We start from the raw sequence: 136,805 nt of genomic DNA on the forward strand, positions 1-136,805 counted from the left end.
GTTTTTGTTTATAGGGGCGGGTGGTTGGAAGTGGTGGCAGTGTTTGGAGGGGGCGTCATGCGAGATGTCGTCATGGCGATCAAATTGATTGGCAGTGACGCTTAATTAGAAAGGAAGAATAGGAGACAGGTGGAAGGAGGCAGGCTGTACATCTAAAGGAACAGATTGGGACAAAGTGAGGACCCGCTGGGTGTCAAGAGGGGAGTCACTGTCTGTGTTGGCTCTAGTTTTACCTTGTAAAAGAAAACCAGTAATTACTCTTAACGGTCCTCAGAGTATTCTAGTTCTCTGAGGTTTCAGGGTTTGAAACAATATTGCCAGATGTTCTTGTATTTTGCTTTAATTTATCTAAACCGACTCCAATATTTCAGATATTTGCTATTGTGACAGATTAATACCAATAAGTTTCAAAGACTCTGACCATGGGGGGACAATGTGTGCACTACAGGGATTGTTTCGTAATGTTGTTTGGCCACCTATGAGGAAAAGATGAATGGATGGAGGAGGATGGAGTAATTCTTTAAATGAAGGGGTCCGAGGAAGCCATGTGTAAGGTATCATGGGAAGAAAAATACACGGAGGGAAAAGGGACAGAGCAAGAGAGGAGATGAGGAATGAGAGGAAGGAGGAACGAGGGGAAGGGAATGGGACTCAGGGGGACTGACACCAGCCTCCGGCCTCCTCCTCCCCTGCACTTCCTGTTCCATTTCCTTCTCTTAATTCTCCCTCTTTGCCCCTTTCACTCGTCAGTCTTACCTGTTTTCTTCATTGAGGTCAACTCTATACCTACATACACGCGTCAGTTAAGTTCTGTTCATTCAGACGGTTATATGAAAAAAGCCAGTACAAGAAATATATTCAAAATGATGGAATGATTTCACATTTATACATAAATAAATAAATAAATATAAAACATAAAACGTCACATTATTGCTTACCATTTCCTGAAGCACTATGTTGTTTTTTTTTATTGCCATTGCTTTACAAAAATCTAATTGCAGGGACATGAAACTGAACATGAAACATTTGGTCGCTTTATATTTATTTATTGTCAAAGTTCCATTATTGTACCTATATTTGTCATTTAATCATTTCTTTTTTATGAATTAAAAAATAAAAATGGACTCTGAAGTAAACAATTGTTTGGAAGATGATGATAAAATAAAGTATTTTTCCAAAGTTACATTCATGTCTTTTAGCAATGCAGTTATAGGCGGAGAGAGTTTTAACAATGTGTCCTTAGTTGGTGCATTTAAGTGATTTAAGTCAACATACATACAACATACCACTCTATCACAAAGTTTGGATTTTTTTAAATGCAAGAAATACAAGTTATCTATCTCAAGATGGAGTCACTTGTGTGCAGGTTGAATTTCACACCATACCAGCATGAGCCATCTGTCTAGGCAAGTAACCAGTCTGAAACTTACTGTGATGTAAAAGTAATGTATAATAACTGTAGTAAATTGATTAAAGCATCCACCAGTGTGATTCATTTAACAAAAAAAAGCAAAAGCTGCTTTATCGTTTGGATTTTAAAAAGTCCAATGAACTTTATTAGGCTGACAGTGATTTATCCTTAACACTGGCCCCCCAGCACACATAAAACTGTCCATCTGATGTGTGTAGTGATTCTGTCCCCTGATCTGACAACCTTCATGTTCACATCGTCTCTCCCTGCGTGTGCCAGCATTAAGGATCAAGGTAGTAAATCTTTCCCCCCTCCTGTCCTCCTTTCACCCTCCTCATAACATTCCTCAATCCTCACATCCCATACCCCCTTGTGGTTCAGTGCTTTGAAAACCACTGGTTCCCTGGTTATTGCATTTACATCTCTCTTTGTCCGCGTCTCATTCTGCTCAACCGGATATCAACAAAGCCCCTTTCATTTATACAGTGGGTCAGAGAGATGACGACGTCTTTGAAATTAGACAAAGTCACGCATTCAGTACAGTGTCTCAATTATGTTCTATACAACTTGGTCCCCTTTAATGTGATATGTATTAAACTTAAGCCCTTTCTTGCTATAGCAATTAGCCTGGTGCCCTTTTTCTACCAAAATAATAATGCTAAGAAGCCAGAGAAGAGAAGATAACCTTCATAGTCTGACTCAGGCATTTACAGAAATGATTGTTTTTGCCTAGTGTTTGTTAGATGTATCTGTGTGTGTGTGTTGACCTCACCTGTAGCTCTGTACCAAACTCTCTGAATGGACTGATCTAAATAAAGTTTAAAAAACGAACAACAACACACATCCATAAGACTAATATTAGAAATGGAGCCCATTTAAATAATTTTTGTTTTGTAATTTTTACATGGTCTGTGTCTGAGTGATATATTGCTCAGAAAATCATAATAAATTATCCTAAAAGAATCACAGGCTCTCTACATTATGGACTTTAAATGAACATCTCAGGTTTTTTTTTAAAAATAAAAAATTTCCAGGGTGGCCGGTGGCACAGTGGTTAGAGCAGCCGCCCCATGTAAAGAGGCTGAAGGTCCTTGGGCAGGTCGGAGTCGAACCATTTGCTGCATGTCTCCCCCTCTCTCTCATCCCCTTTCCTGCCTGTCCTATATAATAAAGGCTTGAGAAACTGCAAAAGAAAAAACTCTTTATACTCTTCCCATTTTAGATGGAAGAAGTTGAGATTCAAAAATATTATGCCACCAAATAAATATGGTTCTTACCATAAAAACAGCTGCATCTTGCATTACATTCCATTAATCAGCCCATTAAAAAAAAAAAAGAGAGCAGAAAAGAGGTGGTTTTCGGTAGAGAGACAACCACTAGAAGACAGAAGAAGATCTGAACAGACAGTTGTGCTGTAATAATTTAATTCCATTAATCACCTTCGTGGTATTTCCACCTATCAGTTGACCATAAATCAGAGAGTTTCAGACAGCATCACTCGGCACCTCCGTTATTAAATGATCATGCGCACTATGGCACCACTAGATGGCAGAAGTAAACTGGATATACTGTCCCTCAGCTGGTGCAGCTTCATGCTTGTAGAGCGCAACACTCAGCTTCCTCTTCATCTTTATCCTCTAAATGTTCATTTGTGGACCAGGCGCTATGCAAGGAAAGGCTCCAGTTAGTTCTTGGAGCTTTTCTCTCTGTAGAACTGATCTTTAATCTCTGACTCTAGTTTGATGATAGGACATCATGACAGATAAAATAGTGCCAGTAATCTCCCATTCATGCAAATTTTGTTTTCTGTGCCTGCACTGCTGAACCTCCAGCTGTTGTACTTCACACCTCACAGATGGCAGCTTCTGTTATGCTATTTTTGTAACTCTGATCAAGAAATGCTGCAGACTCATAACATCTCTCCCCCACAGTAAAAGAATAGTGGCATGGTTGTTACAATCACAAGACAACCCCAATTAACCTCATTGGAATCTTTTTTAAATTATTTCTACAAGCTATTTGGGACTAGAAGAACCCGATGAACATAAAAAACTAAGTCTTTGAACAGGAAGTAGTTGTTTTTTAAGTCCTCATATGGGGACAATTGGTTTAGTTTAGTCACCAACGTGTTACAATGTGTTAAACGGTTTATTTCAGTCCAATTCCTTTTTTAAATCCTGTTTTGTTTTGTGATCATCATCACAATCAGACAAATATGCCCTGGAAATGTATCACATAACAATAAAACAATTAAAGTCAATGTAGACTAATTTGTACCACAAGCAAAAAGTATTTATACTTTAAACTGTTGGTTTCCATCCAAATCTTTCAAATTACCTTTCCATTACTTTCACTTTGCATGTATGGTAATAAAGTCCCAATGTCCTCATATGAGGACAGTTTCACATCCAAATGTCCTCGAATGAGTGCTTCCTAATTAGCACTGTAGCTTGTTATTGTTACTGCCAATTGAGAACAAAATATTGCTTTGTTCTGCGCTGTGATTTGACAGATCCTCTGTACACAACAGCAGCAATTGTCAATCTGCCTCAGGCTATTGCCATTCCCAGTTGGTGCGACAGTGAAATTCACTGCTGACTCAGCAGCTCTGAGACCGCTCTGAACTTGCTGTTCACTTCACAACACCGAACTGGTGATGGTGCAGCGTCAGTAACACTCATGGCATATTTACTTTGAACTCTGGTCTACATACTTCCCCAGAATACAGAGCCAAATCAGATGAGCCCTTTAGATGAAGTGGCAGGCTGCCTCAGCCACAGCACAGTGTGGACATGAAGCCTGCCCTTGGTTTGTTACCTGCCATATGGCTTTCCCAATCAGTGCTCTCTCTGCTGGTGCAGTGCCAGACAAGAGAGAGAGAGAGAGAGAGAGAGAGAGAGAGAGAGGGAGTGAGAGAGAGAGAGAGCATTTCAGGTCTCTGAGCTAACCTGTTCTATCCTCCCTCCGTGCTCTACTAGCCAAGTGTCAGGAGGGGAAGGATGGCTGCAAAATGTCCACCAGAGATTACACTTAGCCTACTGAAGGTGTACAAAAGAACAAGAACAATACAGTATGATTAGTTGACCTGCAACAATTATTAGTTTAGTGAACCTTATCACATTGAATAAACTTGCCCATAAATGTGTGTATGTGTGTGGTGTTGCTGGATTGGAGTGAATCACTCATTTCATAGACGCTTGTTATTAAAATGATCATGTGTAAAGATGTCGACCTCATTATCAAACTACATTGCATTCATTTTTCTACCAATAGTTTGTGATTAACTGTTTAGTAATATCTATTAATATTATATCTAGTCCTAATATGTCTAAAGCCCATCTAAATTTCCATAGCCAAAGAGGAGCTCTAATTAAACACGCAATTTAGCGCTCACGTTCACATACATGATCATATCTGAGAGGTGTGCTCTCTCATCAGAGCAGCACTGAGCTGTGCAGCCCTGTTGTTCTGAGTTGTGCTGCAGTGCAGTGTTGCACTCTGCTGTGTGTGTACTCACTCACTCACTAAGAGTACTGCAAGATGAGCCTACGGGGGGCACTGTGATCCAATATGTAATCAGTATTATGGATTAGTCCTGATCCTACCACACTTGTTGTCTTTGTCCCGTTAGTCCTTTAATTTTTGTCCCGATATTACTAAAGCTGGTTGTTGTAACTGGGAAATTATTGTCTTATTTTGACTGATTAAAGCCTCCTAAATGAAGACATTTCAACAGCAGGTTATTCCCAAGAAGACCCTTCATGTTTGCCTGTAGACCCATGCAGCAAATGTTTGTCCCTCTTTGTCGCAGTACCACCCATTAACCAATAGAGGGTGGTGTCTGACCTCTATTCTTCCCTACTTGATGTTTTTTGCCTTTCCAACTGATTTCATGGTAAAAGAGCACTATTGAGATCCTTTGATCCACTTGAAATCACAAAATGGGCCACAGTGTTCATCCATACTGTAGTAGCACAAATACAGCAAGGGTTTTTGTTCATCCCATCATCTCATTTTGGCTGATAGTGAGTAACACTGTTGCTAAAATAACTCTATAAGCCACAGTTGATGGTGCAGAGGATGGCACAGGCCTGCAGAATACTGTATCTCACTGTAGGCTGTGGACTGCTGCCAGCAAACACACAAGAGACTCTCTGAAATATTGAGATGGATTCAACATGAGAAGCATATAAACCCAACAGCATTTGCTGTATCTGTACAGCAGCTATTGCTGTGGCGGATGTGTTAATATGACCGATGCAGAGCAATAAGATACGTTATTAGCGTTCCTGTCATTATGACTAATTGATTTAATGAAGTGTTTGTATGAGAAATATTTGCCAGATCTGTGGGTCCATGTGACCTGGCTGTCCCTGATGATGATGATGGCTAAATTAAAGCAGGAAATTAGAATATTGTCCCACGAGTGTCACCTGTAATGTGCTTGTAAATTTGTGTAAAGCGGACGTTCACTTTCAAGAATCACTGGCTAGAAAGTTCAGTCCAGGGGAAGTCTATTTCTCAATAGTGAACACGCACTGTACATGCAATATGTGGTAGTTCAAGACATTTTTTATTTGCTTTCATAATTTTTTTTTCCAATTGTGTTGTGTTTTGGGCTGTAGCGTGCATGTTGGCTGTTGTCAGAGGGCATGTTTCTTCACTAAAGCAGTTAATTGGACTCTACACTTGTTTAGTGTTTAGCATAGTAGAAAAAGCACAGATGGAGCTTATACCATTGAGGTCAGTTATTTTGCAGTAAACCATACCAGTGTGACACTGTGACACCCGTAGACGGTCTACGGTGCCACCTTGCACAACGAAAGGGGCCCGGTAACCAAAACAGCTAAATTAAATTCAGCCATCGCTAATTTTACAACAGCTACACCCGTGTTTCCCTACTGTGCATGCAGCTAAAAAACCTCTCCTGTGAAAAAGGTATTTGCAGGTTTGGCCCAGACTTTTTCAGTTAAGGCCTTTATTTTATCATTAAGTTATAATAATGACTGGTAAATTGACAAGTTAATGTTCAAAGCTGGCACTGCATGGTCAGTATGTAAATGTTACTATGGTAGCGTTAAATAGTAGAAGTGCAGCAAGTCTTATCAGAATAAAATGTGACACGTTTCACACGTGAAGAAGCACAGTGCTATATTTGATAGTTAAAGGTTAAATATGGAGAATGAGCAGAACACCGCCATCTAATGTCTCAAGATTGTAGTCTCAACAACAAAACATAATTCCACAGGTTGCCAGGTTGGTCAGACCCCGGTCCTGTAGCCTAGAAGAGACCGGAGTCTGTTTGAGTCAGTTTGAACTCATCCCCTCTGGCAAATCGCACCATAAAAACAAGTATTGCAGGAGTTTGACTGACAGTTACAGTTAGTCGTTACAGCTAAGTAAACATGAAAGTTAGCTTACCTATCAAGGAGAAACGTAGCCATTTGGGCGTGTGCTTTAATACTGTTGAACTCCTTTATCTCAGGCCATGGAGTGAGTGCTTGGCATATATTGACTCTTGTTTTTGCCCGTCTCCTGTCACTAAGCTGCTGGGACAAAAAACGCAGCTGCAGGATTGGTAAAGTCCATTTCACCCAGTGCCAGCCTACAGTAGCTGCACCGAACAACAGACAACCCTGGCAGCCCACAATGCCTGCAACTATTGGCTGGTACAATGTAAACAGAACGTGACAGAAAGTCATTGTCAAACCCATAAATTAAAAAAAATAAATAAATAAATTCAGACTAAATATATATTTTTATGGAAAATAGATACTTTAATTATGTACCCCTCAAACTGTATTGTTATTATTATTATTGTTATTATTATTATTCTTTTTTGTAGTTTAAATATAGCTTTTAATGAAGACTCTACTTATTCAAACTTGAGCTGATATGCACACTAGCTAGCGCATAAGGTGCGGTAACCATGGTAACTAGCGTTAAAGTTAGCTGACTAATGTCAACAGTCAGGAGTTATCGACCTTTTCAAAGATGTAAACATAAATATTCCAAAACAGTCCTCTCTTATTTCCTGTTGTAATGTATGTGAATTACGTCAGCTGACAGGAAGTTACCAAGGACCAAGGCTGCTGCCTAGCAATGGAATTCCGTTAAAAATGTCTATAGCTAACGTTAGCTTCTCCAACTGTTGCCACCTGCAGCTGCACTCAGAAGGGTCAAAATAACCTGACTGATGTTGTGGATGGACGTGTGCATGCTTTTACAAGGTACGTTTTAAATACTTCTTTTAATGTAGATTTTAATGTATCTATTTTTTAAATTGAATTGTATTATTGTGTCATGCATAAACGTGATGCCTCGCCCACAAGGGCTTACAAAACACCATAATTAACACAAAAAAGAGCAGAAACCAAAATTATAAGCCTGACAATATTGATACAAATGAAGTAAACAATCCTCAGGCTTTTGCAACACAAGAGGCTAACTTATATATAATATAACAAGTTTTAAGACACCATTCAACCACTTTTCTTCAAATCCAACAAGTAACTTTGTGTCATTGTGTTTACACTGCATGAAATGGTTTCATTGCTGTCACATTGTCACATTTTCTGCTTTGCTGCAGCATTGATGACCACCTATGGGTAAGAGAGGGGCAGCCCCTATACCTCCTTACTGTAGGCAGAAAAGAGGGATCCAGCTCCTTAGCTGCATTTGAGTCCCTTGTCCAGTTGTGCACCTTTTATGCAGAAAACTCAACATAAAGGTTCACAACATTAAAGTTGACCCATGAACTCTGGGCAAAACTTCTCAACTAGAAGCAAGGGGTGTGAGTTTTAGATGGTTTAGTGTCTTTTTTTATTTATTTGGACAATGCATTAGAGCCGTCAGTTGTATTTTAATAACTAACTTGTAATTTCCCAGCCCATGCTTGAAGCTTATTTAGGCACACGCTTGACTCTGGATTCAGAAATTTTGGGGTCTGAGAGGCTGGGTGTTTAGGTGTTTGTGCCTGGCCTTACATGTGTGCAGCCGGTTTAACTTATTTAAGCTCACCATAGCTTTTTAATGGAAGACATCAACATTAAAACACACTGAACATGGACCCATAAATCCATTATTAGTCTTTAGTGATGTGGAAAGTAGTGAGATGCTGACATATGCTGCAGTTCCATTGAGGGTGAAAAACTGACGTCCTCTAAAATAACAGACATTTCTGTGTAGACAGCGCTTTGTTGTTGATAAGATTGTGCGTAAAAAGTTAGGTATTTGATGGTGCAGGGAAGGTTGTTATTACACTGCAGATTTACATAAGTACATATGGTTCAGATGGTGGCTAATACATTGCTAATACAATGTGTTGCGACTTGATTAATTGACCGACTTCAGCTCTTAGAATAACAATAGTAATAATAGTTATTTTGCTAAAAAAATTGTTCTTCAGAAGGTTTTATTAAAGTCCGCTTTAACGGGTTTGCACAAAGAAAATCAAGAATGTAAATTTGTTTTTAGTGTGTGGAAAGTAAGAGGAAATCCGGGGGGTAAACAGCTATAGTGCTTTTAACTGTTTAACACACTGTAAGGTGTTAAATGACACTGAGTGCTTAAAACCTAATCGAACACCTACTAGTGTGGACCTATATAAACATTGGGCCAATGTGAATCTTAGTTGTATCTAAAATATTTTGCAGTTTACACTTGAACAGTTACATGACTGTCTGTGTTTCTGTCCAGAGGGTCTGGATTTGATAGTGACATTATACACAGTACACATATAGTACTTTTTCATGTATTTAATAGGCTGCCTCTTCTCTCTCCTCTCACTGTTGTGAGTTTGCACGCTGGTGTGCGATGGTGTATGCGTGTGGCTCTGTCGTGTCCCGTCCACTGTTTTTAGAGGAGCACTGGAGCGGCTAATATGCTGGCGGGTGCTGGCCGTCACATTGAAGAGAACTCGGGCTGTAGCTGTGTGTTTCTTTGTCCCCCCAGGTCCACACAACCTGTCCCTTTATGCCCCAGGCAGGACCACCCCAGGGGCAGTCAATAAACACTGCATGCACTCTGAAACACAAAAATAGGCTTATATGAGGTTTTAGGTCCATTCCCGAGCGTTCATATGCATTGTCACCATTTGTTATCTATTTATAAACATTTCCTGAATTTGAAGAGACTCAAAGTTCATCCTTGACCGTGGCATAGTCTGTTTAATGCAATCATAGGGCTGGGCAATATGGCCAAAATCTTGTATCCCAATCATTTCATATCTTGATAAAAATATATATAATTATATAGCATGTTTTCTGATAATCCTATAAATAAATAGTCTATGAAATAAGCATATGGCAAAGCCTGTTTTTGTATACTCCCGTGTTAATCAAATATTTTGCAAAACATTTTCTCATTTTATTAAGAACTTAAGTGCAAAATGAACATAACGGGGGATGATCAGAAGGTAAAGCGTCATCCAAATGATTTGGATTTTTTCTTCTTCTTCGTCTTCCTCCTCCTACCGCCGAAGGACTTTCTCAGTACTCAAAATCTTCTCACATGGGAAATGATGGGTAACCCAATGGACGTTAATCACATTAAACTCTGTGGGAATGTAAAGTTTGTTTTCAATTGATGTTCCTCAGGTTTTTCAGCTAACATTTTCTGAGAAGTTTGACTTAATGTGCTTGTTATTTTCTATTTAGACAACCTTATTGTGTATCACAATCTTTATTTATATATTGGTTCCATTGAAAGATGACAAATTATATTGAATTACCACCCAGCCCTTTGCCAACATGGATGAGTAGCCCTAAAAGTACTTAGAATAAATGGATATTTTAATCTAAGATTTCATGACAACTCATCTGCTGATAAAGATTAAGAGATTTCATCAAAAGCTCCAGAGTCCTGTTTCACCAAAGCAACGTCTGAGCACTGATTACATACAGATCTCTAATGGTGGCAATGTCACCTTTCACTAATGGTAGACCCACAGGTGGAAGTATGGGAAGTGTATGAGATTTGTTTTGATTAGCCAAGTGAAACTTGTCAAAATGTACAGTAGAGAATATGAAGGACTAAATTGACTTCTCAACACCTATTTTCATGGCCAATATAAATTCAGGACTTCAGATAACTTTTAAAATGTTTGTCCTGTGTAACAGGGGGTAATAATAACTTAAATATTCTGTCAGATTATCAACATGAATTGAAAATTCCAAGATGTGTAAATTTGTTATCTAGGTATATTTTATTACTACCAACCTTTTTTTAAAGGAAAACTTAAGTTTATAGATTGTTCACAAGCCATTTGGTTTCCATATCATTTTTAGTGTGGAGCAGTAACTTGCCATAAATTATGATATGATCATGACGTTGATATAAGTGTGTACTTTGAGGACATGTTGTTGTCGCTGCCCCGGAAATCCATGTCAGGTATGAAGGCAAGCAGCCAAAACGATCAGCAAAAAGGCGTTGAAATACTGTAGGTTATTCTGTTAAGCTATCACATTACTTGTGTGTAGGGCTGTATCGAATGTCAATTTTTTGATATTAGAGCTTGAGACAAGCCTTTATTGAGGCTTTCAAATGAAGCTGTTGTTATATTATAAAGGCAGCCCCCCCCCCCCCCCCCCCCCCCAAGAAATCCTTGGAACAAAATCCCCAATTTGAATAAACTGATTTATCAGATAAAAAACATTACTCTTCTTAGTTAGTTTCTTTAATTAATATAGTTCATCAGTTTTGTCAACATAAACACCCGTGCAATGGACAGGGCTGTACCTAAAGCCACTACTACTATTGTTGCCTGATGAATGAAAATTTTCAATGTGATCTAGAAAAAATAAAATAAAGCTTCTTCTAACAACAATGACACATCTGCAAATTATTACCACACACCTCTTGTGTGCTTAAGCAGAGGCAGGTGACTGGGACTGTGTCTGACAAAGTTAGAATACACAGCTGAAAATAGTGGTCTGTCCACAAAAACCACAGCCTTTCCCAACATCAATAGATAAAAGGTTTCTGTTTATACTAATTTAAACGACCTATGTAATTTACTATTAGTTGTGCCATTAGAGTTGAAAAGGTTTTTTGTGTTACCGTGGTTCTACAAATGTAATTGATGGGGCTAGACTGCCCCGTTGATACAGATGCTAGCCTCCCTTTGTGTGCGTGTTGTTTGTGAAAGGTTAAGCAGAATATTTTGTTGTATAAAAAGAAGTTGTCCATGTTGAAAACGATGACATCTGTCTTTAGTCAGAACAGCTTGATTTATTGGAGTTATTGGAAATGATTGAAGCATATTCTTCTGAAACAAACCCTACACAGCCACTGTAATCAAATTATACCAATAGTGTAATGTGGATTTGGAATTTGAATCTCAGTGTTATGATGAAGCTTCCAACTATTCGGTACAACACTCCTTGTCAGCATGTCATGGGTGTGGATTGTGTGTAACTTCCTCCACAGTTTCTCCAGGTCTCAGATGATCCAGCTAGTATAAGTGGTCCCACTGGCTGTGTTAAAATCCACTGTAAAACTGCCCCTCCATTAGCTGAGCAAGAGTATAGCATAACAAGACCAATTTAGTTGGCTAAGCAAAAACCTCCTTATTACCAGTGCAGTCAGTCCTGATGGTGATTCATTTAGGCACATTCCCAAGGAGTTCAATATTGTGATGGATCCCTTGCCACAGAGCTGTCAGCCCATCAGTATTTGTGTTTGGTTTTGTGTCATAGCTAGGCCACATGAGCGAGTGATATGTGTAGTTGCATTGCAGACAGAAGGCAATATTACCAGTCCTATTCATTAGTATGCTGCAGTATAGAGAGAGAGCTGCTATCAGATCAGGGGAAGCCTTGGCAGGAGAGCAGAGGAAAAACACAGAGAGAAAAACACAAGTACATATATATGGAAAGGAAGCAGTAATGAAATGTACCCGATAATTACTGTAAAGATAGGGAAAGGAATGACAGAGCCAATGGGTGATAATTTCCTGCTTCTCTTTGTATATTTTCTAGTATGATCCTCTAAAATAAGGAGAGACGAGAAATAATAAGCCAGAAATGATAAGAAGTGGCTGAAGATTATTGTAATAACAGCCATTCACCAGCTGTGTGTGTGTGCGCGTGTGTGTGCGTGTGTGTGTGCGCGTGTGTGCGCGCTCGTGTGTATGTGTGTGTGTGTGTGCAATGAAGCACGTGTGTTGGCATGCGTGTGGACCGTGTGTGTCTACTGTATCAATGTGAACTGAACGTGTGATGTATTGTGAGCTGGGCAAAGAGAGATGTTAAAGGAGATTTTTTGCCTGCGTCAGCAGTATTGCAGTGAGGAGGGGAGGGGATGGAGGGAGGAAGGAAGAGGGAGAAGGAGAAGGAGAGAGGCAGTAAACAGGTGCTGGCTTCATCAGCACCTCTCTCTCTCTATGCACCTCTTTCTCACTGCGCACATATCCACACATAAATTGTACATGAGCACTGGACACAGAAGACACTTGCACTATAATACATATATATATATATATATTTGCCACCCTTTATCTTTTATATGCAAAACTATAGCCTAACATGGGATCAGGGAAAGAGGGGAAAAGGAACGCAGGAAATAAAAAAAAGTCAATGAAGCAAAGCTTTCAATGTTACTATATCAGACTTTACAATAGACTGTCGGAATGAAATGGAATCATCTTTTGTTGCTCACAGCCTAACTCTCATAAACACAAGCTCACTGCACCAACATCCTTGCACGGGTACAATCCTGTCTGCTGCAGCGCCTAAACATGAGAGAGGGAGAAGGGAGCGGAGAGAGGGAAAGGGAGAGGGAGTAAACGAGTAAGACGCAGCTTTTTTTTTTCTTTTTTTTTTACCTCATGCATGTTTTAGATTTTTTTTTATTTCCTCTGGTATCCATGTGTGTAAGTGATTTTGTGATTGGCTGTGGTGATGACGGGTTCCCTGTGCAGCCTAGCAGTCCTCCGCAGATGGACACACAGCAGGACTATGAGATGCTGAGAAATTAAATACAGGAAAAAGGAAACAAAATCAATGCAATGAGAGGAAGGAGAGCTGACTTTAATTCAAAGCTGCTCAGGCTATTCCTCAACGGACAGTCAGTTCATCCCTATTGAATCTTTGAGGGTGGGAGGGTGGAAGCAGTTTCACAGAATGTCAAAGCAGTGAAGGGAAGAGAGATGTAAAGAAGGAAAAAATAAGGAAAACATGTTAACTGTTATTTACCTTTTTTTTCCTTCTGCACAGAGAAATAGGGACACCAGAGAGCAAGGCAGCAGAAAAATTGGAGGGAAGTGTACGTGAGTGATTGGGAGAGGGGGAGAGTGTGAGCATTGGAGAGTGAGAGAGAGAGAGAGGGAGAGAGAGCAGCGCTGCAGTAGCATCCCACAGCAGACGGCTTAGGACTGCCGATGTGTGTGTGACTGCACTGCTGAAGAGGAGGAGGAGGAGGAGGCAGAGGGTGAGCACGCTCGCAGACTCTGCAGGGCCATAGAGGAACACGGAGCAGCAGCGGCAGCGCTAGTGTTGGCCGGCACCAGGTTGAAGTCCCAGCGCTGTCGCCCCGCAGACCACCGCCGTTGGATCTGGACACGCCAGCACAGCACAGACCTCTTATACCAACGCCATGGCACAAGCCGCCAAACATCTCCGCAAGAACAAGGATTTAGAAGCCCAGCTAGAGCAGGAGCGCAAAGAAAAGGAGGAGGAGAGAGTCAAAAAGAGGAGTCGCTCGCGGGATAAAAAGCGCAAGGTACTGGGACTATTCACAGGTGGGGTAGTCAGGGGTGGAGTGATGGGGGGAGGGAGGGGTGGCTGGAGAGGGGGGCAGGAAGGTTGAGACAGCCCCCCCCCCCTTCTTTCTCTGTCATGCTAAGCTTTGGCCAGGGGTGCCGGGGCACACATGGAAACTCAGTCATGAGTGTGTTTCTACTGTGTGTACACACAGTCTCCCTGGTACACATGTATGTCCTGTGCATACAGAGATGGGGAAACGGTACAACAAACTGCATGCTTTCCTACTCCTCTCGACTGCTTTATACCTGCTTAATTGACTGTCCTGTCTAAGTTGTCTGATAAGGCAGTGTAGTACTCTACCTCTCACTGTCTCTGTCCCTATTGGCATCTCTGTCTCGTCCCCTCTCTCTGTCTCCTCTCTTTCTTTGTTTTCACACTGCGGTATGGTTTCAGTGAGCGAAATTTTACTCCAGCACTAATTATCCATGAGACAACGAGCGTGCCATTTTTTGCAAACAGTCCATTCTCCTTTCATCTATTCCTCTATGTGGCATTTTAATGACCGCAGAGCAATACCTGCAGACCTGTGTCTGACTGAGAAGTCCCAGGCAGAGCTGGAGCGACTGGCAGTGCTTGTTGTAAACAATAAATCTCTGCTCTGCCAGTCACCGACTGCAGAGACGTATCACCAAGCTGCAGTCTACTTTATTGCACTGGCCTCTCGTCGGGTTTCACTCAAACTCATTAATGAAAATGAGTCATCCGCGGATTGTGCTGTTGTGAATCGGTGGCAAATTGGTCCTCAGCAACCGAGTCCAGCCGCCCTGTGAGCCTGCACCATGCCAGGCTGGCTGTAAACCAATCTGATGCTGATGCAGTAGAGACAGTGTTATGGACAGAAACATAGCACAGGTTCCACTTTCACAGAGAGGGGAGGCAGGGCTGAAATGGTTGTTAAAGGGATTAGATTTTTCTTTTTGCTGTGCAAGAAAGAAGAGAGGGGAAGGTGGTAGGACTCGAGTACACCTGGGGTAGATGTCTCTCAGTAGGGGTTGGCTCCTCACCTCTTTTTGTAGAAATCAGACACACACATGCAACCACAGACACACACATGCCACCACTCTGTCTGGGATGACACAAGCCAATGAGTTACTGTAAGGTTTATTCATATTCTTCACCTCTGACTTCTCTAAGAGTCAGAGGTCAACCCCTTGCTGTAAGGACCAGGTGTGTGAAAGTCGGTGCAGAAATGCTTGTGTGGGTTTTGTTGCAGTGTGAATGTGCATGTCCGGCAAGAAGAGATTCAAAAAGGGAAAGCCTGCAGCTCTAACGGTATGGATGAGGCAGGGATAAGATTTCTGGCGAGGGTACTAATGCATCCCAACTTTGACTGAAAGTGTATGGTTTCCGAGGATCCCATATCACTTACGTAACCATGCAGCTTAAGTCTTTCATATGCTTCCTGACTCCCCTCCAGCTCCCCCTCCCAACCTCTTTTCCTTTTTTTAAACACCAGTTCAAGTCCTTGCTGGTTTCTGGAGCAGATGTTAACACAGGGGGAATTTTCTCTTTATCTCCCTCTCTCTCCAGTGCCCTCTTTGTTTCCTCTCTGATGCCCACAGCTACGTAGTCAAATTCAGTCTGTATTTCATAAGTTTCCTCATATTGCATGGTGGTTAACAAAACCGCCATCACACTTGGTTGTTTTTCTTTTCTTTGCCACTTGACACCTGTTTTTCAGTAGTTGTCATCAGCTTTCTTGTGTATCGACCGGCACCTCTGAGTTTGACTCTCGCTATCCTCGTGGTGCAGGCAAGGTCAATACTTTTTCTCTCACAGAACCAATTTTTTAAAATTTTAAATCACCCTATACATTTTGCTCACACTCATACTAACACACACAGGTACACTCACCTTTTTTTCTTGCATCATCTTGTTAGCGACAAACCAGGCTTTTATTTTGACAGCTTTAGTTTACTTCTTCACCAGAGGCCTCTCGGCCATTCATCCTGCACAATTGATGAATTTTGTGTTTATTATTTGAAGAATCACTCATAGCTTCTTTTATTGATCTTTAAAAGTCTTGTATATTGAATTGTTTCAATTAATTATGGTTCATTTATTGTTACTTGGTATTTTTTTAGTGGCAGTAGCAGGAGCACAGGGCTCTGAAAGGAGGACAGTGTCAGCAGGTTACTTTAGACCAGGGCTGCCCAATCCTGCTCCTGGAGGGTCACTGTCCTGCATGTTTTAGGCTCATTGGGCTCTGCTCTAACACACCTGAATCTAATGATGTGCTCGTTATCAAGCGACTGACGCTTGTCACAGGTTTGAAAATCGTTAGACTCAAGTGTGTTAGAGCAGGGAGAAACCTAAAACATGCAGGGCAGTGGCCCTCCAGGGGCAGGATTGGGCAGCCCTGTCTTCTTTGGCCTCTAGGGGCTGCAAGCTTGGCTTTTAGAGACAAAAGCCTTATTTAATTTCTACTATTTCATTTTAATCTAGTATCTATTAAATTCGTTGTTTGATTCGCTCATCCCCTTTATCATTTTAATCCCTTTAATGTACTGGTTGTGGTAAATGTATATTGGTGTTTTACATAATTATTCCCATCCTTGTGGGGACACAAATCCGTGTCCACTGATGAATGTCCAGAGTCTTAAAGCTAACAATTCATCATCAAAGGGGGAAAGTGCCATTTTAATTGGCTTTACGGTGTAGTGGTATTATACAGCACAGGTCAGTAGCTGAGCAGTGGCTAATGCTGTCCTCAAATTACTTTTATTGATGAGTTTGCTCCTCTTGAAAAATGAGCATTGTCAGGATGTGAACAAAGCCCTATTGTCCTAGTCAGCACCTATTTTCACCTCATTCTGTATATGGGTTTGTGTCTACATCTAAAGCTGCTTTAGTATGAAGTGGAATACCAGGTGAGAATGGCCCTGAAGTATCAAGTGTTTATATTGTTTGTCTCATACTGTATCAGTACGATGGGTAAAATTGTATCTACTGCAGTTTTCACTTTAGACTGTTTACTAAAAGATTCAGGATTATTCCAAGGTTATGGGAAATGTACACCTAGTATTTATTTCTAATCCGGTGGTTTGAAGATTAAATCATCACCCCAGGGCCACATAATTGACTTAAATCTCTCTGTCTAGTATTTTGACCTTTGTGTAGTTGGCCAATAAAAATGTTTTCAATCTTTGCAGTCATGTTTTTATAACTGCATTTAAATACAAATGTAAAAAAAGACCAAAAGAATTGTGAGCACAGAATAGAGCAAAAATCAAGATCTTTCTCCTCGTGACATTTAAGTGAGTTACACAATAGTGCAAGTTGAAATTTAACGTAAAGCAATAACAAAAGTGGGATCTGAATTTGTCACACTACAGAAAAAAAAATAAAGCAAGTATAAACACATTGTTTTATAAGCATGTGAGGTGGATCTTATGTTAGGATGGGGTTGCGATCAGTTTTTATTACATTTTTTATTGGAAATCAGTAAACATTGCAAGGATGCAAAGAACAACATCTAACAGACTAAGCAGTTAAGCTAACTATAGGAGTTGCTATTCTTGTTAGGATGATATGATTTTCGTGAAGCTAATTTCCGTTATTACCACTGTGTGTTAGCATTGAGCTAACGCCTGTATCCACTTTTGAGGTTCCTCTTTTTGACCCGACAGCTTATAAAAATGTAGTTCTGGGTTCTTAACCCTCTTGGTATTACATCCCGCCACACAGCAGCTTTGAGGCATTTTTCTGCATTTTGCTAGCAAGCAGAATTGACAAGGAGGCACCCTCACACAATACAAAGTCAATGTAGAGCAGTGTAGAGAAGGATTTCTGTCTCTGTGGCTCAATTGCGTCATCGAGCCTTGATTTCAGGCCCCAAAAATATGAAAACATGTCCAATGCTCTAACTCCATAATTCAGTATTACATGGATTACAGTCTTTTCACATGTTGACAGCAAACATTTTCCAACATGTATAATGTGTTTTGAAACACATCTCTGAATTTGCTTTAACAAAACAAGTAACTCATTTTTTCTTGTGAACTGGTTGCAAAAGCCATACAATTATTTTGTTGGCCCATTTAGAGACCTTCCTCCTCGCATTACCAATTGTTTTAGAGCTACAGTATGTGATCAGTACTTGGTGAGCCCCCAGGGTGTTTAACAAATCCAATAGTCCCTTTCAGGATCTATATTCACAGCAGTATTTATTTCTGCAGCAATATGGATTTCTCTCTGGTGTCATTTGCCTTGTGCACATTTAGTTGGAGAATGAATAAGTTTAGCATTTTAGTTTTAATCTGGTTACAATGGTGTGACTTGGGAATTCATATTTAAATCTCTTTACATGAACCTATTTTTATTGTTGGGATTAGGGCTAAATGGTAAATGTACTGTAGCGCCAATTCAGGGTTCAGTGTCTTGCCCAAGGACACTTCGAAATGCAGACCCGAGGAGCCGGGGATCGAACCGCCGATCTCTCGAATGGAAGACGACCTGCTCTGCCTATGAGTCACAGCCGCCCTGTAACACTGCAACCAGTGACGATTTTCACCATCAATAAATAAAAAATTAACAAACAAAAACAACAAAATTACAAACAAAAACAACAAAATTACAAACAAAAACAACAAAATGACTAATGTCCAAAAAGCAGTTTATTTAGTTTACTATCACAGAAGACTAAAAACAAGCATTTACATTTTAGAGGCTGGGGTCAGTGAATTCTTGTAATTTTTGCTTAGAAAATACTTCAACAAATATTCAATTTATCAAAATTGGTGCAGATACTCTTTTTGTGGAAAAAACACATCCTAATATATATATATATATATTTAATGATTATTTAATTATTTTTCTGGTCTATTAAACATAAGACGGTCCATTGCAATTTCCTAGAGCCAACAGTGATGTCAGGTGGTGTTTTGTACAAAGAAAAAAACAAACAAACATCAGTCCAAATACATTCAGTTTCCTGTAATGTACTGTAATATAAGACAAGAAAAGGCAGGACATTTTCCCATTTGAGAAGCTGGGACCATCAAATGTAAAAAATGAGAAACGATTATTGAAACAAGTTGCTGATTAATTTTCTGACGGTCCACACTCTGTATTTCTGTAAGTGCTGCAAGATCATCTGTAAAGTCTGTTTGATGTAGCTTAAAGGTCATCACTTGTGTGCACATCCGGTTATTGTTAAGTCAAGCTTGTCTGTTACTTGAAAGACAGTGAAGTGCAGAGAAAGAGTCATAGCAGCTGAGGACTGACCACTTAGTGGTGCTGGTAGTCAGACTCATCAATACAATAAGTCTGGTCATGATGCACTATGGCTCCTATGTTGCTGTTTATTGTCTGGCACTCAGAGGTGTTGCCTTCAGCTGTATATTGCAGCCCATCAGGTATTTTAAAGGTAAATCAGCCACATAGACTTGGTTCCAAAACAACAGCCGGAGAGGTGCAGGACTGTGCAGCTAACATGGCTGCCAGCAAACGCTGCAACGGTGAAAGTACTATCTAAGTGTTATATCCGTCTTCATGTATAGCAGAAGTGGCAAAAGTGGATCAGCATTCCAGCCTCGTCTCTGTCTGTCCTCCAAAATATCTTTCCCTCCCTGCCTGAGCTGGAAGCAGAGCCTTCACTGAGGTTAATGTGTCAAAGTCTGAGACGGATTGGTACTGTAATGCTTTAAGTGTTGATGATGGGTTAATGTGTAGGTATGACTGTGTGTGTCCAGGTTTGGTGCAGTGGATTAGGGGTGCTGCAGCAGTGACTAAGCCCATCACCTGTCTGCTGATCCGCCTGCCTGTCTGCTTACCTGTACCCTTGCCCTCTACTGTGATTAAAGTGATTTTAAATGGACCATTCATCAGGTCAAACTGTTGGCAGATGGTTATCAATTTCAATATTTGCTTCTCGATTTTTCTCTCATCTGGAACTTGCCTTCGTTCGCTATCTGTTTCAGGCAAATAAACAGTGGCCTGTTATTTCACCTCTTCTGGCTGTCATTAGAGGGATATTGGCTGGTCGTTTGTTTATCAATTTAACTGACGATTATTTTTTCCAATTAACATGCTATTGAGATCATTTTGAAATTATTTGGGAAAACGCTTATTCACTTCCTTGCTGATAGTTGGATGAGAAGTTCAATTCTACTCAAGTTGCAAGACTATTTCTTGGCCAAAGCAATAACTTCCTGTATTCTCTGGTGGTTGCCTGGCAACCTCAAGGTGAGGACCAGACCTGGCACAACCTGCGGTTATTTACATTTGACCCTTAAGGTGCTGGAAGGTAGTGCTGAATGTATTTTTTCACACTATATCATACTGTATATTTTTTGGCATAAAAAAACATATCGTTTTGCGGTGTAATTTTGTAAATGTACAATTATTAGTTTTATGTGTCACAAATTGCCATGTGCCATGGAGTTTTGCTGTGTTAAAGAGAGTTGTTTATGAGTTATGAATTGTGCTAAAAGCTTTAAATGTAATTAAGACGGATTTGCAGCCGCTGGGGTTCGCTCTCAAGAACCTCATAACTTGCCCCGGCCATAGCACTCTACGCCGCAAATGATATTATATATTTCGTTGCTCATTGAAGATTTACAGCATTTGTTTTTATGGTGGTGTATGAAAAATTCATATCTAAAAGAAATGAAAACCAATATACTGGTTCTTTTGTTATACCACCCAGCACTACTGGTTGGCATATTTTGTCACCATTGTAAGGTAGCTATGCTAATTGTTTCACCGATTTTACAGTAGGAGATCCCCAGTGTCCAACATTTTATTGCACTTCTACAAAGAACTTAAGTTTAAGATTCATATTAGAGTTAAGATTATGTTTAGTTTTCATCAGGACATTAATGTGTGAATGTGTGTGGCTCAGGTAGCCCTGTGAAACCCCTTAGACAGATGACTCAGCAGGCCTGGCCGAGGCACTCTCTCATGTTGATGGAGCCTGGGAATGAGTCTCAGTGAGTCCAGATCCTGGTTCTACAGTAAGTGCTGCTGGAGCAGGTTGCCCAGGAGCTGCTGCCTACTCTCCTTTAATTAAAGCAGGACTCGAAGGCGCACGTGAGGACAATTCACCATCCCCCCACCCCCCATCCACTCCTTTACCAGGGCGATGGCAGGTCTTTATTTATGAGGTAGGGAGGGATTCCAAAGCAGATACCCAACCACAGCAAATCAGGTTTATTTGATCTGAGAGACAAGACAACTTTCCTGCTCAAAACTTATTTTCCAATCTTTGTTAAAATAGAAAAAGAGAGAGAGAAATAAACAAGCAAAATAACAGCATTCTGCAGGCACTCCCTCTCTGCAGGCGTTCGGCTTCCCCAAAACTCCAAAGCCTGAGGATATTTTTAAATCGTTTATCAGTGATGAAGATGTCTCCCAATGTTTTCACTTTCATCCTCACTGCAGTGACTCATCCTTTCATTTTAAGACTGAAGCCATGAGCACCAGCACCCGCTTATTAAGACACAAGAGCCTTTATTGGTGTTTATTAGTGTTTCCTGCCTGATTAGTGTAGATGAAGCTGAACTGACACGTAGGACTGCAGTGCTTTCAGCAAAGCATAAGTCTCCCAACAACAGGTTTGTGTAAATCTCAAAAAAAATATTAACAGTAGCAAAATCCGTCTGCGTTAGTCCTCCCACTGCACAGCCACGTCTATTCATTTATGAGACAGCATGTGAAACGATCTCAAATTGTGAGGGGCTTCCTTAGATTTCCCTCCTCGTGCCTGCTTCCCTCCCTTCATCTTCTTCTCTATCTCTCTTCTTGGCCGGTTGCGCTAATCTCTCCTCCCAATTGTTATTCTAATAGTGCAGCTGTTACGTAACTGCCTGAAACCAGAATTGAGAGATCAGGGTTATTGGAATGGATCCTCATCATGCCCAAATAAAACAGGGGAGGGGGTGGGGTGAGATCATCTTAAAGGAATTTTATAGGTCATTACTGGACTGCTTGTTGTGAAAAAAGGAAAGCTTTTGGTATCTGTTACCAACCTGAGCTCTTTCCCTTTAAGCCCCTTGTGACTGAGGAGAGAGGAAAGGACAGGAGGTGGTATAGGGAGCTTAGTGTAGTTTGATTTCCAGATACTCTGAGTCCTGCCTTGCTATCTTCAGACTCTGCAGCGTATCTTGGACTTGCATGTGCAAAAGGAGCCTCTGCAATGTACTGTACAACCTAACACTTACTGTATTGATCAGCTCTGTTTTGCGCTGCAGAGAAAGATTTTGTTTTGTTTGGCTTTAAACAACAGGGCATATTATTTACAACAGTCAGTGTTTGGTGTAATTTGATGCATTTTTCTGTCCTCCTCCATCTTTTACTGACCTTATGCTTTTATCATTGTGCTTTTCATTCAAGCTTTAGCTCATAAAAAGAAAATAAGTGATTAGGTTATTATGACGTTGGGTTTGCAGAAACATTTGTTGTTTTTAGCCCTGCTAGGGTGAGGCAAGTTATTACTCCAACAGCTTATCTTTGTAAGAAACGCTTAGCTAATCGTCTCTCGCTCCGTCTCTCGTGAAACGATTAGCCAGGTGTCTTGTGTTTGCGTGAAGTGCCGGAGACCTGATTTATTCAGGTCCTATGGGCTATCCTGACCATAACAACTCGAGGTGAGGCAGATGGTTGAGGTTAGGTGAGTGCCTAACCTCAACCATCTGCCTAACCACTTAGCTGCTACGCAGAGTGTGTCTTGCCAACAAAAGCATTATAATAAGGCGGCAATTTTGATCTGTTGGTCATTCCACAACTTTGGACCGGACAGAAAAATCCAAACTATGGTTCCCAGAGAATGTTTCCTACTGACCTTGATGATCGTGACCTCTCATCTCACGCCACTAAATATATCAACGTTGTAATGTGATTCGTTTTGCTGGTACAAATTGAAATTTGATAATTTTGATGAATCGGAACAAAACTGTGTACCAAATTCCATTCATCAAAATTATCAAATTTCAATTTGTACCAGCAAAACGAATCACATTACAACACATTAGTGTTTGGTGTGAAGATGAGCGCTCAGACTGAAGGAATATGGCCCAGGGGTAGAGCCATATACTGTAAGTGGAGAGTGAAAGAAAAAAGGAGTGTAATATCAGAGGAGTGTGGGTGACCCCAGGGTGACTCTGCACCCTTTACCTTTGGATTGAATGACTGGTGTCTTTTTTACCTGCTTTATATGATGATTCCTTTCTTTCAGTCTACCGAAGGGAAGAGGAATACTTCAATTCAAAACAGAGCAGTACAGCAGGTCATTAAAGCAGCGCAGCTTCCTGGCTGTTATTCTCAGCTCCAGTTCTCTGATTGCGGACAATAAAGAACGTCTGATTTATTTAATGCAATCGGAAGAAGAACATTGAGTTCATGATTGCAGTCTGAATATCCTGACTGAATTAAACCTGCATAGACCAAAGTGGCATCTTCAAATACACTATATATTAGAGCAGCTGAGTAGGGTTTTTAAGGAAGAGATTCAGGTTTGGTTTTATAGCTATAGTCGCCCTTTGGGGTAATATATGACACAATACAGCACCAGGACTTTGGGCTTGGATGGTGCCTTGGAGTATCACTCTATGCTCCCTGATGATGAATCCTACTAAGTGGTGTGCAGATTTCTTGAGTCATCTAATCCTTGTGTCAAGTGTCATCATAGTGTCGTAGCATCATGGACCTGTTATTAAAAGCTTAGCCATTTGTCAACCCCTTCATCGGAATCCCCCCGAGGCAAAGGTGGTGTCACTTTGATTTGATCCTCATCCTCATCACACCCAGCAGGCACAGTGATGCTCTCCAGGAGGATGGCCAATAACATGCATAAACAAAACATAACCCTCATTCATCCACCCATGCCTATGTTGGAGGTGGTACATATGCAGTAGCACGGGTAAACATTGCTATTCAATTTCCTTGGCTGATACATTGTGTTGCTTCTTTGCCAAGTCTGTATCTAACAATTATTTCAGCTAACAATTACTGGGGACCGTTTCACACAACAAAATGCAGTGTTGAGGCACAGTCAATCTTTTCTTCAAAGGTTTGTTTGTGTTTTCACTTTTCAAACGGTCACAATGTGGCTGTGGCTCAAAGTGTGTCGTCCTCCATTCGAGAGATCGTGGTTCAATCCCTGGCTCCTTTGGTCCGCATGTCGAAGTGTCCTTGGGCAAGACCCCGAATTGCCCAACCCCAAATTTCTCCCTGTGCTGCGCATGGGTGTGTGAATGTGGTGTAAATGGGTAGATTAGATTAGATGGTATGTAGATGTCCACTGCCGTCTGTGTGAACGTGTGAATGTGACAAGTGATGTGAAAGCGCCTTGAGTAGTCAGAAGACTAGAAAGGCGCTGTATAAGTACAAGTCCATTTACTATTCATTGAGGGGGGCAAAGGGCAAAAATTCCCAAAGAAAACTCCCCTTACGCCCCTTAAAAAAACAATCAAGGGGCAAAAAAGATTTAATAACCTAACATTTCTAATACTTCATTCACACGAACGATGTTACATATAAATGCTCAGATAATAAGAATAGGATGCTTTTTATTTAGTGATGTTGGCACAATGTGGTGATTACTGTATGCATTTGAATCTTGGTTTATTTCACTGTAACCCACAACTTGCAATAAATACAATTATTTTAAAAGTGTCCCACAAATTTTGTAAATGCAAAAAATTTGCTTTCAAATATTAAAAAAAAAAAAAAATTCTACACTGAAATCTCTGAATTATTTGTTGGTGTTAATTTGCTACAGGACTGCCTTTCTAAAGTCCCCTGTTGCGTCACTCACACACATGGGTTCTGATGATTTCCCTTTTCTCAGTTCCAATTGTTTTCAAGGTCAAGGTCTTTTGTGAGTTGAGAAAAAAATAGAAATGTTCTTGACAGTCGAGCATCTCCATCTGCTGAAGATGATCATGTGATATGACGGAAATGTACCCTCTTTGTTTAAATTTTTCAGCCAAGTGCCCCTTGATCAATGTAAAACAAACAAAAAAAGCCTACATAAAGACGTACAATACTGCCGCACCGTCTGAGTTACTAAACAACAACTTACTTTTAAAATGTTTAGAATGTATCACTAAATGTTGCAAGTTGCGCGTTCAATTTAATGAGAAAACATGAGCTTGTGCATCATGTTTTCCATGTTTTCAGCTGTATTGCATTTTAGCATGAATCCATGTTCTCGATTTTCATCTGTCATTCAATATTGAAACTGGCTTCCTGCTCACTGTGAACATAACTGTGAACATGATTGTTTGTTGAAAGTTTATGGCAGTTTACGATTGCATTGAAAATAGAAATATTGAATATAAATTGTGTTGTTTATCGAGCTTTCATTTGGAATTTTTATGAACTTAACAAGTATAGTTATTTAAGGATTACGCATGATGATGATATATTTTAAATTGACATTTAAAATATCAAACGAGCCCCCTCCAGTCCTCCAAAGTACCCTTATTGAAAAACACTGCCTTAGGAATATTTCTTTAGAAAATCCTTCACACTGTCGTTTGTGGATTATCCAAAGTACCAGGAACATTGTTGATGGAAAGAAATGTAATTTCCCAGCGTAGTACCACGGACACATATACCTACATTAGAATACCAGTACTGTATATTTTTTGTATTGGCATGGAGATGTACAGTATATCTCGAAACCTAGGCTAATAAAAACAAATCTATCTACAACGCTATGTTCTTATCACTAGTGGTGTGAGAATGTGTACATCTTTATTGTTAAACATATGTTGGGTGTACTGTCCCTTAATTTACTTACAGTTGTTTGATAAGGTTTCAAAAAATGATGTGAATGCTATATGCCCTACGCATAATATTACAATTATCCATTGAGATCCGGCAGGATGGGGTCGATGTGGATGTGAGCTCTCTCTGGTCGTGATGTATGACAGTCATTCCGGTGATGGTTGGATGACACAAGTTAATACTCAATCTCTTAGACACATCTGCCATTAAAGCAAGTGACCCCAGCCACTCAAATACTTAACTGTCCGATGTTTAACTATCTTTAATCTCACTGTGTACTTAAACATTTTTTTCATGCGTGTGTCTTCATGCTTGTTCGTGTGTCTGTGTGAGCGCACACGTTCATTAAGCAGAGGCACGTGGATTGTCTTGTGGTGCAGGATTTACTAGCTTGCCGGGAGGATAGTGGTGTCACCTAGCTTTTAATTGGCTGACCCCAGAGATTTTTTTCAAGCAGATGCAGAGCCATGTGCCCACCCCCTTCACTTTCTCCCTCCCTCCTACAGTACATTCCTCCATCCCTCCCATAATCAATTCTCCTGCTTCAATATAGACTACAACTCCCTCCCTCTCTCTGCCGCAGTTACTTGCGGCACATTGCAACACTGCAAAACCATGCTTTCGGTTCATAACACCTCTCTCTCTTCTCTCTCAGCCTCTGAGTTTGCATTAAGCACTATGGATCTCACATTTAGAGAGTGAAACAAGAGAGATTAAGTGAGCAACAGACAGAGACGGGAGTGGAGGGGAGGGGGAGGGGGGTGGAGCATCAGTCATTTTTACTGTTAAGGCAGCCATAATGTTTTTGGTTGGCAGAAAAAGAAAAGAAAATGGGTGTGCTGTGTATTTATGGAATAATTAACTTCCACCACACACATCTATAAAACATTTGATAGTAGACATTTGTTCAGATAATGTTTTAGCTGCCTTTCACCCACCATATTAAATCAGTTTGGATCGAAGAGGTGGGGGGTCCTTGGGGACTGTAGCGGTATCGGCACTCAGGATGAAGGAGAATCTGCGTGTATGCAGCAGCTTTACAAGGTCAACCGCACCTCGCACATGATCACATGTAAGCACACATGTATGTAGACTTGGCACACACACATCCACTGTCAGCCAGCCCTTAGTCAGCACGGTGTTGACTGCTCTGTGAGAAAGTTGAATGTCGCCACCTACTGTTTACAAAGAGGACTTTCCAGTCAATGACACTGACATCATCTCATTTTCTCTGTCCTCTCCTCCTGTTAGATACTTTACTTCAATATATAATCCCTCTCTCTGCCACTACTATCCCACCTGTACAGCATGCTGCACTGAAAATCTATCTTAACCATACAGTATTGATCAGGTAACCACAGTTGAGTTCTACGTCCTCAACACAGTTTGGTCAGAGGGAAATGAACAGTGAGATAATCTGGCCTGTCTTTTATGGAGGATTGTTAATTTGTATTGATGGGTGGAGTCTTAAGTATGTCATCATCTCTCTATTTGTGCTCCTTTTCCATTATACTCATAAAGTAGCCCTTCCTCCAGCCCTTTTGTCTTGCTCCTGTGGGTCACTCTTCTTTTCATCCATTTCCCCCTCGCTGCATCCATGCAGTCTAAGTGAAGGAAAATATATAGCAGAGCTTGAGGCAGTGCAAGACGGTTAGTCTGCTGTTAATGGAGAAAATGTTTGTCAGAGCGTAGAGCATGGGGACTTTGGCCTCAGCACACCCTAAGGCACAGACCTTTAATTGCCACCACACTGCTTCCGCATCTGACGCAAGTGTGTGTGGCCATTGTGGCTTCTTTATTGTATGACCATATTTGTCTGGGTTCTGTGTGACTAAAATAACTGCTGGATCAATATTTTGCCTCCTGTGTAGAGTACATAAGTGTTGTACTTCTAAAAGTGTAAAATATTTTGGACCTGAAGATTTAAGTCACGTAGGAGTTGGATGATTCAAGTATGAATTTTACATTTAACACATTTTTACACTCAAATTTTTAAATAGTAACGTATTTCTTGGTGCAAGTTTAAATTCGGGGGGCAACACCGATTGGAGTTGGTGAGGGGAGCTCTTGCTGGTACCAACAAAAAGTGCATTGCAATAGTCCAGGCACGAAAAAATAAAAGCATTTATAACCTTGTGTAAATCAGGAGGAGACAGAAAATGTCTGATTTTTCAAGATCTTTTCAAGCTTGACTGAACAACAGTCTTTACTTGAGAACAGAGATCTGCATAAAATATTACGCCAAGACTTCTGGCAGTCAGCTTCAAATTTTTAGTGAGGGGCCCAAACTTGCTTTGAACCAAGCTGGTAGAGTTTATTGGACCAGCGATTATGATCTCAGTTTTTGTCATTATTAAATCTTAAAAAAGTTTTGGTGACAGCCAGCGTTTGATGTCATTGAGGCAGGCAAGGATGATATCTAAGCTGCTGAAGTTATTGGGCTGAAGAGGGACATGTAACTGTGTGTCAGCTGCATAACAGTGATGGGAGACACCATGGTTCTGGATGATCTGGCAGAGAGGAAGCATGTATATTGAAAACAACAGTAGACCAAGAATGGATCCCTGAGGAACCCCACAGTTGAAATGAAAAAATAATCAGTCACATGACTAAAACAGTACAGCATGCTGTAATCTTTTTTAAAGCTAAACTGGCACATTTTGACAGATTTCTATTGGTTCAAATGTTTTTATTTTTATGATACTTAACTGAAGGTTAAACAACAGTTATTGATATTTGCAACAATTAATCAAGACAATAATGGAGAATAATCGATATAAAGAATAATTTGTTGCAGCTTAAGACCTGTACATTTTATTTTTAATAATCCACTGAGGATCAATAAAGTCTATTCTATTCTATTCTATTCTATTCTATTTTACGACAGCATGCTGCCTGTGGAAATAACACACAACTTAAAATGTCAGTACCATCCATGACCCCTTTAGTGTGTGTCCTTGGTCAGGAGGCTGAAGGTCATCATAAAGTAACTTCCCCTGATGACGTACTGTATTTCCATCATTCATCAGCTCTCTTAACCCACATCCCCCGCTTTCACTCCATTCTAGTCATTTTTGCATTCTTAGCTCCTGCTGAAGCGATGAAACTGAATTCACTTCAACACTTACTTTTTTTAAATTATGCCACCTCCGTATGTGATGCCCCAGGCTCACTGTGTCCATATTCAAGTCTTTGAATCATCTTCATCTCTATATTTTGGTCATAATTAAATGTAAGATATATCAATGTTAAAGGCTTCTCTACATACGATCCATCTACAACACTACACCAGTTTAATGTTTACTTTGCAGTTTAATACATTTACATCAGGGTCAGTATTTCCACCATGTTTGTCAGTATATGCATATATTTAATCAATTTATCAGGTTTATTTTTATGTTGCACATGCCTGTTTTTACACACAGGTAGTATCCTTAAACTTCAGCCTCTTTTGTTATGTAATGCGCTCAGAATATCTCGCTTTTGAGCAGAGGAGTATGTTTGAGTGAGAGTCCGGCTCCTGTTTCCAGCAAGTCATTCTGTTGAGTAAAAATAATTTCTATTTGGCTCTTACAGTTTGCATTTTAAAATAAGTCTATGCATAGTCGTGTTTGGTTTGACAGCAGGCAGCTCATTATAACAATATACACCATGATATTTCTCTTTATGCCCATTATTTTTTAAAACTTTGCCAAAGTTCATAATATCAGGTATATTCCAAAGAGAGAATCCTTGTTTACTGTATAGTTTGTCAATTACATGAACCGATCTCAAGGTTAAAACTGTCAAGTGATTTTATTTTGAGTAGTTTAAGAATTGATTTGTAAAATTAGAATCCATAACTGTGTCTTTTTGTTACAGATTTATGTGGCATCACTGCCCACTTCACCTAAATATGCAAACTGGAACTGATGTGGCTGCAAAAGTAAAATTAGTTCTGAAAAAGATATTTCAAGATCAGTAAATTTGGTGTGGCTGGGTAAGCAAGCATATATGTGTTTTCAACCAATGCATGGCTCAGCACTGTCATCCAGACATATGTTTCCCTCAATAGGAAGATTAATGAAAAATGTCAAAACAAAAAAAAACTGCATAGCCAGATATTACAGCAGGGATTAGTGTGAGAACAATAGTTGGAAAGAGAAGTGTATGGATAAGAATGTGGTGACAGAAATTTCCTTTGTGGGACCAGACCAGGCATTTGCTCTGGATTTCCTTAAAACCTGAGCTTGTGTCAAGGATGTGATGTGAAATATCCGGTTTAATGTATTTTATTTCTTAAAGATGGACTGACAGATGAAAGATGAGCCGATCTTAGCTCCATCTGCTGGTTGGAGCAGGGTCAGATCAAATTTACATCCAACTTCACTCTGACTTGGTCAGCATCTGAGCAGATTGACAGCATGGCGTGATACGATCCGCAGGCTGACAGTTAGTTCAAAGATCACCCACAAGACACAGGCATGTCCCGAAGGGAGTCAAGAGGAGGGAGGACATGAGGTGCGAAGGACGAGGCACTGCACTGCCTTCACAAGAAATCAGTAGGATTGTGTTCATCCGACACAGACTCTGTCTTTTTCAGACATACAGAGTCACACTTTGCCCCAGATACCAGTCGAGCATGCAGTACACATACAAGCTGTGTTCACACCCGCCTCTCCCTCTGATCCAGTGCAGCAATTCAACGCTGTTCTGCAATACTGTTACGCAGAGTCATCAATTATTCATTACAGATTTCTGCACATGTTCAGTCATGGGCTTCATAGACAGAGAGATGAAATTCAAGGGTCAAGAGGTTAAAGATTCATATACATTTCCAAAAACTTCAATGAAACTGTATATTATTCAATTACTCTGTAAAAACTATTGAAGCGATATTACTAATATCCTTCAATCTCTCATTCCTAACCTTAGATCAGATAGATAATGTTGCAACATATCCAGACCACCTGACTTATTTGTGGGAATTATCCGTCTCACTACCAATAAAGCGTCGCCATCTCTCTGCGTCTGCCTCATAAATTCAACACACGGCTCCGTAGATAACTTTGGCGGCTCCTATAAATAATCGCATCAGTACATTGTATTATGTTGACCTCATCATACAAATGAGGTACAATCCAAGCTGCAGTATATCAAGGAGAAGTCTTAGAGAATAAGAGACCAAATACAGTGTGTCACAAAGCTTGCAGCGGCATAAATTAACATATAAGCAGAAGAAACTATGCTGAGGTCATCTTATAATACATCCATGTCTGAGATGCGTGTTGCTGTCGTTTCTGGTCATGCTGCTTCTTTACTCTGTGTCTGAGTTTCATACAGTGAGAGCAAGCGTGTGTCTGACGGAGAGTATGGAGTTAGCGGTAAGGCTGTGAACGTACCAGTACATTGTGTGTAGAGTTTACTTACTAGAGTCAGTGAATAAATGCTACAAACTCCTCAAGAACCAAGACAAGTCCCTGTGTCTCTGCTTCTTACCAGCCGATTTAAGTGAAGGGAATTAGCTTCGAAGCTAGCAAAAACGCCGGTCTTAAGGTGAACCAGCCTTTTAACATGGACCAGCTATTCTCATTTTAGTGACAAGCTGCTCCAGCTCAGCACCAATTTGTCCACCTTCAGACCCAGAAAGCATACCTTTTATTACTTCCTCTAGGTGGACCAGCTACTCGTAGGGACGAGCCGCTCCTCTGCTCAGTCCTCGCTCAGAGAGGAAGAATTGCCGTAAGTGGTGCACCCTTTCGGTAAAAGTTACAGTGAAAGTCCCCATATTCCCTAGCTGACTGCAGTTTCTAAGGACAAAATTCAATAAAGTCATCAAACTGAAGACAGAGCGAGATTTGGATATTCATATTCAGCTCATAATAGTGCACAAATCTGGTCATGAGAAGACAACCTGACAGGAGAGGGAGGAGGACGTCTTAGGGAATCCCCTCGGCCAACGATTGGTATTTAACGAGACCCTCTGCAGAGCTCATGAATATGGACATAAGGCTGATCGATGGTGTGGGGAGTGTTGTGCAGCAAAAGAGACTATCAGAGTGAGGAAGAGATTTAGACATATTTTATAGATTGATACGGCCACTGAGGGTAGCAGAGGATATTGAGCAGGGGCAAGAAGACTAGAATAAATACCGTCTGTTGAGTGTCTGTGCCTGCTTGGATGAGCATTTGAAATTGCAGAGGGTGATTTTAGTGCATGACTTCAAAGTGTAGAGGTGTGTGTGCTCACTGTCGGAGTGGAGACACAGATTGGTGGAGGCATGTCTAGCATTGCGTGGTCCACAGCACTGCAGGGTCATAAATGATTTAATGGCAGGAGAGGTGAGGTCTGTCCTCCAGCTCGCAAGATGCACACGGCATTTATGACCAGCAGAAATGATTCATTTTCATGATGGAACCAACTGGTGTATCGATATTCTGAATAAATTGGATTTCTTAGGGTGATATTTATGATGATGCTTGTTTATATGTAGCTCCACAAAACAGCACTGCGGCTGTATTTTGCTGCAGTTTATCAACAGAGAGGGAGTTCACTCCTACAATCCCGTGTCGATGTTAACCTTGCACATTTTTGGTGTAGACTTATGTAACTTTCAAATACAGAAGAGGAGGTGGAGGATATACTGGCCCACTTGCTTTGGTAGTATGTTACAGAAGTACTCTTAATTTATCAGTATTTTCCTCACTGGACAAAACCACACATATTGTGTCGTTCTTGTATGATGGTTATGTGAGAACAGTGTCATATTTCACTGTGTGTGTTGTAATACTGCTCCAACACACCGCCTTATGGCCAGGCTATTGTTGGACTGCAGCCAGTGAGCATAGTCATATACATTCATGAAGACTGCTTTATTCATGTGAAAGGTCACATGTCGTCTGTGAGATCAATTCAGCCTCTCTTATCCCTGGTGTTTCTCGTTTTTCATCTCCCTAAACGGTTCAGTTTTTCAGCGATACAGATTTCATAGGTCAAAAGTGCTGCCAGATGAAAATCCAAATGATACCACATTGTAAGAGAATCATCTCCCCACAAAATAATTAACACTAAAAGCCCAATTCAGACCAAAAATCCACGACGAGACAAGTTATAATTTGCAACTTCTTGCAACGCGCAGGTCTGCAGCGTTCTGAAACCTGCCAGTTTACATCAATGCGACAAGAAGGTGTTTCACCTCCATAGCAACGACTCTCTGTACTTCCGTTCTAACTTCTGACTTTTCAGATGTTTTTTGTAGCTGGACTTAATGTGGAGACTGAGGACTCTGGATCGTGAGATTCAGCTGAATTTCTAGTAGCGACGAAATGGCGAAAATAACGCTTTCTCTCATTCCCCATTTCTATATTCATTTCATCTCATCTCATCTTCATCCGCTTATCCGGGGTCGGGTCGCGGGGGCAGCAGCTTTAGCAATTTATATTAATTTGGATGACATTGTGGGTAATATATGCAGGGTATGTTTTGTATACATGCCCCCTATGTCACACAGATAACCAGGCTATTGAAAGATGGACACCTTTGTCAGAGCTGAAGAGTACCCGTGTGAGAACACATGTCTGGCATCACTGGCAGAAGGATAAGTTTGTCAGAGATTAAGAACAGGGAGCATGACAGAGCAGGTATTTGAAGGACGGAGAAAGGTAGGGTTTGGTAGCAGATTGAGGAGGGCATTGGGTTGGTGGTTTTCTAGCTTGGCACTTGTTCTTCCCTCTTTCATGCTCCATTTATTTAAAATGGAAGCCATGTGCTGTCTAAGGTTGGAACTATTTTGAGGCTTCTGGTTATAGACTTTATTTTTTATATGCTGATAAGGGCATTTTCGAGCCTGTTGTATATATTCAGCACTCTTGAAGCAGAGTGTGTCCCCTCGTCCTTTCAGGTAAAAATAGTGCAGTAAACATTTTAACACAATAGGATGCCCTTCAAAGACCTTTTTGACTTTTGCCACACTAGGAGATGCTGAGGTGTAAATAATGAAATTTAATGATGGCTGATTTCCATTTAGCTGCTTTGATTGCAGATTCCTGATATTGTGCATGCTTGCTATTAACACCTGTGCTTTTCCTACTGTGACAAGTCAAACAGTCTGCCGTAAGAAAAGGTTTGTTATACTACATTACTGAAAATGTTCATGTCATTTTCATTTGCAGTGGATATTAAAATGTTAAGATACAGCTGCTAGAGTAATGTGACTGTATTCTGTTTCCTCATTGAATGGGACACTCTTGCTCTTGATTATTGCAGTGATCAGTGATTTTGTCCTCTCAGATGTTTCTGTGCTTTCAGAGAGGATGTCCTGCCCTCCTTCATATTACTGAACAAACTGTTGATTTGTCGGTCCTCCTTACTTTGAACCTAAATATTTGTACTCCCTAGCCCACCTCTCACTGATGATGATTTATTCTCAATTTTGTGTGCTATCCCACACATTGTGCCTTCCAGTACAAACATGTTCCTTCAGTTGGGCCAACAATGTATCACCTTTTCACTTTCCGCTTTTTTCTCTCCCTCTTGACCCCTCTCATCGTGTACAGCTTTAGTTACAATGTTTCGCTCTCATCACATCTAAAGCTTTCCGCTTTCACCTCTCCTCTTTCTTTTGTTCTTCTTTTCTCTATTTCTATCCGGCTCTCTAGTTTTCATAATGCTCACATTTCTCTACCTCTCTTCTGAATGGACCCAAAGCCTCCCCATGTGTGCTTCTTTACATGTTCTCAGCTTTGACAACCCCCTTGAGCCACTCTCACCCATCAAGTCCTGACTCAAGTGCTCTCTTCCTGTTTCGGAGGGCTTTTCTGAAGGTCAGGGACTTATCTGCGGTTGGTATGTGTCTCATTTAGAGGGGGGAACACATGTTTTGTGAAAACATAAGTGTGTTTTTCAGGCCACAGGTGTGCAATGTTGGGGAGCTCCTATTGTATGTGTCTCCTCTTGCTCTGATAATGCGTGATGAAAGTTAATTAAGATTGTGGCGGTTGAGAATTTGTAAGGCTTTACCCCAACGTAGTTTTTAATATACTACAAAGGGTAGGAACTGCAATCTTCATACAGATTAACGGTATGAGCCCCCCTAAAAAATAGGTCTCTCGAGTGTTTGTTTAAGGCATTAAACCTAAGGTAAGCAAAATGAGTGGATTGGCGAGTCAGTCACACTATGGTGAGTGCAAATCAAACTCGGAGCTGGTCGAGCCCTACATAGCTGGTAACGCAGAGAGAGATGTGCATAAGATGAGGATATGCATAATATGAAGATGGCGTGAATAGAAACGTGGCACATGCTAACACACACACACACACACACACTCAGCATCACCCAACTCCTTATCCCCGCTGCTTCAAGCAGCTTTGAGACAGTGATTCATTTATTTGTGAAATGCCCCGCTTTGTTTACCTGCCACCATGGCATGTAAATCTCACTCTTAACTAAGTTAACTGTATCAATATACATTTATTACCAGCCACGACAGTGATGCTGGCATTGTTTTTACCTTGAGAGTCTGCCCGTGTGTCATTATGGCATAATGTGGTCCTGGAACTACCACAGAGACATTTTTGAGTTTTTTGCAAGGTGTTTATATGACTGTCCCAACCATGTTAGATAAAGTCACAAAACATTACAGCTTTGTAGTTGAGAGCAAAATGAAGGTCAAGTTTGAAAATGGGTGTGATCTGAGCAAGGATGCTGGAAGTAGGGGGTAGGAAGTACCAGAAGAGGCCATTGCCATTAGTGCAGTTGCTGTGATCCCAGCGCAAGGTGGTCTCTAGTTTAACATTCATTACACAGGTATTGAAGGGTGTTAAAGGGCCCAGCCTCATGAAAAAATATGGGCGGCTGCTTGCCATCACCTAATAGTGCAGTATTGCAATATTGTGTTATATGTTATAGCCCTATTTCAAAGTCCACCTGGACTTAGCTGGCATGTTTTTCCCCAAGGCCATGTTCATGCAGGTGTATAGACAAGATGTCCAAAAAAAGAGAAAAACACATGGACACTACAGAGATAAAATAGAAATTCCTCGCCAGAACAAGACAGTATTCATAAACTGTTTGACGCACAATTTGCCAGAACATTGCATCCACAGGTATAGTATTACCCTCAGACTTTCCAGACTGTTGCTCTGACAGTATTAAATGGATGCTCTTTCATTTATGTGGAAGTAAACTTCTTCAAAAAAAGCACTGTCAGCCAATTAGGGTTTTGTCAGATCATTTTTCAACATTAGGTTTGTTAACCTGCTTTTAGAGCCAATTCACATCTAGAGCCAGCACCATGCATCATGTCAGGATATAATAAATTGACTAAAACTTTGATTCCCCCCCCCCTTTGTCCTTGCATACGAGTGTCTATGCCGTATATACAAGCAATTCATACATTAGTGATAGAATTATTAAAGGTTCTTTTGTGTAACCACCCTTGTCATTAGTGTTATCGGTGGCTGTTGGTGAACTGCAGTCAGCATCCATACTTACACTCCCTAGGCATGAGCAAGAACTGCTGTAAAATGAATTACGATCATATTGAGAATAAGCTAGCTTGATGTACACAAAGCACTCCATCAGCCAAACCACAGCCAGCTGGCCAACCTTTAGCTTAGGGTAGTTAGTGAGCAAGCAAGCTAATTTAGCCAGGCAGCGGTAACTTATGCCCTCTTTATCATATCCACTCAAGGCAGTATTTTGCTATAACAGCTAGCTAGAAATTCATCTGCATTACCAAGCAAGCTAAACTTAGCTAACATTATCCAGTTAAAACCACAATGTATTTTACATGTCAGTGTTTTCTCAAGGATTTTTATTAGTTAGCTAATGTTGCAATCTGTTGGCTTTACGGGAGCTGAAAACAAGGGACTCGGAAGCGCACAAAACATTAGATCCTTTGAAAATGTATCTAAAGTCCTTTTAGAAGTCAGTCCACAGGCTGTTATAGGCAACGGAAAAAGTCAGAGAAGGTCTAATTTTTTAAGTAATGTTACAACCTGTTTGTAGTCGACATGTAAAAAATTCTCCATTACTTTATGGTAGAAAACAATTTCAACAATCCACTGTTCTTTTGATGTTTATCTGTTGCTTGTTTTCTTATTCTCAGGTTTTGCGCTGAAATTATTATCCAATTAATCTATTAGGCAACTGACAGAAAATTAATCAGCAACTATTGTAACCATCAATCAATTGTTGAATATTTCAAGCAACAATTAGCTAACCGTATCTAGTAACAGTATGGTGATTGGGCAGTACAAGCAAAACATCACCTTGAAACTATGATTCGCACTTTCAATTTGCACTTTTATGACAATTTTTTTACCTAAAGATGAATTACTTATTTGAGAAAATAATCAGAAGATTATTTGATAGTAAAAATAATTGTAAGTTGCAGCCCTACTGGGGTTGCTGTTAATAGGATTTAGGAATCACATACTGTAGTGATGCAGACATTACCTGATTAAGCAGCTTTGTCCGGTAGGGGCCCTTTCCTTGGTGCAGAAAGGAAAGCTAGTTAATATCTACTGCAGAGATTTTGACTATAATGAGGGAAAAAGATGAGCACGGTGAAGATTCTCATTCTTCTCACCTTTAACTTATTCACCTTTATTGTTCTTTTCTACGTTATTTCATCATCTCATCCCTCCCATTTTTTTATTCCCTCTTTTTGTCGTGTTTCATCTGTAGTTATGGTTGATATCATTAACATCTTCTCTATCAGTGGGCTTATTCTGCCAAGATAAAGGTTCTCCCCTGGGATGTGCCCTCCTGTCCTCCTTCATCTATTTCTCCCCACACTGTGGTGGGTGACACTCTTCAGTGCTTCCCACCAAGCTGGCAGAGTGAGAGGAAGGACGCAAGATGGAAATAACAGAGAGGAGACACGCAGGACAAGAATTGAAAAGAGGTTATAGTCATGTCTGTGTGGATGGGGAAGCGGGGGAAGCGAGGAAAGCTCCATGAAAGCAGCTTGACTGTCCACCAACGGAACTAGTCCCACATTGCTGATAAGGACGATGAAAGGAATAATGATGACAGTGGGGGTGCCAATAGGGTGCTATTTTTAGATGCATTCCACTCGCCTGCTTTGTATGACTGTGTACTGTAGGAACGAGAGAACATTTCTTACACGGACCTCTTTCTGTATGTGCAGGTCATTTGTGCGGGCATGTGTCTAGCTGCATTAATGCAAGGGTGTATATAAAGGTATTTCCAAGGGTGTGTGCATGTATGTTGTCTCCTGTCCTAGTGTGCACATGGGTGTAGGTTTAAGCCATGTGCCGTTTGTGCTGACTACAGAATCAGGGTAGGGCTGCAGTGAGGAACAACATGCCCTTTTCACGAACACACTGAAAATGGCTTTTTAACAGCTGTGTGTGTGTGTGTGTGTGTGTGTGTGTGTGTGTGTGTGTGTGTGTGTGTGTGTGTGTGTGTGTGTGTGTGTGTGTGTGTGTGTGTGTGTGTGTGTGTGTGTGTGTGTGTGTGTGTGTGTGTGTGTGTGTGTGTGATTAAGGTGTCTCAGTGCTGTGTGTCAATACTGCAGCTAGATGAAAGTGTAAAAGCACTGCAGTGCTTTGTGTGTGTGTGTGGATGAAAGCGAAAGAGAGATATGTGAGATAAATGTGTTCTATGTTTTGAGACTATTGGAAGAGAGCTATACTGCACAGTATCACCATTTTCCTTTTAATTATACTTTTTTTGGTCAAACAAAACTAGCTGTAAGAAGATTTCATGTTGGGATTTGGAAAATGATGGTTTAGATGGATTACATTCTCAGTAAGGACAATCATTAGTTGCAGCTGTAGTGTGTTGTAAATGTTATGACAATAACAAATCTTTCCATCTCAAACTCATCTTCAATCATATCTTCTTGTACAGTAATTAGTGCAAACACTGAAGCCACAGAGATGCACATCAGCAGAGATGCACATCAGCAGAGATCTTGTAGAAAATCCTGGGAAATACAGCACATAATGATGCTAAATGCCACAGCACTAATACGGCTTTCATGAGGCTCTCTTGGCTTTTGAACCTCCAACTTGCTGCAAAGGCTGACACAGCTATTGCACTGACCTGTTTAATTGAGCATCAGAAATTAATGGTTGATAGGCTCAACGAATGATTAGGATGTTCACATTGACATCCTCCTCCGCTTTACTGTATTCAAGATTTATCAAACTGCAAATGTGCCAGCCCCACTGAAACCAAGCCAGGGCTGGTCCCAAGGAGGATTCTCCCTGAGGGCTGAGTCAGCAACAATGGGATGGAAAGAAAGAAAGAGAGGGGGGAAGATGGAGAGAAGGATGGACTAACTAAACCATATTTTCCTCATTCCTTACCAGATAAATAACCGACATCAGTCAGTTATAATACCACTTTTCTTGTCCCTTACTGTGTCTTTAATGACATGAGATATGTTGTACAAGGCAGATTGCTGCCATCTTTTTTCCTCCTTTTACAATTAATTTAATATTACTTTTTATCATTATTAGAAATTAACTTTCTTTGAATCCTATATTGTAAGTAAAACTAGTCTGTTGATGAGCTAATGCTGCCATCAGATGTATTTGTGGGATTCACCATATAGATTTCATTATCTCGTAAGTGAATCAAAAACAAGAGAGCTACAATATCACCCCAAGTATTCAAATGTCATTTTCTTTCCTCATCACAGTTTTCCTTATATAAGAGCCAACTCTGTAGGCTTTTGGGGGGGCTTTCTCTTTTTAAAGGTTAGAAAGACTTCAATTTTTTCTGTGGGATCTGGTAGGCTTAGTGCTTTATTTCACTGTCTCCTCTTGCTAGCTGCTGTTTTTGTCCCTTTCCCGCCTGAGAATATTACCCTTCAGATTGAATTTCCCCACTGTGAATCTAATCAAGGATACTCGCAATAAAGTTTTCTCTTAATAGCATGCAGCAGTCGTCTTTGGGATCGTATGTTGCCTATGTCTTTATGGCACAGTAGTGTGAACAGATTGATCCTTGGAAAAAGGCTTTGGGTGAGGGTTCACCTCAGAAACATTTAGAGTGGATATAATGCTTGAGAATATGAAATCAATCCAGCACATGGTGGTGTGTCAGGCCCCTTCCCCTATCTCCGATAATTCTACATAGACACTGTCCACCCAAGACTATTGGGATTGTTAAAAGAAACACAAACAAGCTAGAGTGTTTTTTTTCTCCTTTCCCAGAATGTTAAGCAGGTGTAGCCAGACCAGCGCTGTGGAGGGAGGTCTGGCAATGCAAGATCAGTCTTAATATGATTGATGTATCTGTGCCAGATTGTGTTCACATGTACAGGTGTGCATGTGCTGTGCATATAGATGTGAGTGGGAGAAACAGGGGATTACAACAGCAGAGGGGCTTAATGAGTGCTTCACATAGCAGCGATGGAGGGGGGCATCCATCTTTGTGTCCCAGGAGGGAGGTGGAGAAGGTGAGAGTAACAGCTCAGATATATAACCACCAACTGCTGAGCACACACATACAGTATACGGTGTATACACATGAACAAATACACACATAAATGCAGCCAAGGGCATCTTCAATATTCCATTTTGTGTGTGTGTGTGTGTGTGTGTGTGTGTGTTATTTTGCATCTAAAACCTGCATTTACTGATTTTTTTTGTCCACTTGGGGGCAGTGAAACACACTGTTAACGCAACATATTATCACTTCATAAAGTTGATAGCAACATTAGCATTCATTTGGAGTTTTGTTTATGTCCACCTGAAGAATGTAAGTCGATTATTCACACACCTTTTATATGTTTCTATTCTCAACTTTTAGTGTTTAGAGCATTTTCTCTGAAAACAGCCGCCTGCTCCAGATGGAAACAATGCTGATGAGAGAGAGTGAACAAGAGCTGAGGGGAACTGGTGATAATTATCTGTAGGTTTGTCATTACAAGGGAAATCTATACACATTTTACACATTTTATATATAGGTACTGTGTAATGAGTATTTTTTAGTTTTTTTTCTCTCATGAGCATATCTCTGGTGAAAAAAAGAACATCAAAAACCTCTGTTTAACAAATGTGTCGACTAAAATAAACTCATCTATTAGTCGATACAATAGTATGTAAGAAACCCGAGTGATGAGCTATCGTTGCCACAAATATCACATCATGGGTGAACAGATAGCTTATATTATAATTTTATAAATTACAGACACAAATGAAGTTGAGAATGTGTTAATTAAATAATAAGCAATAATAATAATGATAATGATATTATTATTTTAATGGATAGTTTAAAAGGTAAGACTTTAGCATTAATTGCATTTACTTCATAACACATTCATTTCAATATTTATCTTTTGAGAATGTTTTATTACAGGCCAAACGTTAAGCAAAGAGACACCCTACATTGTGTTTCTGTGACCTCAGGCTTCTCAGTGACAAAAAAATTACTTCCATCTCTTCTGAGCGTCTAATCACGTTGGCGTTCGGTTTGAGACGTGACGCTCTGTGTGGCTAGACTACACACTGCATGCTGATTATCAGTGGACAGTAATGCATTCTGTCCAGTATTATGATAGTCCTGCCCTGGTTTAAAGATCTAAATGCATTGTCCACACTGATGGAACAGCAGCTGTTCTTGTTGGTTTAGTCTTGGCATGGCTCTTTGGCTACACTTATTAAAGCATGTAACATGCTACACTTGGCAGGGGTGTTAGTTGGAGTGGTTGCTGGTTCTGTCCAAGTGTTGAGGCGACTCTGGGTAATCCACCGGCCGCTATGCTTGTGCATGGCTCTGGACTGGCCCCCATACAAAAGAGCAGACCTGAAAAGCACCATAATGAGGCAAGGGCTGAAAGAAAAGGCATGTCTCTTTCCATTTCTCTGAGCGAAAAGAAAAGAGCAACATAAAAGAATAGATGACAAGAAAGAAAGATGAAAATAAGCCTCACAAATCCAGGTTTTTGGCTGCGCTGTCTCTTTGAGTTTATCTTTTTTTTCATGCATGCGTTTTATTATGGTAATAAAATGTAGGATAAAAATAGTCTGGGATGGAAGAGCAACGGTTTTCAATGAAAGAGGAGAATAATAGGAGGGAGGGGCAGTGAGTGCAACTAAATGTCATTGATAAAACGCATAAAGAAATTTAAATTGTCCTCTCTTCTTCATAACCACTCTTTCTGTGTCTTCTCTTTCTTTTAATCTCTTTTTTCTTTGAGTCTCAACCGTTCACATGAAACATGAAAACATTGTTCACTCTGTCATGTCATAGTTCAATTTCAGAGTGCTCCTACTCCAGTAAACACTGTATATCATTTAAATTTCATTGTAGCTGCCTGGAACCACATAACCCTTTGTTTCTTCTCTCTTATCTGGTCTTTCTATCTTCCACAACCAAAGAAAAATAACAAAAGATGACTCCAGATTACTAACATTAGCAGATTTTGCTGCAGTCCTATAAATGTTTACATTTTGTATACCGGTATCAGTAGGAACTCATACCCACACTCTCGAAAGGGCCTTTTGTTAAAACAGACTCCTCCACTCGCCGCCTCGACAATCCCCCGATAAGTTTTCTCTGAGGAAGTTAAAAAAAAGGAACAAACAGAGCTGAAGATCAGAAGAGGTTGTACTTTTTCTCCACTGCATAGAACATCAAAGCGCTCTGTCCTCTGTGTGCTGTGATGTTAATCCATCTGCTTTAATGACCTCTGACCTCCACAGGCTCAGAGGTCAGGGTGGACAAAATAACAGGAACACCTTATTATACTGCACGTCTGTTATTGTCATTTTTTCTGTCATTGCTGGAGAGGGTCTTGTATTCATCTTTGCTGTTGGCTATACTTCTGTTAGACTATGGAGTCTTGATTTGTACAAATTATGAGATATTAGAGATTAAGAGATAACTACTTGTATGACCTGTTATTTAACCGTTATTTACATTTTCAAATTGTGTTTTATAACTGCCATATCTTTTTATGTATCATATTAAGGCCATATGGTCCCATTTAAATATATTTAAAATGGGGGAATTGCAGATCCTTCCAATAATGGTAAATTGAAAGCTCATTTTGATCACTTTATAGTTGAAATCGTGACACCCCTAGTAGCAATATAAGGGTTCATTTGGAGTCGTGCTTGTTTTCATAAATTATAGTCCAACATTTACTCTGCTTTTAGCTTTGTTTTTGGCCTCTGCCAACCCCAGAAGGAAATACCCGACTCTTTGACGGGTAAATGAACTGTGTTCACCGGGTAATGTTGTGTAGTCATAACCTTTGTCTTCCACTCAGAGCTGAACATGTAGTGTACAGCAGGCTTTTAAAGCTGTTATGTTGAAAATGGCTGCCTGATGAATCCTGGAAGAAAACACTATAAGATTGCTGGAAAACCAAAACACTGAGTCAGGTGATTATTCCCTAGTGGGTTTGTAACCATGATCACTCTGTGACCCTTTTCACACTTTCAATAATTTTATCCTTTGTTGATATGTACTGATTATAGCTGCTTTAACAACACTACAAACTGCCTAAGATGAATCAACACTTCAGTCCCCTTGTATGTGCCCCTGAGGCATCCTTGCTGCTTGTGTACTGCTGGGCTTCCCATTGTACACAGATGGAGGCAGAGGGGACAGTAAAGGATGAAGAGTTTGACTCTTCACATGCTCCTTCACAAGCGTGCAGTGAACAGGTAGAGAGAGCCCAGATGGAGAGAGAAACACAGCATAGAGGTGATAGGTGGAGGTGACTGCAGCATCCTTCCCTTTCATCCCACCTGGCAGGTTCCACCTGTGCCCCATCAGAAACCACCCCTCCTCTGCTGATGGAGCTCACACTGGTTACTGCCAGCTCTCTGCCATGCATTATTTATCAGATCTGCAGAGCTCTGCTGCTCGTTTTCACTCGGTTGTTTCTTTACTCTCTCTCACGTTTAAAGTCCTCTTCTATACATGCACTCATTTACACATGCATTTATGTTTTCTCTGTGTTTTTAGGGGGTGGGATGTCTTGTTTATAGTGTTAATCTTAGTGTTTTTTTTTCCATAGTGTAGCATGCATTGTGAGTCCAGATATATAGACAGATAGATATCATTCCAGTTGGTACATCACTAATATCTTTATAAAAATAGACCCTGCACAAACTAAAAAATTATTCCATGAACATATATTTAATTACTAACATTTCAAGTGACAAGCTCTTCTTCAGACAAAGAATATAATACATGTCCAATATATTTTCAGTCCAAGGGAGCCGATTAAGACCTTTTAAGGTTCTTAATTTTTTTCTTACATGTTCTTCTGTCCAGCACCTAGTATCTATCGTCTGGATGTCTGTGCTTTTGTAAACCTTTTTGTATGAGCTATATTATGCGCTCAGAGCTGGGGTGATCTTAAAATCAATAATGTATCAATTTGGATGACTGACATTGTTTTTCACTCTATATGGAACAACCCTCTCCAACTTTGCTGTACCACTTCTTACAATGTCCTCCTCATATGAAAGTCTAATAAGATGTTTTGAGCTGCCATTTTTCCAGTCGTTGAGCATTAAAATCAATGTCACCATATTGATTAGAACATTTATTTTATGACAATTATCATGAAACGGCAAATTAATCCAAAGACTATAAAACAGTCATGTTAAATCCGGTTACAGGTAACCTACTGTGAATGTACCCATTACAGCAGGAACCTTTCAAGTAAAACAGAAATCCACTGAAAGTTGATAAATGGGACTGACTTATTGCCCAGTCTCAGGTTTGAGGGAAGTTGTAAGTAAAGCGCTATACTTTGTTAGGTTTAATACATCTAATATATTATACTGCCTCTCATCTGTTGTATTTGTTGCCATGATATTATTCACGATATTCTGCTTCATGTATGCTGAGTGCGTACCATAGTAGTGATGATAAAGAATCTTGAATCTTGAGGTGCAGTATAGATATCTTTATTACTGACCAAATGTGTTAGTATACAAAACTAGTCACATGGTCACATTCGTATTCTTGGATCAGATAGTTCCTGACTTAATTCTGTCAAGTTCTTGATCTCATCCGACAAATCTTTAACTCTTAAATACGTTTAAGACATAAAATCTTTCTGATACAATTCTCTTGTGGTGTTCGTTCACTAAATCAAACTATTCCAATGAACATATATGACGGTGTCCTCGATATCTTGTAAGGAAAAAGAGAATGGGAACCTCTGGCATACAGTGTGTGTGCAGTCCTCTTACTTTAATCAACCTTGTAGTTTATCACATTAGGGCCATATCCTCTGTGATGTGTTCAGTTAAGTCGTGTTGAAATGAGAACTGGAGATCAGATAAATCCGGTGTCTTATGGTATTCTGAGAAGAGCTCTTCACTGTCAAGCACCTCAGTAATGTTGCTGTCTAGTTTTAACTCCACTTGATATTTTTTTTTCTTAGGTGCTGAATAATTTAGCAAGGGTCCATTAAGTTTAGATACTGTGTCAGCCTTTCACAAAGAACTAGCCAGGCTTTGGCCTAGTTTGACTCATGGCATTAGAGCTTCGATTATTCCATGTTTCTCCTGCACTTGAGGATAATGGACGGAAAGGTGGGCGATAAAGAGAGAAGCTGATGCACTGCGGGGCTAAAACAAACTGGGCTGATGAATAGGTGTTTTGAGGAAGGTGCTTGGTTCTTAATGCTGTAGACATTTGTATATCACAGCTCCTTTGTACCTTATTGTTCTCACAGAGGGAGTGTGCGTTATTGAGGCGGTGCAGCTCCATTGAGCAGCAGGGAGCTGTTCTCTCCCTGTGGAGGGCTTATTCTAATGAAAGCTCTGTGCACACTGATGGGCAGATTTTATCTTATTTTTTTAAACCCGGCAGCTCAACCAGTTATACACGTACATAATGATATTATTATAATAAACCCTGCTGCGACTTTTAATATTTTTTTTATTTGTTAAATGAAGATAATTAAAGGATTCAAAAAATCCTTTCAGATTTAAATCAGGACATTTGGCTTTGTCATTTTCTTCCCAGTTCATACACAACAAATTGATCAAGAGGTTTGAGACTGGTCTTAAAGGAAAATAAAGAAGCATTAAATGTTAAAAACTCCCACACTAATACCAACAAAAAAAAACCTTCGCTCACCTCATGCTATTCAGTTGCCAAATGTCGACAATTCTTCATCTGAAGTAGATTATTATAAGTCTTTTGCCTCTCAGATTTAACTTTGTTCGTTATAGTAGTAAAACAATTTTGGGTGACATATTGTATTATAAGGCTGTGATCTTATAGCCCTAAATGTGGGGTTCACATAACCCACTAAACTCATCTTCCGAATGCACAGTGTGCAAACATTTAGATTATTTTTTTGTTGTTTTCCTACTCAATCTGCCAGATGGTGGCACTACAACAGGATTTACATATTAAAGTAAAGTAACCTGACACATGTTTCTGTAAGGGTAACTGCAGGAAGGCTAATGAATCGAGACATGCGTGATGAGTTTTAATCTGATGTTATTGTGGGCTGCTTTTGTATTTTACTGTTTAATCTATGCTTATTTATCGTGCATGAATTTAAATCCAATGGGCTGATCTGAGGTGCACTGAAATCAGTAGTCAGTATATCAGTAGTAGTAGTAGTAGTCGTGATTTTGAAACCATGTAAACCAGTTGTAGTCTACACCTTAATGTGGATGTAACTGTCTTTTTGTGTGACTAATAGAGAAATAAAAAAATAGGTTGTGTTGCCATATAACAGTTTTATAGAGTATGTCAGTGTTAATGCAGATACAGTAAGAGAGAGCGGACAGTAAGATACAGTAATAATTATAATCTTAGATCATTTTTCATAGTGTTTCAGTGCCTGCAAAAACATGGTGATCTAGCTGTGGGAAAAAAAAATCCAATATTTATTTTAGTTTAACACATTTGCCTTTTTACATCTTCGTCCAGTGGAAGCACATTTTCTTTTCCATCCCAATACTTTGCTGAGTGTTTCTGGTCCATTTCTATGCTCCACCTGAGGTCATCTGTGTCAACACTTGTGACAAATGAAACGCAAAAGCCTTGTGCTATTTCCTGTTTTCTGTCCTGTTTCCTGCCCCTTTCCTAGCGGATTAATCTCTAATCATTCTTCCACTTCTCTCTCACACACTCCTCTGTCTTCAGTACAAGCTCCATTCCCTGACTTGCACTCCTCTTTGTTTCGACCCCTGTCCTCAGTTTTATACTCGGCTCTTCGCTCTGCAGCTGACACTGTAAAGGATCATGTGAAGAGGTAACGTCCTCCAGAACGGCCTTACTCCAAAGGCCATCAGGGAGGTTTGAAAGCAACCAGAGACAGAATTATGTGTCCTTTTTCTGTTCTGCTGTACATGAGTCGTATTGGTTGTCTTATGCTTGTCTGCAAGTTTGATGTAAAGTATACCCAAATACCAAGAGGCTGCTTGTTAGTTGTCCAGAGACTGAGAGTGTTATCCCTTTATCCCTCTAATCTGCAGCGTAACGGTTTGAGTTCCCTCTGTGTCTGTCCGCTGCCCTGGAGGCTCCCAGAGGCTCAGCAGCAAATGGCCTGTTATTCTTATCAGCACCTCTCTCACCCTCTGCCCCCCCCCCCTCCTCAATTCCCCCCTCTCTCCCTGTCATCAGTAGCCGTCTGCTACTTAATCCAATTATTCTTTTAAGCTGACACGCTCTGTAACTCACCACAAACTCTACGGATGACGCCGCCGTGCATAACATCCACGCATCCACACAAACACGTACACACACTTCTCTCCATGCACAGACAGTGTTACTGAGGTTTTGTTACTGCAAGTCATTCTCACAGATGTAGCTTATGCAAAGTGCACATTAATGCTTAGAAAGTAAAAAAAAAAAGTGTAGTAATGTGTACTACAGTTCTTTCTGGTTATACGTTGTAGCTGCCCACTCCTGTTGCTTTAGTCTGTTTTCTATATTTGGGCGTCCTAACAGAGGACTCTGGCCTCTGCTGTCACCCTCTGATTCACTGTACCCTTGAGTTAACTCTGTCTGTTTCTGTGTGTTGTCCTCCACTTCCCTGTTACCAGCGAATGCATCAGTCTTCGCAGACACAGCGCTTGACACAGAAGGTCCTACTCCCTCTTTGTGTGTGTTTGTGTGTGTGTGTGTGTGTGTGTGTGTGTGTGTGTGTGTGTGTGTGTGTGTGTGTGTGTGTGTGTGTGTGTGTGTGTGTGTGTGTGTGTGTGTGTGTGTGTGTGTGTGTGTGTGTGTGTGTGTGTGTGTGTGTGTGTGCGCGCCTGCAGGTACGCATGTAATATCCTCACTTTCTCTCACCTCTTCTGTGTAAAAGAGGCCAATCTACAGTTTTCTCCTTCAGTCAACAGTTTGGTGCTAAATGGCCGTTCAGTTTACAATAAATGTTATTTTGCAGTGTCATGTTATGACAGCCCGCATCACTGCATCTTAAAAACACAACGCAAGTACTGAATGAATCGCTGGCGTAAAGTAAATAGTAAATGAGCAGTAGCAGCTATGACAGGGTAATTAATCCCTTGCTTTCTGCTATTTCACCCAAGTGTAAATCTTGACAAGTATTTCTGCTGCAAAGGGGCAGCGAGCATCACTAAAGGAGCTGCGCTCGGTTGTTTTAGGTGCTGACACGACAACAGTCAAGAGTAACAGATGGGTGTGTGTGTGTGTGTGTGTGTGTGTGTTTGTGTTTGTGTGTGTGTGTGTGTGTGTGCGCGTGTGTGTGTGTGTGTGTGTGTGTGTGTTTGTGTGTGCGTGTGTGTGTGTGTCAGGGTGACCGGGACCAGAGCTGGCTACAGTATGTGTTTGATGTGAATCTCAACAAAGGGAGTGTGAGCAGGACTGATCTGTTTGTCTGTCTGGAGGAAGAAGTTTGGGAGATTGTCTGATTTGCTGAGCAGAGCTGTTATCTGGTTACTGTCTTGAGCTCACAGACTTGTTGACAAGTTTCTTATGAATTACTGTGGTTTCAACCATTCTTGTTGTTTCCCACACCATCTAGCAGTCTGCATTCATATTTGAATTATAACACTTTCTCTACGCATCGAATTAGGAGGTCAGACCCGTGGCCTTACTGTATGTTTTTCTCTGTCTGTGTTGTTGTGTTAAAGATATTTTATATGGTGTCTTTTCTACTTTACAAATGTGGTTGCACATTTACATATATATATGTAACTTCTGGGTAAGTAGACTACATTCTGTGTCCAGGTGCCACTTGCACAAGTTAAGGAATCCCAACTCACTCCGACTTGTAGGTTGCAGCTGATCCATCTGTGAGCTACAAACCATCAACACCAGATCCTCCTCCATCGCCATCAGTGTGGCGTTCCCCAGCGCTCATCACTGTATGTGCGATATCCTCGTGTCTTGCCATATTGTGCTTTCACACTCATACCTCTCATCCTAACCTGACCTGTTTCCCAGGGAGAGCTTTTTGGGGAGGGAGGGGTTGGACAAGCAAGGTTAGAGTGGGGTTGGGTGGGATGGTTCCTCTTCCTGCTCTTTTCCTCCTCCCCTCCCTTCCCCCCCTCTCTCCCTCCCTTCCTCCCTCCCTCCACCTTGTTTTCTACCTTTGTCTCAATATAATGTTCACCTGTTCCTCTTTAAATCTCTCTCATTTCCTTGCCATTGTTTTCTGTCCGCTCTGCTCTTCTCCTCTCCTCTCCCCCACCTCTTCCTCCCCTCTTCTCTTCTATCTCTCCGTCTCTCTGCTTCTCACTGTTGCGATTAACCGGGATCTGTCTTTATGTCGTATGTCCTTTTAGGCCCACGCCGTGCATCGCTGGCTAATCGATCAGGACAGTAGTGTGAGCTCTGAGATGCCGGATGGCCAAGGAGTATGGCACTATGATGATGAAGTAAATATCTGCAACACGTATAACTGGCTTTTCCTATTTCTATATATCTATATGTATATATATTTATATATATATTCTGTATTATGACCATCTTGTATCTGTCACTTAAAGTTTGTGTCACTGTTGTTGCTCTGCTGTTGTTGTTGTTTTTATCTTTATCTCTCTTGTTTTTGTTGTGTGTTGCTTATGGTATTGTAGTTCTGGTTCCTTTGACTTTCTAGTGTTGCTGTTGTGCTGTGAGCTGATTCAGTCAGGTGTCGTGGGATCAGGCTGGAGCTTTTTCTTTGTTCCCGTCCTTGCTTGACGTATTTTACTAACTTGCTGATTTTAATTTTTTTTTCATTTGGTTGTTTTCTTTTGCGTATTTTTTCTCACATATTGGTATATAACATGAGTGTGTATCTGTATCTATATTCACCTCTATATCAGTGTCTGTGATTTCAATGAAATTAATGTTCTTGAGCAGCATATTACATGGCAAGAGTCCACGGGCAAAATATAGATTTGACATATTTTCTATCGACTGGATCCAAGTGTGTAGCACGTCTGCCTATGCTTTTACACAAAGCACTTCACACAACACAGGTTCACAGTAGTGTTAATATACACCAGTTGAAGTATTTTTCCTGTGGGTTCTTCTGACTTATAAAATATGCTTGTGTCATTTGTAGCACTGTGTTCGTGTTTCGGATTAAATCAAAACACATGCTGTGTGTGTGTGTGTGTGTGTGTGTGTGTGTGTGTGTGTGTGTGTGTGTGTGTGTGTGTGTGTGTGTGTGTGTGTGTGTGTGTGTGTGTGTGTGTGTGTGTGTGTGTGTGTGTGTGTGTGTGTGTGTGTGTGTGTGTGTGTGTGCGCGCGTGTGTGTGTGTTAGATAGAGAGAAATGGACAGTGTCTGGGGGTCATGTGTGTGTGTTTTGGGAGGCAACCTCTTTATTCTTATCAGTGTGTTTGTGTGCATGCTTTATTTCTGCCTGTGCATGACTTCAGACTGTGTATTAGATTTGATATAAATGTCTGTGTCTCTGTCTGTGTTGTGTCTGTGCTTCAGTCTGTGTTTGTGTGTTCTACATTGTGGCATTTCTGCTGTATAGATGTTGTGGTCAGTGCCGTTTTTGTGTATTGTGGCTGCTGTGTATTTCCTGTGTCGCTGTTTTTCATGTGCTGTGCCTGTGTTTTGTCTGGTTTTATCTGTTTTTAACAGTCAGGAACATGTTTGCCAAAGGTTTTATTGCACCTATCTAATAGATGATCTTGAGTCCATTTCCACTCTGTGGAGGAGAGATCATCTAAGTGCAATTAGGCTGCTGGGAAACTTGTTCCAGACGACCCTTGCCCATGATGATTTCCCCTCTAATCCTACCTCCCCCTTGCTCTCATGTCAAATTCCCTACTCTGCTGATCTCCATATTGCTCCCAAACACTCTGGAGCAACATTGGCTTTAACCTTAAATCAGGTGTCTCAAACTAATCCACACCTGATCCAACAAATCCAACTGTGTGAAGGCGATTCAGTTGGTTGAATAAGTCAAGTCAGGTGTGTTCTTGCTTGGTTGGAATAAAAACCTGCAGCCACAGCGGCCCTTTCATGGATCAGTTTGAGACACCTGCCTTAAATGGACCTCCATTGAGCAATTTACAGCTGACAGTGTGATGAATTTGGAAATGCAGAGACATAAGAACAAAGAATATTAGGTGAACACATTAAACACAGAATGAAGGTGACAGTTTTATCAACAGACAACAATATGGAGTATTGTCTTTCCCTCGGTGATGCTCATGAATGTGTGTGCATTGGCAAACTATTTTTGTCTTTTGAATTTTTTTTTAACATTTGTGTGAATGAGTGAAAGAAGATTTTTTCTTTTATTTGATTTTCTTTATCTGACAGTTGGGATGATATACACCATCCTGTTAGAAATAAAGACTCAATGCAGCTGCAACTGCTGACCCAGTCTAATGTTCTTCAGGTTTGCAAACAATACCAACCTGATAAGCAAGTCGGACCCGATGATGGTTTGCAAAGTACATAAATTACAAAAAGGCAGGAAAGGGAAAGGGAAATAGAATAGAGACATGCAAACACCTTGTATGTAAAGAGACAGAATGAAAGAGTCTGCAGTGTGCAGTGATGGGTTGTCCTGAAGAGGCCCTCGCTGGCCTTTAGTCAGTACATCAGTGGAAAACGGCAGCAGCATCAACCAAAAACAGGGTGTCTACCTCCTCAACTGCTGTTAACTAGAGTGAAACAGCGTTTCTCTCTGCCAGCAACCCATAACTCCTTTCTGCCCCAGTCCTGCATCTTAATAAAAGCTCCAGCTTATTTCAACTTTTAAATTGTTATTGGTGTCAATTTAACCTATAAGAGAACATTGTGCACACCAAAGGAATTAAAGAGACTGAAAATGTGACAAAATTGCTTAAAATAAGTACAACATGGCTACAAACACGAATGTTCGGACAATCATGCAGGTTGTATACAAGCCAGTAGTTTAGCCTGATTATCTTAAGTAAAGTCAGTAATAATCTCTCATTGCACAGAAAAACTGTGCAAGCACAATTTATGACGGTGCCAGTCGGCCTTGCTGCCCCTTCGTCCCAGTGGCCAACCACAGCACTGCAACTAAAATATCCCCTGGGATCCAAAAAGCTTTTGTAGCATAGACCTTTTATAAAGGAGGTGTCTGTAAAACTGTTATCAAGAGACCAACTGCAACCAAGGTCAGTTACCACTCTTTGAAAACTGCATTTTTAATCCATGGAGGTTTTATATCTGTGAAAACTTAGCATAGTCTACAAAAGTAATATTTTCCCCCAATGTAAAGCCTATGGGTCGAAGGAACCAGGAAGAGAGAAAACCTTTTATCACTTATGGAGAACAATTCCCAGTCAAATGAATAGTCGCCATCTTGGAGTCTGGTATGGTAACTTTGATTAAAGCTTACAATAGACAGTCTGGGTAGTGATTTGAAAGTTTTTTTTCACTTTCAAATAAATTTGACCAACTTGTTTAGATCCTTATTAGTTTAGATTGTCTCACCGCTCGTCTTTGTTACCCTGCTGGACTTAATGTTAGCAAAGTTTCTGCTTTCCGAGATCTCAACAAGTAATGTGGTCAAAACAAAATGATCATAAACAATGTAATAATAATGATACAATTAAGTTTATTCAAATAGACCGTAATAAACTATGGTCTATTAGTCAATAAGAGATCTGCAGCATCTTATTATTTTTAACACGCTCAGTTGAAGATCATTTGGAATAATGCAGATTGGTCAGTTGGCAGCTTGGTGATGTAAAACTCCCAGCGACCCTCAAACCGATTTCACAAACCATGGCTCTTTCCCTGACGGCTGATTTAATTTACACCAAAATCTAACGCTTCATCAAATGCCCTGTCCCACCCCACCCTCTCCTGTAAGATGCCCGAGATCTGTGTAAAGGCCGTGTCCCCTTTGCCACCATTAATAGTTAGTGGGACTGCCTGGAGAATATCCCTTATCACCCCACAGCTCTAATTACCCCTCAGTGAGTCCTTGGAGACAGATGCTCAGGGAGCCAAGCCCCATTCGTCACAGTGCGGCTGCATGGCAGACTCAATATGAAAAAAAAGCAAACCGTCACATTCTGCAATGTCACATAAATTCTCCCCCCCGTCTCAGTTTCTCTTTTCCAGCTGCTCCCCAGCCCACTGTAGATGCAGACTACATTAGGAAGCCCATTCATGTCCAGCCACCAGCAGTTGGCTGTAATTTGTTTCGGCTAGGGGGGCAGAGTTTAATTTACATGTGAAAGGCCATGGCATATTCAAATATCCTAACTCTCATTTTTGTCCCAGGGTTATTGATACCAGCTTCACAGGATTCAGATTAGAGGTAGAGGGGTCTTTACTGCTATTGTGCAAAACTGCAGAACTCGTGTAATATTGTCTCAGTTGGCCAGATACCAACTTTAGGAAGAAGACAGGATTCTCCTCTTCTTGCTGAGCCATTAAGAACTGATCTTTTCTGGCTTTTTGCAGCAGTGAGACACCTCATGGGAACGGTCTGGCCTACAAAGAATACTTTCAATGGAGCCATCCACAGCAACTATAACCTAAATGGATTTATAAATGCAGACCACACCTACAGAACAGGTTCACTGGGTTGTTACTGGGTTGAATAAAAGCTCATCTTTAGAAGTATGAATTTCAAAGTTTGAGCAAAAATTCATGTAGCATTGCAAGTGGCAACATTTTCTTTATGAATCACAACTAAACACAGTTATAATACCATCAGTGCTGTGAAGCAGCATATTTTACAAATTCAGACTAGACATTTTACTCATTTTAGTCCAAGTATTAACCCATCAAAAAGGATAAACATAAGGCTGAAATGAAAAATGTGATGCTTTAGCCATACACATGAAATATGCATATTACCGGTTCAAACTGATCAAGGGTACTTATTTGTATTATTTTGTCTCAAAGCAATGTGAATTTATATCCCCCCTTCAACGTTTAGCTTGTTGCACACAAGGAATCATGAAGCCATGTCTCAGTATTTTCACTTCTGATTAAACCTTTTTTACTTTTTTCACCTGTGACCCTGTGACACTTTAACACTTTTGATTTGTTTTATCTTTATTAACTGAACAACATTTTTGACTCTCTTAAAACTATTTTAACTTTGTTTGACCTTTGAAACAGCATCATTTTTTTCTTTTCTATTGAAATTTGAGGCACCTTAGTTATCATCAGTGTGAGTTTTTGTTTGACAAAAAGAGAGAAACGGAGCAACAATCAATGTGCATGCATGCATGCATGTGCATGTGTTTAAGGTGAATGCGCAGCGTGCATGGGAAAGGTTGAAGTATACTCCTAAAGAAATGCTGGTCGGAAAGTTTGAAAGCTGTTGCGACGAACAATCTTTCACGCCCACTTTCTGCTGAGATGGGCAATATGTGTGTGCATACGATCGGGTATGAAAATGTGCAAAGTTCCAGGTCCTCCACAAATTTCCTGACATTCCTTCTTCCACCCAGGCCTTAGCAGTGAAGACCTGGTCGGGTGAGAAGAATGGAGAGTACAATCGAAATCAAGTAAAAAATCGAATCAATAGCCGGTACAGGTCTGCTCAGTGTTTCAAACACTGACTCTCTTTCTGAGCTACTCTTACCCTAGGACTGGTTTTCCACACACCAGAACAGGAAGAACAAATATATATATGCTTCCTGTAGCTGTAATATTGTCATTTTTTTATTGTTTTAATTTGATTGCAACCAATTTACTTTGGCAATCAAACTTTAACCATAAGCATAATACCGTAGTTTAAAAGGACATATCCAGGTTCCTCAAGCACCTTTTAATGAAGCACAGTAAATTATTTTATGCAGCCCGCCAACATTAAAATGATTTGGTACACACCAAGAGTCCATGATTCAGCTGTTATTATTATTATGTACTGTGGATTAACAGGAAAGCACAGCCCACCACAATAAGGAGTTAAGGGTTGAGTAAAATGTGATGTTTGAAGCCCCTTGACCTGAACCCTTACTAGGCATGTGAAAGTGGAAATAGCCCAAATACTGTACATGACTTCCTCAGGCCCTGTCAGCTTCAGACTGAGTTGTACACCATCTCCATCTCCTCTTCCAACCTGTGGCTCATGATCTAACTGCCTTGCTTTGATGACCAGCTTCTCGCACCACCTTTAAAATGAAAAAATAGAAACAACTTGGCCTCACATGGTCGGACGTCAGGTTGCACGACCTTGTTCAGTTTGAGTATACCACTGCTTGAACTGTACGCCTGCATATGGAAGGTTGCTGTGAGCTGCATACTGTATGTGTGTTGAATGGTAGCGAGCGTGTGTGTTATGCCCCGCATGTGCTGCACTGTAGGTGAATGTGTGTGCTGACGCTTACATGAGTGTGTATGATGAGTGTGTCTGTGTATTTGTGAGTGTGTGTGTGTTTGAGTCTGTATGTGTGCGCCACAGCATTAAAGTAGGCAGGCGGAGGCAGTGGAGTACTTCACATCAGTTTTATAGTCTCTCATTTGAATGCCCTTACAGTGACTGATGAGAACATTTCCTCTTAATTACTTACATTTAATAATTATTTACACGTCAGTATCAGATGCACATAGCAGCTCAGCATCTGGCCGCTGAGACAGCAGACATGAACTTCCTCGAGTGGAAAGCGGCGTCAAATATGTGTTTATTTGTATAATACGTAAGAGCTGGGCATACAAGTAGTATGCACAGGTCTCTCTTTGCCGCAGGCGGCCACTCTGCCGCTTCAGTGTGGATAGCATGATGTTGGCAGGTGTTTGTGTAAGAGAGAAGGGGGGGGGGGGAGAAATCCAGGTCTGACTCAGCAAAGCTGTGCAAATGAAGATGCCATCAGACTGTCGACAAGACTGTTGAAGAAGATACTGCTCAAACATCCACCGAGGTACGCGTTCAGTGAAGTGCATTTATTTATCGACATGGTTGCCGCTGCGCCCTCGAGGTCCTCCCTTCTGCCAGCTGTGCCAAGTACCTCTCTTCTTTCATCTTCTCATTTCTGGCCCGTTTCCTTACCGCTTTCACTCTTTATGATGAGAAATGAGGCTGTTGCTGCATTGAGGCAAACAAATGTTTGGGCTTGCCATACAAATGGTGATGACATTTACAGGACATGAGATGACTGTAAACTGATTTAAAATGTAGTGCACTTAGCACAATGTAAGGCAGATAGAAAAGGATTAGAGAGTGCACATACTGTAGGGTCACACACAGAGTTATTAAAAAAGAAAGAAAAGGCCATCTAACTGAATGTTGCTTTGAGATATCTGAGGTAGAGCCAGACCAATACAGCAGCCAGGTCAATATTATGTTCTTATTTGAACTTATCCCTGGTCTATCTCTATCAGCATATGTCAGCTGATAAGTAACAAGAAGTACAGCATAGAAATGCCTTTCGATTGAAGCTGTTAATGAAAAAGTTTCATCTTAGCGTGTTATATTTACAGAAAAAGTTCTGGGAAATAAAGAATAAATTATTAATATCACTGTTCAGGCCCACATAAATGTATTTAATATCAGTTAATCAGTTTGGTTCTGCGGTTGTAATCGGGTTTAATTGCACTTGATTTTGGACCTTTTTAAAACCAGCCACTAAGACATGTTTTTGTTTATTCCTTTAGCTTCTAAAGGGAAGGGGTTTCTTTCTGGTGTCCCCATTTGGCAAATATGTCACAATCTCCTCAAGAATTCAGCTGTTAAAGTTCTAGATACAGTTTCTTCTCATTTGTCAATAGCTTAATGTAAAGTAAATGTTGAATTTGAGGAAGGAATGCTACCTTTACTGTCTTAGCTGGGAAATGTTTCCAATATTGCTACTGCTATGACTTTTACCATGATATTGTTTTCATCAGGCATGTAGTCTGAGGGTCCTCAGTGAATCCATGAAATGCAAGAAATTGTTGAAAATGAATGGAAATAAAAAGTAGACAAGCTGGTTGACAATTAAGGATTAGACATCAAACTGATGATAAAGTAAGACAGGATGACATTTTTCTTTTTGCTGCACTGCTCCCTCAGAGGACTGAGTTCAGTAATATTCTTGCGGGACCTTTAATAGACTTGCATTTTGTCCCACTTTTAACAGCCATGTGGACGGTGGCAGGTGAAGTCCCCCTGGAGTTTGTATTCCATAGTTTCAAGACAGTACATTAGATCTAAAACTTGGGCCGCTTCAGCTCTGCGTCTATTAACCAGTCTGATTGAATTATGGTGTGGCTGCTCGGATCCTGCCTGGTGCTGAGTCAAGCCCGGTTGTGACTGATGGTTCGAGCCTTTGTTTTAAATAATGGAGTCTGTGTTCGCTGCAAGTGCTCAGATACGGCATGCACATGAGAGAGGGCACGTGGAGAGTTGTGAGGACAGATTCTGTCCACAGTGATGCTCTTTCTCTCTCCTCCTGCACATCTTGACTGTATTTACCCTTCTGTACCGTTCCTCTCCACTTATGAAGAGTAATGGCAGCCTGGCCCTGTGCTGACATATCACTGCTGTCATTCCTCTCTATTGCCTTGATCTTTTCTGCTCCCCTCCCTCGTCCGAGCATTTCTAACTCCCTGTTTTTTGTCTTCCACAGGTCATTCTGGCTTTGTCACGTTGAGACGCATGTGCAATTGCTGAGGCTTCTTTATTTACTGTATTTGTGATAATATGTAAAGATGAGAGTGAGCCGGTGTGCTCTGACATGTGACATGTAATCTGTCCGCAGATGCAAGGCAGTTTTAACACCCGCTGCTGTTAATGCTGAGTGAAACGGCTCCTCTGTCAGCTCAGAGGCCAAGAAAGCTTAATGTATTAATGTATCACAATGCTTGTGAGGAGGAGCTGAAGCAAAGGATAAGGAGGTGAAAGTGTGTGTGCGACTGTGGGAGAGAGTTTTGTACCAGGTCTGCAGTAATCAGCCCGACCCAGCCCATGCCCTCTTTGCAGCAGCTGCAGGCCAATACTGCAAAGCATCAAGCTGCCACTAGAGGGCCATTCTCCATCCATCCATAGTACAGTGCGTGTGTGTGTGTGTGTGTGTGTGTGTGTGTGTGTGTGTGTGTGTGTGTGTGTGTGTGTGTGTGTGTGTGTGTGTGTGTGTGTGTGTGTGTGTGTGTGTGTGTGTGTGTGTGTGTGTGTGTGTGTGTGTGTGTGTGTGTGTGTGTGTGGTATAAGAAATAGCTATAGCTATAATATGAAACACAATGATTCCATACTGAGGGTGTCTTTCTTTCTCCAAATGAATTTTACTACAATCCCTGAAGCTACTTTTCCGTTGCTCCCTCTGTTGGCTTGGAGGATGTTTAGACCTCCATTTATCTTCTATAGTTCATATGTTTCTCGCAGATTCCTGGCAGACCTTGTCTAGCAGGGTGAATCGCAGTAGAAGTTTCATGCCCTTAGCCAATTATCTTCACCTGGACACAATCCCTAGCTGGCTTCCCACTCAGGAACTTAGTTCATTGCATCTTGTGATCAGACCTGCAGGGAACTGTGAACTGGGAAATGTTTTTTTTTTTTTTTAATTATTAAGCCGTGAATTTATATTTGTTTCATCTGTGTGGTGTTAGGCAACATCTGAGTGTGTGAAGTGCCAGAAAACTCCAAAGTTTGCGTGACAGATTTAAGAAAGACAGTGTTGATGTTGATTCCACCCCCTTCTTTTCAACTCTGTTCTCTGAGACATCAGGACACGGGCAATAAACCACCACAAGCAGCACACGTGGACAGCTGTAGCCCTTTATCCTGCCAACAAGAAGGGCTCGACATGGGGTGCATAGGGCACGTCTGTCCCAAAACCTAAATCAACCTGTGACAAAACCAGAGTGCGGCCTTATGCTTTCTAATGACCCACTCTCTGTCAGTCAGTGAGACTCCTGCCTCTGTAAGAGCTTGATATAATATACCGCAATGCTGCTTGAGACACTGGCCCAATCACTTTCTTTGTGCCATGTTTTCGACCAAATATTTTCTCAGGTAAAAAAAACAAAACAATTGTCTTTTTTTTTTTTTAGGTTTCCGAACTTAAAAATCTCCTCCAGATATCTTAAAATGTTTATCCGTCTGATTGTTTTGTTATTTTCGCAAAGTTTAATTCTCTTGTTTGAAATTCTTCAAATTACATCTCCTTTTTCCTCATTGAAAATCAATGAATACCGACTTTTTTTCATTTCAAAAGTTTAACTACTGGACACAAAATGTCTCCAACTTCACTCAGTGTATTGGAGGCTTCAAGTCTCACACTTCTGTAACTTATATATTGGACCAATCTTGGCTACCCACGTAGTTGCACAAAAACATGCTCATACACATATTAAAGGTGAGCACTTTCCAGATGAAAGTGAAAACCGCTTTCTAGTGTCGAACTCTGCACATACATCATTCTGCACAGTAACAAACATCCAAGTGAATAATACAGTCAATGTTACAATTAAACCAATATTTTCCTTCCATTTTCTTTGACAAGCATTTTGATTCACTAGTAGGAAGACATGTAAAAGTGTGACTTGTGTGTTATATTAAAGGTATATAGAGCTGAGGAACATAGGGATGACCCCCTTGATAAAGACCTCCAAAGACATCCTCCGTCATCACTCACTTTATTGTGCCACACCTAAAGGAGGTCTAATCAATTAGGACCTGATAAGTTATCTTTTTTCTCCTCAGATGAGTTGAGTTACTCTCTGCAGGCAGATCCAAACAAGGTTTATGTCAGGGGAAGAGTTGCACTCCCCTTTTTGGAAGACCACAGGATAATTTGTTATGTCTTCACGGACATTAGTGTCCGTAGTCCCCTGTGCCACATTCTTTGGTGGCGGAGCTCTCATCACTGTCCAAACTCAATACTGTGGACAGGAGAGACATCCCACGTGATGTTTTTGGCCAGGTCACGGTCCAGTGGCACTGAGAAGTGCGTTGCCTTCTTTCTAAATTGCCCCCCCCTCATTCCCCTCTCCTACAAGCATTTATCTCTCTGCATGGTTTTGGCAGCGATGTGCTTTTCCCAGCATTTAGCCAGGAGAGGGAGAGAGAAGGGGAGAGGTAGAGAAAAGGAGGCCTTTTCAAGCAGGGAATGACGGACGCTTTATTAAAAGAGGCAGGGCCTTTTGAGAGGCTGGCCCCTCCATGCCCCCCCCCATCCCACCCCACCCCATGTGTCTGGCCCATTGTCACGGGGCGGTGGCAGCACCCACCCCCAACACACACACACACACAACCATTCACTTTGTCACTGTAAGTCACCTCATAAACTGGAACAAACCCGCTCCACAAAAAACCCACACTCATTCTCCACAGTAACTCTACCCTATTCTGACATTGCCTGGTCCATGGAGAAAAAAAAAAGATTGTCTGGCTGTCACAAAACATACAGGAGACACAGAGATGGGCGTGACGTGTGGGGAAGAAGGGACAGGAGAAAGGAGGGATAAAGTTGGGGTGACGCGGAGTGTTTGGGTGTGCAACAAAACCTGAAAGGTGGAGAGGATAGATGAGGTGGAGAGCAGAACATAGAGTGTGATGGAGGATAGAAGAAGGGTGAGAAAAAGATGGAGACGAAAGAGGGGAAAAATAAAAGGAGTTTGAGGCAACAGAGGAAGGTTAGAGAAAATGGGGGGGGAGTAGCCAAAACGAACCAGGATGTAGGCAGGAAACCCACGGTGAGAGTGTGAGGACCCTGTTTTTTTAGGTTTTTTTTTGCTGTGTGTGAAATGTGTTTCTTTAGATACAGGCAGCATTCCTCCAGAGATAAACCCCTGGGCCCCCCGTCCCCTCAACCCCCACCCTTCCAAGTCTCTCCACCCACCATGCTTACTCAAGTGTGTATGTCTGGGCGTGTGTGTGTGTGTGTTCACGTTGGACGGGGGTCTGCGTGCCCTGTACCGCAGCACTTGCAGGGGTCATCAGAAAAGACAGCTGTGTGTTTGAGAGAAAACCGAAAAAGTGAGAAAGGGAGAGTGGAGGGCCAACAGGCATGCCAGTCAAGACCGTCACTTTTGGAGTGAGTACCACCATCTCTGCTGTTCTCCGTCTACTCTTCACCTTCCTCCTTCTTCTAACTTAATCTCTGTTCCTGTCACTCTCTCTGTCCCTTCAGATTACTTTTTCCACCCGTACGCTTCTCTACCACTTATTTTTTATCATTGTCTTTTTGAAATGTTTTCTTGAAATCATCGGTTTAATTTTTTCTCAGATGTAACGCACCTGCCAACGCTTCCTGTCTTCATCCTTTCAAATCTGGCAGTGATGGGCCAATACATTCGTCATTGGCTTTTTACCCAGTTTTAAAAATGCATTTCCTTCATATTTACTTGATGTATCTGTATTTTACTCTTTGTCCATTTTGTCCAGGCTCCTTTCCATTCAGCACATGCCTCTCTCTGTGTTTGCTCTCTGTTTACTAAGTACCATTCTTATTCCGTCCACCCTTTCACATGAACTGTTTTTGAGACTTCTCCCTGCCTCTGCTGTCAAAGCTCGTTCTTGTTTTCAGTTCTGAATATGCCCCCGTTGTTAGCAATGACAAAGTAAATTGAGAGAAAAAGTAAACAGTGGTCCTGCTTAATAACAAAGTGATCTGTCACTTATGAAACTGGTGACCAACTTATTATGGATTTAATTGAAGCTCTAAAGAAGTGATGAAGCGTTAAAAACGCAAGTAATTGCTTACTGCCTCGAACATAAACCGTCCAGCAGCACGATCGTCTGGAGGTTTCTTTGAGGGTTGTGGTGCATGTGCGCCCAAGATTAGTGTAAGTGCGTACATGTGTGGGTGTGTACCGTGTTCTGTCTTTCCTCCTTTATCTTGTTTTTGACTTCATTTGTTCCTCTGTTTGATGTTCAGATTGTATGGTGTCAACCAGGATTAGCCATGGTAAGTAACCTAGAGGTCAGTAAACTGATTAGTGGGTCAATTAATGAGATTCTTTCAGTGTTGCTTCACTGAAGACTATAGACTGTTTAATCTACTAAGCAACATAGGGCGCACACTCACAAGGCCCGGCTGCCTGGATGTGTATGAGTGCTAATTTTGTGTCAGCAGCAGTTTACCTGGGGAACTGAGAGGAGATGATGCAACTCGTAGAAATGTGCTTGTTGTGTTTACACTTAATCCGTCTGCAGTTAATTTTGCAATGCAGTCAGTTGTTGCTTTTTTTTTTTGTTACTTATTGCAGTATTTCATCACTGTATCATGTATTTCCTCACGAAAATAAGAGATATTTGCAAGTAAATAGATCAACTGGCCAAAATGAAAAGAAAGTGTTACACAGAATAATGGCTAGAAGTAGTGGAGTTTAGTATTTGCAAAATCTATTGAAGTAAAAGTAGCAATATAGTGTATAGTGTAAAAGTCCTGCATTCAGAATACAGAAGTATTAAAAGTAACAGTACTCATCATGCAGAATGATGACTTTCAGAGTGTTATACTGTATATCATAATCTAGCTCAGCTGGTCTGTGGGCCCCATAAAGTCCTTTGCCGTGCCCGGGGTTCGAATCCAACCTGTGCACCTTTGCTGCGTGTCACCCCCTCTCTCCCCACTTTCCTGTCTATCACTCTAAAAAAGGGCAAAAACAACATAATTTGATTAATGTTAATGATTCTTTAAGGATGTAAGCCATGCTTTAACACATGTAAGTCACATTGATGTGGGAGCTGTTGGGTACTTTAATCTATAACAATACATATTTTTTAACAAAACACATCACATGTAAAATCTTGACTAACTGCAGCTGTCAAATTAATGTAGTGGAAGAAAAAAGTATATATAGTATATATTTCACTAGTAGTGTAAAGTATCATAAAAATAGAAATACTCATTTCAAATGTTTACTGAAGTGCGATACTTGAATAAATGTACTTAGGTACTTTCCGCCACTGCAAAAATAAATAAATAAATGGTGCTCACAACCCCTCTGGGTTTTATGTTGGGGTTTTAGCAGGTGCAAAGCTCAAGCATCATTCAAATTATAGGGCAGAAAGGATTCAGAGTAGTTTTAATGTTTACTTTTACAGTGTTGGACTTGAATTGTACATATTTCAGGTCAGTCCAATATATATATTTTCTTTCTACCCCTGCAGACTGTTATATTCTGTATAACTACTATGCAGTAAGACACAGGATGTTTACCATATCTTGATCCTATCCTCCAAAAGTTCCAAACCCTATCTCCTCCTTATGGCATTCACCCTCTTTGTCACCCCCACAAAAGATCACAATATCCATGACAATCTCATCTACAGGCACAGAGGCGGCAGCAGGGCCAAATATAAAGAGACAATCAATGAGTACGGCAGGGACAAACAGTGGGATACAGAGAGGGGGAGGCTGGGAGTGTGAGAAAGTAAATAGTAAAAATGGGACAAGACGCTTCGCCATATACAGGAAATAGAAGCAGACGGACAGATTTACATACAGACAGGGGGTGTTGAGTGGGGGAATGTAACAGCTTCATCCCAGTGCCCCGCTCGCTTGCTTCCTGTAAATGTGTCCATAGCTGAACAGTCCCAAAGGTCTCATTCTGACTGACTGTACACTTACTACTTCTCTGTAGCCGGAAACGGCCCGCTGCCTGCTCATCCTCTTCAAGCAGCCTGAGATGAAGGCAGAGATGGGGGCCTGAGGTGGGGGGAAAAAACAGGACAGAGAGAGAGAAAAAATCAATTTCTACAACAAATGCAAGTCAGCAGAAAAAGTGTGATGAAACGCGGCTGTTTAAGCACTCTACAGTAATTTCCATATCCGCTGTTCCATGCTCCACTAAAATGAACGGAAACCGACCAATCACGCTGTTAGTTTAAATACATCAAGATATTGAGTTTAGCAGGGGAAATTAGCAGACGTTATATACAGAGTTTTGTGTGCTTGCACAATTTATGTTGTTTAAAGTTCAGGAAATTATTGCAAGTGAAGCAGGACTTGTAACATGCTGAACATACATATGCACGTTATTTTCACCTTTCTGCTGGCTGTACAAAATAGCGGCGGTTGCACTTAAAATATTTATGATTTGCACCTGGTGCTGTGTCTGCAATTCCATGTTGTTTTAGTGTGTGTGTGTGTGTGTGTGTGTGTGTGTGTGTGTGTGTGTGTGTGTGTGTGTGTGTGTGTGTGTGTGTGTGTGTGTGTGTGTGTGTGTGTGTGTGTGTGTGTGTGTGTGTGTGTGTGTGTGTGTGTGTGTGTGTGTGTGTGTGTGTGTGTGTGAGAGAGAGAAAAAGGCACTGTGTCTGTGTATTGTGAATTTTATGTTGATTTGAATAGAAATGCTGCAATTCTTTCACGTGGATGATAGTGTCACAACATCATGGATCTTTGGCAGAGAGATTCTCCCTTTGACATTCAGTGGAAGAGCTCCAGGATTTTGCATTAGCAAAACAGTCTTGGCTCGCTCTTCTGTAGCAATGAGACTGTTCAGACGGAGAATAACTTGTCTAGACTGTTAGGAAGGAACTGAGATACTGATGGGTCAAAATGTGATTAAGGGAGTTAGACAGAAAACTATATATATATATCTGTTCATGAAAAAATCTGCTTATTTTTTCCAACACGTCCTCATACCTAAATAACAAAATATGGCTGTTTCCAATGACTGCAAAAACGACATATAAAGCAAGTTCAGAACCAGAACTACTTAAGACAAGGCAACAAAAACCTTACAAACTATGATTAGGAACAGATCCTAGATTGGCTTAAAATGACTCACAGACGGAGCTACACCAAGACACAGACGTGACTGACTTTCACAGGGGCCATGAGCACTGGTCTCCTGGCTGAAAGTCCTGTGTTTGTTTGATTCATCCCGACTTTCCTCCTTACGTGGAGTTTGGCACTTGAATAACTACGTCACCTTAGTTTTTCATTTGCTTCGCAGAAAAATACTACGGCCGCCGGCTAACAACAAATGTTAAAATGGGTCGTTATAAGATACTTGCACAATTGGCCAATACGGCTGTTTTTTTGGATTAGGACAGTCTTATTTCTACTCTTTTTTTGAAGGGGGACTCAACACTTTTAAAACCACCTGGGAAGGATAAATGTTTTTAGGGTAAAAGTGCTTATCCCACAAATAATAAGGCCCTCACCTGCATTGAGGATTTACAGGTAGATATTGTTTAATTTTTAAGGGGGGCACAAGTAGGAAAAAAGGGTTTGGAAGCCCCGACAAGCCTATTTCTGCTTGAGCTAAGAGAAAATGGTTATATTAAAATATGTCTAGACATTATGTAAAGCGACAATTATCTGGGCTAGGAATGCCGGGTCATTGTCTTTGCAGTCACTGTACGCAGCATCCTTTGCTGAAATTATAACGACGTTATGTTAGAAACAGTTGAATGAATGTTCTCTGCTGAGGTTACTGTGAGTCCAATGCAGCATTACAGTGTCTGTAAGTAATACTGCAACAGTAGCAGCCACTGCAACGAGAGAAGAAGGGGAACAGTTTGCACAAAGACGTACTTCAGATATTATCTAAATCATCATCATCATGACGTTTGCAGTTAGATCACAAACATAGTTTTATCACTGTGAGAGTCTTTCTACTCTCCCATTAATGCTTCACATTGTCTTACGAAACACACACACACACACACACACTCAATCAATCGATCTCCTGTAAAAATGATTATTGTGCAGGTCTAGTCGTCTGTTGCAGAGAATCTTGGTCCTCATGTATACATAGCCTACACACACGAGTGTACATTGAGTTTTTCGAACACTGCAGTCCACGCAGCGAAGGGGGGTGATGATGTCATTCTGTCTGCTGCAGCACCAGCAGAGGAGGAAAGCGGGGAGGGGGAAGAGAGGGAGAAAAATGTAAAAGGGATAGAGGAGAGGAGGAAGGCAATGGGGAAGAAAAGCTGAGATAAAGACAGGGAAAGGAGAGTTCAGGGCAGAGGATTTTCTGTGATGAGATAGGGGAATCATTTGACTTGGTAATTTTGAGCTTCATTATAAGGAGCCTTTTCACCGTCTTAGCCTGAGGACAGTTGCATATACGTTGCACGACAGTGTGTTGATATTGCTAATGTTAACCGTGGAGCTGCTGAGTGAGGTTATTGTCTGTTTCTTTTGCTCCAAACAGTGTGATTAATGTGCTCACTCCTTTTTTTTTGTTGCTCAGGCCCAGAGCCCTGTGGCTTGTCTGCTCTCTATGCGAATAATCAGAGAGGGACACATTCATCTAAATCGTCCTGCAAGAGGCAACAGAAAAATTACCACACAACAATTTTCAGGCTGCTCCTTGTATGTGCAAGTGTCCTCTGGCACATGCATGTGCACACTGTACTCTACATGTTTATGTCTGAGTTAGTGGAGGGGTGTGGTTACCCTGAATCCTTATCTCACCACAGCACACACTCAGTTATTGACGCAAGCAGATTCTCTCAGTAACATGCAGGACTGACCACCTGCAAAGTATATTTGAGCCACATCTAGCTTGAGTCTTTCTGGGTGATTCTGAGTCTCTGCAGGAGTTCAGTAGGCTGTTTCTGGGTGCAGTCAACTGAGTCTGGGGGTGGGAAACCCAGCAGAGGGGCCTCAGACAGGGTCACCATGGTTTTTACCCGCAACCATTTGCTGTGGGACCACCTATATTGTGTTTTGTGTGAGTCTTTGCATCAGCTATATTTGCTTCTACTTTGATGAAAGGATTGTTCTTGTCACCATGGCAGAGTCTGCAAACAGGCTGCACTCCACTGCGTTGTGTGTAGTTTCCGTGTGGGCAGTATACATATATATATATACCTGTGTAAAAGGATCAAAAGTAGTTGGATCTTCCTTTTACAATTTAAATCTATTTTCACCTAATATCTATATACAATACCTGTAGGTTTGAATAAGCAATTATGAAACTTACTACTAGAATATTATATAATATTATATAATATTATTATAATATATATTTGTGAAAGCCTCTCTTCTATATAAAACTTTTCCACATTTTCTTTAATTTAATTTTAAATGCTGAATGGATTCTCAAACAGGTAGCACATGTGCGCCCAACCATACACAAAAAAGATGCATTTGTTGAAATAGTGCTGTTTCAGGATGGCGTCTCTCAATATGGAGATTGTAACTCCAATGACAGGTGTGTGTGTGTGTGTGTGTGTGTGTGCGTGTGTGTGTGTGTGTGTGTGTGGTGTGTGTGTGTGTGTGTGTGTGTGTGTGTGTGTGTGTGTGTGTGTGTGTGTGTGTGTGTGTGTGTGTGTGTGTGTGTGTGTGTCTCTGTGTCTGTGTGTCTCTGTGTCTGTGTGTCTGTGTGTGTGTGCGTACGCACAGGATAGCAGGTGTACTGGGGTCAGTTTGTTGCTGTGCGGCCAACTAGAGGGAGGAGGATTGTGGGTTTTCGTCAAAGTGAGAGTCTTACAGGACTTAGAGTAGTAAGAGGGAGAACATGGCTCACAAAGACAGCTTGGAAACTGTGAGTAAATAAAACTGTTCACTGAGACACTGAACAGACCAAACTAGAAACAGTTGATACTTTTTATTTTCTTTTGAGTGTTTACTGTATCTCTATATGAAAATACATATCTAAATGTAGAGGTTTTTTGTTTCACAGTACATCTAGTGTTTCTTTTTTTGTGTGCGAATGTCCGTCCCCCATTTGGCATGTGTGTAAGTGCGACTCAGAGGCTTTGTACTGCAGAATAGTGATATATGTCTTTCAATTGTCTGTGAGAAAAAACAAAAAACATCTTTTGGAGATAATGACAATGACAAGAGGCAAGTGGCTCCGCATGAGTTGGCGTACTCTCACAAAAGCCCAGGATTTTATTTCTTTACACACAGTATGCTGCCTACTGTAGGAAGTACGTCACTCTGACAGTGATTCTCAAATCTGGTAGTTACTGTTTTGCTACTGTAATTTGCTGGAAGCACTCTTTCCTTTTAGAGTTTTCTGTTCCTGTGCCATGATCGCTCCTAGCTTCTTTTATTGTGACCTCTCTCTTTGCACAGCGCACTGGTGTGATGCTTAGGGTGTGTTGTGTCATTTGTTGCTATGCCTCAACTTCAGGCATGTGGATCCTTTCTCTTATTTTACTCACGCTCACTATTTGTCAAAAGAGAACCAACAACCCTGTCACAACAATGGACAACACAGATTAAAGTGCTGTGTTGTTGTTGAGAAGCTGTGTGTGTGTGTGTGTTTGTGTGTGTGTGTTTGTGTGTGTGTGTGTGTGTGTGTGTGTGTGTGTGTGTGTGTGTGTGTGTGTGTGTGTGTGTGTGTGTGTGTGTGTGTGTGTGTGTGTGTGTGTGTGTGTGTGTGTGTGTGTGTGTGTGTGTGTGTGTGTGTGTATGTGTGTGTGTGTGTGAATCAAATGAGGTTTATACATGAATTTATTCTCTGCATTTGTGTGAAAACACTGAATGATTGGACGGCTGATGATTTTCCCTGACCAGCATATTGAGATAGCTGGTAAGGGAGGAGGGATGGGCCAGGGGAGAGAAGAGATTATGTAAATGAAATGGGGGGAAAAAAGTGCAGGGTTTGCCGCAGTCAAGCTTCTCCCTATGGTTCTCCCTCGTCGCTGGCGCTTCTCCTCCTCTCCTCTCCTCTCCTCTCCCTCGCTCTCCCCCTGTGCCGCATGAGTGATCCTGTTTCTGCAGCACCTCTGCCTGCCTGGGAGAGGCATGAAGCCCTCAGACACAAACAAAACACAGACAAAAACACTAGACGTGCCATGTGCCGGCCCGTGAGTCGGGACTTGCCAAATTCTCTCTCTTCCTCTCCCTCCCTCTCTCGCTCTCCATTCACTTTGTGTCTCTTATTCTCTCTTCCATTCACACACACATAAACTCAGAGTCCAGACAAAGAGCCAACAGTCTGCTTGGCACAATAGACACCCCAGTAGCTGTTGGTGTTATCACAGTTGCTTTATCACCTGAGTGCAGAGGACAGACTTGTGGACACATTATTAGAGGTTTTGTTGATCCCCGGAGTTTGTGTACTCCACTACTTCACCTACATGCCCACCACACCCTCAACAAGTGCATTTCAAGGTGCAGATGTGTCAAACTGTCCAACTGCACTGTCCAAAATCTGAAGGGGTGGAGTGACATGAGAGGAAAGTGATGGATTAAAACTATTTCAGTCCTTCAAATGCCCCGAAAGAAAAAATTAAACAAACTTTGTCTCCCTCTCCATTTTCCCTCTCCACTTCTCTACTTTATGTCACTCACTTTCTCTTATACCCCTTACCCCCCCTCTCTCTCTTTCCCTGTCTCTGTTACGCTTGCAGGCAGATGCTGGCAACAGTTTTCTCCGAGCGGCCCGTTCCGGCAACCTGGACAAGGCCCTGGACCATATCAAAAACGGCATTGATATAAATACAGCCAATCAGGTGAGATTCTCCGATTGGTCATGATTGGCGAGCTCCTGTAACTGTAAGCCAATGATTTTTACTTCTAATGACTTAGCTTTTTACTAATGTTGGGCAATTCTGCTTAAAACTGATCTTCAATTGTATTGCGTTGGAGTGGCAAGGGCGGCATGATATGAGGGAAATATGCCATATCATTATTGAATATTGTGATAACATTATTGAATAATGCTCAATTGTGCCTTTCTGCTGCTGTTACTGCCAAAATACAACAAATTGTTGAAAAAGAATTCCAATATTATTTGATCAAACAAATTAAATAATCTGAGCAAAGTATAGTTACATGTGTATTTCATGAGTATTTCTTGGATTTCACAGCCCTAATAATGGCCAGAATAGAAACTATTTATGAGTATTTGTATGTCACTGTTGGTCCACAGTTGCATTGTGCCAGGATTTGGTCTTCCCTATCTGCTTTCTAATGGATTATATTAAAATTAAGGATGTGGGTGGACTGCCCACCTCTCATTTGTGAATGGAAATATGCAGTACAGTTTGGTTAATGGAATTTGTGAACAGTGAAAGGATTTGTCATTTTTCATCAAAAACCAAACATTTGCAGTGCTTATACGTTACGTACAAGTTATATGACAAGTATATGGTTTAATTTGGGATCAAATTCATAAAGGTTTTGCATTATGTTCTGCTCAAATATTGCCCATATATACCACCGTGTGATGTATTATTATTTCTGTATAAATGTGTTTTAAATGCCCGGTGTGCATGATGTGCCTGACTTGTTCACTGTGCTGTTATGTGCCTGTGCACTCAGTCATACCATATGTGCATGCTCAGGTAGACCGTTAATCAGTGGCTGAAGGTGGCAGGTGGAGTGAACAGGGTCTCCAAGGAAGGTGATAGATGGGGCAGGGGCTTCTCCTTCGCCTTGTCTCTTCCATCCTGCCTCCTTTACTCTGACGGTTGTTCCCAGAGTGGCCAGAAAGAGGCAGCGTTAGTTGGGCTTGGACTGCTGCCCTCAAGCTACTGAAACTTGGCCAAAATTTTGTGTGTGTGTGTGTGTGTGTGTGTGCGCGTGCGTGTGTGCGTGCGTGCGTGCGTGCTTGCGTGAGAGAGAGGATTCCTCTTGCTCATTAATCTAACTTAGTCACACTTTCCCTTCCATTTATTTATGCTGTCCTCAACATTTTATAATTATTAACTGGTAATGCTCCTGTCAGGGTTTCTATAAAGTCTATTTTTAGACCCCATAAGAGACCCCACATAACAACAGATCTATTCATGTAAAGTGACAGTATACAGTTGCCTTTACTGGCAAAATCCTTCACTGCGATGAAAGGAGACTCCCCATGGATAAAGAACATAATCACATGTAGAAATATAGTCCACGCTTTTTTGAATTCTCCTGAATTACACAATTTAATTGCATTTTTCTTGATATTTGTCCTGTTGAATTGTGTTATTTTCACGGTTTGGTGTTAATTGTATTTGAATTAAAGTGATAATCTACAACCTTCTTGCGTCACTTAAATTAAGAAACACCTTTCACACTTTCTTTCATTTCTATGTGATTACAGCATGATAGAAATGAGCATGATGGGGTTTATTTTATAGAAAGATGAAATGCTAGCAAAGTTAGGAGAGGACTAAACACAGAAGCTTTAACGTTGCTCATTGCACTAATACTTAAGAAGCCAAAAGTAGCTATAGCCGCTTATATTTATTCACATTCTTCCATTTACTCTCTCTACAGTATGGTGAAACATTACACACAACTCACTTATTTACCTTCAAAATTTGTACAATGATGCAGTGATTTTCTTTTCAAAGTTGTAGATTGTCACTTGAACCCCGGTGGTGAGAGCCTTGTTGTTCTGGTTGTGTGGCTGTTGGTCCTGATGCTGTATGTAAAGTCTGGTGGAGGCATGACTGTGGCAGCTGTGTTTCCTTGTCTGAGTGGATACCTCTCACCAGCACACTGCCTCACTCCTGCTCTCCCCTTCTTGTGTTTTACCTCTTCTGTCCCTCTCAACCTAACAACCTCTCTCTACCCTCTCTCCTCCTCCGTTTGTGTTCTGTTTTCTAACTCTCCCCTTTTTTCTTGCTTTTTGCCTCCTCTTACTCTCCCTCCCCTCCCTCTCTTCTCTGTCTGCAGTAGAGTGATGGTGTGCTGTGGTCTCCACACTCAGAGGAATAATATCAGTGGTGTGGGAAAGGTCCAACCTCACATGTCCTGTGCGGCTGAAGGAAGGCTGTGTGAGGTCAGACCTATCCCACACGGCTCTTATTCTTCCCAGCCACGAGACCAGCGGCCTGCCATCCCCCTCCCGTCCTCCTCTTCCTCCTCCTCCTCTCACCATCATTAATCGAATGAAAAATGTTCACATCCTGACTTTCATCCCTGTAGACATTGTTAATGACCAACTTGATTCAGAGAGTACTGCATGCGTGGTGTCCAGTGTAAGTATTTGCCTGCTTTGGTTTGTGAGTGCTTCAGTCACTGTGATGATTAAAAAAAATAAAAAAGAATTGGCATGGCCTACTGTACATGTGTTTGTGTGTATATGTGTGGTTATTTCTTTTAGATTAGGAAACATATCTGTGTTTGGGACCCTTCAGTATGAGGTCTTCTCTGCTCTCTCACTCAGAATGGGCTCAACGGGCTGCATCTGGCCTCGAAAGAAGGCCATGTTAAAATGGTGCTGGAGCTACTCCACAATGGAATTGTACTGGAGACCACCACAAAGGTAAAAATCCTCAGAAAATTACTCCTGCTTCGAATTTACATGTACGTTTTTAAGTTTGCTTTCTTGCCAAGAGTGAGATGAGAACATTTTACTTATGGTCACTAAACCACACAAGGAACAGACCCCTGGAAAACCACAATAAGTAACTTACTGAGTAGTGATCTTGAGAGGTGCTGAAAGGTGGATTTTGTTACCTTTGAACTGAGCACTGATAGATGTTCACCCCTTGTTTCCATTCTTTATGCTAAGCTAAGCTAACTGACTGCTGGGTGTATCTTCATATCTATGTAAAGACATGAGAGTGGTATTAATATTTTTATCTGATCCTTCACAAGAAAGCAAACAGTCCCAAAATGTTGGACTTCTCCTTTCTAAGTCCTTGTTATGACCGTGTACTCTTTTTCTTATGTATCTGTGATTAAACAGAAAGGGAACACAGCCCTGCACATTGCAGCCCTGGCAGGGCAGGAACAGGTGGTCACAGAGCTGGTTAACTACGGGGCCAATGTCAACGCTCAGTCCCAGGTGAGACTTAGCGCTGCTCTCTCTCTGCGGTGATCACAGGACATGCTGGGGCCACTCCTCAGTACTACTATGTGAACTCTACTGTGAAACCATTGTAGGAACCATCTGTTAACAAGTGTCTCTGTTCCTATATATGTGTATGTTGAGATTCCTCTCTCTGTACATCCTTGTGCGTGCATCTGTGACCGTCTTCCTGTCTTTCTTTTTGCTGTGCGTGTGTCTCCTCTGCTGCTGTGTGTGTGTATCTGTGTGCATCTTTCTGAGACAGAAAGGTTTCACTCCACTCTACATGGCTGCACAAGAAAACCATCTAGAGGTTGTGAAGTTTCTTCTGGAGAACGGAGCCAATCAGAGCATTCCAACTGAGGTACTAAGGGACTGAGAGCCGTTTTCAAATAGTAATCTCCCAAATTCCTCACTCCTATCCTCGCTGATCCAGACATCGCTGTGTTTCCATTCTGTTCCGTTCCCATAAGCCTCTCTCCTTACACCTCTCTCATTTTCTCTCCATGAGTCACCCAGTCTTCTAACTCTCTCCTGTGCGCTGCAGGATGGATTCACTCCTCTTGCCGTGGCTCTTCAGCAGGGACATGAGAATGTCGTAGCCCTGCTCATCAACTACGGCACCAAGGGAAAGGTTCGCCTCCCTGCGCTGCACATTGCAGCACGCAATGACGACACCCGCACAGCCGCAGTGCTTCTGCAGAATGACCCCAATCCTGATGTACTCAGCAAGGTAAATGTGTTTGTGTGTACCACTGCAGATATGATCGTGCAGTACATGCACAATAGCTACAGATCATCTGTGTTAGGTGTCATGTACATGTACTCACCCTGATGTGTCCCTGCAGACTGGATTTACACCCCTCCACATTGCTGCACACTATGAAAACTTGAACGTTGCTCAACTTCTGCTCAACAGAGGAGCCAATGTCAACTTCACCCCAAAGGTAGAGAATAATTGATGTTGATTGGAGGTTAATCTCTCTGTTCTTGCTGCACTCTGTCTGTTGCCCTTGTGCGTGTCCGTCTAAGTGCATCCGTTTCTCTCTGCAGAACGGCATCACTCCTCTGCACATTGCAGCTAGACGGGGGAATGTGATAATGGTCCGACTCCTGCTGGACAGAGGGGCTCAGATTGACGCCAAGACCAAGGTGCAGCAGACATCCATCGTATCTTTTTTTTTTTTTTTTTTTACAAAATCTTTGATTCCCTTACTTATCTGATGCATAATTAACTAAATCATTACCAACCCTCTCTCTCCAGGATGAGCTGACTCCTCTGCACTGTGCAGCTAGAAATGGTCATGTCAGGATTATAGAGATCCTGTTGGACCATGGAGCCCCCATCCAGGCAAAGACCAAGGTAATCCACCTTGATACAAGTAAATTCAATTATCTACTTCTCTTAGTAATGAACAGAACACCATGTGGTTTGGTAATAAGTGCAAATCACAGAGTTGTTTTGCGCTCTAAAATGAATTAAATGAAAGTGAAAGTTTGTAATCTATTAGCCAAATACAGCCATAGATCGCTCCTGCTACTGCTTCATGTTCGGATTGTTTGTTTTCACAACGAGACAAGCTGCTTCCTGTTTTGCAAGGAATGAAGGAGTCAACACATCTTGTTTTTTTTTGCAGAATGGCCTGTCTCCGATCCACATGTCAGCACAGGGGGACCACATGGACTGCGTCAAGCAGCTTTTGCAGTACAATGCAGAGATTGATGATATCACACTGGATCACCTTACCCCTCTGCATGTGGCCGCACACTGCGGCCACCACCGCATGGCCAAAGTCCTGCTGGACAAAGGGGGGAAACCCAACTCTCGGGCATTGGTAAGTGACAAATACGCAATAACATGAACAATGATCGATTCAGACAAGGCACAGTTTTTTTTATCTTTGTTAATTGTTCCTTTATTTTTTACAGAATGGCTTTACTCCTCTGCATATTGCTTGTAAAAAGAACCACATGCGTGTGATGGATCTGCTGCTTAAACACTCTGCATCGATAGAGGCTGTGACTGAGGTGAGGGAACAAAAAAGATGGGGTTGACAATATCAGCTTAGATCATTATATTGAAGGGGATTGGTGTGCAAGACCATTTATAATATTCTTTTTCTCTTCTGAACAGTCTGGCCTGACCCCCTTGCATGTGGCCTCATTTATGGGTCATCTCAACATTGTGAAGATCCTGCTGCAGAAAGGAGCTTCACCCAGTGCCTCCAATGTGGTGAGTTTCCTTCTCAAATAACCAACTCACCTCTGCACTGGTGTTGTTGTTGCTGTTGTTGTAATAGTGATGAATCTGGGTGGGTGGTTTGTGTTTCTGTGCATGAGTAGAAAGTGGAGACTCCTCTTCATATGGCATCTCGGGCAGGACACTATGAGGTGGCAGAATTTTTACTTCAGAATGCAGCACCGGTGGACGCCAAGGCCAAGGTAGAGATTTGACATTCTACAGCACAATCCACATATCGTGTTTGACAAATACTCTTAATGTGATACATGTAAGCTTTAATTTAGATAGTTTGCTCAGCAACTAAGTCGAATATGCTAATTTCCCTCCTACACACCATAGCCTCAATTTACAGTTTGTGTAACAAGTCAAGGCTATAGTGGAGGAACTGAGAAGAGAAAACAAGATGATTATGTCACTAGAGAAAACATTTTACCACTGGAGTTTCATGCAGCACCTTACCATAATTAATATCCCAGGATGACCAAACACCCCTACACTGTGCCGCTCGGATGGGCCACAAAGACCTAGTGAAGCTGCTGCTGGAGCACAAAGCCAACCCCAACTCCACCACCACAGCAGGCCACACACCCCTACACATCTCTGCCAGGGAAGGTCACTCACAAACCGTACGCATCCTACTGGACATGGAAGCTCAGCAAACTAAGATGACTAAGGTAAAACCTGCCTACTCACCCTTCACTGCATAACAATTGGCTGTCTTAAAACTGTCAGCCCTAATAGCTGTGTTCTCCAGTCTAATGCTGTGTCCTCTTCCTCATTGGTGCCTCTGTAGAAAGGCTTCACTCCGCTTCATGTGGCCTCCAAGTACGGCAAGGTGGATGTAGCAGAGCTGTTGTTGGAGAGAGGAGCCAACCCTAATGCTGCTGGCAAGGTAAGAGAAGCATAGATGTCGGCTGTATGGAAGAAAAAGCCAAAAAGGTGAATAAAGCTTTGTTTTATTATTCTGATTCACTTTTGATTGTTTGTGCAGAATGGTTTGACTCCGCTGCATGTTGCTGTGCATCACAACAACCTGGATGTTGTCAACTTGCTTGTCAGCAAGGGAGGGTCGCCGCATAGTGCAGCCAGGGTAAATAAATAAAATATCATGCTGAATGGCCCAGTTTCATGCACATACACATATTTTTCTAACCACAACTCATGCCTGCGCTCCAGAATGGCTACACCGCCCTCCACATAGCATCCAAGCAGAATCAGGTGGAGGTGGCCAACAGCCTGCTGCAGTACGGAGCTTCGGCCAATGCTGAGTCACTGCAGGGAGTCACGCCTCTCCACCTGGCCTCGCAGGAAGGAAGGCCCGACATGGTCTCCCTGCTCATCTCCAAACAGGCCAATGTCAACCTTGGAAACAAGGCAAGAAACACATAGATGAGTAAAGAATGACTGACATTTATTTGGTCCATTCAAACAAAAAAATTATATGTAACTTGGGCTTGGGTTTGTTCTGTGTTTGACCTTTTGTCTTCTGAATCTGGTTGCCCTCAGAGTGGATTAACCCCGCTCCATCTGGTGGCACAGGAAGGACATGTTGGCATCGCAGATATTTTGGTTAAGCAAGGGGCTTCAGTCTACGCTGCCACACGGGTAAGACCTTTTCCGTCTCATGGCAAACTGTTGCACAGTTATCAAAGCCTTATCAGTGTAGAAACTACTTGTGCCTTCCACATTGAGCCATAGCAGATAGTGTCCAAATGCTGGAGCATAAATAGCCTCATAGCAAAGGGTTATGTTACCAGCACGGCCGTCCGTTGATTGGTTCAGACCCCGTAGAGCTGTGGTGCTTAGAGCAGCTCTACAGCAGTGTTTGCAGAAAATAGTTAGTAGGGTGTAATTTATGTGTAGAATTATATAATGTGATCAGTACAACACACCCAACCAAAGTTTAACACCTCTTTGACGCAGTCTTTGACCAGATTAGAGCAGTTTAGGCTTTACCTACTGTATGTGGGAGCATTTTTCGTGGGCAAGAACATCTAATACCACAGTGTAGAAATACTCCGTTACAAAAGTGTTTGGATCAAAATGTACTTTTTATTAGTTAATTATGCAAAATGGGCCATTTCAGAATAACCATATTATATAACTGAATTATAAATACTGATGTGCATTACTTTATTGTTGCCTCTGGAAAACAACTGGGGCTTATTTTTTACTTTATTTACTGCCGGGTAGCCTCTGAATTTCAGGCGCCAATACAGTCTTATCTTTATCCAAACTTTTACATCATAATGCATTTGTTGATTGCATTTTGTGTTATTATTCTGAATCTGCTAAGTAACTAGTAAGCAAAAAGGTTTCCTCTGAAAGGCACTTCAGTAGTAAGTATAAAGTAGCAGAAAATGGAATTGCTCAAGCAAAGTTTATGTACCTCAAGATTGTATTTAAGTACAGTACTTGTGTAAATATACTTTCCACAACTGGGGGCTCTTGTACTGAAATTCATCATAATGTAATATCAAGATGCTATTGTTATTGTTACCATCCCATATGTGAGAAATAATGTTACCCTGTCTTGTTAAATGGAGGCCTGAATGCAGTTTTTATCACTCTATTCTCAAAATATTTTTTTAATTACTAGTTAATGTAATATTCATGAACCATTCAACACCAAATCTGCATAATGCATTCAAATTAAAAGGTCATTAAGACACTAGAGTTATACGACAGCTGTGATTTTGCGTTTAAAACTTTTTACTTTTTCTCTCTCACTGTCAGATGGGCTACACCCCTCTCCATGTAGCGTGTCACTATGGCAACATCAAGATGGTGAAGTTCCTCCTGCAGCAACAGGCCAATGTCAACAGCAAAACAAGGGTGAGTGCCTCCTTCTGGTTTTACATCAAACTACAATACAGTTAGTCAAGGCCTGAGTCACTCACCACCACACACCATAGTGTGTCAGGAAATATAATTACAGTACATTAGAGTTAAAAGCACGAGTCGTGGCTGTTGCAGGGTTCTTCTCGGTGAGACCTGTTAATAATGGTTTATAGGTGGGGGGGGCATTTTATCTCTAAAGTGTAATGTACTTTACAAGTTTTGGAGAGACTGGAAGTATTTTATTTCCAAGTCTGAAATGCAGAATTTACAAGTATTTCACAAGTAAGGGAAGTTTGTAAAGCACCAACTCGTGATTATGTTTGTCATTTGTGTAATCAGCAGATTTTCTTGTTTTCTCGATCGTGATTTTACTCTGTAAAAAGTGGACGCACCGGTACATGGACAGCTGCGGACACCACAGACAAATTGTAGTTCTGTTAATATGATTTTTGAAATCCACTCGGATGTCCACGAGCAGTAGATTGGCATTTTGTTGCACATTTAATTTTCTTGATATTGGTTTAAAGATGAATTGTAGAGTTATTGGTAGAGTGATCTCTCTTCACAGTTATTTTGGTTTTCCAGCCCAGTGCAGCAGCGTAGTGACAGCACATACAAGCCCACGCAATCACAAAAAATGAGAGGTACCCGACTGTGCACACAGAGCCTACGCGTACACCCTCTGTTGACAAACTTTACGTCACACAGACCCTCAAAAAAGGTTTAATTATAATAATAAAATGACAGTTTTCCAGATTCACAGTTGACTTGTTATGGCTTCAAGATTCAGGAAGATGATATTTAGATCTTAGATGTAACTTTCTTACTTTAAATGAGTAAGAATACATTTAATCTCTCTTTCAGCTGGGTTACAGTCCTCTGCACCAGGCGGCCCAGCAGGGACACACAGACATTGTGACACTGTTGCTGAAGCATGGAGCTCAGCCCAACGAGACAACAACAGTGAGCATGAACGCACCTCGTCTTTTTCAAAACAATTGATAAAGTTGGGTTTCAGACATCTGATCGATCTGCTTCCCTCTGTCTGTCAGAACGGTACTTCAGCCCTGGCCATTGCTAAGAGGTTGGGCTACATCTCTGTGATTGACGTCCTAAAGCTTGTCACTGAGGAGACGGTTTCCATGGTGAGAAGTTTAGAAACGCCGCTATACCCTCTGGATACAGTACTGGCATAATGTGGCCATGATAATCACATGGAAATAAGAAGTTGACACTCACTGTTGTAAATGGTTCTCTCCTCTGAGCAGACAACCACGGAGAAACATCGCATGAGTTTCCCAGAAACAGTGGATGAGATACTGGACGTGTCTGAAGATGAAGGTAGAGAACTACAATTATTATTATTATCATTCACATAAGACAGTCGGAAAAATCAGCAACGTTGATGTTACCTTAACATTACTTGTTAATGAGGCTGATTTTATAATGTTTTACCTGGTCACATAAATATTCATTTTTTTCTAATTCCTTTTGCCTTTTTTAGGAATTGCACAGCTAACATTAGGTATGAATGTCTCTTTCTTTCTTCGTGCGGCATTCATAGGTCATTGTATTAAAGTGTGTGGCTCCATTTCAAGCTCTATCTCTCAATCTTTACCTCTTTGCCTCTCTCTATCTCTCTCTCTCTCTCTCTCTCTCGTTCCCTCTGTAGTGGCGCTCACTGTGATGGTGGCTCTGGTTTCTCATTGGCATGCACCCATAGCACCCATGTCTGTAACCTTTATGTCCCTTCAATAACACCCTCATTCTCTAACTCCCCAGACGTCTTTTTTCCTCCATGTTATGACGGCAGTTACAGTCATAAATCAACCCTATAAGCATCTGATACATTAATACTAATATCAAATCAAATTTAACAAATCTTAGCTTTAAAAAAACACATTCAAAATCTCCCCCTGTTAATAGTGGAATAGTGTCTCCATTTGAACCTGTCTCCATTGTGATGTCGATCCCATAACGCATCATTCTTTGTGAGTGGCTATAATTGATAAACAATTGATTATGCAACTATTTTAGATGAACTACAGAGAATTATCTCCCATCTCTACTGTCACTTTCAGCTCTACGGAGGCTTAAGCAGATTTTAGCTGATTGTTTTGGTTGTCCGGCCTGCAGTGTTATTTTTTTGGTTCACTCTCACCACTCTCGTAGTGAATCGACCACAACAGGCAGCTGTTTTTAGATATATTCCCCAGGAGTTGGTGGAGAAACCAAGTAGAAACCTCCAGAGCTGAAAAATGAAACAAACGGCAGACACTACAATTTCTTGCATGGCCACTTGAGGCTGGCTCCAAAAGTGAGCCAATCCCTTTACTTTCCAATGTTAAAATGCCCAACTTTAGAGCAGAAATATACATGTTTTTACAGCCTGGTACAAGAAAAACAGTTTTAGTCTCTATAGCTATTTTCATTGTAATTGTGTCAACTGTATGGGGAGTGAGTTTTTATATTACTCACCCGTTTATATTGTATTAAGTCTTAAAGTTGACCGCAATAAAGGGCGCGCAAGACAGGTGGGTGCTGTCACACCGAATATGGACTTAATTTGACCCGCCTCAACTCGATCCACACTCCACCTCTTTGCCCAGTTTTTCGATTATGTGGGAGTTACTGTAGCCTGCGTCAGAAAGACAGAAAACATTGCCTTTATTCATCCCGCAAGGGGAAATTACATTTTTTCACTCTGTTATTATATTATTCACGTTACACACACACACAGGCCCAAAATACACACACATGCAAAAACAGGACCTATATACATGCAATTAATGGAGAGATGTCAGAGCGATGTCAGGGCGCCCCGAGCAGTTCGGGGTTTGGTGCCAGGCAACGGCAAGATGGCGACAGCACTTTGAGCTTCACAACGGTTCTTCAGAAACCTATGGGTGATGTCACAGAGAATACCCCCCACCCCCCACCAGAATCACTTATGCAGGTTTAACTTTTAATACCTGATGTTGACAACACCACTGACAATCATGTCAGGACATTATGCCTTGATATTTTTAGTCCCCTGATAATTTAACTGACAGATTGTCACCTTTGCTCTAAATATAGAAAGAAGTTACCAAGACACCATCTTAAAGACGCATCTCGTATCCGCAATGGTGAAATGATCTTGGCAGCTTATTTGATGAACACACTCATACGTGGTAACACCTTGCCTACACGTCGTGGCACACAACACTGAGAATATCCAGGACACAAGCTGACTCATATGAAACTGTGCAAACTGCACTCACAGAGTCAAACATGGTGTAATGACACCTACGACATCACTGGCTCTCGACCACTGACAGACGCCCACTCACACAAGCTTCGCTGATACTCTGGTCATAAATTCATTCACACAGGGAAGACTGATTACTGGTGAATTCTCAGAAATTACCGTGTGTTTTGGGGAGGTAAGTAAATCCACCTCTGCTCACCTCAAGATATACTGTTGCACTATTAAAGGGGAACAGCTTGTACTTTGGTCATCATGTGTGTAACAGTGGGCTGATGCGGTTCTGATTGTCTCTGTGTTTGCATTCTGGAGCAAATCTCCCCATACATCGCTCGCTGAGGCTGTTGATGTCTAAATCTTTAATCTCAGTAACTGTTTATTCACTAGACAATACACTTTTGGAATGAGATTATGCTGATGCCTGCTCTCCCCAGAGATCATGCAATGTGCACATCTATAATGCTGTTGCCTATAACTGAGATTTTATGGGTTTTTGAAAACTCTAGACTACATTTGAAAGGTGTCATCTCTTATTTCAATGTAGTAATGTTTTAGGGGTTATGAATGAAAAGGGTTGGTCTCAGTAGCCTGAGACTACATCTGGTTACAATGACCTGCTGTATTGATCCCGCACTCGTACATCATGGACTCAGAAGTGGTAAGTTCCAGATTTCTGATTACAAGTGAATGCAGCATAACTGTTGATCCGGGACGACAGACCAACCGCTGTCAGCAGCGTCTCTAACATGGTGGCATATTTATATGTAGGGAGGGAATGTCACCACAGACACACAGAGTAGTGTAGAAGTGTTTTCATTAGTGGGTCATGTGATCAGTCACCATTGTTTTAACTCACTCTTTGATAGACAGTAACTTAAAAGACAATTAATTAGATGAAAATCTTACGGAGTATAACTTTAACTAGCAGTGAGAAGTTTAGTGTAAAGAACATTGTCACTAATGTCCCATCTCACCAGTCTAACCCCTAAATCACAGAGCCATCTCCTGACGTCTAACCCTTCTAACAGCTGGTTAACAATCTTGTTCTTTTCTTCTTTCTTTCTTTCTGTCTTTCTTTCTTTCTCGTGTGCTGTTTCACCAACCTGACCACGGTCTGTTCGCTCTCTTTGGCATGTTGTTCTCTGAAGGAGAGGAGCTCTTGGGGACAGAAGGGGCCAGGTACATGAAGATGGATGACATGAAAGACCATGATGACGATTTCCTCTCCCCCAAGAAATCACTGGAGTACGAGAGAGGGCTGGGCACAGCGTAAGGGGGGCTGGGTGGGGACATAGGTGGAGAGCCAAGCTGGTAGTCACAAGCTAATAGGTGTATGGGTAGATGGGGATGCACCATAAACACTCACTAAACACCAGGGATGAGCACTTGGGAGGAGATGTAAAGAAAATACTTTAATCTGACTTGTGTTTTTCTCTTTTCATACAACAGGAACTACTCGCCAGCCATTCCCAGGATCCCCAGAGTCTCTCCAGAGACCATTATCCTGAAAGAACATGAGATAGATCAGGTACTGAACAGAGCAGCTTGAGATAGAGAAAATAGATAACTTTTTTGTCGCATGCCTCCACGATGAATAGAGAATCAAAAGATGAAGAGACAGGGGTTCATGCTTGACAGCAGCCAAACTATATCATAACATCAGTTTACAAACTCTCACACAACTCGCGCAGTATGATCCAAGTTGCATTTATGGAGTCGTATGCTCAGTAAGGTTTTAGCAATAATGCATGACCAGTTTTAAAGAGAAATCGCGTTCCCAGTAAAGGTGTGGTGCAACACCAAAGTTTAATTGAAAAATGCACTTGATGAGTAATTGATATACAAATGGTAATTTTGAAGGTGAAATATTTCTTTAAGTATTGCACTTCAATAAGGTTGAGGGATTTTGCAAAAAACACATTTAAGCGAGAATGGTCAAAACTGAAGAAGCAGAGGCCGAGATAACCTGACTGTTAGTCCCTAGTATGGGTCAGAAACACTGGCGCTTTAAATTCACATAATGCAACTTAATAGCTTTCATTAGGCCATCGCTGACGTCTTTCAAACTTAACAAGTTTGCAATGCATGGTCTCTGTTATGAAGTCTTATGTAGTCTTGAGCCCAAGTTGAAATGAATCAAGTGATGAAACATCGGTAGAGTGCCCTTTTACTCAAAGTCCACTTCGTCGTTGACCACATCTCAAAGTCTTCATCAGTGATTAAAGTTTGCTCAGTGGACTCATACAAAACTGAGCAACCTTCGTCTGCTAATGAAGACGGTGAGATGCTCAGTGAAAAAGCTTGCAACCTGACCTTGAGGGTTGAGTTTTTTTTTCTGGTATTTTCCACCTCTTGAAATTATATTGTAAATGAGAATTTAATTAACAGTCTTTTGAAGGTTAATGATGAACCATCTCTGGATCCACTTTAAAAATAGCACTTTAAAAATGAGCACATAGGCATAATCTGTCATCATTGCCCTCTCCATAGACTCTCCATTAAACAGATCATAGTGTAAGTAATACACTTTGGGGTTCATATACAGTAAAATATTATGCTAAACAGTGTGCTTTTGTGGACATCTCTAACAGTTTGTCTTTCTGTCTGTCGTAGCAACACACTCCACTTCCACTGCCTAAAGAATATGATGAGGACTCACTGATTCCCAGCAGCCCGGCGACGGAGACGTCAGACAATGTCAGCCCAGTCGCCAGTCCCATACACACAGGGTCAGCAAAACTTTTTTTTAACTATCTCACCACGGCATATTAGGGCCATTATAGGAAAAATAAAATAAAAAATACAGAGCTGGGGTAGGGGGGTAATCTTAAAATGCTTGGCTATTTTCTGATATTTAACCACATCACTTCATTTTCGAAGGTTGGATCACACCACAGACGCCATCGCTTGCCATGTATTATACCTGAAGTGTGATTTTTTTTTTTCCTCAAAAATGTATGGTTTTAATCTCGGAACTGATTTTTCATATACCATATTACTCCCCTTCCCCTGCTCCATAATTATATATTTTTTTAACCTAAAATGGCCCTAATACGCTATCGTACCATTTAATATCTGGCAGCTAATAGTTACAATCTTTGTCCAATAATAGGTTCCTGGTCAGTTTTATGGTAGATGCTCGTGGCGGCTCAATGCGAGGCAGCAGGCATAACGGTCTGCGTGTCATCATACCTCCGCGGACCTGTGCGGCACCCACCCGCATCACCTGCCGCCTGGTAAAGCCGCAGAAGCTGACCAGCCCCCCTCCGCTGGTGGAGGGAGAGGGGCTGGCCAGCAGGATCATCTCCCTCGGGCCAGCCGGGATGCAGTTCCTGGGGTGAGGAAGCAACTGAAACTGAAAATAGTCAAGATTTTTTTTGATTCCTCTTGATGCACAAAAACACAATATTATTTATAGTAAATAATTGTCATTTTTTCTGGTGTTGTGTCGCAGACCGGTGATAGTGGAGATCCCCCACTTTGCTGCTCTGGGTCGTGGTGACCGGGAGCTCGTGGTTCTGAGGAGCGAGAACGGCTCAGTGTGGAAAGAACATCGCAACCGCTACGGTGATGAGGTGCTAGAAACTATACTCAACGGGATGGATGAGGGTAAGACTTTAAATAGTCAATCTCAGGCTATGAGTCAGACATGGGTGGTATCGCTTCCTGAGAGTTTAACCCCCTTTTATCTCCTCAGAATTAGAAAGTCAAGAGGAGCTCGGGAAGAAGCGTATCCGTCGCATCATCTCCACCGACTTCCCCCTTTACTTTGCTGTTGTGTCACGAGTCCAGCAAGAGAGCGACCTGATTGGACCAGAAGGAGGTTCGCTGACTAGTAAACTGGTGCCCTTGGTCCAGGCCACGTTTCCTGAGACGGCAGTTACCAAACGAGTCCGTCTGGGGCTGCAGGTGAGATGGGACGATGAGGAGAAGGAAGGAGAAGAAAGACAGAATCGTTAATGCCTGTTTTGCCTGTTTTGCCTGGATGAAAAGCATGTTGGATGTACTTTGATTGACTTTGGAATTACCTGAACATATCAGCACTTGTGCCAAGTTTTCCTGATTTAGTTTTCTATTCTTTGTTTATTTTGCCTTTTTTGTGTGTGTGTTATTAGAGGACCTTTTTTATTTCACCCAGCGCATGCACTTGGCACCTTTAAACAACTGTGGACTGCTCATTTAGTGCTGAAATGTTAGTTTGTTTTATCTTGATGTCTTTCTCACTAATGTATTTATTTTACCCTGTGTTAACTGTATTTAAAACATTCATTTAAGACAACTAAGTAGTTAGTCGAACATTACTCGATGGGAACTATTTTTGCAGAATAGCCAGGAAAGACTGTTATTTGAGTTTATACTTATCTGGAAAATGTTTGCTGAAGCATATAGCCCCCTTTGTTGTGTAAAGCTACACTTCTCAGGTCTTATGCGCCTTTTCTCAGATTTGCTCACTTGGGGTTTCAAGGCTACATTTGCATGTGATTTTATTTTCACATCTGCTACAATATGTTTTCCAGAGTGTAGGTTTTATAGCATTAGATTGCATTAATCCCTATCTAGTTTTAACAAAATCATTTAAAATTATTTTTGAATATGTAGGTCAGCATCTTATGAAGTTTAATTATCAGATCGAAACGTGTCCAATGTCAAAATCTGTTTCAGTAAACCAAAATGAAAGGTAGATGTAGTATGAATGGACCTTCTGCTGTTGTGGTTTAGACATATGAATGACTCAACAAGATACATATGTCCTGTAAACTAATGTGCTGCCACACGTGCCGTAATCTCTAAAATGAAATGGTGAATGTAACAAATGCAAAATAGACTATTAGCATATTTTTTGTGAACATATCTATATATCTATATCTGAAAAAAACACAGTGCCTTTTTCTTTGATATCCATTTTGTATTAATGATTGTAAAAGCTTCATGTTAACACATTGTTCTATTTTATAATAAAAAAAGAGTTAAGGCCTAAAAACAGCTTGTGATGCTATTGTCTTTCCAACTGTGTTGTTTAACCATGAGGTATTTTATTCACTATGAACTTTTCTCTCTCTCTTCATCTTTATTATTTTTATTTTTTTTGGTTGTCTTGTCTTTTAACCCTTTTTCATCCATCTCCCATTCTCCTGTTCTACCTGCTATCCAAATATATTTTTTTTAATCCCCATTTCCGGTTCATATATTCCTCTCCTTTGTCTAATTTACCTATTGTTTTCTACCATACCATCAAACCTGTGCCTGTGTTATTTTCCCCCCTCTCTCCATCATTTACTTTAAACCTCAGGCTCAACCAGTTCCAGATGAGCTGGTTGCAAAGCTGCTGGGTAACCAGGCAAACTTTAGCCCCGTGGTCACTGTGGAGCCCCGGCGGCGCAAGTTTCACCGGCCCATCGGCCTGTGTATGCCGCTGCCCCCGTCCTGGCGGGACAGCCCCCGAGACTCCGGGGAGGGTGACACCACCAGTCTACGTCTGCTTTGCTCTGTCATAGGTACTGTACGCCACCACTTGGAGTTGTGTGTGTGTGCGTTTGTGTCGACTGGAGCGGTTCCCCTACGTGGCCAGGAAAGATTAATGGAGCAGAACTGCAGATTTGCAGTGATGAAAGATATCAGTGGCATAGCTGGATGAAACGTTTTCACTGTGAGAGTTCTTTATGACTGAAAGCCAGATTAACCAGTTTGCCCTTTTCTCATTCTGTCTGATTACCAGGTGGCACAGCCCCAGCCCAATGGGAAGACATTACTGGCACCACCAAGCTAATGTATGCGAAAGACTGTGCCAGTTTCACAACCAATGTGTCAGCACGGTAAGTTCAGTTGGCACCACATGCATTACATCAGCCATGGTAAAACCATCTTGAATCATTCTAGCAAGCAACTAGTCGGATTTGTGTACAATACTGTGTACTGTGATTGCATGTCATTGTTTCCTCTCAGATTCTGGCTCGCAGACTGTCCTCGGACAGCTGAGGCCGTCTCCTTTGCCAACCTGCTCTACAGAGAGCTGTCAGCTGTGCCCTACATGGCCAAGTTTGTGGTGTTTGCAAAGATGAATGAGGTGCGTGAGGGACGCCTGCGCTGCTACTGCATGACCGACGATAAGATGGATAAAACCCTGGAACAACATGAGAACTTCACAGAGGTGGCTCGCAGCAGAGACATAGAGGTCAGTTCAAAGACGATGGCAATGCATCACACTGATGTAGTTACACTTCAGTGTAGGCTAAGGCCTGCGTCCTGTCTTGCAGGTGATGGAGGGAATGCCTCTTCACCTGGAGTGTTCAGGGAATCTAGTGCCCGTGAGGAAGGCCACCCAGCAGCCTCGCTGCTTCAGCTTCCAGGCCTTCAAAGATAACAGACTTCCTGTCTCTGTTAAGGTATTACCATTTAGCCTTCTCTTAAAGGTCACCCACGTGTTGCTCCACCAGCTCTGTCTCCACTCCATGTATGTATGTGCCTTCATTGCTTTCCCTGTGTCTGTGTGTTTAAGGTGAGAGACAGCAGTAAAGAGCACACTGGATTTCTGTCTTTCCTGCGCAAGTCCACCAAGTATGAGGACAGCCAACATGTGCTCTGTAACCTCAACATTACCATGCCTCCATGTATCAAGGTAAAGCTTTAAAAAAAGAAAAGACACATGTCATGTATTTAGTTATAATCATTTTCCCTGAGGTGTAAGACTTCAGTGTTGTTTGCTGCACTGGCAGATTGTTGGAAGTGAAGATCGGAGGCGAACTCTCACCCCGCTGGCTTTGAGAGAAAGATACAGCGCCCTAAATGAACCTGCTATGGGTATGAGACTCACACTTTCCCTATTGTAAATCATTGTACCTAATTATTTAATTATGATATAATATAATGCACATCATACTACTTCATCTACAGCTGTATTCCACATACTGAATCGATGAGTGTTGCAATGCAGGGATAATCGCAGCTTTACATTTAACAGTCAGATGCTCAATAGTTTTGGTCTGGTCTGTGCAGCATCAATGAGCGCCATGGAGAGGACGGAGCTGAAGATGGCTGTGATTGCAGAACAGTTAGGACTGAGTTGGGCAGGTGAGTGAAGAATATACTGAATCTGGTTTTGTGTTGTAAACCATCCATATTTACCTTGCCTCTGACGAGCTCTGCTGATTAAGGTCTAAGCCAGGGAAACTAATCATTTCTTGTTATCCCGCCAAGAGTCAAAGCTGTTTGACAGACTCAGACTATTCTAGATGGAGCCAGTGTGAAGCAGAGCACCATTTCAAAACTGCTTATACTCTAACCGCTTTGACTCACAGTGAGGTGAAATTCTACAAATATTTCCACTCACTTTGATCTTCTCTATCTCATTTTGCACACAGAGTTGGCACGCGAGCTTCAGCTCAGCGTGGACGACATCAATAAGATCCGCGTTGAGAATCCTAACTCGCTGCTGGAGCAGAGCTCCGCGCTGCTCAACCTGTGGGCAACCCGCGAGGGCAAGAGGGCCAAAAGTGAGTATATGAGATCTGAGATTGCTGTGAATTTCTCTCATCCCCTCATGTCTTTATTTGATCCTCTTAAAACCCAGTCAAAGTCAGATTGTTGTTGTAATAGTATTGCTGGTACTCCCCCTCCACCTCCTTCTCTTTTTCCCTGTCTGCTTGTGTGTCTCTTCACTGCAGTGGAGAGCTTGTACGCAGCTCTGAAAAGTATTGACCGTATGGACATAGTCAACATGTTGGAGGGCCAGCCGCCCCAGCCTGCGAGACAAGGTGCCCGCGATTTCAGCAGACGTCGACACAATGACAGAGACAACCTCTCCCCTGGTATGACCAATGGTGAGTTCCCTCCCCAAATCCCACAATGCAGCCCCTTCCCTATGCCCCATTTTCCTTGACCCTGAGATATCTTTCCAATAAACATACCTCCTCACTCCCTAAAATCCCCTGAAGACAAAGTGAAGTGTGTTTCCCTCTGAATTCTCTCTGTTGTCCCCATGTCTTTCTTATTTATTCCCTGATGATGCTGTTGTGTATGAAGCTGCCACAAACATCAAACTTTTGCAGGAAGTTACCCCAGCATCATGCAGAGGTACTCAGGACACTCCTACTGTGCTACAACCTCTGTAGTGCATTTGTTTATACATTTCTCTATGTATTGATTCAATGTGTGAAAAAATCAAAAAAAGTAGAATAAAATGCTGAATCTCCAGAGTTTGTAAGCACCCCGTTACTGAAGACTTCTCAGTAAAACACTCCACATAGGGATAAGTAAAGTATCCTATCGTCAATAGTTTCATTAATAATGTCATGATTGTTATTTTGTGTTCTCATGTCAAATAATTAGATCAGACAGTATTATTATTGATTATGTTAAGAGTTTTAATTGCACACATTGCTACATTTTAGAGTGATTTTCTGACTATAAAACAACACATTGTCATACATGATCAGTTCACGTAGATCATACTGTAAGTACAGCCTAGCTTAACTGACCTCCTTACTAATTGTCAGTCCTCAGTCTTTTACTCCTTTTCCTCATGGTTTCCTTCACACATGCATACTCTACATCTTATTGACTCCATTTTCACCTCTGGACTGGTGTGAGCTCCCCTTCTTACTGGACTGGCTTCTCCTCTCTGTGTCCAGTGCAGACAATGAGTCAGTCTGACAGGTGATGGGTCCTATTCTGTGAAAACTGGAGCAATACTCAGAGATGTAACAATGCATAGAGATACGACCATGAGGGTCAAAGGGTGAAAATGGGGAGATGTTCAGATCACAGCTGCAGTGAATCTGATAACCTTGTATCTGTCTTGTCTGTCTATCTGTCTGGCTACCTGCCTCCCAAAGGCTGTCCCTGCTTTGATGTAAAAACGTGGTGGCGCTTTGAATACCTTGATATTGTGTCTTCTGCTAATCTCACAATGATCACAGATACGGGTTTCAAGAGGTTTATGACTTTCTGTCTGGATTAAGTACGTCCTAAAGGAATGGTGACCAATTGGACGACCAAAACTGACTTTTTAGGCAATAAATAAAATGAGTCCATGAGCAAAATGGTCAGATAAATTGATAAATAACTACGTAAACAGGCAAATAAATTAAAAATATAACTAGAAATGCTCAAAGAAATTGTTAATAATCATCGGGCCTTATCCTAATATTGTCATGGACGGTGAAGGACAAGACGCTCAATTTATTTCACAGATCAATTCATTAATTTCATGTAAAATGAATACTTTGACATTTTGGGCGATGTGCTAATTTGCTTTCTTGCTGAAGAGGATCGATACAGCTGTCATGCCTGTAGGCCTATGATAAATATGAAGATACTGGACCCGCAAGCAGCTGGTTAGCTTAGCTTAGCTTAGCATGAAGACTGGAAATAGGGGTTTTGAATCACTTTAGAGGGGCTGGCATTTGGATATTTTAACTTTAGACAGAGCCAGGCTAGCTGTTTCCCCCTGTTTCCAGTCTTTATGCTAAGCTAGCTGGCTGCTAGTGCTAGCTTTACAGTACAAGCTTGAGAGTGGCATTGATCTTCTCATCTAACCCTCTGCAACAAAAGCAAATAAGCGCATATCCCAAAATGTAGAACTGTTCCTTTAAGTCAGGTTCAGTCCTCCATATAAATATTTATTGTTTTGTTTTTTTTACTTGAGAAGTTTTACAGAAATAGATGAAAGATGTTTTGCCAGAGTAAAGGAATCAGTTATACTGCGGCTTTTATTCCATCTTTCTGTCTTTACCTGTGCTCCCCTCTTTCTGTCAGAACGATGTCTGTAGGACCTGTTTTCCTTTGTAGTTCTAGTGCACCTCTATTGTAGGTAAGCACTTTTCTAAGGAGGTCCAGGGTAGGAAAGAAAGAGATATGATATGATAGAGTAAGACCTGTTCTTTTAGACTTCAGTAAGAGGACGTTTAAATTCTCTGCCTGTGGCTGCATGGGGAGTAATCTGAGTCTCTTTAGGGCTAATGTTGAATGTCCTTTCGGGAGCCCTGTTTCATTCCCCGTGAATCTGTCCCTCTCTCTGTGTTTCTCTGGACATGTCATCTGCAGCCTAGCCGCCCTACTCTTCCTCCTTCTCACTCCTCTCCGAACTCTGACCTCATGCCAACCTCATGTTGACCTCTGACCCACATCTTTATCTTTTTTTTTTTTTTTTGCGACTAGTCGTGCATTTTCTTTATTTTTGTGCTCTTGAAAACCCCACCTTTTTAAGTGTCCGCTCTGTGACCGATACCCCTTACACAGACTGTGTACTCAGCACCCACTGGGAGGGGGGAGGTGACCCTCGCTCTCTCTCGCTGTTTCTGTCTGTGACCATCACCCTGTTTTATATTCCTCTACCTCTCTTGCTGCCCTTCTTTTCTAGTTCTCCCACTCTGTCCTTTCCCTCTTTCCCCATCCCTTCCTTCCCTGCCCGTCTGCATGTGCATGAGGCTGACTTTCATCGCTCATCTTCCCGTGTTTGCATGGAGACACTGGGGTGAGGAGTAGGAGTAACACTGGCTTGTTGGAGATGATGCTGCATTGGGCCTTAATGCTGCTTGACCAACAGACATGTTCTTGCATGGCATGCGTACTGAGAATGACCTGACCGTCTATCTCTTCTTCCTCAGTGATTTGTCCCGACGTGGGTAAAAAAGGCCCAAACCTTTTTTTGAGAACTTGCGTCTGTTCTGTTCATGTATGAATGTTGTGGATGTTTTGTATGTCACTGATTCTATGTAAACTGTGTCCATCTGATGGGTTATTTTGTGTGAAACGTCTTTTTAACGTATTTGTGAGTGTGTATGAGGGTCAATTTGATATTGTTCCTCCCTTTATTGTCAATGTGCTATTGTTCAGTGTGAACCCATCGATCAGTCTGTGTGAGTGTATCAGTGTGAGGGTCTTTAAGTTGCGTTTTGTAAGTGTTTTGTGTCCTTCATATACGTGTGACCACTGTATCGATGTTAAGTGTACCGACATAATGAGTATATTTCGTTAAATGTATTTTATGTGGGCTTTTACGTGCTTTGTTTTTCTGTATTTGTGTCTTTCAATCATTGGGGTCAGGCTATCATTTTTCATATTTCACACTCGCTAATTTAATTTATTTATTTTCCAAATCTCTTTCTCGCACCGTCATTGCCTCATTCTTCTAACATGCAGAGAGAGGGCTGACAAACTGTTTCACTATCTAAGTTTTTTGTGACCACATTTTTTACTGTTCTTTTGCTACAGTTATAGACAAACATAATACAATAAACATAACAACAACAATACAAGAAAGATTTGAAATAAAAACACTGTGGTCTCCCGTCAGGAGAATAAATCTATTCTTACATGTGAACTGTAATGAGGCGGTGTCATGTGAGGGTAACAGTGGGAGAGCACGGCACAGGTGCATCCAGAACATCCGATGTATGGCACAAACCTCGCCCAAAAAATTCTCTTTGATTGTTTAATTCATGGCAAACAAAAAAAATCTCATGTTGTAGTTTATGTGGTGTCTCCAAAAACTGACAAGTCCTGATTAGTAAATTTCACGCAGATATTTTCCAATACGCACCTGATCTGATTCTGATTCTGAAATGGTTGCTGGTAGGAACTTACAACTACAGTTTTCTTTGTAAAACAGACCTCAAACATATTCTTATACAGGTTCAATGTCTCATATTTTTATCAGAAAGTAACTGATAATACAGTGAATACACTTTTTTGTGGACCAGTTGAATTTAGATTTTGTTGTAACCAGATTTTTGATGATCTTGACAAAAGATATACCTGAATTTGCTGCAGCTAATATTACTCAGATCTACTGCAGCATTTAAAATGAAGCCAAATGGCCATCAAGTGTTTGTGATTGGGGCCCATTAACTTAACCGGACTCATACCTTCTGTTGTGGCCAAAATAAACAAGGAATGATGATTTTAAACGTATACTCATCTCTTTACTCCGCATCGTCTTTGTTTTGGTGGTTAAATAAGATATCTATATCAGCAAGTCAGTGCTGTTTTTACAGGTATATATATTTATTTCTGATCTGTAGACAACTGACAGCAGTTGACAGGCTGAGAGAGAAAGCAGAAAAGTAGGACATGAGGTCCTTCTGGCCGCTTGGTGTCACAAATATCTACTGCAGCCTCAGCAATACTCAACAGCAGCACTGCCAACCATGAATCAAGTTACACCCTGCATCCTTCACAGCTTCCTCATCACTATACACACACAGTCACTCTCTCTCGATCATGCAGAAGGTGAACCACCTCTTATTCTTGCTTTTATCTACATACTGCGTGCCCTGCATTACATCTCCTATTTCATCCTCTGGTTAATGTACTTCCTGGTAACACATCCTGTTGTGTTCCAGTCATAGTGCCACTCACATTTTGCTTTACATACATATCCATTCATGATTTTTTTTACATAAACTATTCACCTAATCTCCATGGTAACTGGTTATTTTGAGAATAATTAATTCAATATGATCAAGATGTCAGATTCTGTAGTAAAAGTGCATTCTTTATTGTCTTGAACTGGACTTTTCACAATATTAATAATTTATTAGCACAATAAATAAAACATTCCTGCTGCTGTGACAGTGCTCTATCATGCCAGGTCTGCCTTTACAAAAAAAGATGTTATTACAAAGGGTGTTCAAGGTAGCCGAAGGAGTGACCTGAGTCCACAGCACATGAACAGTGTGCAGCTTTATTAATTGATATAGTTGCACATAAAAATAATCATTCAAATCTATGTTTGAGGCAGCAACTGTATGACTTTAACAACAGAAGGAAAATCAATTCTACTGTATATGTGTTTGCATAAATATCAACCGTACTGCATTAAAATAAATATATACAGTATGTGTCAATGAGAGAGCAAGCAGCAGTGTGGAGTGAGCTGATGTGTTTGTGTGAGGAGAGTATGAGATTGCCTGTCTGCATGCTATCCAGCCTGACAACGATATTAACCTGCCTGTTTTATGAGTGGGTTCGAATGCATGCAAGTGTGAGTGTACGAGTGTGATAGTATGAGGTGGAGAGTGAGCGAGTCTGTTTATGGCATGTGTACATGTGACAAAGTGTGTCCCCCTGCTGGACAGGTGTGTGTCCCAGCCCCAGGTTGGGGGCAGAGGCAGTAATTCCTGTCCATCTCCCTGCAGGTGGCAGCCAGCAGAGCAGCATCAGTCACTGCTGGGTCCAAATCAAAGTGTTAGTCTCTCTCAGTCCATTCGGCTGTGTCTGCTGCTGCTGCCGCTGCTGCTCTCTCCGTCAGCGCTAGCTGATCGAGCTTGTCAACCCCACTTCTTAATAGCTGCCCTTGCTCTCTCGTCCTAAGCTCCTTGCACCTTTATTCTAGCTCCTATTGTCTTGGCCCTCCCCTCTCTCCTACCCCACTTCTCTCCCATTTGTCCCTTCAGCCTCCTCTACTCCCCCCCCCTAGATGCCCAGCTCCTGGGCAGGGGCACTTACCCCCTCCCGGGTCCCGGTGCTGTGGGGGTGAGGTGGGGAGCGAGGCGGGGGGCCGGGTGTCAGTGTGCCTCTCTCTGTCTCGCTCCACAGGTTATGGGCTCGCGCAGGAAGAGCTTCTCTCACCGGCCTCCATGCAGTACAGCCTGCCTTCCCCGCTGGGCGCTGAGCCTTATTGGCAGGAAGTCTCCAGTCTGGACTGTGCACCGATTGCCACCACAGAAGAAGACACCCTCATGGAGATGTCTGATGTGCAGGTGTGGCCTTCAGGCAACAGCCCGTCCCTGGTGCCTGTGGAGGACTCCTCGCTAGAATGCAGCAATGCTGACGATTCCGAAGGTCTGCTGGGGCTGCCGTATGGAAGTCTGGGTCGGCCGGCTAGTCAGGCAAGCGCTGCCAGCGGAGGGGGTGGGGTGCTGAGTGGCTCCATTGAGCTGCCCGAAGATGATTCAGAGATGGGCGTTGACTCGCTCAGCACTGCTACGCCAGCCTCACTTGGGGGCACCATCGCTGGGATCAATCTTAACGGGCTGAACAATTGTCAGAGGTCAGAGGCAAGTTCGGAGGTATCAGCAGTCACCAGTACAACTGGTGGAGATGGAGCTGGAGGAGGAGGAAGAGGAGGAGGGACGGGCTCAGAGGAAGGGCTTTCTCTTGTTGCAGGACAGCAAAGGGTGTATGCTCGGCTGAGTGAGTCACCTGGTCTGAGCTGTGTTGCAGACCGGAATGGAGACAGGTGAGTCAGACCTCTGTCCGCCTCTGAGGAGGCAAAGTCACAATAACACCAACAAAACAATAGATCTGTGCTAACATCTCATTAATCTTTATTGCATGTCAGTAGTGAACTGGAGTCTTTGTTTTCTTACGGAGGAAGTGACCGTTAAGGGGTTATGATAAGTTATTTTACTTTCCTTTAAGTATGCATACACAGTACGTGGACCTCCTCCACATTGATCCGTCCTCTCCTTCCAGGTCAGGTAATGGTGGAAACGGAGGCAGCGGAGGCTCTTTCCTTTCCTACCTGCAGGAACAGTCAGGCCCAGGTTGGATCCCTGTCACTGACCCTACACAGGCCTGGGTGGGCAGTCAGCCTAAACCCAGGCAGGCCATGGAGACCATGATATCATCAGTATGTAACGCTGTGGATGGAGACCAGTCCCACGTGTCCCAGGAGGCCTTGCTTCAGCCTGTGAGGGACATGGGGCACTCTGAGATCTTACGGGGGCACTTCAGAGGTACCCAGCCATTTGAGAAGGGTTTGGGCTTCCCGCACAGGGTACCAGAGCTGAGGGCCTGGGACGACGTAGGCCTGAAGGGCCAGGTGGGTGTGTTGCTCCTCCAATGAAAATAAAGAGAGATGTTTGTCCTCTATGAAGTAATCTGTTTTACAGATATTACACTTTGATACAGTTCAGCCACTACAGAACAAGTTGCAAACCAGTCACAAAAAAAAACTTTATGATCTGAAACTCTGATGAATACGCACTTTGCATTAAAATGTTAGTCAGACTTTCCATATGCTCCATTATACTTTGAATCATATCTCCTAAAATATTGCACTTTGTCAGGAGGAATAAATATTGCAAAGGCTTTAACTGCTGTGATTTAAAGTCACACACACACACACACACACACACACACACACACACACACACACACACACACACACACACACACACACACACACACACACACACACACACACACACACACACACACACACAAAGAGTCTAGGGCCCAAGATGGGCACAAACAGTTCAGCCAAATATAGCAAGCGTTCTCACTGTTCCACTCATGTTACATGATCCTATCCACCCCAGTCTTTCCACGTGTTTACCTTTTTGGCACAACGCCACCACATCACACTGTAAAGGACAATCTCAGTCGTGAAACTGTAAGAGAGCAGAAATAGACCGTTGCTTATAGGGCCTTTGTGTGCTTTTGTATGCAGTTCACACTGGTGAGAAAAGAGCCCTTTAGCTTTTGTATTGTTTTAACTCAGTGTGTTGCAGTGCTGCATTATTGTGTCTGCATAGAGATATTTTTTGAGGAAATGTGTCTGCCTGGCTGTGTGGATAAAAAAAAAAAGTTTGTAGTTAAAGTCCCTGAAGGAAGTCAGAGAACGAGGTTCTTAGTGCTCTTACCTCAGCGTGCAGAGCCACACTGGAGAAGCCAGAGGTATTTAAAGGCCATAGATCACATGGTCAGAAAGAGAGAGAGAGAGGTGGGAATTGAAGCCTCCCAAGGTTGCTTTTGCTTGGATTTGATGTCATTGAGTCGTTCAGGTCAGGAGAAGGAATAAAGCCCTGAGGCAAGGGCCCACTGCCCCAGCAAATGGAGGACGGACATGAACTGAAGGAAAAACAACCAAACTGCAACTGAACCGGTGACAGAAGGCCCCAGGCTGCAGCTGTTACCTTTTCCGTCAGCTGAAAGAGGCGCTGCATTGGAAACAGGAGTTACTGAAGGCTTGAGGGAGTGTATTATCGTGGTTGTGCTTTGTTGATTTGACGGGAATCAAAGCGGGGTGATGTGGGCCCTGGTGACAGAGCTCCTCTTCAGCTTCGTGCTGCTGGCTTTTTTGGTCATCAGCTGTCAGAATGTTCTCCACATCGCCAGCGGCTCCGTGCGGTCCGTGCTCACCTACATACACGCTCAGCTGGACCGCGAGCTTGGTGAGGTCGAGGGAGTGGCTGATGAAGAAGAGAACGTCACCACCAGAGTGGTCCGCCGCAGAGTCATCCTCAAGGTACAGAGACAGAGACAGAGACAAGGACAGAGGACAGTCGAGCAGACATTTGAAGAAAGAATTTACAGGCAGGAAAACAACGAGATCAGGAGAGAGTTGGAGTAAATAGTGTTTGGTGAAAGGCTGAAGGAAGCAATGTATTTGGAGTGATACACATAGGTTTGTGGTCATAAGAGTAAATGGTTTGACACTGCGCATGAGTGGAGTGGGTGTGACAGAAGTGGCAATGAAGATTAACTAAGGACATGAGGAAATTCTGTGTGACAAAAACTGAATTTAATCAACACAATAAGAATAATAATTCATCTTCCAAATTTCTGTGTAAATATGGTTAAATTTATCTTGTTCTCTTATGGATGTAAATAGATTATCCTGGGCTCAACAAGTTTGGACTCCAGTTCTATCAAAAGCTATTGGACTCTTCCAGCTCTATCTCGGACTCAATGCTAACACTAGTGTTAACATGTTTTATTTGGGGCTACCCGGGCAGGACCGGCTCTCGCTTCCCCCGGCTGTAGGAATGTCTTTGAGCTTATAAATAGCTCTGTAGGCACACTGCAAATTATTGGGGGCTATAACAGCATTGTCACGACCCTCTTAAACTGTAATTATAAATGTCGCCAAGAAACTCCCAACTGTTGGATTTACACGCTTCCACAAACAGCCATCTAACCCCTCACCCATCTGTCGTTCATCTGCTTCTCTGTGTTTCCAATTAGTGGAGGGGTTTATGGCATGCAAATAATTACACTGCAGTGACAGCTTTAACATGCATTAGGGCCAACAGTTCACCGGCCTTCAGGAGTCAACTTTTTTATGCTTTGGGAAGTCTTATCTTGTAGCAGATGCGCTAAAATCTAAGTCTAGTACTTTCAAGAAAAAGTAGGAAGTGCAGTTTTTTTGTTGTTTTATTTTGTTTGCCCACACATATGACTGCATAAAATCCAGATAATGAAAAAAATCGGATTGTGTCAGGAAGGGTCAGGAAGCCATAGGCTTATACAAAGAACCTTCCCTCAACAAAAAGAAATAACTAAAAATAGAACCTAAGATTACAAGATTTAAGAAAATACTACAAAACTTATAACAAGAAACACAAAAAATTAATAAGAAGAACCTAACCAGTGAGTAGACGACAATCCGATAAGAACAACAACAAAAAACATGGAAAACAATGTGGGGGAAGTTTATGAAAAAACAAACATTTAAAGGGTACAAATGCTTTTCTGTCCGCAGGGCGACGAGGTTGAAGATCTTCCTGGGGAGCATGTAAGCGAAGAACAGTTCATGGATGAACATGGAAACATTGTCACAAAAAAGGTCAGCCATTGCAACATGTTTTTAAACTTAACTGTTTTTAATCTGTGTTCTTAAAACCAGTCCAGTAATTGTTTTCACTTATGACAGTGTCACAATACTCACTCTCTACAGCATGATTATTAAATTAATCATTTATTAAATGAATAATCATTACAGAATTCATTGCATATAACATTATGTTATCGATGCACTGTATGTCACCAACAAATGAATGAAGTGCTGCAGGAATGAGTCCTAAAACCAGGTTCCCTCATCTCAAAGTCAGTGGGTTTTATTAATGGGTTTTTGGCTAGATGCCTGAATGAGGTCTGTGGTTAACACAGGCTCAAGAACTTTTACGTTTGTTCTACAAGATAAAATATGTCATTCTATATGCCACTGATGAATTTTGATGCTTGAACGTATCTTTAAAAAGGAAGTTGCTAACAAGTGGCTAAATGAGACTACAAACGTTGGAATCTAGCGGTGGTGATGTTGAAGTCATGCGACTGTGATGTAGTTTGTTTATAGCCTAAACTTAGCTTTTTACTTCTGCTGAATGCATTTATACTTCAAAAATCATAAAAGTGTTGTTCATTTGTTAAGATTATGTTGCTGAACAAAATGTGTAAGTCATATCATATCAAATTTTGTTCGCCACAGATCTTATTTTCTGCAATAATCCAAAATCCAATGGAAAAATCCTATTGGCTTTTTGTGGAGGGAACCGGTGCAATGCTAACTTCCGGGTCGGCCTACAAAAATACACCTGCAGCACTCTATTAATACTTTTTTAGAGACTTATTTCCTCCATAAGCATTTGATTTAAAATTCATCAACTCTGTCTTTTCATCCCCACTCCCTGCCTCCATCCATCACTCTCTCCCACCCTCCTGTGTACACGGGATAGATTGTGCGTAAGGTTGTGCGCAGAGGGAAGGGTTCAGGTGAGGAGGGGGTTCAGGAGGTGAGCCTCGAGGGTTCTCTGCAGGACGCCAACGAGCTGGAGGTTGATGCTGAGCAGTTCATAAACTACGCCATCCTGGGCCGGGACAGCAGCAAGGTGGGCTTCTGATCTGCAGACAGCTGACCATCTGATGAGGGCCTGTATGGTTTCAGTCTATGTGGTAGCTAGTTCATAGGGAATAGGGGACTCTGTGCTGCAGTGAGATTGAAAGTCTCATCGCATCGGGAAATACCAGGCAGATCCTGACGGTCCTTGATTAGCTTAACCTGCATGAGCTTCAGTACGACAGGCAGAGGACGCAGTTTGTGTCCTCATTATCTTTAAAGAAATAGCCCTGTTCTATTATGTAGCCAGGATTTGTTGTTAATGTTGGATTGCCGCATTAATCTTCACCTAAATATTATTGCCTCATGTACATCTTCTGCATGCAGGAGTTCACTTTGCTCTGGTGCTGTTATTGCTCACAGTTCACCGACCCGTTCTGGGTTTCATCATTTCAGTCATCACTAAGCCACACCTACACTCATCAATTTTTGTTTTTCTCGCACATTAATGACTGAGTGAACTGATTGTGGCTCCTTGCCATGGCTTTATTTTTCCATTCTGTCCCCATCAGTTATCTCAATGACTGACTCCTGTCTTTTCTGCCTTCATTAAAGTTTATAGTCCTTCAACTGTGACTGTGTGCTGTATCACTCAAACCTGCAAGACTCTGAATAAGAGCTGGGTCAATTATTATTATTATTATTATTATTATTATTATTATAACTTTTTTTCAGGAAGGTTGGGGTTTAACACCAAGGCAATTCACAAGATTAGGGTTTCCTTTTGTCTATTGTCTTATGTGGTCCAATCCGATCCATCCGAATATCAAGATATTCAAAAATATTTTTTGCAGATATTATTTGACACAGGTCTACTCTGAATCCTAAACACTGTAGATGTTTCTAATGTCATCTTATCTACAACTGTCTTTTCAACTGCCACCCATCACTTCTGTCCTTGCTTGACTGTTTATACATAATTTCTTCTTTCCCCCCCTCTTTCCTCTCACTTCACGCATTTCTATTACATTCCCTCTCTTGTTTTTCCTGTTTTTCTGTCCTCTCTTTCCTTGTGGCCCTTTTTCCTCCTACTGTTGTTCCATTTCTGGTTCCCGTCCTCATCTTTTTCTTCCTGTCACCTCTCCTAAATTTTACTCTCCCTTACTAATGTTCCCTCAACCTGTTGTTCGGCTCCTGTCATCCCGCCTCTTCTCAATCCTCGCACCTCTTCTGCCGCCAACCCCCTCCCCCCTGATGTAGCCCGATACTGTGGATGTGAAGAAAGGTGCTCAGATAGTGAAATGTGCCAGTCTGCGGAGAGTTAAGCAGTGAGGCAGACTGAGTGCTGCGTCCCCGCAGGTACGGGACTGACCCACAGCGCCCCGTCTGACCTGTGGGCTAGACCATTTAATCCAGTCTCTCTGGATTAAATGCAACTGAATGTACCTTGAATTCAATACTAATGATACAGTATACAATCTGATGCTGGTACAGCAAAATTAATCTCAAATTTAACAAATGTAAATTATACAAAAAATGAAAAAAAAAGATTTATGCCTGTCGGCCAGTAAAAAATATATAATAAAAGTCTCAGACAACTGGGATATCCAATGACAATCATTTTCAAAGTTGTACTCCGTAAGATTTTCATCTTTTAAATTGTCTTTTTAGTTAATATCTATGAAAGAGTGAGATGTAAATATGCCGCCATGTTAGTGACGCTGATGACAGCGGTTGGTCTACCAGCCCAAAACGTCACTAACAGTTATGCTGCATTTACTTGTAATTGTAAATCGAGACCTTCAAACTTCTAAGTTAAGTTTGTAGTGAGGGCAGAAGTGTAATAGGAACATATGTGTGTGTATGTATTTAAGAGGGGAACATATAGAGGGCGGATTGGAAGTAGAGAGGTGAATGTTTTTCAATAAAGTTTACAACAGCAAAAAAAAGTCAACACACATAGTGACCGTGAACGTGACAAGATGGAGGGCTCTAAAAGAACAGACTCACCTGCAATTACATCTTACTGCCAAAGAGGCTGCTAGAAACAACATATCTCAAATCTTACGGAGTACAACTTTAAGTCTGTCTAATATAGACTTGATTTTGGTTCACAGAGTTTCATTTAGCATTTAAAGGATCGTTTGGATCTTTCAAAGTGTAGTTGTATGAGGCACTTATAGTCAGTGTATTACCTAAAGTATATGTTGGTCTGTACACCCCCAATTCGGAGAAGCAGGCAGTCCTGACACAGACGATAAGCAATGTAAAAAATAGCATTATCTGTACGCTATATTTCCCTTTCAGAAAGGGTTATCTGATGGCGAGGTTAAGTGGTGAAAATATTCCAAACGGGGGGTGTGCCGATTGCCATCTACTGTTGGTAACACACTCTCTATGGATAGGTACTTCGTACAACCCCACTACATAAAATCCAAACGTTCCCTTGAACACAGTGGTGATACTTAATGCCCCAGTAATTTTCTTTTCACATAACTATTTCTCCAAGCTTTTATAACCTGAACAACAGAAATTCAATTGCTTGCCTTCAGCAAAATGCTTTGTCATGTTTACTTACAATCGCTACAAAATGTAACTTATTTACAGGCAAAAAAATATGTCTGTGTGCCATACAGACGGACAACACAAGTTTGATGAAAATAGATTATTATGGTTTTGCTATAAATTATGTCAGGCCCATTTATTTTCTTAATGCATGTTGTGACAAGCTGGAAAAAGGGTTGGCACAGTGTGCACTCAGCAAAACAACCAACTAAAAAAGGATCTTGTAAAGTGACAGCTCTCAAGTTCAAAGCTGCAAGGCCAGTTGTCCTGTCAATGGCTATCTGGAGCCACTGTAGTGTGTGTGCCTCTGTGCTTGTGCGTATGCGTGTGTGTGTGTGTGTGTGTGTGTGTGTGTGTGTGTGTGTGTGTGTGTGTGTGTGTGCGTGTGTGTGTGTGTGCGTGTGTGCGTGTGTGTGTGTGTGTGTGTGTGTGTGTGTGTGCATGCGTGACTTGCCCTTTCTAACGTAAAGGCCATGACATTCCTGAGATTACTGATATTTCAAGACACTCATTACTGAATGTTAAACCACTTTTGCCAACCATTTTTGCTTGAATGCTTCTGCAGAACTAATTTGCTGTATTATAAAGTGTTTCAATGTGTTATCAGAATAAAACAAGATTTTCGGTGATATATTAGCCTCAATTGGAGGGAATTTACAAGATGGACAGTTTAGCCAAGGCCATTTTAAAGGTCCCATATTGTAAAAACTGAGTTTTACTTGTCTTTTTTTACTATAAAGCAGGTCGAGGTGCTATATAAATACTGTGTGTTTTCAGAAACTGTCATTAAACGAGCCGTCAGTATTTCTGTACTGTTGTGATGTCACAACTATACTATATATGGGTAGATTGATGTTACAGTTCCCTGGCTGCAATGCTGATGGAGAGACTCAAAGAGCGCAGATGCAGAAGACCTGAAACGCTGACCAATCAGAGCAGACTAAGCTTTTTCAGGAGGGCGACTTAAAGAGACAGGTGCTAAAACAGAGCGTTTCAGATAGAGGGTGAATACAGGTTATTCAGACAGACAGTATGAGGAAACTTGTGTGTTTTATGAACATTTAAGCATGTAAATGTTCTAGTAGAAACCCAAAATAGAAGAATGAACTTAAAAATGATCACAATATGGAACCTTTAAAGATTGCATATACTCACAATTGCATTGACCTGCTGCAGCTTGCATGTCTGCTCTGTAGACTCCTGATGAGTTGCAACTGAATCAGCGTGTTTCCGTCTCTCCACAGAGTTCTCCACAGGATTCAACCCCTTCACCAAAACCATCCTACATGGACACATGACCAGCAGCAGCTGACAGGAGGAAGAACATACATAAAAAGTCAGACAGACAGAAATGATCGGCAATGCCATGACAACCATAGCGGCTATGCCGTCTATCAGCACGCACCGGAAGAGAAGGATACGGATTTACTTGTAGTTTTTATTACCTTTTTTTTTTTTTTTTAAAGAAACCGTGGAAAAAAAACATATATTACTAGGCTAGAAGCATGATTTTCGTATAAAACAAAAACCAAACACAGACAAAAAAAACTAGCAACCAAAACGTGCTTCCTGTATCTGTATCAGCATGAGTGACTGCTGCCGCATGGCCTGTCTTTAACTACAAATACTGAGGGAATATAAGGGTGGGTAAAAGGGTGGGGAGGGATGGGGAGGACACACTGCTGTATGGGACAGGCATGCAATCTAGGGTATGGTCAATAACTGGCCCTAAACCAACGGGGAGCAGTTATCAGTGACACTTCAGTAAAGGGGAGACTAAAATACTGAGAATTACATAATCTCTAGGCAACAGGTTACTCCCCCTCCTCCCTACCACACTCTTCCAGCTAGGAGCATCACAAACTAGTTTTAAACCTGTCCCAGTGCTCTCAAAGTCCAGTAAAGCTACAATTATCACCCAAGGATATCAGTGTTGTACATTATATTGTATGCACTAAAATGCTCTACGTGACTGTGTGTTACGTGTGTTGTTTATGTCATAAGATCCCTATGCGATGCCACTGATGCTGCTGTTTCAGGTACATAAGAAATTCTTCCCTGTTTTTCTCGTTTGGTTCATTCAGTCTGAACCTATATATTATTCTATATATCTTGAGATCTTTGTGGGTACAAGAACATGCAAATGTTGTGTCGCTCTGCCTGTTTTTAAATGTCAGATTTTTGTGTGTCGGGTTGTTTGTTTTTTGTGCTTTTCATGTGCTTTCACCCTTTGCTTTTGACGCGTCAAACTGCAGAGGGAAGACATACTGTAAGTCGTTTACTGTACTATGGGTTTTTTGAGCTTCGGGAGGCAGGTTTGTACACTGAACCTGCCTCCCTGACCCTCCCTCAGAGTGGTTCGCCTTGTGGAGAGGGTGACAAAGAGATATATAATGAGTGACAGATTAACCTACTCTGCTATCCCACTCCTCTGCCTTTTCTTGTCCCCAGTGTGCTATATATCCTTGTGAGGTTTCTGTTAATCAGATGTCTGTCTGAGTCAACATCCCAATACTCTCACCATCAATCTTGCCCTTCTCACCCTACCTCGTACCTCTAACCCCTGAAGTCAGCCTCTCAGAGTAGATGTAGCAGTCCTGTCCACCTCCAGCGGGGGGCAGGATCCCACCTTCAGCTCTTAGCAGTGAGTGTTGACCTCATCGTGCAGTATATGACACCACCGCCACGCAGAAGGCGTGCTTATTGACCATCTCATCGCCACCAGAACATGTCACTTGATGAGAGAATTGTAGCTGAAATGCTGGTAATAATGTAGCACTGGTTTGACTGGGTAAATGATGAAGAGTCAGCTGAAGAAAGGAAAGTGTCGCGTCGAGGGTCGAGGACGTGTTGAGCTTTGATGTTTGTCTCCTTGGCACATGTTTAGAGTGTAGCAAGACAGTCAGTCACCAATCACTGTGATGAGAAACTGTAATACTGACCCGCAACTGTGAGCCTGGCCCCCCCTGAAGCGTCTCTCTTTTCACCCCTTTCTTTCCTGTCTTTTTTTGTCATGCTTTACTGTCTTAACTGTACTTCAGAAGATGCAATAACTGCTTACAAAAGGAAAGGATTGTTTGTGTGAGTGTGTTTGAGTGTGTGTTTGTGAGAGAAAGATAGAGAGAGGACTTTAGGATCACAGTTCATGTTCTTCCTAAGCTTGGCCTTTCAATTTGTTAATCACAGCTTTTGACTACTCCTCCATCCACTCAGAAATGATGTCAGCACATTAGTATCTCATCGCTTTCCCGCTCTAGAAAGTTTTACACTAAGATTGGGCAAATATTGGTGTGACCTCATATCAACCATCCCATCTGCAAAGTGTCTGTTTTTGTTATCATCAGGGAATGTAGGTGTGTGTGTAGTCATAGATTTTAAACTTGATGACGTTCATATGCACCTTGAAAGAAATCCTATTAAGTGTGTGTGTGTGTGTGTGTGTGTGTGTGTGTGTGTGTGTGTGTGTGTGTGTGTGTGTGTGTGTGTGTGTGTGTGTGTGTGTGTGTGTGTGTGTGTGTGTGTGTGTGTGTGTGTGTGTGTGTGTGTGTGTGTGTGTGTGTGTGTGTGTGTGTGTGTTTTAATATTGCATATTCAGTCCTGGATATTGGGACATGTCAAAGTTGTGATAATATCACAGGAAGTGTTATTACAAATGGTCAAAAGAGCAGAAGCTCTCAGTTTATAGCTCTAATTCACGTATTTTTTAAAGTTGATTTACCTCAATAAGCGTGCCATCTCACTTATGATATCAATTACCGACATGCATTCGTTTCCGTTATTATGTTAGACATTGAATGCTTTATTGTGGAAAAATATGTCAGTCACAAAAATGTTGCAATAATCACCCATCAAGATGTGTTTGTTTTAGTACGGCTTCACAGCCAGAGATGATGAATGTAAAGTCTTGGTATACTGTAAGTCTTGTTATAAAGTAGTCATCTGTGTTGGCTCTGTACTTTACTAGATGATAGGATATTTACTGTTGTTTCAACTCAGTATCTGCTGTTGATCATCAACATTCAGTGCAAATATACATAGAAATCATGGGAGAGGAGAGATTTAAAGGGAGAAGCCTAAAATGTGTTTCGGATATTTTAACAGATATCCCTTCATCCACATATTATTTCTATTTTATTATCTTTTTTAATAACCACAAAAAGTTAGATGTCAATAAAGATTACACAGCAGTGTAATGGTGTATTACCCCTTATGTCATACACAGTTTGCTCTTTAAGGGCTCATGATTACGCGATGCTTGGGTTGGTTTCTGGAGCCGGGGCCCTTTCTAAACCCACTGCTTATGTCAGGGTTGAAGCTGAGGAAGAGACAACAAGAAGGAGCACTTTGACGTTAGATAGAGTTATAGCGGGGAGGCTTAGTGGTCTAGTCTTTCAAGATGACAAGCATTTCTCCTCAACACAACCCACCCCTGATCTATTTCTGCCCTCTTTACCAAATATAAGACTGAGCCGATTCTAGGGCTTCTGTATGGTGACGGTTTGAACAAGGTTTGAAAGGAGGAGTCCAACTGAGTGCAAGCAGAGGGAGGAGTGGTTACATCTGCACCGAGGGACCACTGAGATGATGCCATGCACCAAGTTCATGCAAAAATATTAACTGTTGCAAAAACTAGAGAACACATGTATATTCCTTTAGAATGGATTGAAGACATTATTAACGCAATAGCATATTACTCAATACTAAGGAATGCAACTGCGCACATGCACAGAAAATGTTTTTAACGTAAAAAGGCTATATATATATATGAAATATATGAAAATATAAATATATATATTTACTTAGAATGCTATGCACCCTTACTTGTCAACTGGGATTCTAGTTATGTTATGGATGTACTTTTAGCATCATACAGCTGTAGCTACCAAGAGACTGTTGAGTTCTGGGTAATGCCTGCAACCTGGGGATAAAATAGGGTCTTGTGGGTATTTTAACATGGTTTGTTTTTGCTTTTTTTTATTGTTATGGGGAGTCAAACATGAATTTAAAATATACATGTAAAAGCCTTTTAATCCAATCAAATCTGAGGACATCTATTGACAATTTACTCTGTACACCAGCTCAACATTTACAAAATTAATAAAGAAATGAAATGTCTTTGTGTGTATACATTTGTGTGAGACCCTTGGTCCATGTTCACCCAACTGCTGAAGATCATGGTTTTGAGCAAACAACGTGTTACAAACTAAACTGAGCCGGGCTCCTCCCGTGCATCCAGTCTTTTTTAATGATCGCATCATATTGACTTTCATCAAAGTGCAAAAATACATATTGGTCTCTTTGAAACTCTGCAAAAGCATATAAATAGGCAAATGAATGCACCATTACTGGACCCAGTTTGTCTGTGAAAACAAACAAAAACAAACAGCTCTATTGCTTGTGTTTGCCACAGGTTAAGGCTGTAATTAAACTGTCGGTAGCTCCTCTTGCAAGGTCGTAAGAAGTTAAATTGAGGCTTTAGCCTAATTTGTCTTGGATGACCTTCCAGATTATAGTCTTTATGGTGCCATGGAACAGAAATTGAACTTTGTACAGCAATTGCACAGCATTATGTGCCAGTAGGGGGCGGAATAAGTCCATGTTTTCCTCCTCGGGAGTGTTTTTCTCTGCAGCAGCAGCCTGTCTGTTGTTTTGTGTGCATGTTGGAGGGTGAGTGAACTAGAGGGACGTGTGTGTGCTCAGGTCCTTTTTTTTAAAAGAAAGAACCTGGACACTGTGTGTGATTGATTGCATGTTGTAATGTGATGAATTTAAATACTACATTTCATCATTTGCACTTGTAAAAAAGAGAGGTATTTATTTTTATTTATCCGAAAGTAGCCATTCTGTGAAGCCAAACAGGCGCGGTGTGGCTTTGTTGTTTTGTAAAAGACTCTTTGCCTGTTTAATGCTATTTAGTTAGCTAGTTTATTATAGTTGAGACAAGATGTCCACTGACTGCCAGAAGACCACTGCCAAGGCCATCCCGTCGTCCAGGAGGGTGACTATCGACGACGCGGCGCACATGCCCCACGACTACTCCACTACTCCCGGGGGGACCCTGTTCAGCACGACTCCGGGTGGTACGTTGTTACACATCCAATTTACGTGTGTGTGTGTGTGTGTGTGCGCCGAGGAGATGTGCTGTGTCCCACCGCCGTGCATCGTTTATACTCAAACCAACAGCTGTATTGTCAGTGAGTGCAGGAAGCTAACTCCATGAAGTCGGCTGCTGTCAGACCACTCTGCAGAACCAGCTGCTAGCTCTGCTGAAGCTAGCTGCTAACGCTAACTAGCTACCAGGTGTTTGGTTGAGGACACACGAAGAAGAGTGACCGGGGCAGTGACGTAACCGCCACCACAGACTGTAATCTCATGATGCCGCTGCTTTCTCATTAAAGCAGACGGGGTTTCGGGGTTTGTGGGGCAAGTCAGCTGATCTTTGGACGTTAGCATCACTTTAAAAAAAAAAAAACTTTATTTACACAAATAGACTTACAGCAGTGATTACTGTTCAGTCTGCAAACTATAGTAACAATATCAATAACGCTCGAGGTAGTGCATATGTCATAAATAAAATAAAATATTGATGTACATACATCATTTTTTATTGTTTTTTTCAAACTATATCGGTGGAGAAAAAAACATGAAAGTAGAATAACATAAATAATAAAATGGTATAAATTACAAATATAAACAAATCAAAATATAAATTAAAAACAGTAATTTGGTCTTCATTTGATTCGCTTGTAGATGCATTCAGTTAAATTGTACAACTCCAAGTTGCTAAGCAGTTCATTTGCATATTTAGATCTCATAATTAAGTTATTTACAATATAATAAGAATTAATTGTGAAACGCTTTAAAGATGTGGGGAGTCTGAATTTAGCTTTGTGTATATACTATTTGGCCATTATGACAATTGTGTTCACCAACAAACTAGCATTTCTTTTATTTATAACTATTCCCTACATTACATCCACATGTGAGCTGATTGTTGCAGGTACATTTTTATTTATTTTAGCCATTCTTCCACCTGCACTTGAATGCAAGATGAGAAGATGTGTTCTGAGGTTTCTGTATCTGAGTGGCAGAATGAGCATCCAGTGCTTTCAAAGTTAAATCTCACTCTTAAGGAATTCACTGCATGGATAAATATTATTAATTATTTAACAACACAGCTTTGCAGTAGGTGCAATCCGGTTGTTTAAGTCTGATGTAACTTCCTTTCAAATTACGATTTCCGGGTCCAAACGCTCACAGCGGCCGAGCATGTGAACAATTACAATCACCTCTTTTGTCAGTTGGCCTTTTTTTCTATCGATAAGAAAGAGGTAAAATGACAATTATGTTGTTGTTTTTTTTACTCCGATCTGTTAAAACAACGGGGAACACGGCACTGCGGAGTTGTAGAAATATGAGGACCGGCGTGGACCCAGAAATCATATTTTGAAAGGGCGTTAGGTCACGACTTAACAGCCGAATACTTTAGTGTCCAGGTAGAAAGTAAGTAAGAAATGAAACAATAAAATTAGGTTTCTCGTTTGCAAATTTGGTGGTGTGTATATAGAATTTAGCTAATAATAAGAAACGATTAATAACAAAACTTTTTGACAGGAAATATATTTTCAAAAATACCCCTAAAAAAATCAATAAATTTTGAGTTTGAATGGTATACCTAACTTTTTGTTTAAAAAGAGGGACATTTCATGCCACAGTGTTTGACTAAAAGAGCATTCCCAAAAAAGATGCTGTGTTGTTTTATGTGATCGACATTTAACATGAATCAGAAAACAGATTTAACAAGATAACATCTGTGCAATAATTCCAGAGACACCTCTCGCACCTTATTTGAAATAAAAAGCTTTATACTGTAGAAGCGGGTTTACTAATTGTGCGTCTTTGTATTTATTCCCTTATACATCTATTATTTGTTTTTATACTCAAAAAAGGATCTGAGTTTCCTATCACCAACACACCAACTGTCCTCTGCTGCTAATAATGACGCTTATGGAACGCCTACGTCACAGATAACTAATGCTGTGATTGGTGCTGAATGTGAGCTCACTGACTTGTGGTTAATGTCCAGTTTGATGATGACTTTTTAGGAAGACGTTTTATCTGGGGCACTGCACATATGGCAAGCGGTTTTAACATTTAATGCAATAAAACTCCTCTATCTGTAATTACATTATTACTGATCAGAATGATAATTAAAGATATCCTCAATGACATTCCTCCTATCTACAATTGTTATTTCAGATATCCACAACTTCATTATTACTAGTATCAGTGACGTCACTTGCCATTCATGTGTGTTGGGCTTTCAATTCTAGATATCCACAATTACATTTTAGATATCTAGAATGAACATTTTGGATATCTGTAATGTAAAACTTATTAGGAAAGTTGCAGTTGTACAGATCCGTAATGACATTTTTACTAGTGGTTTTTCATTCGAGTTATCTGAAATGAAAATGATAACTGGTAAGAATTTTTCCTAGTAAGAATTACATTACAGATATCCAGAACGTTCATTCTAGATATGTAAAATGTAACTGTGAATATCTTGAATTGAATGCCCAATACACACAAATGGCAAAAGCGATGTCATTTGTACAAGAATGTCATTGTGGACATCTGAAATGTTATTTTGACTAAGAAGAATTGAATTACAGATATACACATATCCAGTCTAGCTTTTAAAAGTTAAAACCACTTGCCATAGCTCACTAACTTGTGGTAAATATCCAGTCTCATTTACATAATAAACATCTTTGGATTGGTTTTCTTTGCCATTAGCACCCCCTTCGTGGGTTGAAGGGACCTGTATAAAATTGAGTTGCATATTTATAACATGCAACAACAATGTCATAAGAAAAATAGTATGATGAAGATAATGTATTCTGTGGGTAACGGGGGCGGGACTAGATAAGCTTTTGCTTCTCCCGCTTTCCCTTTCGGTCATGTGAATTGTATGATTTAAACTTAGATAACGTGTGATGATGATTGATCTAACTGACATGCCCGAAATAAAAAAAATTAAAGTGGACATACAGTGACAGTAATCATTTTCCTGCCTCCTCACACAAAAGGTACCAGGATTATCTACGACCGAAAGTTCCTGCTGGGGTGTCGCAGCTCTCCGGTGGCCAAGACTCCTCCGAGAGGTCTGCCCAACATTCCAGGGGTGACCAGTCCTACCTCCAAAGACACCGAAGAGAAGGCCCGTAACGGAGAGTTACTGAACAACAACAACATCACTGCACCGGACAGCAGCAACACTGGTACGTTCACAACTCAAGACAAAGAGGCTCGGAGGTAGAGCAGGTCGTCCTCCATTAGAGAGATCGGTGGTTCAATCCCCGGCTCCCTCTCTCTGTGAATGTGGTGTGAATGGTTAGATTAGATTAGAGGGTATATACTGTAGATGTTCACTGCCTGCATGAATGTCTATGTGAATGGGTGAATATGACAAGTAGTGTGAAAACGCCTTTAGTAGTCAGAAGACTAGAAAGGCGCTGTATAAGTACAAGTCCATTTACCATCAAATCATAAAACTGTTCTCACAAAGCTGCCATTCTCTGTCTGTGATGGATTAAAGAAACCAGTTTGAACACAAGATGCAAGGAGGTCATATGTGCCGTTTAATTTCACTTTATTATTCAGCCTGAAATTGTGTCCCTGTTAGCTGAATTATGTTTAGGATGGCTTTGAAATTTTACTAATCCGTAGCTAATAATATATGACCTGTCAGCATATCTCTTCAGTTGACACAGAAGCTGATGTTGCACAAAACAGTTAATATTTCAAATACAGTATCTCAATTTTAGAGTTGTTATTTCTGTAAGTCGACTAGCAGCAACCTGAACAGCTGCATCAATCTCATCTACGCTTGTCAACATTTTCTTGGCAATTTTTCTGTCGCTATTTTTCCTGCTGTTGGCGCAAGAAGATGACTTCTTCATTCTTAACCCTGTCGACAAAGCTGTGATTGGATCAGTTGTTTGGCAAAATATCAATGAGCACACCTCCGAACCTAATTTCATTGCTGAAAAAAGCGTAAGACATGGGCAGCGTTTCAAAGGTCTGAAGTTCCCTGATTTTATTCTTGAATGGATTGACTGAGATATTACACAAGAAGTTTCAATCAGTCAGAACTAACATTTATTTTAAGTGTGTGTATTTCAAAATATATTTGAAGGTATTTAAAGTGAGATGACACAATATAGTTGATGATTATTTCATAAACGTGTCAAATTAAAATAGGCCTAATTTCTTCTCAGTAGGGCTGGGGGATGTAGCCAAAATCTTCTATCCTTATAACGGTAATTTCCTATTTCGATAAAAATATATATCACAATATAGCATGTTGGCTTCTAATTCAATAAATGAATAGTCTATATGAAATAACTACATGTTAAAGCCTATTTGTATACTAGCTGTGTGTTAAATACTTGAGTAGTGAGTATTTTCTCATTTTAGTGCAAAATGAACAACATGCAAGGATCCAAATAGTAAGACATGAAAGAAACGATATAGAAAAATATATACGACAGACACTTTTATATTGTTTTTACAATGCTGCCCTACAAAGTGCTGTAACTACAAAAAATAAATAAATAAACAAGAAAAAAAGTCTTCAAAGTTTGCTTGCTGTCCAAACAAATGAATGCTTGGCACAGCGATGATGCATTATGGTTTACTAGTTTGCCATTTAATCATTTGTATCCAAATCAATCCCAACCTCCATACTTTCAGGCCCAAAATGTAATATTAGTGATTAATAATTTGGTAGTAACTACACTTCGGCTTTGTAGTGCAGAATATATATACAGTATATGGTCTATCACCCAGCCCTATCAATAACCCTGCAGTGGCTTTTGCTATGGTTACTACCAGATGTTATTTAACATTATTTTACCAGCTAGTGATGGAAGTTATCAAGTCTTCCTGAATTATTACTTTTAGTTTAATATAATATGCAACAGTTAAAGATGTAGTGTAGAAAAAACATCTGGTGTTGGGTTTATGAAATATGTCTTTTCCTTTTTTTCAGGTGATGACTCACAGTTTGAAATGGACATCTAGGTGGCCCTAGGACAAGTATTAAGATGTCAGACGACTTAACAACACGATGCTGTGAAGAGAGGCTCAGGAGCACCTTCTTATTTCCCATCATCCATTCCACGAAGACGGAGATTCGCCTTCAGTATCTCCAGTGTCCTAGCATTTTTAAGTCTGTCTTTATCAATCTTATTTGCTTGTTTTGCCAAGAACAAATCTGAAATGAAACCGTTTCTGGCTGCCTCATGGCTTTAACCTGATTTATGTGTGATCAAAGTGTGCCTTCATGGAGTAACTACTCGTTTAGAATCAACACTGAGAAGAGCTGACATGAATTAATGAAAATGAAGATCAATAGGGAAAAGAAAAATTAAAACATGCCCATTATTATAACCATTCCAAAAGGGTTTTCACTTGTTGTGCTCTTATTTTCACACATTTCCTGACACCTCTCGTTCAGATGTTGCCTCAAAGTGTTCAACATACTGTATCATTTGTCGATCATGCTCCTAAAAACGAGTTTCTCACCTGAAGTGTCTGCTGGGAATGTAACATCATTTTGTTGATGAACTTTTTAAAAAGGATTTTCTCACGGTTTGTAGGGTGACAAAGCATTAAAGCAAACACCATTAAAGCAAAACACTCTTTTTGTCATGTATTTGAGTATTATTGAGTATAATAATTAGGGTAATATGTTCAGCGACCTGAATACATGTTTCCCTTGGACAGTGCTATATGACGGAGCAAAAAGCCACTGTGACAGTAAAAGTAAAGATTTGATGACCACAATTGAGTTATCAGCAATTTCCGTATTCAAGTAAATGATAAATCTCTAAATAAAAACTATGACATGTTGCTCAACAGTCTTTAGTACTTCCTGTGCTGCCCTGATTCAGCACAAGTCGTACCAGAGGAATTTCTCAACTGATAACCTCAGTAAGTGGACTATAAAGAGGGGTCAATATACAACTGTACATAGCTGGGAGAAACTCGAAACTAGATGGGGTCGTGTCATTATACATTTCCATTCCACATTGTTGCTTCACTGTGCCAAAGTTGTGCTAGCTTCATCCTGAAGTGGCTTACCAGGCGTTTCCTTTGATGAGTGTGTTACATAAATGCTTTTAAATAATGGATGTCCCAGGACAACTTAGGAGCGAAGTATCTAAACTATTCAGTATTGCAAGTTCCTCTGTTTGATCTCCAAGTTTTGCAAAAGATGTGCAAGTCAGGAGGAATTGGAAAATAATATGTACTTTATTTAATCAGGAAGTCCCATTGAGTTCAAGATCTCACAAGAATGAAAAATAATGGTAAAGACAGCAAATATTTAAATATACATTCAGGATGATAAACTTTAAATAAAGGATTTCTGAAATCTCTTGCTCAAGATTTAAGGTACAGGCATATTAAACTGTATAAAATATATGCAAACATCTACATTCATATAGAAAATAATACGTCAAATTATAAGTAAATGCGTTCTAAAATATCCTTGGCATAAGCACAAAAGGATTAAAAGCACAAGCCTATTATGTAAAATAGTAACCCCTAAAATCAATAGAACCTCCAAATTAAATTTCTCTGTCGATATCAGCATGTCAAGTTTCAGTTGAACTCTGTAAATTATTCCAGAAGTACCTGTTCATTAGTCTATTTAATACATGTAAAATAGTATATTACTTGCAGAAAGAATGGCACACTAAATGGAACATAACTACTGACAAAAGTATTAAAATTTTGAGGAATACAAGTTATTGTCGTGGCCCATTACATCAGTTTTAATGTGTGATTATTCCCAGGAAAGTAAGTGTACGATTGCCTGACCATCAGGGTGTTTTGGACAAAAAAGGTTTGTTCAGGATGGAGTAGATGTGTGAGAACTGACACATGATTTGGAGGTGATGACATCGAGCTCCTGCTACTGTGGGAACAGTTTTCTGGACACTTGTCAAAGTGTCAAGGTTCCACATGAGCTCCATTGCAAATGTATTATGGCCAGTCCCAGCCTGGTCAGATGCGTACATGAACTGATGAAGCCTCTTGGATGAGAGGTGAAACGTCTTCCTAGACAAATAACCAAGGCTTTTGACTGAAATTGCTTTGGGGATAACGATAACCAGGACAAATGAGAATATTCACAGGATTATGGCCACTTTATAACTCACAAGCCTAATAGGTTGGATTTTTTTAACTGTTTAATTAAGAATAAATAAGCACAGAACACTGTACCATACGCCTATAGCTCTCTGGCCATTTTAAGACAAAACATCAGGTGAATAAAACTGAGAAACGTTGTGAGGGAACTGGTTATGTCTGGTCTTGTCCTTGGTCAGAAGTGTTGATTGAACAGTTTCAGCTGATCAGTTCCAGTCCACCCTGTCCATCCTCCACAGTAGCTTCGGCATCCAGACGTTGACTCTCTCCATTCCCTCATTGCTTTCTGTTTGCTTGGGGTCAAAATCTCCTCTTGTCACCTCTGCTTCCTGGCACCCCTGCCCCCTCCCCAAAATAAACAAGTGCTACTGCTTTTCTCTCCCCCATCGACCCGTCCTTCAGTATACGTTGTGTGTTGTTCCACTCGGCCTGCCTGTTTGATCACAATCAACAAAAGAAGCCCGGCCAGAGAGGACACTAATGAGCTCTGATGATGTGTGTGCCGTAATGGGCTCAAAGATGTGGATTGGAGGTGAGGAAGGTAAATACACCATGATGTTAACTGGTCACAAGTCAGAGGACAAGTGGGATTAAGACGTAGATGGGTATCTGTGAGCAGGTTGAGCTTTTTGTTGGTGTATTTCATTCGGTATAATAGCTGCTTCTGAGAGATTCAGCAGAAATCACTACAACTGAAATCTGGATATAAACTGACAAACTTTTGTGTCATGTCCATATATTTAGTGAGAGCTTTGCATAGAATAATGGCCATAAAGATTTAAATCTTATAAGCGACTGAATATCTAAACTGTGAAATTTAAATAGTACTTAATCTATAGATCTGAAATATTTTACTTTGAAAACCATCTGAATTTCCTGTATGTGGAAGTTCCCTCTGTGAAGTTTGTTGTGGCCAATTTCAAGCTGTGCAATTAAAGACAACTTTAGAGAAGTTTATATATTTTCTAGGGTTCATAAATTCAAACAGAAGATGAAATATTCAAAAACAATATTGAAGTTGCTCAAATTCAATACTGCAGCATCCAAAGAAACCATAAAACATCACAATCATGTCAAAATAATATGTTTTAATATATGTTTTCATATTTTATGTACAAAATATACATTATAATGTAGAAATAAACAACAACATATAACGTTTGCATAATGGAGCTTTCCCCTTTCTAAAGATTTATACTATCGTGTACCACCCAGTATGGATGAAATATACTGTCATTCAAACTTAACAGTCATATCCTGTCTTTCGTTGTAAGAGGCCATGACTAGGATCTTTAAATGTAATATTTGAACATTAATGTTTACATAAAGACGGTAAAGAAGCAGCTGAATTAAAGTTCAGTTCAGTTATGCCCCGTCAATAGTTGCTCTTGTGCTGGCCTTCAGTGACATCCACACTCTTCGACAATCATGTCCTCGTGATGCCGCAGGGCCAAGTCATCGTTCTCGTAATACAGCATGGAGAGCGGGCTGAGGCGCGTTGGCACACAGGACGCGCAGGACACTCTTTCTGGATGTTGATGTTGCAAAAGGCTCTGGAAAATATATAAAAAATTCACATGAATAGAAAAAAAAGGACAACTTTATTGGTGCTTTGCTCAAGAGCACATCGGCAGTGACCAGGAGGAGAACTGGCATCTCTCCAGATACCAGTCCAAAGTCCGTGCTGGACTTAAACTGCCACCCTAATGACTTAAACCAGACAATACAAAAGAGTTGAATGGGATTAAACATCAAGTTGTTGTCTCACCTGCATGTATGCATGGTTGGTAGGGTTGAAGGACTCATCCAGCGGTGTGGGACATTCTCCCTCACAGCGAAATGCATTGTAGCGCTTAGGGTGCACAATCCACTCGTCCCAGCCGATGTGCTCAAAGTCCACCCACATGTCTACCTTCCGACACAGCGGCCTCTGGGCCGGCTCTGCTGCCGGTGCAGAGGTAGGTGAAGCTCCTGCAGCCACTCTCATCCTCTCCATTCTGTTCCTTTTGTGGCGTCGACTTTGACTGCTGACTCTGTCCATCGTCACATACTTGGAGTTCTCCACAGTGTGAATGAGACTGTATGCTGTATGGCCTTCCTGGGGCGGGTTATGTTTGGAGAAAATGACCATTGTGACCCGGTTTGTGGTTGGATGGTGTATTTTTCTTTGCCTCAATCCCATATTCTTGAAGAGGGACTTGTCAGCGATCTCAGCTTCTTCCCCGGCACCGCTCCCATGGTCCACCTCAAGGTCTCCTGAGGCCTCCTGGCTCGCCACTCTATCTCCTTGGTACAGCCAGTATTTTAACAAAGCAGTAACATTAAAAACCTTCCATGCAGACTTTGTGCTGCTGGCTGATGTGCCAAAGCTCCCCAGGAAAAGGTGCTCATCCTGGCATGATAATGTGCTGTCCAGGTCACAACTCTGCTTTCTGGAATGATATAAATCCACAGTGGCACGCTTGGAGCTAGAGAAAGCAGGTAGTCGAATCCGAAGTTCTGCCAGCTGAACAAGCTCACTGGTAGAGATGGATGACATGTCAAACATGACTGTCCATCTGTCACCCACTTGATGGCAACCTAAAAAAATGAGACAAAAATGTTAACATGGACTCAAATTCACACACGGCAGTCTGGAGGATTCTGGGCAAACCAGATCCCTGGACAAATGTCAGAGCACTGGAGTGGGAGGGCGAACAGGACAGGATGTGTATTGAACCCCCCTGTGCAAGGACGTCTGAGGGCTAATATACACACCCTCTCACATAAAACAGAGAAAGCCTTTAAAGTGGAATAAGAATTTTGACACTTGCTGGGCTGTAAAAAAGGAGGGTCTGATAACACAAATAATGCACCAACCAAAGAGCTGCTGGAGGATAGAGTACACTGAGGAGAAACTAACACATACAGCATATAACATGCATACGAGCATTGTAAAAAGACAAAACAAAACTAATAATCAAACTATTTACTCACCTCTGGCCATCAGACTAAGGACGGAGTCAGAACTGTGCGCTGACGGGCTGTCCCCTTGCATTGTAATGGTATTGACAGCTACTGACGATGAGGAATCAGAAGTCCTGAAGGAGCGGTACAGCTGCATCATGTACAGAGGGTATCTGCTGCGATGGTTAAATGAGAGATTTCTCAACGCTGAGCTGTTCTCAAGGCCAGTGAGATATCTGTGCCTCTGGGTGGAAAAAACGACTCCAAAAAAGCAGAGGAGCAATGTGCAGAAAACTGTCAGGACTTCCATTTTCACTGAAACCCACTAAATCTACTGCAACAATAATGAGAGTGAGGCAAAGATATCCTTCCTTCCTCCAGCTGGTCTCAGGCTGAAATGATGCCATGTGCAGACGGAGCTCCAGACAGGCCCCTTTATAGTGGACAGCTGCCCTTTGATGACCCCTGACCACTCCAGGCATCTGAATAACCCCTCTGATCATTAGAGCACACCGGAGGGGGAGAAAAAGAAAACATTTAACCAAGGTCATTGTCCTGTCAAACTAAGGAGCTAAATCCTTTTGAAATGTAAAAATACATTAACAAATACTTTAAACGCTGTTCAGCCATTAGCACCTTTGTGTTTAGTAGTGGTGGAAGGATTCAGACCCTTTTACTTCAGTAGTAATACCAGTGTAGAGTAAAAGTCCTGCATTCAAATGTGCTACAGTAAAAGTACAAAAGTATCGATGTGTACATCGCTTCAATGTTGCAGCTGATAAAGGTGGAGCTTTATTTTTTTTTACAATATACACAACACCAGGTAGCTTCTGGATTCCACCAAAGGATCAGTAGTTTTATCTTTATGTTCATTAAATTTTGTTTATGTTAATGAATATATTTTGTTCAATCTGCATGTGAAAAGTAAACATAGTGCAGTTAAAAGTACATGAACTGTAGTGAAGTAGAAGTGTAAAGTAGTATGAAATGGAAAAACTCAAGTGCAATTAACTCAGGCTTTAACTTTAGTACAGTACTTGAGAGTATGTATTTAAATTATTTGCATATTTGCTGTTTTAATAACAGCGGCAGAAGTAATGTAAAATTTCACACAAACTAAGAAAAAAGGAGAAAATTTAAGAAAATCTTTGATAATAAAACGGACAATACATTTTAAAAAAATGAATAGGTTTTATTTATTAACAAACAACAATTACAATACTTCAGGAATGTGTAAAAAGCCCCAGTAAACTCTGTTTCCAAATGGCAATTGTAGTGGTAGCACAGACTTAGTATTGATTCCAAGTGGAAGAAATAAATAACAGTATAAGGAGCAACATCTACTATCCAGTGAATCTGAAAACAAACAAACAAACATGCAAACAATAAAAAGCTGAACAAAAGCATGTAACAATCTAAAAGTCTCCTTAGAGGTAACATTTGTATACAGACAGCTCAATCTGTGTGTTTGATGTAGTATCAGCTGCAGCTGATCAAAAATAGAAAACATTTTTATTTGACTATATGTGCTATTTGAGAGACTCATGTGCAGTTAAATATCAGTTACGTTGACTGATTGAGGTCTGACTGAATTCCTCGGTTTCCCCCTACTGATGATAGCTGAAGACGGTCTTCTCACAAAGCACTGAAGAAGTTCTTCATCTGTGTGTGAAAAGGTACTTTAGCATCACGATGGATCACAAACATGAAACACGTCAAACGTCAGAGCAGAAAACGGAAACGTGTCAGTGCGATGATTCTCCTCGGATCACAGACTGTGTGGATGAGAGATGAGGTCTCAAACATCAGGATGGGGCCCTCGTGTGGCTCACCCCGGCGTAGCAGCTATTATGTCAGCGTGCAATAAATAAACATACCTTAGTTATAAATTCCTGCTGCACCTCTGGGTCACTCAGAAACTCCACGCTGGCATCGAGTTGTAACACAGGTATCTGTTTCAACTTCTCAAAATGTATCCTGGAAAGAGAGAGTGGAGCTGTATTACACCGACCACCTCAGACCACACACTGCTGACCGTCATCTGTTCACAGCAGAGCAACAAACAGCTGCGAGGAAACGCATTTAAAATGGGGATGGTTGTGCCACCGCCGCTGTTTGTCATTTTACTTTTGGAATTTATAGAACAAAAGATTTAGTTTGTAGGATAGACACAGGTCAATACAACTAAACAGCAATTTTAAGTGTGATTTTCTTACAATTCAGGCCTGCATTCACAGCCACCTGATAATAAAAGTGCCTCAAAAATAGTCCATCTGCCAGGTTTACCTTTATTACTGCGGTGAAGAGTGAGACTTCAAAAGGTCAAAACATGTTTTACATTTCAGCAGTGACTGGAAATATTAAAAACATAAAAGTCTGAGGAGGACAACCGATGGACGTGATCTCATTAGCACTTACTCAGTGCTCTTCTCAACCAGCCACTTTTCATGTTGAACGTGCAGCTTATCCAGATAGTCCAGTTTCACTCCTTTCTCTTCTGCCCTTCCCCGACGCTCCAGACGCTCCATGCATTTCTGAGAGACAGCAAAAGTACAATTTCTTTGCATATTTTTCAAGATGAATTAGAGTAAATGTCAATGATGTCAAGGTACAGTATCAATAACACTAATACAAACTACCACAAGTTAAAGTATGTGCTGCAAAACATGCTCACGATGAGTGATTTAATAGATCTCTTGAACATAACATGACATTTCTTATGTTCATACCGCTGGTGGGGCTCTGAGGTAGATGATGCCCTCCAGCTCCACCTGGTGTCCGAACTGCTCCACCAGGAGGGAGTGCCAGTCCTGGTAGACTGCCCACTCAGTAGAGTTGATACACCCCAGCTCGAACATGTTCTGGGCAAAGATGTATCTGACAGCAGAGATTCAGGTTTAATTTGAGTAAACAAAATACAGGATAATGCATTAGCTCAACAAGTTAAATAGTACATACAATACATCTGTATATATATGCTGATTTTATTAGATTAAGAGTTATAGTATGAATGTATGGATAGTGGAGTAGGTCTGCTCATTCTGGTTGAAATAGCTTTAATAAAGAAGACATCAATACTCGCCCATATAGGATGATTATCTGTATTTCCGAGTATACTTTCCTGTCCTGTCGTACCCTGACTCGCTCACCTGTCACTGTAGATGGAGCGCTCATACACCTGGACAGGTGTTCCCTCTGAGCTGAGCAGGCGAGCTGGAGGAGGCTGCAGCTGTGTTCTCAGCCGGCTCATACAGGAAAATGTCTGAAATGTGTACGACCAGCGCTGAGGGTCCTGGTACATCATCTGCAGCAGGTTGCTGACCGTCGTCTGAGGGGATGCGTCTGTGCCCTGTTAAAAGACACCAGCAAAGATGATATCAAACTTTGCTTCCTTTGATTTTTGTACGGGAAAGATGGAAAGATAAGAGGTAAAGGAAAAGCATTAATATATATATATATATATATATATATATATATATATATATATATATATACCTTTGAGGTCCCACTCTCGATGTTCTGCCACTTGCTGACCGGTTCTGCCACCACCTCCCAGTCTGGACACGCTGACTGCAGGAGTCTTGCAAAGGTCGACTTTCCGACAGCTGATATTTGAGAGGACATAACACGGGGAGATCATATGTTATCAACAGAAAATCCTCTTATTTTGAAATACTAGCAAGTGTATAATCTTACCAATGTTGCCCTCGATAGAAACCCTTTTCACTCGAGCAGTCGCAGCTGAACCCGACAGGCACCTTGAACAAGATGAACTGAGCTTCCTTGACTTATTAGCCATGGTGCTTAGGTTAGCTGTTGTCTGTGTTGTTATGGCTGAGTTTCCAGCTCTCAGGAGGCGTTCAGGTGTCTTCCACTGTGGAGGAAGAAGCCCAAATCTCACGACCTGTAACGCTGTCAAACCCGTTTTTAAACTGGAAACGCACCGATAGAGGGACGCCATTATGACAAAGAGATTAGTGTGATGTTAAGTTATATTACCGCTGAGTTATAAGCACATGGTAGCTATAGCTCCTCCTCTCCTCGATGTAATGCTAACATGAACTTTCGTTATGAATATTTGATGTATTGCTAATGTGCTAATTATTCTACATTTATAAACGATGTACTGTGTTATTTTTCCCTGTAGCCGCTGGCAATATTAGTTCGCATGCTATCTGTTGGTAAGTAAAGTCGTTTAAGGTGAAGTTCATGTGAAATTATGCCCAAATGCTACAAACAGTCAAAACATACATCACTTCCGGTGTGGCGTTCTGTACTTTCGCAATAAAAGCCTTTTGAAAAAACATATCCGAAGAGAAAATAGGCAACAAACAATATGTTCATACTTGTTTGGATTTCATACATTTAAAGCACAGATATAATACTGTATTGTGTGTAAACAAAGCACAGTTTGATGTGGTGGTGACAGAATATGCGTTTGGTCGTTATCCCGGAAGTACTTACCCTCAGATTTCTTTTTTTATCATTCTTTTTTTTTTTAAATAAACTTTATTTATTGTATATTCAAGTACAAACGTGTAGACAAAAATTCCCAATAATATAGCTGTGCAGGATTTAAAAACATTAGACAGGAGAGAGAAAAATAAGATATTTTAAAAAGTAATAAAAGTAATAATAACAAAAATAAAATAAAAAAAGAAGCTAAGAAGGAAAAAAACTTTTCCAAAATAGAGTTAATATTCAATAAAGTTGAATATTAAAAAATAGACACTAGAGAGAAGAATAAAATAACAAAAATAAAAAAGTATTAATAACAACAAAAAAAAAATGGATAAAGTTTTAAGCAAACACTTTTAGGGCAGTATAAGCTGTTATAGGTGTAACTGATTTATAATTATGCGAGTGTTGGATTGAAAAAATGTATTGCTTGAACTAATGAGTAAAAGCAATAATACACGGCTTCTTATTAGTGAATTTGCATTTAAGGGTATGGTATTTTGCCATCATAATAATAAGATGTGTTCCCAGTTGTTGTTTTTTGTATATTATTAGTTCAAACAATACATTCCTCCAATGCAAGACCAGATTCTCATCCATATTTTCAATGATAAAATCTCACTCTCAGATTTCCCCAGATGAATAATGAGGTACATGAAGTCAGATGCTTTATTACTATTGATGCAGATAATCAGAAGACCTGTAAAGTGTTTTTTCCCTTTTCATTTTCACATACCAGTAGTTATATTTGTGTAATTTCTATCTGTACAATCTTTTTTTCACAACTTCTGATTGTGATCTTTTGCAGTCACTCATGCCACTAAATCAAATAACTTTTCACACTCTAACGATCTATATAAAAAATGTCAGTTATAAGAAATAATTAATTTCAAAGTTCTGTATGTTTGGCTCTCCATTGGCATTCATTTGACTTACATTACTGTGATAATATACATTAGTGTTCATAAACCATAATAAAGCTGCTTAACACGTGCAAGAAAGAAAATTAAACCCAAATTGCAAAGCTTTGATTATTCGTGTTACTTTGAAAAAAGTCGTATGTGATCTAATAATTGAATCAATAATTTAATAATTGAATCAATAATTTAATAATTGAATTAAATAATTGGTTATATTCGTTTTTTTTGTTGTAACAAAAACACAAACCTACAGAAACTCTTTATTTAAAAAGCCATTACAACGTTTTTTTATTTGTTCAAACTTTTTGAAAAATCATTACACATTCATTTAGCAAGCCATTATAAAAATAAGCTTTACAATTTACATACTAATGGGAGAATATTCACAGAACGCTGTTCAAATAGTTATAAATCACACTTTTATTCAAGCTTCACACCTATTTAAATGCAAAGTTTAGTCAAACCACTATTACCATTTATGGCATCAGACAATTCAAATATAATCACTGGTTAAAACAACTAAAGATAGTAAAAAGTTGATTGAACTGCTTTTGGTCCTCATCAATCACCGTTGCATCAGCAGCGATCGACTCTTCAGTAGGTTGTGTTTTTGATGGTGATCTTTTGAGCCGCCTCGATCTTGTAATCATTGACACCTGAGGGAGCAAACCAGAAAAAAAGAAATTAAAGCAGCAGATCAAAGACATGAAGCAATGCTACATTAGTGAGTCATGATGTACTGTAATGTGTGTGTGTGTGTGTGTGTGTGTGTGTGTGTGTGTGTGTGTGTGTGTGTGTGTGTGTGTGTGTGTGTGTGTGTGTGCTCACCCTCACTGAGTGCCGTGCCATCAGAGGAGAGGTGCCAGTATCTGCGGTCGCTCTGTCTGGCCTGCTCTCCATTCACTGCACTTAAGAAAGGTCCCCACAGGCTGGACTCCTTCTCAAACCTGCCAAACAGCATAAAATATTATTAAATGTAGGCAATTCCACAGGACTAAAAAACAAAAACAACATATAATCCACAAAGATACAATAGATGAACTCACGTGAAGCCAACATTTTTCTTCTTGAGAAGTTCAAGGGCCTCCAATAGAGAGCCGCCCTTTGGCACATCCACGGAGTAAACAGCGGCTGCTCCACTGGATGTCACCACCTCCACCGTTACAGTCACTTTGGTCTCGACTGGTAAAACCACCACAGGATCTATGGGCTCCAGCACCAGAGTGTCTGTGAGAATGCACACACCATGAAACAAACAGTGATAATACGGACAACCTGAAATCACCACAGAGGGTAGAAATAATGCTGCACGTACTGTCCTCGTTGAGGCACTCCTTGCTCTTAACCGTCAGGTAGGATTTCTGCTGGAGAGCTGGCAGGATCTGAGATATGGCCATGGGGTTGTGGTATACGTTGCTTCTGGCGCCTGCCCTCATGGCCTCCATTGAGACTTCACACTCTGCAACTGGGCTGCCCATTGCCATTAAGGCCTTAAACACAACACACAAGTACATTTAAGCTGAAAAGATCTTGCTCCGTAAAATGTCATGCAGTGAAAAAGGCAGAGGGAGCTGAACAACAAATAAATAAATAAGGAAAAAGATCCTTACTTGAACTGCAAGGCCTGTGCTGAACTCATTGCCAATATGACCGTCGATCCTACGAGAGGCCAAGAGCTTCTGCCTGATCTTAGTGAGGGCTGTGTTGAACTCAGCAGCGCCCTGCACATGGGAACCAGCGTCCTTCACACACTGGAGAGCCATTCCAGCCATGGCATAGGTATCTAAGGAGAGAAAGCCAGATACAATATGTGTAATTGACACTATTGCATTACTTGCACTATGTCCTTCTGTACGCCTTATACATACATATATGAACAGTAGAAATCCTGTCATTTATTTTACATGTCAATTATTATCGTTTACTCCTAAGTTTTGTATATTGATACGTATTTGTATGAGTATTGTACAGCTTTTTGCACATTAGCTCTGTCTTTTATTCTATGCTATTATAACATTCTATCTATCTATCTATCTATCTATCTATCTATCTATCTATCTCCACAGTTTGCAGCCATACATCTTAGTCCACAGTAGTGGTAAGACCACTACCACACATCTATAGGGCAATTTGTTTACAATTTTCATAATTTAAAATTGAAATCATAGAATTAGGGTTCCACCCCTGCCTGCATGTCCTCCATTTAATATTTATTTGAACAGTTAAAGTAAACATTAAGGCAGGTTACACTCACCAGTACTCTCAGAGTCTCCGTGTTTGAAGTGCTCATGTTCTACTGCCTTGATGAGCTTGTTGCTGACATGGTTGTTGACCCTGATGCCGCTCGCACAAAGAGCGAGCACACCCAGAGAGTACTGGTAATAGTTGGTCAAAGGGCGGTGGCTGACTGCACAAAGGAGAAGAAGAAATAAAAAGAAACATGAAAACATGAATTCACAGTAATGTTAAAGAGTAAAAAGTACTTTGTTTTCTGCTTATTCCAGTTTGGATGGAATTACTCAACAGATGCTCTAATTAATACAAACTGAGATAAAGGTTGGCACTGCAGAATTCTTAGACAAAGTCCAACTTAAACACTAAAATTTCATTAAGACAAACTCAAATGTCATCACAGCTATACAGCTAAATAAAAGTAAAGCCATTAGGAAAATAAGATACTGACAATGTTTGCCGTTATTATTGAGCAGATTCAGCCCAACATAATCCAAACGGCCTTTTCTCTTTGTTGAGATTTTACATACATTTTCCTGGATTTTCCTGCTGAAGAAATATCCACTCTAAAACTCTGCACTTATTTTGTAGCACAATGTAAAACAGGATGATGAACACCTTAAAAATGTCAAAGGAAAACGTACTGGCAATGTGCTCTTTTTCTTGTTCCATCTGCTTCTTCAGGTGCGTCAGCAGCGTCTCGCTCTTCTCACCGACAGTGAAGGTGATTGTGTTGAGGTCGTAGCAGGAGGACTTCAAAGCCAGAGTGTACAGCGACAGGAGGCCAACCACAGACTGGCTGTTAGTGAGAGAGCTGCAGGAGACACAGGTCAGGTGAAAACATCAAGGCAAAAGAAGACAAATCCAATGGACATATCGATTTAAAAGCAAGTCATTGGTTGTGTCATAAGGATAAGCAACAGTGAAGTGTGAGGGCATTTCTGAACAGTGCAATACCTTTGAATGTCATTGTGCAAATTATTTTTCAGTTTATTCAGGTGCTCGTTCTCCTTGGCGAGGTTGTGGTTATTAGACAGCCGCAACGCCAAGTGGACACTGGGATTGGGAAGTCCTTCCTGCGACTCCAGCGAGCGAAGGAGGTTCTTATTGAGTGACAGGTGCAGCTCGCTGTTGGATCCAGTATCTGAATTAAAATGTTAAAAGGAATAAAAAGATATTTCAGTAACTTGCTAACTTGCTGACATCAACATGAACTCTCGGAGCATTGCATAACCAGAACTGCAGCATCAGCAGTCACAACAAGAGGAAACAAAGACAGTGGAGACTTTAATAATTTTTTTAAAAAGTTGAATTTGCTGTGTTCAAGTTTACAATGTCTTAATGTCTCTCCTTGGTATTTTACCGTCACCACTGAAGGCCAAAAGGGTGCCAACATGCACCTTCTTTTTCAACTTTTGTCACTGAGCAATGACAAATTCATGAAGTGGGTAATTGCGAAATCAGTGAATGTCCAAACTTGGTCCAACCAGTGAGTGTATGTATTTGTAAAATGGGTTATTTCCAGTGGTCAAACACATTTAGTAAGGTCAGACAGGGTTAGGGATAACTGGATTTATAATAAATACATTAAAAAATACTTACCACATGGTTTACCAGAGGAAAAAGCCAGTAGGCCTGTGATTACCACTAAATACAGCATTCTGGGCAAACTGTTGGATAACACAAACACGGGAAATAAATCAATATATTCCCATAAAACGTTAAAGTAACAACACAGATAGGCCTGTACTGTAAAATGGGCTATGAGTGTGAAGGTATTTGAGAAAGGCAGGTAAAGAGATGTTAAACAAAATGCAATTGCAATATACATTTAGATAGGATTAGACACATAACAGTCTATTTGGCGATGTGAGGTAAGTTTTCTAAGATCGTAATTGTAATTTTACCACAGCAGTTATAGGTTATAGGTTACAGTTATAGGTTTGTTAGCCTTTAAAACAGCAGTCTTACCTCCTCCGAGAGTGACTTCAGTGTGAAGAAGAACAGAGGCAGAGATAACAGCTTCTACTGTCTCACTGTCACATGACTCGTTATTTGAGATGATTAAAAAAAAGCGAGGAAAAAGCAAGACGGTCCCTTTAAACCATGAACATAAACTGTGTGGGCGGTGTGGGTGAGGAACTATCTTGTCAACGCATTTACTCTTTGGTAAAACAAAAACGAACAACAAACAAACAAAATAAAGCTGTCAATCTTATTTTACACCTCCGAGAAAACAATACACGATTAATCTTATTATTATAATGGGAAAACACCATATCTATAAATGCAAATTCACTAATAAGAAGCCGTGTTTTATTGCTTTTACTAATGAGTTCAATCAGAACTAAACAGTTATTTTAATCCAACACTCACTTAAGTTTAATTCAGATACAACTATAACATCTTGTACTGCCCTAAAGGGGTTTGCTTAAAACTTTATCCCCCTAGCGTTGGTCTCTTTGCCTTTAACTCTGTTCCTTTTTCCTTTTCTTTTTGTTGTTATTATTACTTTTTTATTTTTGTTATTTTATTCTTCTCTCTCGTGTCTATTGTTTTTAATATTCAACACATTTTTGGAAAGTTTGCATTTTATTATGGTACTAAATAAATAAAGTTTATTTAAAAACAAACAAACAAACAAACAGACAAACAAACAAATGTTCCACGTATCGTCTTCCGGCCGTGACAACTGACATTTTAACTCAACTGCTACTCTACAAATGATGCTAATCTGGTGCTAATGCTTCAAATTGACTTCGTTACCAGAGTTACCGAGCGTTCGAACCCTAGACAACTACAATACCCAGAATCCCCCCTAACGTAACACACGTACGTCGTAGAACCATGACAACTCTTTTAGCGCGACTAGACTTTTCCAGAATAGCTAGCTAACGTCAGTTAAACCCAGCCTACCATTCAAACAGTCCACACCACAGGGACCTTTAATGTCGGGGCTATCTGTCCTGTCAAATAGGTGGTGTCTGTATTAAGTTAGCGAGACTGTTGCTGTGCGCTAATGGCGTCATTCCCATGGAAAACAAATGTGAACTGACGAAGACTAGCTAAACAGCAACAACAAAAACACGGAGGGGACGGGCAGCTGCAGCACTGGTCGGTCTGTAACGCTATAACGTGATATATTTCTGCTTTTAAAGTTGTTATTGAGCGCATGGAGGAAGCTGTCATTGTGTATTACCGTGTCACGTTATAATAATAGCCAGTTTTATCCGTAACGTCATACTAAGGCAAGGCGACAGTGGCGTAGTTAGATAATCAACCAGCTGTCCTCGTATTTATAACTTGTGCGTCATGCAGGTTAGAGAAAAATAGCTTTCACCATTTATCTGATTGGCATCAATACTTATCCAACAGATCGGACCCGTGTGTAGTTACCTACCCGTGTGTCTCTTCAAAGCATTTCACCGACCATGCATCACCCTGCTCCCACAGGTAGTGAGCTGGGGTTTCTGCCACTGCCAGCCATGTATTCATTTTCAGGCCCCACAAGCCTTCCTGAATTTGACCTCGGATCTCCGAGTACGTCTGGCCACCTACAGAGAGCAACTTTATCCAGCAAGTATGTAGCTGATGATTTGTTCATTCCCTCCATACATCTGTCAGAAATAGAGCGGCAGTGTTCAGTCTTAACCTGCCATGTTTATATTGTGTGTTGACACATCTTTCTCTCTCTTCCAAAGCAGCTGGGAGACACGGTGCCTCAGGAAGCACAGGAGGAGAGTTGATGATGAGTAAGAGAGAGATGCATATAAAAAACAGTATTTTACTCTTCCAGAATGTGTGAGTGCAGTGATACATATCTTTATGTTTTGTTCTCAGGGGATGCAGTGCTAAAAGGAGGAGGTTAACGTTGGAGGCAGAAGTGGACATTTCAGAGAACTCAAACACAAGCGCTTGTCCTGACTGGCCCACCGTGAACGGCTGCCCTCCTCTGCCTGCAAAGCAAGCCAGCCCTGCACAGCCCTACCCAGCATCTCAGCCCTTGACTTTGCCGCAGCCCTCCTCTGCTCTGCTACGACTCGAGACAGAAAGCTCCTGCATGGAGATAGAGGCAGCTCAGAGGAAACTTCGGGAGATTGAAGACAGGTATGCAACATGCAGTTTGTGCAGAAAGTTGCCAAAACAGCCAACCATCTGACTGCTTATTTGTTAGAATAAGACTTTGGTTACAGGTAAAACAAGTGTAAAAACCAAAAACACATAGTGTTACCTGACCAAGCAATTCCCGGCTTTTTAGATTCAATTCAATATGCTTTATTATCATGGATGGTAAAAGTGTTAGTGCTAAGATAGATGCCACAGAATGCACTAATGCATTCATTTCAGGTATACATTTTCAGACTATTGAAGGCTCAAGAGAAGAGAACCAACATGAGGCGATACTTTCTTTTGTTTTGTACACTTCAGGTTTCACAGGGGCCTTGAGTTTTTTCCAGCATGCATTTGGGGGGAGGAGGGGAACGCCCTGGAAAGGTCACAAATCTATTACAGATCAGAATATCCACTGAACTGACTAGTACTGCTTTAAAATGGAACAAAGTTTATAGGCTCTCATAAGCTTTAAGGACTTTTAGTATGGCTATATAAATGTGATTATTCAATATTTGTCTTTTTATCTTGCCATAATTGTTTTGTGGCAAAAGGATTGTATTGAGATATCATGGGTTGCAGCTTTAATGTCAAAATGAATGAGAACATGTTTAAAATGTCTCAAAAGCTGTTACAAATAAATCTTAAATATTTGAGAAAATGTTTTAAATTTTAGTATTTTGTTTTAAATAAGTTATTAATTCATGACTTTGGATAATCAAGTAACTATCATCACTTACCAATATCAAGTTAATGTCGTCTGGCTGTGGTAATCATCTTGTAATTAATTTGTTCATATTACCCATTTCTGTGTAAATGTATACTGTATGTCAGGAAACTCTTTCTCAATGAAACACTGTGTTCTTTCACATTCACCTGTATATTCTCAAGATATTTGCTGGTTTTCTTCCTAGTGTTGCAGCTCACTCGACTTACGTCAGCCACAATGGGTTTGTTTTCCCATTCAGTGGGTTTAGGGGTTGTATCACATTAAAGGTGACATCAACACACTTCTATTGCATTAAGCTAATACAGCGATATTTATGTATCACAGAATAACGCTGGAGGATGATGATGAGGACGAAGATCTGGATGTCGAGCCAGCCCCACGACGGCCAGTGCTGGTGATCTCTGACAGTTTGAAGGAGGGTCTACAGCGCGGCATCAGTGACATCCTCCCGCACACAGTAGCCCAGTCTGTGTATGTTCTCCTCATTTCGTTATAGGAACATTTAATGTTTCATGAAGTAACTTAAAAGTAACATGACTCATGTTTTACCCTTAAAAACTTTTTTTCCCCCCCTGGTGTTTATCTTCTTCTCACCTTTAGGAGCCATTCCTGTATGGAGTTGGTGGTGTGGAGGCCACCAGACGATCCTTTCTGTCGGAAGCGAAAGGTCGCATTACAGAAACCGCGTAAACAACAGACAGTATCTCGACAACCCCCGACTCCATGTCCATCTCCCACCCCTCACAGTTCCCTCAGTCCCTCCAGTCCACCTGCAGACACACACTCTTCTCTGTACAGCTTTCCTATGGCTCACAGCTCCGTAGAGGAGGACATGGAAATGTAATGGTGCTTGATGACTTGAAAAGCCATGCTAAAGTAAAAGACTTGAAACGTAGTCTCAGAAAACAATATATAGAACTCAGAACCACTTGAGGTAGGTCAGTTTGGCAAGGCATGTTGGCTGTACATGAATATTGTGCAGTTTTGGACAGTTTGTGCAACACATCTTTTGTTTTACAGTCACTCAGTTTAGTTTTTATATTCCGCTTCTGGGCAGCATGACTTCCTGCCCGCTATTGTACTTGTTGTGGTAGAAGTTTATCTTCCTATAGTGCTAAGCAAGTACGCCATCTTTGAGCTTTGAGAAATCGCAATGCACTTTTTTATAATTTGATTGTATTTTAATATATAACCAGAATTGCAACCAGCCATCAAGTGTTATAAGTTTAAATAAATGTACATTGTCCATGTAGAGATTTTGTATGACAGTTGATTTTCATTGGATAAAATTGTGCTGGAATTAATTGAAAGCAGTCCTCTTGTCGGTTCAACATTGTGATGCTTTTATCACTGCATCAGGAAGAGTAGGGGTCCCAGGATGTGGAACGCCACAAGTGATCATATATATATATATATATATATAAAACAATTAGGTATTTATTTTAACCAGTAAACTATTAGGTTAGTGAATGCAACAGCCTCCAATTTGTCAAACAAAAACAAGTTATTTCCTGTCTCCAATGCCAATTTAAGGTCAGAGTCATGTCATTGTCTTCATTTTATACATCAGTTTAGTTAGGGCCAGCTCTGAAGACAAGACTGACGCTGACAATTATTTTTAGGGAAACAGTTGTTATTAAATAGGCACTGGCCCTACATTCTCCATTGATATCACAGGAAGAACCAACAACACAACTACTCCAGCCCAGTGAAACGTCTTCTGAACATGGCTAACAAAATAGCAGACAGCATGTATGATAGCAGATATGTTTAGAAATTAGTACATTTTCATTTTCACAAAGTTAATTAAGATGTCATATTAAATTCTAATGACCCCAAATTATGTCCTTGGTAAGGTTGAACTTGCCAGAAATCAGCAGAACATTTTTATTGTTCAATTTAACATCTTGTAAAATATATGATTATACAAAGACATGTCAGTTTTATGAGGTCTCTCTGACACATCTCGCATGATCTTCAGTGAAACGTCAGCTCGTCGCTCATTCAGAGTTCACTGTAACCTTAAGCCATAAAAATTGCCTTGAGAGGATTGTGAACTTAATGACCAAATCTTCATTGTGTCATTTGTCACTGTGACCCTGCTTGTCAATCCGCAGTCTTAAGCACATGTAACAGTAAATGATTCATTTCTGTGGCCACAAAAAACAGCTTAAAATGCATTACAATATATAACACACAGTTGGTTTCATGTCCTTAACTTGAGACCGTCCTGATAAATGTGTGACTCTGAATCCCAGCAACGTCCTGACCTTGAGTGATCTATAAAGGAGACACCAGTGTAACATATTACTATATTATGAAGATAAGCACAGGATTAACATAGACATCTTAGCGATACTGCTGCCACGCCAAGTCGTTTTAGTCCTTGTCCAGTTTTAAAAGTACTTTTTGATTTATTTTTTCAGAGGATTTCAAATCAGACCCAGAAGTGCTGAGCCTCTTACAGAGGACAAGCCGATAGTTTGTCATAATGCTTCTCATTTTCTCATTCTCATTCTCATGCTTATTAATTCTTTATGCATTAAGTACTGATGTCTGCAGTATACTTCAATACAGATAGTGGCTGCTAAAACAATGCACTCACTGTTGTAAGAAAGGATCCTGACATATCTAAAGGGATTGTATTTGAAGGTGACTGGCTCCAGGTGTAGGCCTGGTTTTCTACACGAAGCTGCTTGACTCGGCTCTGGAGGTAACGTAGAAGCTTAAATGAAGCCACGTCTGAGGGGCTGTGGGAGGCAGCAGAGTCCACAACATGGAGGGAGGGAGAGCAAATTGAATACTGAGATTCCTTGTGGGGTAAAGACAAAGAGAGATAGATTGTCAGTAAATCAATTAATATTGAACATCTTTAAGTAGGTGTCTGTTAGAGCTTGGTGTCCGTGCCCACACAGGAACATTTACCTTTACATTTAATGTCATCTCTCCTTCAGGCCTCTCAGGCTTTCTCTGCCTCTCCGCTCGAGTCTTTGATGGTTTTCTGGAAAACAAAAAAAATTCATTTGAAAAGTTGCTAGTTTTGAATAATCAACACAACTACATGAATGAGTATGATGTTTACATGTTAAGTTAATGTTACCACTATGGTATAAAACATATTGTAGTGAGTTGAGGTGAGATCATGCTCTTGTAAGGACAGACAGCTGGTTAGTACGCCATTAGAAACCAGTTTACCTGTCCCTTAACAACTTTGTCTTGCACCTGTGGAATAGCAAAAATCGGAGCAAAACTTAAATATAGAAAAGCAGAATTTCTTCTGATTTCTGTTTTATATTCTATTTTAAGTGGCCATTTTTAAAGAGAGGAATGTCTTTGTTTCACATTTCCAAGTATGAAAACCGTAGAAAAAAAATAAAAATGTGCCTCTGTGTTGAATTTGTTTTAATGTTACCTTTCCAGCTCAGCTGTCAACTCTTCTTCAAACTTGCATGCTAGACGAGCTGCAGTCTGTTCCTTCCACTGACCCATGCTCCTCTGAACCTGCCTGAGCTCCAGGTCTTTGGCCTTCAGCTGTTTGCGAAGAGACGCTGCTGCGCCTCCTCCCTCAGCTCCTCCATCACACATATGAGGCCAGTTCAGACTGCTTAGCTCCTCAATGTGTTCCTGCAGACATATGATGTTGCATATAATGCTGTAAGCATGCGTTTTCTGTGTCTTTGTGCACCGGCATGACCTTTACAAAGTGTGTAAGTTCATACCTGAATGAGACGCTCCTTTAGAGAACCCAAGGCTTGGTCTCTGTCCATCCTCAGCTGTTGCCTCTGGATGCTCAATTCTCGCTCCTGAAAAATATGAACTTATAATATGTATGCATTTAATGTGCTGTATTTGCAAACGCCACAGTCTTAACCATTATACCTTGTCTTTTCTCAGCTGCTCGGTGGTTTGTTTCTGTGAATCAAGCTCCTGCTGTAGATGATTAATGAAGTGCTTCAACTGCTCTTTCAGTGTTCTCAGGTTTGTAAGCGCCTCGGCTGCTGTAGGACTGCACAATACAAAGGCCTCAAAATTAGAGGCACACTATGTTTCCTGCAAAATATTCACCTCTTTCTTAACCAGATATGTATGTAAACCAGAGCATTAATTTGTACCTGTGAGGAAGTTGCACTGAACTTTGTTTGGCTCCGCTCTGCTCCACTAAGAGGTGTAGATGCTGGCACTCTGCTACCAGCTCCTGAGTCCAATGTTTGAGCTGCTGTTCCAGCTCAGCTATGATTTGGTTATTGCCCCTCTCACTTTCTTCTAGCATCGACCGGAGCCTGTCAGCCTCTTTCTCTGCCAGCTGAACAGCCTTCTGGAACCTCAGCGCTGCCCTCTGACTCTCCTATGACCATAGACCACACCATGTCAGCTTTTCTACAGCACCGAATCTCTTTAGGCGTCTTCAAATGATTGCTTTCTGTGGTTTTCTCGCACCTGTGCCATCTGTCTCTGCAACTTCCGCAGCTCAGCCTGGTGCTCCTCTTTCAGTGATTTGCAAATAACAGCCAGCAAAGACTCCTGTTCTCTCTGCTGTGCACCGCTTTCACTCTCCATCTCCTGCACTCTCTTCCAGATAAAAAGAAAATCATTGAGAGAATGAAATCAGAACAGAACCCGAATACATTTCTAATGTTACATGTCATGGCTGTGAGTCACCTTACAGTTTTTAGTTCCCCCACTTTATGTTGAAGAGCCAGTGCTTTACACTTCTCTCGCTGCATCTCACTTTTCATGTTTTCCAGGCTCTTTCTGTTCTGCTCTTCCAGTTTCCCACAGTGCATCTGCACTAATTCCACTTTTTCTGCCTCCCACTTCCTCCTCTCCTCCTCTACTGCTTTGTGCACCTGGAATGGAAGCCTACTGTGAATAACTTGCATCATGTTTAAAAATATTGTATATTTTAGAAGATGATTATGAGAGTACCTTTTCCAAGGTTTCTTCATGCAGCTCCTCTGCACGGCTCTTTGCCTCCTCCTGCTGCTGCTCCAGAGAATCCCTCAGCTTCTTTGCCTCTTCTTCTTTTATCTGCCAATATAGGAGAGTATCACATCTGTGGCATCTTTTTACTTACTGTATTTATAGTTTATAGTGCAATAATTATGAAAATGACACAGAAAAGTGAGGTTTTGCAATTGCCACCCAAACCTAACATATAATACGTGCATTCATGGCAGTGAATAGTTACATTAAGATTGTGTGGATGCCATATGTTGAGGGAAACACTCACCTGAATGGTACTTTTCAAGGACTCAATGTGTCGTGTGAGAGATAGAGCTTGTTCTTTCATAGCGGTTGCTTTCTCCTCTTCAGTCAGCTTGTTAACCTGAGGGCACAACAGCCCGAGGGATTGCTACATCTTTAATCAAACTGTGATGATGTCATTTGATGAATAAGTACATTTGTTTTGCAGACATATTTATCACCTTTTGGATTTGCTGCTCATGAGCAAAAGTCAATTCTTCCTTTTGCTGCTTCAATGCTTCCTCCTGAATAATAATTAAAAAAAAAAGATGTTACCTAACGTTACATTATAAAAAAACGTGACATGTAGTCTTAAAAAAACAAAGCATTTACCATCAATCCATGGGCTTGCTCATGGGCTTCTTTCAGTGTATTGCGGTGCTGGGTTTTCAGGTGTTGTAGCTCCCCCTTCAGTCCATCTCTTTCTTCTTGTAAGGCCCCACATTGCTCCTGTAAATCAAGCAGCTTTAGCTCCTTCTGGGCCAGCATCTTTTCCTGAGTGCCCACTCTGATCTTGCATTCTCCCAGTTCCCCCTGCAGCTCGCCTACTTGAAACTCTACCACCTGATAAAAAGAGATACACCAGAAATAGTTAGAAAATGATCAATGAACAAACTGTAAACGTTGACAGTGTGCTATTTGCTTAAGGGATAAATATTAGATTTAAACTTTTTAGAAATTACAGTATGATGTCATTAGGGTG

The 136,805-nt window shown here is 41.0% G+C and overlaps 6 protein-coding genes across 10 annotated transcripts; 3 read left to right on the forward strand and 3 right to left on the reverse strand.

The window, feature by feature from the left end:
• Positions 1 to 61,116: 61,116 nt before the first annotated feature.
• ank1a (ankyrin 1, erythrocytic a) lies at positions 61,117 to 107,356 on the forward strand. Its single transcript, XM_083912515.1, has 45 exons — positions 61,117 to 61,233; positions 62,077 to 62,106; positions 69,471 to 69,572; positions 72,218 to 72,316; positions 72,743 to 72,841; positions 73,110 to 73,208; positions 73,392 to 73,577; positions 73,693 to 73,791; positions 73,898 to 73,996; positions 74,109 to 74,207; positions 74,482 to 74,679; positions 74,774 to 74,872; positions 74,979 to 75,077; positions 75,188 to 75,286; positions 75,563 to 75,760; positions 75,880 to 75,978; positions 76,078 to 76,176; positions 76,263 to 76,460; positions 76,593 to 76,691; positions 77,823 to 77,921; positions 78,792 to 78,890; positions 78,980 to 79,072; positions 79,196 to 79,268; positions 79,432 to 79,452; positions 82,323 to 82,443; positions 82,624 to 82,702; positions 83,788 to 83,903; positions 84,287 to 84,511; positions 84,629 to 84,783; positions 84,872 to 85,083; positions 86,465 to 86,669; positions 86,891 to 86,987; positions 87,118 to 87,346; positions 87,429 to 87,557; positions 87,671 to 87,790; positions 87,888 to 87,972; positions 88,168 to 88,242; positions 88,533 to 88,664; positions 88,836 to 88,991; positions 94,711 to 95,353; positions 95,590 to 95,938; positions 98,603 to 98,686; positions 99,576 to 99,728; positions 100,937 to 101,035; positions 103,486 to 107,356. The coding sequence occupies exons 1-44, from the start codon at positions 61,207 to 61,209 to the stop codon at positions 101,006 to 101,008; spliced, it is 5,949 nt and encodes a 1,982-aa protein (XP_083768641.1). The 5' UTR covers positions 61,117 to 61,206; the 3' UTR covers positions 101,009 to 101,035; positions 103,486 to 107,356.
• Positions 107,357 to 107,909: 553 nt separating this feature from the next.
• On the forward strand, positions 107,910 to 113,939 carry eif4ebp1 (eukaryotic translation initiation factor 4E binding protein 1). Its single transcript, XM_083911709.1, has 3 exons — positions 107,910 to 108,321; positions 111,334 to 111,525; positions 113,298 to 113,939. The coding sequence occupies exons 1-3, from the start codon at positions 108,186 to 108,188 to the stop codon at positions 113,327 to 113,329; spliced, it is 360 nt and encodes a 119-aa protein (XP_083767835.1). The 5' UTR covers positions 107,910 to 108,185; the 3' UTR covers positions 113,330 to 113,939.
• A 2,923-nt stretch (positions 113,940 to 116,862) lies between these two features.
• spaw (southpaw) lies at positions 116,863 to 118,718 on the reverse strand (the record flags this gene model as incomplete). Its single annotated transcript, XM_083911901.1, has 3 exons — positions 116,863 to 117,015; positions 117,231 to 118,042; positions 118,439 to 118,718. The coding sequence occupies 3 exons, from the start codon at positions 118,716 to 118,718 to the stop codon at positions 116,863 to 116,865; spliced, it is 1,245 nt and encodes a 414-aa protein (XP_083768027.1).
• Positions 118,719 to 119,717: 999 nt separating this feature from the next.
• On the reverse strand, positions 119,718 to 122,612 carry dguok (deoxyguanosine kinase). Of its 2 annotated transcripts, XM_083911701.1 has the most exons (8): positions 122,408 to 122,612; positions 122,105 to 122,282; positions 121,904 to 122,013; positions 121,558 to 121,757; positions 121,138 to 121,285; positions 120,827 to 120,942; positions 120,286 to 120,385; positions 119,718 to 120,070 (listed from the first exon to the last, which is right to left on the reverse strand). In XM_083911701.1, exons 2-8 carry the CDS (start codon positions 122,205 to 122,207, stop codon positions 120,044 to 120,046), a joined length of 804 nt encoding a protein of 267 aa, XP_083767827.1. In that variant the 5' UTR covers positions 122,208 to 122,282; positions 122,408 to 122,612; the 3' UTR covers positions 119,718 to 120,043. The 2 variants fall into 2 exon arrangements, with proteins under 2 accessions (XP_083767827.1, XP_083767826.1); XM_083911700.1 differs by having other exon boundaries at positions 122,105 to 122,612.
• Positions 122,613 to 124,040: 1,428 nt separating this feature from the next.
• On the reverse strand, positions 124,041 to 128,063 carry tcn2 (transcobalamin II). The gene is made up of 10 exons (XM_083911888.1): positions 127,990 to 128,063; positions 127,621 to 127,688; positions 126,976 to 127,162; positions 126,663 to 126,832; positions 126,041 to 126,193; positions 125,397 to 125,569; positions 125,102 to 125,276; positions 124,833 to 125,013; positions 124,615 to 124,733; positions 124,041 to 124,442 (listed from the first exon to the last, which is right to left on the reverse strand). The coding sequence occupies exons 2-10, from the start codon at positions 127,676 to 127,678 to the stop codon at positions 124,381 to 124,383; spliced, it is 1,278 nt and encodes a 425-aa protein (XP_083768014.1). The 5' UTR covers positions 127,679 to 127,688; positions 127,990 to 128,063; the 3' UTR covers positions 124,041 to 124,380.
• An 878-nt stretch (positions 128,064 to 128,941) lies between these two features.
• Positions 128,942 to 132,012, forward strand: ccdc117 (coiled-coil domain containing 117). Of its 4 annotated transcripts, none has more exons than XM_083911893.1 (6): positions 128,942 to 129,136; positions 129,472 to 129,598; positions 129,720 to 129,770; positions 129,859 to 130,125; positions 131,183 to 131,329; positions 131,459 to 132,012. In XM_083911893.1, exons 2-6 carry the CDS (start codon positions 129,504 to 129,506, stop codon positions 131,700 to 131,702), a joined length of 804 nt encoding a protein of 267 aa, XP_083768019.1. In that variant the 5' UTR covers positions 128,942 to 129,136; positions 129,472 to 129,503; the 3' UTR covers positions 131,703 to 132,012. The 4 variants fall into 4 exon arrangements, with proteins under 4 accessions (XP_083768019.1, XP_083768018.1, XP_083768016.1 ...); XM_083911892.1 differs by having other exon boundaries at positions 128,942 to 129,132; XM_083911890.1 differs by having other exon boundaries at positions 128,942 to 129,598.
• Positions 132,013 to 136,805: the final 4,793 nt, after the last annotated feature.

This window comes from Echiichthys vipera, assembly GCF_963691815.1.
Source record: "Echiichthys vipera genome assembly, chromosome: 4".
NCBI lineage: Eukaryota > Metazoa > Chordata > Actinopteri > Perciformes > Trachinidae > Echiichthys > Echiichthys vipera.

Excerpts from the sequence above, each read along its gene's own strand:
- ank1a (XM_083912515.1), top strand. The coding sequence starts at position 61,207 with ATGCCAGTCAAGACCGTCACTTTTGGA. Across the intron at positions 72,317-72,742 it reads TACTGGAGACCACCACAAAG|AAAGGGAACACAGCCCTGCA; the intron begins GTAAAAATCCTC and ends GTGATTAAACAG. Across the intron at positions 73,997-74,108 it reads AGATTGACGCCAAGACCAAG|GATGAGCTGACTCCTCTGCA; the intron begins GTGCAGCAGACA and ends CTCTCTCTCCAG.
- eif4ebp1 (XM_083911709.1), top strand. The coding sequence starts at position 108,186 with ATGTCCACTGACTGCCAGAAGACCACTGCCAAGGCCATCCCGTCGTCC. Across the intron at positions 108,322-111,333 it reads GTTCAGCACGACTCCGGGTG|GTACCAGGATTATCTACGAC; the intron begins GTACGTTGTTAC and ends CTCACACAAAAG. Across the intron at positions 111,526-113,297 it reads ACCGGACAGCAGCAACACTG|GTGATGACTCACAGTTTGAA; the intron begins GTACGTTCACAA and ends CCTTTTTTTCAG.
- dguok (XM_083911700.1), bottom strand. The coding sequence starts at position 122,369 with ATGGCGTCCCTCTATCGGTGCGTTTCCAGTTTAAAAACGGGTTTGACA. Across the intron at positions 120,386-120,826 it reads CTGGTTGAGAAGAGCACTGA|GATACATTTTGAGAAGTTGA; the intron begins GTAAGTGCTAAT and ends CTCTCTTTCCAG. Across the intron at positions 120,071-120,285 it reads AGCAGGAATTTATAACTAAG|ATGAAGAACTTCTTCAGTGC; the intron begins GTATGTTTATTT and ends TTTCACACACAG.
- tcn2 (XM_083911888.1), bottom strand. The coding sequence starts at position 127,678 with ATGCTGTATTTAGTGGTAATCACAGGCCTACTGGCTTTTTCCTCTGGT. Across the intron at positions 125,014-125,101 it reads GGAGTGCCTCAACGAGGACA|ACACTCTGGTGCTGGAGCCC; the intron begins GTACGTGCAGCA and ends GCATTCTCACAG. Across the intron at positions 124,734-124,832 it reads AAGAAAAATGTTGGCTTCAC|GTTTGAGAAGGAGTCCAGCC; the intron begins GTGAGTTCATCT and ends GCTGTTTGGCAG.
- ccdc117 (XM_083911890.1), top strand. The coding sequence starts at position 129,450 with ATGCATCACCCTGCTCCCACAGGTAGTGAGCTGGGGTTTCTGCCACTG. Across the intron at positions 129,771-129,858 it reads AGGAGGAGAGTTGATGATGA|GGGATGCAGTGCTAAAAGGA; the intron begins GTAAGAGAGAGA and ends TTTTGTTCTCAG. Across the intron at positions 130,126-131,182 it reads CTTCGGGAGATTGAAGACAG|AATAACGCTGGAGGATGATG; the intron begins GTATGCAACATG and ends TATGTATCACAG.